General features: G+C 37.5%; 1 protein-coding gene and 1 long non-coding RNA gene across 2 annotated transcripts; one reads left to right on the forward strand and one right to left on the reverse strand.

Moving 5' to 3' along the window:
* Positions 1 to 41,268: 41,268 nt before the first annotated feature.
* Chl1 (cell adhesion molecule L1 like) lies at positions 41,269 to 89,861 on the reverse strand. Its single transcript, XM_035448797.1, has 20 exons — positions 89,738 to 89,861; positions 88,070 to 88,254; positions 82,199 to 82,330; positions 76,347 to 76,487; positions 75,701 to 75,812; positions 74,205 to 74,371; positions 72,905 to 73,070; positions 69,726 to 69,850; positions 65,418 to 65,519; positions 63,915 to 64,112; positions 62,907 to 62,977; positions 59,446 to 59,668; positions 57,070 to 57,185; positions 56,698 to 56,902; positions 56,369 to 56,491; positions 55,037 to 55,216; positions 51,706 to 51,867; positions 50,954 to 51,085; positions 48,934 to 49,006; positions 41,269 to 45,015 (listed from the first exon to the last, which is right to left on the reverse strand). Exons 1-20 carry the CDS (start codon positions 89,758 to 89,760, stop codon positions 44,799 to 44,801), a joined length of 2,853 nt encoding a protein of 950 aa, XP_035304688.1. The 5' UTR covers positions 89,761 to 89,861; the 3' UTR covers positions 41,269 to 44,798.
* Positions 89,862 to 93,260: 3,399 nt separating this feature from the next.
* LOC118239271 lies at positions 93,261 to 97,428 on the forward strand. Its single transcript, XR_004771093.1, has 2 exons — positions 93,261 to 93,430; positions 96,897 to 97,428. It is a non-coding gene; the product is annotated as an uncharacterized LOC118239271 (long non-coding RNA).
* The last annotated feature ends 46,751 nt before the right edge of the window (positions 97,429 to 144,179 follow it).

Consider the following 144,179-nt stretch of genomic DNA (forward strand, 5'->3'; position numbering starts at 1 on the left):
AGTAATTTTGCACCAGGATACAGAACTGACTATACCTGTTGGTAATTGTCTTCCAGAAGTCTGCAGGGCACCTTTGACACAATGGGGGCTAGTCATTAGGAAAGAAGTTTCCATGACTGCTCCAGTTTGATTCTTCTTTGTCCTTCAACCAGTCAGGTGTCATCCTCAGCATCTAGTTCAGGTATGCAATCTGCTGGCTTGACAATTTCTTCTATTGTTCAGGAGCCCTGGTGTCTCTCTGACCAATAATTTATCGATAGTAACCAGTCCTTGGAAAATCCATATGGTATGAAAATAGAGAAAGAAAAACTGCCTAGGAACAGTTTAGAAGGGGAAGGAAAGAGATTATTTCACTCACACTCCATAAACAGTTCATCATCAAAAGCAGTGAAGGCAGTAACTCACACAAGGAAGGAACCTGGAAGCAGGAGCTGATGCAGAGGCCATGGAGGTGTAGTATTTACTAAATTGCTCTTCATGACATTCCCAGTCAGCTTTGTTACCGAACTCAGGACCACCAGCTCAGTGATGCCACCACCCACAATAGGTTGTGCTCTATTCTATTAATAGTTAATTAAGAAAATGCCTGACAGGCTTACTTACAGCCCTATCTTTTTTTTTTTTTTGGTGTTTTTTTTTTTTTTTTTTTTTTTTGGTTTCTCTGTGTAGCTTTGGAGCCTATCCTGGCACTCACTCTGGAGACCAGGCTGGACTTGAACTCACAGAGATCCACCTGCCTTGGCCTCCCCAATGCTGGGATTAAAGACATGTTCCACCAACGCCTGGCATTACAGCCCTATCTTAAAGAGTCATTTTCTTAATTGAGATTCTCTTCTTTCAGAGCATTTCAGCTTGTGTCAAGTAAACATAATACTACCCATCACATTTGCAAAAAATAAAACTAATTCAACCTTTAAAAAGGGGGGTTGAATGGTAGTACCCTGTGTGGTAAATAAGGCTGCTCCAGAAATCATGAGTTATGACAAAAGATGCTTTTAAAAGTTTCCCTTCATGGTCCTGAACCTTAATTTCCTATTATGTAAGGTAATTACAATAATAGTGTCATACTCAGACATTCAATGTGAGAATTATATGAGATAATGTTGCTAAAGCACAGTACAATATCTGAAAATTTCAAACTTGATACGTTATAAAAATATATTTACACTTATAAAATATGTCCTTAGAACTCATCAACAAGCTTCAAAATTTACAGGCCCCAGTTGCCACTGGGAGCAATAACATTCAGAACAGAAATTGGATAGATAAAACTGTAGCTGGGCCAATGGCCAGCCATCTGGTAGCAATGCCTAGCCAGGTCTTTCTCTGTGAAAGCTGGCACAACTGCTTGTCTAAGGTGCTCAGCTGCAATCAGCAGAGTGTGTGAAGCTCTGACCCTCACCTACAGGGAACCTGAACAGGAGACACGCACAGCATTTCCATTGTCAAACAGTCTGGCACAACCGGGCCTACTAAGCACTGTTAGCCTACTACAGACAAGAGTTTCATGATACTGAGTAGGAGGGGAGAGAAAAGGAGAGAAGTCATGGGCCTCATTTGCCAGGTCATATGAGTTACAAAAAGCAAAATGTGAATCTTTGTAACTTATTTCCTCTGATTTAGAGTTATAATTTTACCTTTAATGAAAATTCAGAACAGTTTCTCAGAAAGTGTACTGAGCATTTATGGTATTCATCAATATCAAAAGAATACAGTGCTGAAATAGAACAAATAAATTCTATTCACACAGTCTTCTAGCAGCAAGAGAAACTTAAACTTGTTTGTCCTCACATAATGGGATGCTAACATTAAAGAATAAATAAGGGAAAACTAACACTGTAGTGGTATCAAACCCTCCATGAGCATGAGTCTATGTCAAAAATTTTTCATAATCATCCAATATCAGACTTACATTTCACAAAAACTTTGTGAGTTAAACATTTTATTTTTTATTACTTCAAATTAGAAACATGCCTGCTTTACACGGACAATCCCTGCTCCCTCTTCCTCCCCTCCTCCCCCACCCACACCAACCCCCCACCCCATACCCTCTCTGATTCCCAGGGAGGGTAAGGCCCTCCATGGGCGATCCTCAAAGTCTGTCATATCATCCTGGGCAGGGCCTAGGCCCTCCCCCATGTGTCCAGGCTGAGAGAGCATCCCTCCACATGGGATGGGCTCCCAAAGTCCTTTCTTACTCCAGGGATAAATATTGATCTACTACCAGAGTGCTGAGGCCTCCTCACTGACATCCGTGTGCAGGGGTCTGGATCAGCTCCATGCTAGCCTCCCAGACATCAGTAAGGGGCTCATGAACTCTCCCCTTGTTCAGGTCAGCTGTTTCTGTGGGTTTCACCAACCTGGTCTTGATCCCTTTGCACATCACTCCTCTCTCTCTGCAACTGGGTTCCAGATTTCAGTTCAGTGTTTAGCTATGCATGTCTGCCTCTGCTTCCATCAGTCATTGGATAAAGGCTCTAGGGTGGCATATCAGGTAATCATCAGTCTCATGATAGGGGAAGGGCATTTAGGGTAGCCTCTCCAATATTGCTTAGATTGCCAGTTGGTGTCATCCTTGTAGATCTCTAGATATCTCCCTAGTGCCAGATCTCTCTTCGAACCTATAATAGTTCCCTCTATTATGGTATTTTTCATCCTGCTCTCCTCTATTCTTCCCCTGGATTCAAACTTCCTGATCCCTATTTTCTCCAATCTTCTCCCCTCCACTTCCCCCCTCTTTCTCCCAACTTATTCTCCCTTACCCCCATGACAATTAACTCAGGAGATCATGTCACCTTCCCCTTTCTCTGGGAGACCATGGATTCTTCTCTTGGGGTCCTCCTTGTTTCCTAGTTCCTTTGGTGATGTGGATTGTAGGCTTGTAATCCTTTGCTCTATGTCTAAAATTCATATATGAGTGAGTACATACCATGTTTGCCTTTTTGTGACTGAGTAACCTCACTCAGGATGGTTTCTTCTAGTTCCATTCATTTGCCTGTGAATTTCAAGATTCCATTTTTTTTTTCATACTGAGTAATACTCCATTGTGTAAATGTACCACATTTTCCTTTATCCATTCTTTCAGGTTCTGGCTATTACAAATAATGCTGCTATGAACGTAGTTGAACAGATGTTCTTGTTGTATGAATGTGCATTCTTTGGATATATGCCCAAGAGAGGAATGGCTGGATCGTGAGGTAGACTGATTCCCATTTTCCTGAGAAGCCATCATACTGATTTCCAAAGTGGTCACACAAGTTTGCAATCCCACTAGCAATGGAGGAGTGTTCTCTTTGCTCCACATCCTCTCCAGAATATACTGTCATTGGTGTTTTTGATTTTAGATATTCTGGCCACTGTAAAGTAGTATCTCAGAGTTGTTTTGATTTGCATTTCCCTGATGGTTAAGGATGTTGAAGACGCTCTTAAGTGTCTTTCAGCCATTTGAGATCCCTCTGTTGAGAATTCTCTATTTAGTTCTGTGCCCCAATTTTAAATTTCATTTTTTGATGTTCTGGTGGGTAGCTTCTTGAGTTCATTATATATTTCGGATATCAGCCCTCTGCCAGATATGGGGTTGCTGAAGATCTTTCCCCATCTGGGGGCTTCCATTTTGTCTTTTTGACTGTGTCTTCTGCCTTACAGAAGCTTCTCAGTTTCAGGAGGTCTCATTTATTAATTGTTGATCTCAAAGTCTGTGCTACTGCTGTTATGTTCAGGAATCTGTCTCCTATAGCAATTCATTCAAGGGTACCTCTCACTTTCTCTTCTAAGAGGTTCAGTGTGGCTGGATTTATGTTGAGGTCTTTCATCCCTTTGGACTTCAGTTTTGTGCATGGTGATAGACTTGGATCTACCTGCAGTCCTCTACATGCCAGCATCAAGTTATGCCAGCACCTTTTGTTGAAGATGCTTTCTTTTTTCCATTGTATAAATTTAGCTTCTTTGTAAAAAACCAGGTGTCCATAGGTGTGTAGGTTAATATCAGGGTTTTTAATTAGATTCCATTGGTCTATCTGTCTATTTTTTGCCAATACCAAGCTGTTTTCAGGACTATGGCTCTATAATAGAGCTTGAAGTCAGTGATGGTGATGCCTCCAGAAGTTCCTTTATTGTAGAGGGTTGTTTCTGCTATCCTGGGTTTTTTTTTCCCATATAAAGTTGAGTATTGTTGTTTCAATGTTTGTGAAGAACTTTGTTGGGATTTTTGATGGGGATCAAATTGAATCTGTAAATTGATTGTCAAAATTGCCATTTTTACTATGTTGATCCTACCTATCCAAGATCATGGGAGATCTTTCCATTTTCTGGTATCTTTAATTTCTTTCTTTAAAGACTCAAAGTTCTCATTGTACAGGTCTTTCACTTGTTTGGTTGGCATTACCAGAAGATATTTTATGTTGTTTGTGGCTATTTTAAAGGGTGATGATTCTCTGATTTCTTTCTCATTGCATTTATCATCTGTATATAGTAGGGCTACTGAGTTTTTTGAGTTGATTTTGTATTCTGCCACTTTGCTGGAGGTGTTTTTCAGCTGTAGGAATTCCCTGGTAGAGATTTTTAGGTCACTTCTGTAGGCTATCATATCATCTACAATAGTTAAAATTTACTTCTTGTTTTCCAATTTGTATCCTCTTGATCTCCTTTTCTTGTCTTATTGCTCTAGTTGGATCTTCAAGTACAATATTGAAGAGATGTGAAGACAGTTGGCAGCCTTGTCTTGTTCCTGATTTTAGAGGAATTGCATTGGGTTTCTCTCCATTTAGTATGAGATTGGGTGTTGCTTTGCTGTACATTATTTTTATCATGTTTAGGTATGTTCCTGATATTTCTGTTCTCTCCAATATGTTTATCATGATGGGATGTTGGATTTTGTCAAAGCCTTTTTCAGCATGTAGTGAGATGATCATGTGGTTTTTCTTTGTCAGGTAATTTATATGATGGATAACACTGATGAATTTTCATATATTGAACCTGCTTGCATTGCTGGGATGAAGCCTACTTGATCGTGGTGGATGATTTTTCTGATGTGTTCTTGCATTTGATTTGCTAGTATTTCATTGAGTATTTTTGCATCAATGGTCATGAGTGATATTGGTCTGTATTTCTCTTTCTTAGTTGTGTCTCTGTGTGGCTTGGGTATCAAAGTAATTGTATCCACGTAAAAACCATTTGGCAGTGTCCCTTCTGCATCTGTTGTGTGGAACAATTTGAGGAGTACTGGTATCAGCTCTTCTTTAAATTTCTGGTAGAATTCTGCACTGAAGCCATCTGGTCCTGAGCTTTATTTGGTTGGGAGATTTTTGATGACTGCTTCCATTTCATTAGGGGTTATACTTCTATTCAAATTGCTTATCTGTTCTTGATTTAACTTTGGTAAGTGATATCTATCCAGAAAATTGTCCATTTCCTTTAGATTTTTGAATTTGTGGAGTACAGGTTTTCAAAGTATGACCTAATGATTCTCTGGATTTCCTCAATGTCTGTTGTTATATCCCCCTTTCATTTCTGATTTTGTTAATTAGCGTGATCTCTCTCTCTCTGCCTTTTGGTTAGTTTGGATAGAGGTTTGTCTATCTTGTTGACTTTCTCGAACCAACTCCATGTTTCATTGATTCTTTGTAATGTTTTCCTGGTTTCTACTTTATTGTGTTCTGCCCTCAGTTTGATTATTTCCTGATGTCTACTCCTCAAGCGTAAGTTTGCATCTTTTTGTTCTAGAGCTTTCAGTTGTGCTGTCAATTTTCTAGTGTTAGTATTCTCCAGTTTCTTCATGTGGGCACTTATTACTATGAACTTTTAATATAAGGCTACATACATGTATGAACCTTTTGACTTGCTGAACTCTTCCAAGTGCCTGTCCTAAGTGTGATGACTTCACAAATTGTCAGTTGGTGACCATAATGAGGGGTTCTTTTTATCCAAGAGGCACTTGTCTTAACCAAAAGTCATACTGATTAATGATAAGTTAGTTACCAACTGAAGGCCATTTTTACAAAATCACAATCTAAGGAAAATATTCCCTGATGGCCTGTCCCTCTCACCAAGCATCTTTGATACAAAGTCTCATATACAGGCAACCTGCCTACCATGAGAGTGAATGACAAACTATTCCATATGCCCCAGGCAATATCTTTGCTCAGGTTGACACTTCCTAGACAGTAATACTCTGAAATTTTGCTTTGCAAAGTTTTCATAAGGAATGGGGATTGGGTGGGGTGTGGAATGAGTTTGAAAATATTTAACACTGTGCATTCCTTAAAAAATTAACTCCTATTTATATGAGAGGTAGTTTATGCATGTGTGATATTCACACACATGCAAGTGCCTTCATTTGTGTATGTACAGGTAGAGGCCAGAGGCTGACTTTGATTGTTTTCTTCTGTCACTTTCTACTGTGTATTTTGAGACAGGGTCTTTCCCTGAACCTACAGCTTTCTGGTTCTGTTAGACTGACTGTGCAGTGAGACCTGGAGACAGATGGTCTCTATTTGTGCTGGCTTTATAGACACAGGTTGCTCCATGCAGTTTTTACATAAGTATGGGAGATCTGAACTCATGTCCTCATCCTTGTGCAGTATGTTGCTTCAAGCCATGTCTCCATATCTTCTTGTTATATAGAAACAGGAATCCTGAAGAGCTCTTTCACATACCACATTAACAAAACCCAAAATATTTAAAACATCTACTCAGCAAATACGTAGTGAAAATGGTCACTTAGATAAACTGTTGATGAAAGTATAAGTTTCTAAATTATTTTGGAAAGGAATTTAAAGGATTTTTATTAAATACAAATACACACCCCGATCTGCAGTTGATGGCCATGTCTGGGTCTGTAGCCTTACTTCAGTCAGAGTCTGTGTTGAAGTCTGTGGCTCCTGTTACCACCAAAAGCCATGCAGATGCTCAAAGTCAGAGCCACGATCTGAAGCCATGTTGGTGTCCAAGGGCCATGCCACCTTCGGAACATGTTGATCATAGTATCATCCAGGCCTGAACTGCTGTCTGGGTCCATGTTCCTAGAGAAGCAGGGTATGAGTTGACCTAGATTCAGACTGTTACTGGCAAAGACCATGCAGATGTCTGGGGTCTGGTTAGCTACATGAGACCATATTGGTGAGCAAAAGCCATACGTACCTGGGTGACGTGAGCTGCCATAGGGATCATGGTAACATCTAGGCCCAAGCTGAGGCTGAGGGTCTTGGGCCATCGTCCTGTTGCAGCCAGGGTCTGTGTTTATGTCTTCAACCTGTATTACTACAGGGGATCATGAGAACAATGCATGATGAAATTTGAGGGCCAGGATGAACCAGCCCTGCCCTTCACTGGCCTTTCGAAAGATGGCCCTGTCCCTCACTGGACACTGCAGCAAAAGATCTGGTCCTAACTCTCATGGCCCCAATAACCTGGGCATGGGAGAGCTGGGCTCTTGTACTCAGGAGAGTTGGTTCCACCCCTCATCACATTTGTGGAAGAGCTGTCCCTGATGGCATGGGCATAGGAGACCTATCTGTCCCTGGAGCCTGAGGGAGCTGACCCCAGGGGTTGGGACTGACAAGCTCAACTACTAGAGGAGTTTCAGTGAGGGTCCAGTAATGATGGTATAGCTATACTATGATACATACCGTGGCTCCCAATGCCATTAAGATGAACAAAGAGGTTTTGGAGAAGTGGGGGAAAATACAGGAGAAAAATGATTATTGTTGCTGTTGATATCAGTGTTGCTTTGTTTCTTTGTTTGTTTTGGTTTTGGTTTGGTTTGGGTTGGTTTTATTTTTTTAACCATCTTTGGGGGGCAGCAGTGCAAAGGGGAAGGACAGATATGGCAGACTGGGAAATGAGTGGTATTCCCAAAGAATCAATTAAAAATTATGCTAAAAAAATCCCAAGGTTTCTGTTGGTAGGAACTACAGATGTGGTTTTTCTTAGCTTCATGCTCTAAGTCAAAACTATGGAGAACACATTGCCCCAGACAGCATACTATCTCATGACTCAACTGGGGAGAAACCCACTTATGGGATCAGATAATTATTAGCAGAATCAACCTATTGGAATATTGCTGAGCTGACAGTTTTGATGACTTGCTAGACATTAGCTAGTGGTGACCTTCAGATCCTATCCACTAAAGGCCATATCATAAGGGCCATTGGCCTCCCCAAGCAAAACAAAATCTCCTACTAGAATTGAAGTCACAGACACTATAGTCTAATTTCGGGAAGTGAGGTCTTATGTCTTTTTGATGAATTACTTCCAAATGTAGGTGGTCTGTGCTGCCACCTGAGGTGCCACGTTGATATCCTTACCCTGTGCTTCCACCAAGGGCTGTGATGAGTCTATGGCCCAAGAAGCAGCAGAGGGTTGTGTTTATGTCTGCATTCTGTACTGTTTCTGGAGACCATGCCAAATCCAATGCCACGCGCTGACACTAGAGACAATGTGGATACCCATGGTCCATGCTGTCTCCAGAAAACATTTATAAGTCTATGATCTGAGCTTCCATGACTGTAAAGGGCAAGGCAGCTACTTTTATCATGCTATTGCTGACTAAAAACTCACAGTTGAGAAAGAGAAACAGAAGCTTGGTGACAGTTTTCTTTAAGGGACTGATCACTAGTAGTATAATGAGGCTTCAATGAGTATATGGGCAACTCAAGTTGTACATGTCTTTTTTTTTCATTTTCTTCTTTTGTTGTTTAGGGGTGGTTCCAATCACTGGGAGGGGGGAATCAGACATAAGAGGACTGGGAAGTACTTGTGGATAGGGTTCACAATGATATGAAATTCCCAAGTAATAAATAAAAATGTAATGGAAATATTAGAGAAGATTGTATACTTCACTATGAATATAACAGGAACTGATTTTTTTCTTTTGAGGTTGACTGCCACACTACTTTATTTACTTTTATATTGCTATGACAGCATACTCTGACCAAGAAAATTTAGGAAGGATTTTATTTGGGGCTTACAGTTTCAAACAGCTAAAGTCCATAATTAAAATGACCAGAAGAATGGCACCAGGTAGGCACTGCCTTGAAGAAGTATCTGAGTGTTTACATCTTGACCCATAAGCAGGAGGCGGAGAGAAAGAAAATAGGAATGGCCCTGAAGCCACACCCCCAGTGACACCCTTCCTCCAAAAAGGCAATGCCTTCTAATCCTTCTAAAGGATTCTATAAGCTGGAGATCAAATATGCATTAATGAGCCTATGGGGGCTACTTTCATTTAGATGACTTACATGCCAATTATAGACAGAGAAAGAGATGTATCTAGGTCACTCCAAGAAACATGACTAATACAAAACTACTGTGGTAATAGCCATGGCATGTTTTTAAAAAAAGAAGCAAGGTGTACTTGACTTGTGTGTATGAGACAGGCACCAAACTAGAATTCTGTGATATTTGCATATCTGATTATGTAGGGGTTATGATTAGCAGTTTACATTTTATTATATCATAAAGCCTTAAGAACACCTTGGGCATCAGACTGATAAAATGTAATTAATGTTTCACAAAGTTCACTCTGGAACACTATACAAGACTTGCAAAGGAGGTAAGATGGTACATTATAAGAAACTCAGCAGAATGTAGTGTACTAGAAAGCAAGAAAAAATTGTCACCATAGGAAAGACTCATGAAAGATGTATCTAGAGACAAAGATCTGACCACTGGATTAGAAATTAGCAGAGCATCAGTGAGACTGGAAGCAAATTTAGAGCTGTAGTGAGTATTGAAGGAGTGGCAATATCATAAGGAATGGAGGAATGTAATAAGGGAGCTATAGAATGCTATAGTAAGAAGATTTTGATGTGGACTTGCAGGACAAAGGGTAGGTGTCTGATTTGTATAGAGTGCTGTTTAAACTTGACTGGGATGTATTGACTTAATCTTTGATCCTTAATAGTCGAACAGAGCAAGCATTAATCTCTCTCTCTCATGCTACAAAATTCAATACAGTTTTTTAAGAGTTTAAGTTATCATTCACACTCCGAGAGGTAAACTGGTATAAGTTACAACTCATCATCGTTAATAATCTTTCTGCAGGCTAGAACATGTTTTACAGAGCTCTCACAACAAATGACTGGTCAAAACAACTCCTACATCCATATCTAATTCAGAAAGATCAATAACAGAAACCATTGCTAAGAGCACCTTTCATTCAATGTATGTTTCGTAAACTTCATGAAATAACTACATCAGGCAGTAAAAAGGAGAAACTGATAATGCTAAAGAAAAGAGAATTGAGAAAGTGAGAGAAGATGGGCTCAAACTGAGAACAATTCTTAGTTTCCTGTGAGCAGATATTTTTAATCAGCTTCAATTCCCAAGATCCAAATGATAGAAGGAAAGAATTATCATCTCCTCAATGTATAAAGAAATACATGAAAAATATGGAGATTTTCTGCCATCTAGCATACATGAACATGCCTACCCATACACGTACTTGCCTATATGCACATTCATGTCCGTGTTCCTTTTGCCTATGGAACACACAGAGTACATATCCTCATGGGGAAAAAAAACTCTAACACTACTCATGAAAATGCTACCATACATTTATGCCTATTTCTGGAGACTAGTATAAAACTTGTTTTGGATAGAAATGATAAAATATTTGTTCTGAAGTTGGGTTTTATTGTTTTTATACTAAAATAATATCTGGATAGTGTTTCTATAATTTTTAAAAAGCTAATTACCTTTGCCTAAGCAGAACTTCCAAAATTCCAAGCTGCTTTTATGTAGATGAATGGCTGCCTCTGTAGCTTGACCTCTGACCTACCAAAGTGTACTGTGGCATGATTGGCTGGCATACTCATGTACACATTTATACACATGCCACACAAACCATAAAAGACTCTAAAAGAACAATGCAAGTGTATGGCAGTAAAATCTCTCCTACTATGGAGAACATGGTGGAATGTCTCACAAATCTTCCAGAACCTACTCAAACTGCCATTGCTATGATTGTAATGATAGCAGCAATACAAAGAAATAAAGATAAGGAGGTATAAACAAGGTCACTTGTGTTCATAACTATTCATAAAAATGAAACTCTGAACATCACAGGAGAAAGAAAAAGAACAAAAAGAGATCTTAAAAAGAACCCATGGAACTTCCATCTAGTAAAGCACAGGGGGACTCCAGGGACAGAGTGGTATCTAATTGTGTAACTTTGTTTTTCTTCCCTTCAAATCACAGAGGCAAGAGCAAGCTTGAGATAGAGAGCATCAGGATAAAGATCAGGGAGGCAGGAGGAAATGACTCCCATTCCTCCTGCTTTCATACTTGAAAAGGATGGCATTGTGATTCTCTCCTCAAGTGAACTATGAGGAGAAATCAAACACAAGCAAATTTCTCCGTGGAGTACACCCCCAAAGTGAACTAACACATGTGGCCTTAGCCCAACATATGCAAATTCTGACATCTTATTGTAATGACATCCTCTAATCTTTGCCTCACATTGCAAACAAGAAAAGCTGAACAAAAGAGAATATCAAGACTTTAAGTTAGAGATTCCCTTGGCCAAGGACAGACACTTAACACATTCATTGGATAATGTAGCTTGACGGAAACCAGTTTTCAAAAATGTATTCCTGTGAAAGATATTTTTCACTTTTAAAGATAAGTGTAACATAATAGCTTTATTTGAAAAAAATTATCTAAGTTAAACACTGAATTGTTATTCCTTTCATTAAAGAAATATAAGTGTACAGGAGTGCCCTGTGGGAGTTCACGGGCGTGCGCAAGCAAACACACACACACACACACACACACACACACACACACACACACACACACACACCTTTTATCCCTCAGGTCAAGTCACAGAAACACAACTGAATGCTCCACAGAAGTACACTCTCACTGCATATTTAGCATATTGAACCCTCAGCCATTGGAGACACAATCAGTTTATTATGTTGTTTTTTAATAAACTCTTACATATTTACAATTTGCCCTGCAATCAGTGCCTTTAATTGCCATCAGGGAGATGACTATGGCTTAACACTGTGAGCATTTCTCTTTCACTGTAGACTAATTTTTATTTTCCCTTGGGGGTCATTTAAGATTTCAGAAGCACAAAGAGCTGAGGCTGTTTTATTGAAGTTGATCACACAGAACTAAGGTCAGACAACTATTCCTACAAAGTGCTTTACAATAATTATTTTAAAGTTTGTGGGTCATATTCTCTATCACAACATGTAGTGATAAAATAGGAAAACAATCAAAGACATTATTTTAGCTAATGTCACTATGTTTCACAAAACCTTATAAAAACAGCATGTATACAGTGGCTATAGTTTTCATTCTGCTTGTAAAAATCTTTAGTTATTAGATGTTGGAAGGCTTAAGTATCTAGCCATGCCAACGTCATTGTCAGAATATACTACAAAGAATAAATTTACAGTAACATATATGCCAGCTTATATTAAGGATACACATCTTTTTCAATTTAATATACCTTGTTTTATATTATATTACTAAATTAATGATAACTTGACATAAATATGAAAAAAAACTATGATTGCTAGTTTTAGAGGGAAAATAATGAACAACACAGAATTCTTAATGCAATATCTTTATCTTCCCCCTCCCAAATTAAACTCAATGGCATAGACAGTTGTGTAAAGCCCAAGGTTTTGTATTTCTTTTTTTTTTTTTACTTGAATTAGAAACAAGATTGTTTTACATGTCAATCCCAGTTCCCAATCCCTCCCCTCCTCCCCTACCCCCAACAACTAAAAACCTACCTATCACATATCCTTTCTGCTCCCTGGGGAGGGTGAGGCTTTCCAAAGGAGGTCATGAGTCTCCCGTATCCTTTGGGATAGGGCCTAGGCCCACCCCCCTTGTGTCTTGGTTCAGGGAGTATCACTGTATGTGTATTGAAAGCCCAAGGTTTTTAAGGGGCATATTTCCTTCAACTGGCAACTGCCAAGACTGACTCATCAGGACAAGGCTCAAATGACATGAGTTTTGAAATATGAATAGCCTTTAAAAACATTGCTCTAGCATAAACTAGAGAGCCCTGAAAAGCAGAGTGTCTTCCTTACAGTTCCTTCATGCAACTAAAGACAAGCATGAAATTTCACGTGGCCAGAAAAACTGTTAGCTACATAAAACTTCTGAGCCCAAAGGGACTTGGATAATGATGGGCACCTGCTCTAATGTTATGACCAAGATCCTGAACCCTTCCTAAGTGCCTGGAAAAAGTAAAATACCACCGAAGGAAAGACACTCTGCTCTCATGATAACTGAAGCAATCTTAAGCTTTGTGTAGAAACTTTTACAATTGTGCACTCTCAAAATTGCAGTGTAGAGCAGACAGAAAAAAGAATCTCTGATTCTGGCAAAAAATTAATCTATTTTCTATCGCAGATAAATATAACAATTCATTTTCATTTATTATCTTGATTATGAGAACAAAAGATACAACTAGTCCTGTCAAACTTTGCATCAAGTGAAAATGAAAGTCATGGGTAGGGCAGAGAGAGACTCATTTCATCCACAATTTTAAAGTCAGCTCCAATTTATTTTGCTTTGTCAATCTTATCTGAAATAAATATCATTTTCCCATCATTTCTAAACTAGCTGTTTGAAAGTCACTTTGTACTTCAGTTCCCTTCTCTACCTTTACAATTTGGGATCTCTTGAAAATTTCCTTCTGCAAGCAGATGTGGCTCCAAGCTCCTTAGTTTGATCATATATAGCAAATGATTGTATAATTGCTTGGGTTTAATTTGCTTATTTATTTTTCATGAGTTTCCTTTGTATCCCTTCCTTCCTTAGAATATCCCTTCCTTCCTTCCTTCCTTCCTTCCTTCCTTCCTTCCTTCTTTCCTTCGTTCCTCCATTTATTTTACAGTGTCTCAAACTGTAGTCCATCAAATTATGTTTCCTCAGCACCATGAATGCTAGGATTACAGGTGTGAGCCACAATGCTTAGCTAAGTACTATCTCTCACATCAAAAGAAAGTAGGGTGCTGGATATTAATTCTCCATGAATTCTAATCACATAGAAACAAAACTCTGTTCCAATTACATAGACAAAGCAAAATTATAACTAAAATCCACATACACACAAAATAATATGGAATGTTTGCTCTCACCCAGTCTGTCATATATGGATCCAAAAAGAAGAAAGTTTATTAAAAGGCACAAAATAACCTCAGCAGCCACCAGTGTTTTCATCTTAAATTAATCAAACTCCATAAGCAAACAAGTATCTATTGTTTAAGCCACCAAGTATGTGGCTTTCAGTTATAGAAACCCTGGTCATTAAAGACAGTTTTATAGTGTAAGGAACTCATGAAGTAAAGATTACCTACCTTCTGTGCATAGATGTAGCAGTAATTTAGGACTAGAATTTGAATACCAAGGGTTCTAAGCTATAAAACCAGATGTGACAATTTTAGTCTCTTTATGAATGGGGATGTCCCTCTGTATGCTGTGAATGACAGAAACTTACACTTACATCTTTAGGTTTAATTTTTGATGTCTTAAAATTGGCCTGGTCACAGTAACATAAATATGAGCCTGGATGCACCAATGATAACTTATGCTGGAGTGGATGTGGAGAAAGGGGAACACTCCTCCACTGCTGGTGGGAGTGCAAACTTGTACAGCCACTTTGGAAATCGGTATGGCAATTCCCCCGGAAAATGGGAATCAGTCTACCACAAGATCCAGCAATTCCACTCTTAGGCATATACCCAAAATATGCACATTCATGCAACAAGGATGTCTGTTCAACTATGTTCACAGCAGCATTATTTGTAATAGCCAGACCCTGGAAGCAACCTAGATGCACCTCAACTGAAGAATGAATAGAGAAAATGTGATACATTTACACAATGGAGTACTACTCAGGGGGGGGGGACAATTGATTCTTGAAATTTGCAGGAAAATGGATGGAACTAGAGGAAAACATTCTGAGTGAGGTGTCCCAATCACAAAAAAGACAAACATGGTATGTCCTCACTCATATGTGGATTTTAGACATAAAGTATTACCAGCCTACAATCCACACTGACAGAGAACCTAGTAAACAAGGAGGATCCTAAGAGAGACATACATGATCCCCTGGAGAAGGGGAAAGGGACAAGATCCCATGAGCAAATTGGGAACACGGGAAAAGGGGAGAGGGAGCTAGGAGAATGAGAAGGTGAGAAGAGGAAGGATGCAGAGGACATGAGGGAGCAGAAAGTTTGTGTCAGCAGATGAACAGAAGATAACAAGAATGTAGATACCATAATAGAGGGAGACATTTTAGGTTCGGAGAGAAATCAGGCACTAGGGAAATGTCTGGAGATCTACAAAGATGACACCAGCTAACAATCTAAGCCACAGAGGAGAGGCTACCTTAAATGCCCTCCCCTGACAATGAGATTGATGACTGACTTATATGCCACCTGATAGCACTCATCCAGCAGCTGTTGGAAGTAGAAGCAGACACCCACAACTCATAACTGAACTGAACTGCAATCCAGATACAAAGAAGGACGAGTGAAGAGCAAAGGGTTCTAGACTAGGCTTGTGAAACCCACAGAAACAGCTGACCTGAACAAGGAGGAGCTCCTGGACCCCAAACTGATCACTGGATCAGCATGGAACTGATCCAGACCTCCTGAATATGGGTGTCAGTGGGGAGGCCTCAGAAATCTATGGGGCCTCTTGTAGTAGATCGGTCTTATTGCTAGCATAGGAATGGATTTGGGAGCCCATTTCACATAGAGGGATATTCCCTCAGCCTAGACACTTCAGAGAGGGCCTAGGCCCTATCCCAAAGGATATCACAGACGCCAAAGAATCCCCATGGAAGGCCCCACTCTCCTTGGGGAGCAGAAATAGTATGGGATAGGTAGGGTGTTAGTGGGGGGCAGGGGAGGAAAGGAGGGAGAGGGAACTGGGATTGATATGTAAAACAATATTGTTTCTAATTTAAATTAAAAATGGAGAAAAAATCATAATATAAAAAAATAGAAATATGAGTCTGGGTGTTGGGAGCATAGCATGAAGGTCCTTGCACCCATAGACCTCTAGAGAAACCAGGAATATTAAGGATACAGAATTGTCTTTCCAATGGGAAAGATGAAAAACCTGTTCTTCCATATAGAAATCTGAGAATTGGAAGTGATTAACAGCCTCTTGGTCTGTGTTATCTATTGGGCCAGGCCATATACAACCAAGACCTGAAGTGGCTAGTAATTTAAATGACCTTTATAGCCAGGGGCTACCCCTTCCCTCTGCTCCAACAACCATGAGCAGAGGTGGCTAATAGCCCAAATGACCTCTATGCTATCTGTTTGACTGAGACCAGACCAGGCCCTTAACCTAGTACAGGTAGCCTATCTCTAGAACACATCTGTTCAGCAGAAATGACATGAGTTGAGTTTCAATATAATTACATTTCCTTGTGCACTGGGGAATTTATTACACCAGGAAACTTTTTGCAAACTATTCTAGGCTTATATACATTTGGGAATAAACCATCTGTTATTAGACACCCTGAACTCTGATCCAGGTTGAAGAAGTCAATCTGCACTAGGTTTTCATTCCTTTTTCTATGAATGGATCACTTCTCTGTAAGACACCTGCAGGGATTCCCTCAGCTTGGAAGATTAAAGACAGAAGATGAGAAGCTCCGATGATGCTTGGCATAAACAGCTCAGTAAATAGAAATTAATATTTGGAAAATATCTATTATTATCCAGGGGAGATTAATAAACCAATTACTGTAGGTTCAGCCATACATCAATATTACTGAATTGTAGCATGAAGGGGATGACATGAAGCCTTTGGAAAATTCATACTAGATCTTTTCTAAAGTCTAAAGTAGGATAACATTTGATATATAACATAGATTAAAACTTACCCGAATTCAGACTTCTTCTTTGTGTGTGTGTGTGTGTGTGTGTGTGTGTGTGTGTGTGTGTGTGTGTGTGTGTGTGTTTTGAGGCAGGGTTTCTCTGTGGCTTTGGAGGCTTTCCTGAAACTAGCTCTTGTAGATCAGCTGGTCTCAAACACACAGAGATCCGCCTGCCTCTGTATTCTGAGTTCTGGGATCAAAGGCGTACATCACCACCACCCGGCCAAATTCAGACTTCTTAAGTCATCCTTCATATCATGGGAAAGGGACCAGCTTACTGCCTAAAATAAATAAATAAATAAATAAACAACAACACTACATCCAGCTTACTGCCTAAAATAAATAAATAAATAAATAAATAAATAAATAAATAAATAAACAAACAACAACAAAAACACTATATTGCCCCATCTGGAAAAATTAAACCTTTGGCCTCCTTTTGCTTATCTATAACATAGACCCTCTACATTTCCATTGTCTGCCTCCTGGGTGACAGGCTAAGCTGTCCTGTCTCCACTAATTATGTAACAAAATATTTTTTTTCAAACTTGGGTTATTTTCTTGTGAACTCAATCCACTGCCCCAGTGAGCACACAATCCCTTGTCAGCAACACTTCTGGGGAATTGAATCACATCATAGGAAAACATGCTTTAGTCTACTCTCTGCAACCACCAACCCTCATTCATCACACATGACCATATTTGTACATACTTGTTTCCTTCCTTCCCCCCCGCAAAAATGTGTCTAACCTTTTCAGTTTCTGTGTTTTAGCCAGCTCCTGATCATCAGCAAACTCATGAAATGGTTAATTTATAAAAGGCAGGGGCCCTGCTTGTTTGGCTTACTGTTTTCCAGGTGTCTCTGTGAGTCCTAGGTCCTCCTGCCTTATGTCTGTGGCAGAGTCTACTCCTCATGCCTAAAAGCCTGTCAGAGCAAAGGTATTCACTTCCTGGCTTTGCAGTAGAAAAGAAAAAGCAGAAGACACTGTCACTGTCTTCCCTGAGGGCACACTGTCAAGCCTGGGGCTTCTCTTAAGCACGACTTCCCAACAGTACTACCATCTCCAATAGTACCAATCAATAGACCACAGCTGTAACAGGTGAGCCTTTGTGGGATTTTGAGGACCCCAGCTGAAGCCCTTGCTGCTCTTGTGTTCATCTCATTCACCCTCTTTCCTAATAATTTTGAATAATCTTTTTCTCCCCAAGTCTAAATTCATTTTTACGTTTACAAAAGAAACCTGAAAGAAATATTTGCCACACACCTCAGGGAGTCTTAGATTAATTGGCTTCTAAGATTGTTCACCTCCTTTCCCCGTGACTGCCACTATGTCAGATTTTCCAACTGTAATTGAAAATTGATGGGCAAAATAAAATAATATGTAATCAAAGTAGAGACATGTTACTGCTTTGCAGGAAGATTTTTCTCAAGGGTATTTTCTGCCTAATCCAATTTGAAGTATTCTAATAAAATTTATTTTTATTCAGAACCTTTTGTACAGCTGGAAACTGTACTATTTTGCCAAATCAGTTTTAGGGTGATATTAGAAGGCATATTATAAAAACTAAATCATCTTCCCACTAGGGAATCGGGGATATGATTGCATAGTCTTATAATTGCCTAATGAAAAGGTTTGCATATTACAATGAGGAGGATTTTCACTAACGAAATATTTTGTGCTTAGAAGTTAGGGACTAGCTTGGATATCCTGGATAAAGTTATGATTTAGAATCCTACAATCCTACAAGTATGTTTTGTTAACTTGTGGAGTCTCTGTCCCATGTCACTTCCACTTTCTCACAGAGCACATGAGGCTCACAGGAGACACTTTACCTCATTTCTTGTCCTTTGGATTTTTCAGATCAAAGTCAAACCAGTCTATTGTGTTACCTCAAGGTCTGGAAACCTATTTCAAAATTCTCTCAGTCTCGGTCTCTCTTTTTTTCTCTATCTCTGGGTCTCTCTCTTTCTCTCTCTCTCTCTCTCTCTCTCTCTCTCTCTCTCTCTCTCTCTCTCTCTCTCTCTCTCTGTGTTGCTTGTATCTGAAGCCAGGGACTTGTACCTGCTAGCCATGGTCTGTACCATGGAGTTATGATTCAGCAATTAGCATCCCTTTGCAATTAATATCAAAAAATTGTTGCTAGTTTTAGGGAAAAAAAGAAGAGAATTCTTTATAGTTCTTCTCCTTCAGAAGAAAGAGGGGACAAAAGACTCATACCTCTATGTTATACACTTTTCCCAGTTTTTTACCCAATATGGGTGAGTTGCTTCTGAGACCTTCTAACTGGATTTCAGCTGCCCCAAATTTGCAAGTTCTGTTAAATAGATGCCTTTTTCCATCTCTCTCTCTCTCTCTCTCTCTCTCTCTCTCTCTCTCACACACACACACACACACACACACACACACACGTGTGTGTGTGTGTGTGTGTGTGTGTGTGTGTGTGTGTGTGTGTGTGTGTGTTAGCTAATAACTTGTTAGTAATACCCTGCTGAACAACTTATTAATATTATTAGTAGTCACAATTGGTTTAAAAATGAAGTAATAGTAATAATGCTATCGTCACAATCACCACTAACTCTCCAATGTAAAGCATTGGTGACCTCCATGTACCCAAAGGGCCTAGAATGGAAGGAAACAGAAAGAAAAAGGTGTTTGTTTGTACTCATCACAAATTTCAGGATTCTGGGCTCAAATGAAGTGACTCTTGTCAGTCACATGGGAAATTTCAACTTTCTTCTCAATTACTGTCCTTACTGGCTCAACAACAACAACAACAACAAAAACCAAAACCAAAACCAAACAAACAATATGGCTAAACTTGATGTTCTTCACTAACAGGAACTGCATTAAAACACTTCAGTATTCATGATCTCAATTGGAGGCCATAGTCCTTCCTGAAGGTTATCACAGCAGCTGATGCCATGCTGAGTAACAAGAATCACACAAAAGTAAAAGAACAAGATACAGCATCCAAGGACACAATACTACAGTTTCCACAGTCATAAAAATTTGTGCCACCAGGTGAAGACCAACACTCAAATTGTCAGAGATGTTTCACATAAACCACAATATTATCGCAGCCAAATGCCAAAGGGTTATAGGCATCCTATGATGTAAAATGTATTTAGCTCATCACCTACAGTCTCCTAAAGTCTTAACAGTTCCATCGATTTTTTCAATATTCAAAGTGAACGATAAGGCAAACTCTTATTTGCAAGCTACTCTAAAATGAAAAGGTAAGTTACATCCATATGAAAAGACAAGTTACATACATCCATACATATACAGAGTAAGCATTTCCGCTCTGACTCTGTATATGTAAGAGAAAAAGGAAGGAAGATAGCAAGGAAGTACTGAACCAAAGAAATATTGGAGATAAGAGAATCAATTCTACAGCTCCATTTCCAGTATCTGGGGCTCATGGAGTCATTCTGTGTCTTTAAGGACTTGAGCATCCCTACCATATTTTCTTCACCTTTTAAAGTCCATAAGTCCACTGCATGGATGGCTGCATCCAACACATGTAACTTCCCCTGGGTGACAGCTCACATTCTGGCATCTCAAACACCTTGCACTATCTATACTGTTACAGGTTTAACCTAGACATCTTTTCATCTTTTCTTATTACACTTTCAGGAACTGCAGCTTGATTACACATTGCCTGGCTTCCCAGACTTTCTTTTAAAATCTGCTTGGAAGTCTCTACAATCCTATATCCCCTGCATTGTGCATGCATGTAAAAACTAAGATCATATGGACAAAGCCAAGGTATGCAGCCAGCCAGAGGAGAAGCTGGGCTCTCCTTGAACCATCTCCAAATTATCATCTAAGTGCCTGGGTAGCTAAGGACAGTGAAAGAAATTGTGGTGAAACATCTTCACAGGCAGCCTTACTGAGCCAGTGCACTCTGTTCTCTAGAACAACCTGTGAAATGAGTCTTACTTTTCAAACCCATGAACCTAAGAGGGTTAGACTCTGATCAAAGATTAGCATGCCCTTGTTGTCCCGATGCAAAGTACTTGGGTTCATTTTCATGGTGCTAATTTCTTCAGAAACCATTTCTTCCTTTGCCCAAGTTTGAAATATATTTCTCCACTGACCAAGATGTATATTTTAAAAACTTTGTCCTCTAACTGTAATCTTGTTTAAATCACCTAGTACTAACCACATCACAGACTGACTGATGGCCTGCTTTGAAATAATTATCACTATTTTAACTATCACATTTAATCTCAGCCTGTCATAAAACCTTAGAACACTCACAAGCTATAGCCTCAGTCTCTCCCCAAATGGAACCTGAATGGCTTCTTGTCCAATTCCCAAAAAAAGTCCTTCAGCTCATCTGAACCCTTTCAATTGTATGCATTTATGCTGACATTCTGTCTCACCAAAATGCCACACTAAACTCTGCTTTCATCTTTTTATAACTTCTCTAGCCGGATTATCTAAAACTTCCAAGTTTTTCCCATGAGCCAGCTCCAAATATTGCTGAAGTACAGGGAACCACAGCAAGGAACCCACCTCACGTGCCAACTTGCTCTTACTAAGACTTTTGTTGCTTTGACTAAATATCTGAGACAATTTGAAGTGGGATGGACTTATTTTCTCCTATGTCAGACTTTTTAGTTCATGATGGAATTACGGTATGTGTAGTGACTCATATCATGACAAACAGAAAGCAAAGTCGAATAGGCACTGGAAGGGACCAAAAGATGACACGTGCTATAGAGCAGAATGATTGTTTAACTTTGAAAAGATATGTTGCTTTTGTTTATACTGCATTTGTTTAACTATGTAAAGATGTATTGCTGTTTCACCTTGCCTGCCTAAGGCACATGATCAATCTAATAAAAAGCTGATTGGGCAATTTTGCTAGGCCGAGGAGGGATAGGCGAGGCTCTTAGACATAGAGAAGAGGGGAGCAAGACAGCCATCACAAAGGAAGCAGGACATATATAGATGACATAATGAGCCTCTGAACATAAATTAATACACATAAATTAATAGAAATTGGTTAAGTTAAAAAAAAAGAAAAGCTAGGTAGAAACAAGTCTAAGCTAAGAGGAAGCAATTGGTAATAGTCTCCATGCTTTGATTTGTGGGCTGGTGGTCCAATACAGCCTGCTACAGACATGCCCCTCAAAAACATTCTCCTAAACCAGGCTGGTGGAGCACACCTTTAGTCCCAGCAATTGGGAGGCAGAGGCAGGTGAACCTCAGTGAGTACCAGGCCAGCCTAGCCTAAAGAACAAGTTTCAGGACAGGCTCCAAAGCAATACAGAGAAACCCTGTCTCGAAAAAACAAAACAAAACCAAAACAAAACAATTGCTCCTAGTGACCTTTCCTACGACCAGGACCTACCTTCTAAAAATTCTACTGCCTCTCAAAGAGGTACTGTCCATCTGCTCAGGTCCAGGCTTTCCCCACATGATCCAATGGAAGAAATTTCATATTTGAAGTCTAATACTGGGGTATGTTGAGAACTTGACCATTGTCAGAATTTCACATTTACCATGATATACATTATATTGCTGAATTGGCATGTGCTGTTTGTGCTCACCAAGACAGACTTTTCCATTTCAGACCCCACCATGTTTTTCTCACACTGTCCTCCAAGGTCCCTTGCCTGGGGATGGCCTTATCTCCTACCTCTGTGGCAAAGAGGTAAGAATATAGTGTAAGAATTAAAGGCACAGTACCCTTCAGAACATCTAGAAGATAAACTGTTTCCAGCAGAAACTATTGCTATTTATCCATGATACAAAAGGACCTGCAGTGAGAAATAACTGGAAGCTCAGCCATGGAGACAAAGCTTGATTGGGAAGGATATGTAAGTATCTCAACTTCCCCAATCAGTTTCTGTTGCATGTTTTGAGCACTCAAGTTAATAGTGTTTTGTTGTCTGTCTCTTTGTGTCTTGCAATATGCTCTTCTACATGGCCGACTATATACTTAGTAAACTTGCTCATTCACAACTGAATATGTAGGTGTCATAGCTCATTCTACAGACAGTACACAACAGGAGAGAAGGGCTAATTGGTGGGAAATACAAATACAAAGAATGTATCCTTTAAATTGGCTTGAGAACTAAAGTTAAAGTTTGCTTTTAATGGTTCATCAAAGACACAAAGACTCATACTCAACAATTTGCTAATATATTTAAAAGTTTATTTGGGGAAGAAATAAGAGAACGGGATATTTTATATCTATGAGGAGAAACAAAGAGGGACCCACAACTAGAGGTTTGGATATTGTATAATAAATGCTTTTAGATCCTGGACTGAAGTTAACCATTGTTTATCCTGGAGAAAGAGAGAAAACATCCATTGAAGAGGTAGAGAAGTAACAAGTAGGATCACTATTTACTAAACTGCATAAACAAACTGCCCCACAGACTATGCAAGGGTGTGAGGAAGAAAACAGAAACTCTTAAGACCAAATAGATTTATAGAACCACAGATTAACTGGGTTTAATTCCACTGTCTTTGAAGTCTTCCTGATACAATTGATGTTCCAAGGAAAGACAGTTTCAGTTCAGCTCCGCACTTCTTTCATCCTACAAATCCTTTGTTCGCTTCTCCACTCTCTGAGCCAAAGGACCAACTTTCCAGAGAGCAGTGCCAGGATCTGGGGACGTGTCTTTGAGAAACAGCGATCCAAATGGCCACAGGGCAGAAGCTACTATTCTCATAAATCTATTTTAAATATGTTTATTGGAAGGGAAATAGAGCAAGGGCTGTGGGGGCTTCTCATCCACAGAAGAACCGTCAAAGCATGCGTCTGGAGAGAGGCAAAGCGTTCGAGTCAGATGTTTAATCAGCAGGATCGCTGCATAATGAGGTTACACATACAACCTCCCAATCTGATGTGTGTATCTGGAAACTGACGGTAATACTTTGGCTTCTTTTTGAAATTTTTAAGTGATAAATGCTTATTTTTGGCACTGAAAGTCACAGTCTTTTTTTTTTCCTTTCTCCATAGCGATTTTCCAGATGAAACAGCTTATCGTCATGATAAGCACAGAATGTATACTACAGACAACTTCGTCTGCCATCTGCAAGGGAGCACACGCTGAAGGAGGGCATGATGGCTACAATATGCAGCACCGCTTAATAAAATCCAGCTAAGAACAGCTGTTTGCAAGAGAAGTGCTCCGGTCCCTTCCTATTTATTTATTATTTTACACACCAACGTGTTATCAATTTCATTTTTTACTAGAAAAATTTCACATAAGCTCTCCTGAGAGAAGCAAGGTCCTCAGGCCTCCTTAAAAAAGAGTCCAATTAAGATCTCTTTCACGGAAGCTGACTTCCCAGGATGCCAAGACTGACTTTGCTCTTAGACCCCTCCTGTCACATGGCTGAGTGCAACAAAACTGTTGGGGATGTAAGGCTCGGGTTGACAGCTCAGAGGCTGAATGTCCCTGTGCTATACACCTTACAAACTCTTCCTGGACTCATTTGACACCCCTGGTCTTCTTGGACGGTCTCACAATCTCAGTTGTAATCAGCATCTTTTGATGTGTTCTTAATTCTAGATGAAAGTGCTTCCCAGAATGTCTTAACAGCATGGATTCTTTACAACCTAATCCAAAGGACTAAAACAATGTTCAAGATATCCTGTTTAGGAAATAAACAATATAATATGAAACAGGAAAGAGGATTAACAGTGATTATCTTGACTACAGGGATAATAATAAATCATAATTTAAGGTTTCTGAATTATTAAATAACATTGTATCAGCTATATTCTTACATTCACAGACAATACCTTCTAATGTAGAAGTTGCTTTGCCCTATTATTTCTTTGACATTAAGACAAACTAATGAGAGATAAGGTAATTGGTTTGAAGTCCAATAACATGCTTGATTCAAGAACACTTAGCTCAAATGGAATAGCAAGTGAACCACTTGGTGTCAGGATGTCCCAAAGGTCACTATGCATTGTCCAACCCAAAGTCACCTACTTCAAAATTGATGTTTTTAGGCATTGATCTTTAGGTCTGCTTTAAAGGAGATGTATTGGGAGAATAATTGGCAAGGACTATAAGTAATTGTTAATGTCTCTGTCAACAACTTTCTTCTTCAGCCTGAGATGAAAATGAAGAAATATACATCTTTCTGCAATTTAATCAGATAAAGTAGCAACAAATACAACAAAATATCCTTTTTGGTATTTGGCTATTGTCATGTTATATGTATTAAATGATCATAAGCATAGAAAGAGGCAAAAGGAAGACAGACAAAGAGAAAGAGGAGAAAGAGAAGGAGAAGAAGAAGAGAGTGAGAGTGTGAGAGAGAGACCTTTCCAAAAATTTACGTTAAAATTGAATCCTTATTGTGGTTTTATTAAGAGAGTGGAAACTTGAGAGGATGATTAGCTATAGAGTCACACTGATAAATGAGTTGGTTACTTATATAATAGCGAAGGTAACAAGTTCACCCTGTTCTAGTCCTTCCACTGGAATACTCTGCAATGAGGTAACCATGACAGAAATAAGTACTGGGATCTCCCAAGCCACCAGATGCTGGCTTCTTGCAATGAGACTTCACAGCTCTGAAAATATAAGAGGTAATTTCCATTCTTTACTCAGCTTCATGTTTTAAAAGCACACACACACACACACACACACACACACACACACACACACACACACACACACACACAGAGAGAGAGAGAGAGAGAGAGAGAGAGAGAGAGAGAGAGAGAGACAAACATTTAATATAATTTAGCCACTTATGTAGTGAGAGGGAATGCCAGGAGTTAAATCCCGGATCCCCTGATGCTTAAAAGCTACAATTCATCACCTCAAAAACGGGAAGGGGAAAACAGTATATTTGTATGTACATGACAGGCATCACCGATCAATTCTGGGACTCTCACTATCTTTTGGTCCTGTTTGAATTTGACTTTCCCTTAAAACAGCTCTCCAAAGAGCCGTGATAGAGTTCAGATACAAAATCAATTACCTTAGTTTTTCAACAACATTGATTTTTTAAATTTGTTGTTTAAAAAATCAAGACATACTTTGTAGAAATATGTACAAATTGCCAACACTTTTTATAATTGATGATTAATATCCTGTCATTATTTATGCAACAGAGTGATATGTATAACAGGATAATGTGTGTTTTAATTGGTTTCACAAGGGGTTTAAGAAAGAACCTAATAGCTTTGTGTGTTCTCTGATTTTTCCAGTTCTTACAGAGAAAGGAAGAATTTTATAAAGAAGAAAGAATTAAAGACATGTGTGTTTAAAACGCACACACACACACACACAGAGAGAGAGAGAGAGAGAGAGAGAGAGAGAGAGAGAGAGAGAGAGTCATCATTGGGGTCATGGATTCAGGAATGTTATGACTATCTTCCTAGAGCCATTTAGAAAACATAAGAGGCACAATCTCGTTCCTTGTAGAAAGATATAGTCTCTTACATTGTTTCCCTTAAGAAGTTTGCCTTACCCTACAAAGACAGAGTAAATCATTTAAGAGAAGCCCAAGAATGAGCTATAATTAGACATCAGTACACAGGACTCTCTGGTATTTGTTTTAAATATATATATTTAAATATATATATATATTGGAATGGAAAATCTTCAAGTAATTATGATTTATGCCATGATTATTTCACTGCGGGTATTAATGAAGGACTTTAACTATTAATGAGACTTTAATTTTAGTAGCAGAGTAGAAATGTGTGATTCCTCTGCTGGAATTCTACAACTTCTACTTCAAAACGATCTTCATTGAAAGTGTGGTGCAAGAGTAGTTCAGCTACAATGAGATTTTACAAACCAGTGTCAATCACAAGGATGTTTTTCAGTTCTAATTGCTTTCATTTTGATAATCAAAATGGTTAGTCCTGTCTTTTCACACATGGTTATTAACATGCTTAACTTTATTTGTCTTGAATGGGCACAAGGTAAAAATCTGTTAAAAGTCATGTCTGATGCCCAATAAAGGTGTTTCTAGATACATTTCAATCTCTGAATTGGTAGTCTGAAATTTTACTAAAGTCAATTTTCCTCCTTCACATAGGTGGGCCTTATGTTGAAGGCCTCAGTAGACCAGGTGGCCAATTAAAAAGGATTAGTTATCTGTCTGAATGACATTTCAGCTGAACCTGCAACAGTCTAAGACTCACACCATGATTTCCATAGTTGGCTTCCTTTGTTTCCACAACATTAGACACAAATTACAACTATATCATTGTTAATTCTCAGTCTTAGCTTGCTGGCTGAAGATCTCAGACTTCTCATCCTTCATAATTACATTAGCAAATTAATAAATGCAAAGTAAAGCTAGATAGAAAATAACAATTGCACAAAACGCATATATATGCATATATATATATATATATATATATATATATATATATCCTTTGTGCATGTGTATCCAGTTGTCTCTGTTTTCTCTAGAGGATGAAGATTAATACAATAATGATATCTTCCATACTCTTCATTTGTTTTACATTGAGAAATCATCTTTCATTAAGAGCTTATCTTATTCCTTGTTACTGTAATTGTAATTTTCTTATTTTTTCTACTCATAAACATAAAAGCTAGATATTATTCCAGAAAATGGCACTGAATTTAAAGTCTTTAGTATTTCATTTAGTACCTAGTAATTGTGAGAGTCCCAGATTTAAATCTGAAACATCAAATGCATTATCAGATCATCTATATTACTAGCCCCACTGCCTAGGAACCCTCATGGAAGAGTAGGAAGAGTGAAGAATATAAGAGCCAGAGGACGGGAGAGTAGCATGAAACATTGCATGGCTGTTGCAATAATGAACACACAGCAACAATGAATACCTACACAAGACTGAGTCATTCCATATTGCATCATGAATGAGGAAGGTTCTCCTGAGGCTTCACTTCTTACAAAGGAACTGTTGACCAATTAATGGTTACTGGAAGGGGTACCATTTTCTTTAGTGATGTAGTCACTGATAAGTTGCTCACAGCCCAGGAAGCATCTCTCTATCCAGGTTCATCCAAGAAGCCTTAATTAACTTTAGTGAATTAAAGGAATAAAACAGCCAGGAAACTAGGGGAACCTAGGTGTCAAGAAGTAGTTAAGCATCAAGCTGTAAACAAGTAACTAAGAAATAAATCAGAGAATTCCTTTTTGCTTTCATCACTATGTACAAGCAATGTGACCATGTTCAAGTCGCTTTTGCTGGTTCATTCTATAAAATAAAATAAAAGAAGTATTAAAGTCCTTATCCTATTGTTCTATCAAGGATTCTTATCCCTCAATAATAGTAAATATAATAGAACAATTGCAAGAAAATGAGATTTTATGTTTCCAAACAGTAGAGAGATACTCTAGAGTCTGCAGTTATGATACAAAGTGATGAGACAGAAAAATGCCTTGGGAAACTAAATTGTTTTAGACCATAGCTTCTTAGATTGAATATAGAATTGACTACATAAGGCATTTCTTTGTATAGTGAGTAAAATGGACTTCAGTAAATTCTCAAGCCTTGGCTATTAGATGCAACAGCGCTCAAAGGGTAGCCTTTGAGAATCTCATGAAGGCTATTATGGACTGTCCCTAAAAAATTTCACATATGCACATGAATACATGGCTTATATATAATGTCACAGTATTGATTCCTGAACTAACTAAAGTCTACAGTCTTCTTTTCTCTGGCAGATTATTACTATAGAAATGCCATCTCCACAACAGGCCTTCCTTTAAAAATAACTATGCAAAATGACACCATCATATGGTACATTGCTTCTTGCATTTTCACTTACAGGAAAAGTAGGAAGCACATAATTTTTAATGTCTCTCTGAGTTTATCTTGTGAGTTCCCATACACTGGGATTCCTAAAGCCAAGTGGCTTTCAGCACTTACTTCAATTTGTATTACAAAGAGGGGATAGGAGCAAGCAGGTGAGCATTCACAATGCCAATCCTAAATATTACCAATCCTAAAAAAATACTTCCCAGTTCTGAAGGACCTAATTGTGTACACCTTTTTATTTTTATTTTTATTGCTACATTATTGTCATTGTGTTCACATGTCTTTGGTTTGAACTCACCACATCTACAAACAAGGATGTGAATTTTTCTAATGATATGACAAACCTTGAAGAATAGGAAGGAATTCTTCCTTCGGATAAATATTGTTTTCAGGAGAAAGTACTAATGTAGGCACTTTTGATTGGACAGCTACATTACTGTGTATAGAGACCTCTGCCCTGGTACGCTTTTCATGAAAATTGGTTGCTCATTTTATCATGTACACTAGGTGTCCCCATATCTCCATACTTCCTAGATTTTCATACAAATGAGAATGCAGAAGGTCCCAGGCAGGGGCATCATTTATAAGGGATTTACAGTATTCCGCTGTGGGCATGCACTTTAAAAGCTGCAGGGGAGCTAGGCAATAGCAGATAGGAGTGACTTGGGGACCAACTCAGGGTAATGGAGGATTTAGGAAAGTTCTCTGTTGTTTATTCTCATGCAATGGAACTGTCTGCTGCTGGGCTTTGGAGAAAACCACGAGCAAAATTTAGCTTCCTTTGCTTTCAACCAAAATATATGCTGAGTGATTATCAAACCATTGTACAACTCCTCAGACACCTGGAGATTATCTCTTGTGTATGGTCAAAATTTTAAAACAATCAGCTTTATGACATACATTAATTTTTTCTTGCCTAGCATTTTGCTGAGTAAAAAAAAAAAAACCCATAAAAATAAAAGTAATGATATTTTCTGTCACTGTGGAGTCTGCTGCACCTGTGATCTGGGAACCTGTGATGTATCCCTGAAAATGCTAAGAGAGCACAAGCAAGCATAGGAGCCTGTCTCAGGAAGAAAAAAATGAATAATTGTGCTTACCATGATAGGAAGTTTACCCCAGAAATTTGAAATTATAAAACCTTTATTCTGATGGTCAACCTGGTCATTTTTTCCATAACAGAATTATCAAAGAATCAAGCGAAGACCATTATACTTAAGACTTATTTTCCATCTTCTTGAATTTTTTCAGTGTTAGCTGTTTATACACAGATGCATTTTTACATGTCGTTGAGTCCTCAGATATATTTTCCTGGTCAGCAGTAGCAACTAGAAACTTGTTGAGAAGGAAACTTCTCAGCTAGGTGTGGTGAGACATGACTTTAATCCCAGCACTCCAGAGGCAGAAGCAGTGGCAGCCTGATATCTGTGAGTTTCAATCCAGCCTGGTTTCTGGTACACAGAGTTGGGAAAAGAATAGAGGAGAGAGAGCAGGATGAGAGATACCATATCAGAGGGAGCCTCTATAGGTCCGAGAAGAGATCTGGAACCTGGGACATCTCCAGAGACCTACAAGGATGACATGATCTGACAATCCAGGCAATGGTGGAGAGGATAACCTAAAAGCCCTTCCCCTAAAATGAGATTGATGACTTCTCTTTATGATGACTTCTCTCTTTCCTAGAGCCCTCATACAGTGGCTGATGGAAGCAGAGACAGACATCCACAGATATACACTGAGCTGAATTCGGGAATTTAGTTGAAGAGAGGGAGGAATGAAGAGCCAAGGGGTCTGTACCAGGTTGGAGAAACCCGCAGGAACAATTGGCCTGAACAACAGAGAGCACATAGACTCCAGATGCTGTCGGGGAGGCCAGTACAAGACTGATCCAGATCCCTGAACATGGATGTCAATAAGGAGGCCTCTGCACTCCAGGGAGCCTCTGGTGGTGGATTAGTATTTTTCCCTGGTGCAAGAAGGGACTTTGAGAGCCCATCCCACATGAAGGGTTACACTCTGGCCCTGGACACATGGGGAAGGGCCCAGGACCAGCACAGGAAGATTTGGTGGACTTTGCAGAGCCCCAGTTGAGGGCCCTACCCTGCCTGGGGAGTGGTGGGTGGATGGGGTGGGGGTAGGGGGTGGGGGAGGAGGGATGGGGGTGAGGGGAGGGAGAGGGAGAAGGGACTTACATGTGAAACAAGCTTGTTCCCTAACTAGAACTAGTAAATAAATTTAAAAAAATGCCTTGAGAAAAAAAGAGAGAGAGAGAGAGAAACCTAGTCTCAAAAAAAAAAAAAAACTAAATTAAACAAAAAGAAAGCAACTTCCTGTGCTGTCCCTTGGCTCTTTACAGGTGATGGACTAATAATGTGTCTTAACAAGCTTGCAGGTGATAAGGTTTCCTGGTGCTCTTTCAGAATGTTAATATATGTGGAAGCATTCACATAAAAATATTTCACATATAGATATGTTAGCGACAGCAGTGCTTTATCTATAACACTGTTTTACTACGGGTTCTCTAGAGGAACAGAGTGAAGATGGTGACTGCACCAGGCTCCCAAAACACACTCATCAAGAATTTAGTTAGTGAGCTTTAAGATAGGAACATTGGTCAAATAACAGTGGAGATGCTGAAAACTTGGCGGTTGCTCAGACCCTGAGACCGGATGTCTCAACGATTGGAGTAGACCCGAACAGCTATCTCTCATTAGGGGTTGACCCGATGTTACTCAGTCTACAAGGCAGGGTGTCCCAGTAGTCCGCATCTGGTGCCAGGAGACCAGGAAGTTCCTGAAGAGCCACTGGTCCCAATTGCATGATGGAACCTTGGAAACACTGATTCTACTCTCAGAGCAGGTATGAGCAACCGGATCAATAATGGGCCAAATCAAGTCCAGCTGCCAGAGGGAAAACCAGGGGTGCAAGAGGCAAAATAGACTTCTTTCTTATTGGGGCTGCTGCCCACAGATGGAGTGAGCCTTCCCACAGTAATCAAAGGCAATTGGGAGAGCTCTTTAGGCTGCACTACCTACTCAGTTGATCCAAATTTCTTCAAGCTGACATGAAAAACAACCGTAATCCCCACGGAAACATTGTCGGCTCTGTCACAGCAATGTCCTATAAACCGGTTACCGATTTCTCTCTTACTTAGGTCTACTACTGCTGTGGTAATACACCATGTGGGAACGAAAGCATTTATTTTAGCTTATAGATCCACATCATATTCCATTATCCACAGAAGCCTGGGCAAGAACTCAAGGCAGGAGCTTGTTCAGAGACCATGGAGGAGTACTGCTTACTGTCTTGCTCCCTATGGCGTGTTCTGCCTGCTTCTTCATAGCACTCAGGACTCCCTTTCCAGTTACAGAGGTAACCACAGTGATCTGGTCTCTCACACGTCTATCATTAATGCTCCACAGGCTTGTCCATAGACCAATAATGTGGAGCATTATCTCAATTGAAAGTACTTCTTCCTGAATGATTCTAGCTCCTGTAAAATTGACATAAAACTAGCCAGCACACATTTCAAGTCAGATTTCACTTAGTTAAGATTCTTGACAAGACACAGAATTTCTTTCAATGCCCTATTCTTCATTGGGGAATTAGCAAAATGACCATAAACATGTTAAGTTTGTAGCTTTCTGAAAAACTTCCAAGGTGTTGACATATCTGATTTTTTCCTTTATTTGTATAGAAGGCAGGTGCTGTTGGTAAGGCTTTCATCAGCTTTCCAGACCTGAGGGAAATATCTGAGACAAACCAAAAGGAAGAAGATGTTTGATTCTCCACTTCAGCAGCTGCAGTCCATGGCAAGCTGAATGAATCCTTGCTTTTGGAACCTGATGGTGGGATGGGTGCAGTGGAACCAAGCTTTTGCACCACAGCAGGGGGTAGCAGAAACAACAGAAGTGAACCTATGATCCCTTTAAGTGCACATTCCCTATAACCTACCCTCCTTTCACCATTCCTCAATGACACCACAGGACTACAATCAAGGATTTAGTATATGAACAACAGTTAAAATCTAAACAGTAGGGGCTGGAGAGATGGTTCAGTGGTTAAGAGCACTTGCTCTTGCAGAGGGTGAGGATTCAGTTCCAAGCACCTATGTAGCAACTTACAACAACCCATGACTTCAGTTCCAGAAGATCCAATGTCATCTTCTGGCCTCTGTGAACAGGAGGAACAAATGTGGTACAGAGACATACATGCCTGCAAAACATCCATACACATGAAATAACTTTTTAAAAAGATCTAAGCCATAACATGATACCCTTATTTCTATGTGTGCATCTACACATTGAAAACTGTGTTATTATTGTATCTGGGTTATTTATGCATATTGCAAAGAATCTAAGACATCTTAATTTGTTTAAAAGTTTGTAATACTTTAAGCAATTCAGAATCACTTCTATTTCTAAGGAAATTTAAAGAGGTAACCTGAGACTTTTTATTTGTATCTTTGATAGTATAAAAGTGTGGCTTTGTCGTACTTTGTTAATATTTTTTAAAAAACACCCTTCAAAATTAGAAATGGCCTTAAAATTCTACATTTGCACTAAATAAGATCTGTTATAGTTACAATGAGACAATAGTTCAGAAATGAAAGAAGAGTAAACAAACTCTAGTACATACAAAGGAAAAAGCAGTCAGTGATGGTGATACAACAAAAAGAATGAAGGAACAGAGAAAGAAATGGACCACAGAATAGGTTCAAGAGGTAATTTTAAGCTGTGAAACACTCCCATCTAGTGGCTAAATCTTTTAACTGCAACCTTTATTTTTTGTTTTCTTAATTTTGTTTTTAATTTCATTTTACATTCCAATCAGTTCTCCCTCCCACCTCTCTTCCCACCCCCCCTCGCCCCAAGCCCACCCCTACCCCACTCCTCCTCACTGGAAAGGGCTCCCATGAGGAGTCAACAAAGTCTGGCACGTTAAGTTGGGATATAGGATACAGGCTGACCAAGGTGTCTCACCCTAAGGAATGGGCTCATGCACCAGGAATAGATCCTGGTTTTACTGCCAGGGGCTCCTCAAATAGTCCAAGCTTCACACTTGTCTTCAACATGCAGATGGCCTAGTACCATCCTATGGAGACTCCACAGCTGTTGGTATAGGGTTCATGTGTTTCCAAGAGCTTGGTTCAGCTGTTTCTATAGACCTCTCCATCATGATCTTGAAATCCCTTGCAGATGTATTCCCTCCTCCATCTCTTTGACTGAATTCCTGGAGTTCAGCCTGGTTCTTGATTGTGGATCTCTGCGTCTGGTTCCATCAATTATTGGATGAAGGCTCTATGATGATAGTTGGGGTATTCACCAACCTGTATATTGGGGTAGGCCAGTTCAGGCATCCTCTCCACTGTTGCTAGGAGTCTTAGCTGAGGCCATCCTTGTGGACTCTTGGGAATTTCCCTAGCACCAAGTTTCTCCTAACCCCTTGGTGGCTCTCTCTACTCACTCATAAGTGGATATTAGATGTAAAGCAAAGGACAACCAGACTACAATCCACAGCTCAGAGAAGTTAGGTAGCAAGGAAGATCTTAAGAGGGACACATGGATTACCCTGGAAAGGGAAATTATGTGGGATCTCCTGAGTAAACTGGGAGTGAGGGGTCTAGTAAAGGAGAGGGGAAGGGGGGATGAGAACATGAGTGAATGGGATGCTTGGGGGAAAGAGTGGGAGAGTGACTTCATGTTTTATTAAATATTTTTTATATTACTTTGAGACTTCCACTGCTAAGCAATCAGGGGCATGGATTGTAAATTCTAAAATTCTTTTAAAACAGTTGATTCCCATATTCTATGGAGAAATGTTTTACACCATGAATACTTTACTCGTCGAATCACATTAAATATTACATAAATTTGCAATAACCTCCCAGCTATGCAGCATGTACACCAGTTAACCTTACCATGTGAAACTTACTGATACTTACCAGACATTGACAGGGCACTCATTACTGTAACTGTAGTAACTTAATCATCTTAGAAAATGTTCAACTTTCTTTCCACAAAGTCTTTTAAAAGACAAAATACATGTTATGAGATCACTTCTTTGTCATGAACTCAGAAATGAAAAGACACAGCTACACTGAGGTAGCTGTTCATACTACAATGAAGTGATTCTGTGAAATTTAATTTTAATTTCATTTTATTGTCCTTTTTTAATCTGTATGAGTGTTTTGTTTGAATGTATGTCTTTATACCATGTGTATGCCTGGTGTCCTCAGATGCCAGAAGAATGTACCAGATCCCCTGAAACTGCAGTTACAGAAGATTCTGAGATGCATGTAAGTTCTGGGAATGGAACCCAGGTACTCTGAAAGAGCAGCCAGTGTTCTTAACTGGAGAGCCATCTCTCCCAACCCTTAAATTTATGTTTGAAAAGGCAAAATAATATAGAAAATAAATAAAAATATCTTTCCACTGTGCTCAGCCAAGCTTTCAGTACGTGTAGTTTTGTGTGTTTGTGAGTTGTACAAAGTTTTTGATTGGAGACATTGTAACTCTATAAGAAAAGCAAAACAAAAACAAGAACATGGATCCCAAGATTTTGAGAAGATTAGATTTTTTCCTTACTAAGAGTTATTGTGTTTTTTTCTTGTTTGTATAATTAATTTATACAATTAACATCAGGATAAAATGGGATCAACTCCTAGCATGACCACAGTGATCCAAGAACACAATTGTTACACTTAGGGAAATTAGTCTGTAATTAAAAAAAGAAGAAAAACCGTATATAAACTTAAAATACTACATTAATGATTGCTATCAGGAATGAGATGATGATGATGATGATGATGATGATGATGATGGTGAACTTATCATAGGGCCTGCCTGACAATCAGAAAAAAATACTCTTATGAAAAGTGACCTTAAAACACAGAAATAAGTGACAACATTCCAGTTAACACAAGGAGGGCGGTGCAGAAGGATAATTGATTTAAAATATGCTTTGGATGTAGCACTACTCCCAATGATGGCTTGGTTAGATTGAGTCTAGGATATAAAGTGAGTGTTCAAGACAGAAACAAATGGTTTGTTTTTAATTTTTAAATTTACTCTTACTCATAGAAATTTCAATACACATATACTTCATATCTTAGTTGTCTTTACCCTCACTCCCCTCCTTCAACTCCCTAGGAACACAATCACATCTTCCTCCCAACTTTATGTCTTCTTTTTTATATTTATTTATTTAACATTTCATGGACCAATGATCCCTAGTAGTTTATCTGTATACGCATGGGAGCAAGTTTATCAGCTGGATCATAGGGAACTTAATAACAGCCACACTTGTAAAGAAAGGTGACTCTTATATTTTTGGTTGTGAGCCTAGCCTTTAACAACTGAGGTGTGAGCTAGGAGGCCAAGGCAGTCTAAGGAACTTATAACAGTCGAGCAAGTCTTTAACCCCAGATCACAAATGGACTTTGGGAGCCCATTCCCTATGGGGGGATACTATTGCAGCCCAGATACAGCAAGGCGTGCCTAAGCCCTGTCCCAAACCATATGACAGACTTCGAAGGTCCCTGGTGGACAGCTTCACTATCGCTGGGGAGGAGTTTGGGAATGGGTTGGGATGGGAGTTGGGGGGGAACATATAAGGATGGGAGGGCAAGGGAATGGGGAGATGGATATGTAAATATGAGTAGTAATTAAAGAATTTAAATAAAAAAGGAAAGGTGACTCATATACATGGTGTCTCCTGTGCCTGGTAAGGACAGAAGCTAATGGCCTACCTGCTGCTGTGTGATGCAGAGGGTTAGAAACAGTGGCCAGAGGTAGACTGAAGATAGCCACTATGATAGGCAAATGTGTGGTAGAGAAATGGAAGAGAAAGAGAAGCGGAGTAGTCCATGTGATGGAGACATGAGGCTGACAGAAACAGGCTGATGTGAGTGGCCTGCTTTGTCACGGGAGACCATGTTATGTCCTGGACAGCCAGTGCTGCCACTGAGAGCCAGGTCTGGGTCTGTGACCCTACTGAAACTGGGGTTTATGTTGATGTCAGTGGCTCTGTTTGGTCTGTATAGATGTCCATTGCCATGCAACCACCCAAGGCCATGCATATGACCATGGTCTGGACTGTCACTTAAAACCATGTTGATATCCAAGGGTCATGCTGAGCAGGATCCACCCATGCAGCAGGAGAGCTGGCCCTGTCCCTCACAAGAGAACTGGCTCCAGTTGTGGGGGCACAGGATTGCTGCCCCCTACAGGGCAGGGGTCCCTGAAAGGCCTGGGCTAACCAACTCAACTACCAACAAGGCCCACATCTATGACTTGCTGGAGTTTGTGAAGGTTCTGGTCCTATTGAACCATAGCTGCAGGGTCTCCTTGACTTGGGGCAACAGCAGGATATCCAATAGGAGTCACAGTGAGGATCCACTATTGAAAGTATAGCAGAAGCCAGAGGCATTGAACAAGTTCAACACCTCAGTGCAATGAACATTTGCAAGTCAAATTGTTTGGGTAAAAGGGTGCACCACATGACACACTGCAGCTTTCAAGGCAACTACAATGTACAAATATGTGATGGAGTGGTGGGCAAGATGGTTGTGTTGTTTTTTTAATCATTATTTTATTTCTTTTCTTTTGGGAGGCCTACAAGGGTAGGGGGCAGGCATGGAAGGACTGGAAATAAGTGGGAGTTAGATGCATGTTGTAAAATAACCCCTCTCCAAAAAAATTTTTTTAAAAGTACTTAAGAAAAAAAGAAGAATGAGGGATGACTCATTCTTCACCAGAAGCCATAAACTGCCAACAGCTCCTCACCTAGGGTTGGGTCTTGACTACTCCCCTCTCTCTTTGCTGAAACTTTTAACTGGGTTGATTTCATATAGGTTTGTGAAGGTAAGCACAGTTGCTATGTTTTCATGTGTGCAATAGCCATGTCATGCCCAGAGACCAGCCTCACACAGAGTACTGCTTCCCAACATCTGGTCCTTCCATTCTTACATTCAGGCTCTTTGAGCTGCATGGCTTGAGCTCCTGAGTGTGTGATGGAAACACTTACCTTGCTTTAAAACAACCAGGGTGAAAGCACTCAGGATTACACAGCTTGCTTCCATGCAAATATTTGAAATGATCTCAAAGGCATTCAAGGTTGTAAAACATTGCCTCAGACACCTTCTATTTAGCAGACTTTCAATGACTGTCCATCAGATAAGCAGCATTGTGCGAAGTGGGTGATATTTTCCAATGATAAGGAAGATAAATCTCTTGGCTTTGTGGAGCTTCTAAACTTACAGAAGAAAAAGATAGTATTCAAATCACAAAAATATAATAAAATTAAAACCCAAGGTGATTAATGCTGAATAACAGAGACACGTCTTAAACTGAGATTTTACCTAGTTTAGAATGTCTTAGAAGGCTTCCCTAAAGAAATTATATCAGCTTAAACAGATTATTGAATCTTCTGTTGAAGGAACAATTTCAAGGTCTTCAGATGGAAAGGAATTTGGAGGACATCGGGGACAGAAAAAGGACAGAAGGTTTAGCCTGGGATCCTAAGGGCAGAACATGCAGCTAACAGTCCACAAAATAATCATTTACTATGGAGTGTCAGCCTATGTAGCCAGCATTAGGGGGAAAGAGAGATAGGAATGATACAGATCCAAAAGAAGGCCATGACTGAGTTGGCCACCATTAAGGAATATAATTGCTATTTCCCTTGGGACCATGCCATGTAAGGAAAGGGACAAGGAGACAGGGTAGGAGATAATGTTGAAGGACTTGATCTACAATGTCTCTTTCTACAGTTAGTAAATGGATGCCCTATTAGGTATTAACTTCTTAATGCTTCTGGGCTGAGTATAATGGTCTTTACCTTAAGCCATCATACTAAGGAAAGGTCCCAGGCAAGGTAAGTTCTAAGCAGTGTGCATTTCAGTCTTTGCACAGTTCCTTACTTTATTAAAGACTGACACAAGATCGATGGAGGCCTAGAGATTTCAAAGCAGGAAAGTAGTTGTAGTGATTGATATAATTCTCAAAACTGGTATGAAGACAGAAAATACAGAAAAGATCTAAGAATTTTTTGCAGATTTTGAAAGTTAATGGAAGATTTCTGCTTTTTAAATAACAAATGGCTACCCATTCTTTTTTCTCATGTTCACAGTAAAGAAACATTGTGAGCAGATTTGTACCTACTTCTATAATCACCTTTTGAGCAGGAGAGATGCACCAGTAGCTAAGAACACTTTCTGCCCTTCAGGAAGACTTGACTTTGGTTCCCAGCACCCATGTCTGTGGCTCTTAAGTGACTTTAACTCCAATTCCAAAGGATCAGACACCCTCATATGACCTCTGTGGGCACCCACACACATGTGCCATACACTCACACAGCACACACATAAATAAAAAAGAAAAAATGTCTTAAAGCAAAAAAACTGCTCTGGGGATGGTGGAAAGCATATTAGAAGGGGATCCAAAGCAGACAAAAAATAGCAAAGAGGGGTCCAGCTATGGTGCTTAGGGTACAGAGAGGAGGAAGATTCAGCAGACTCATGGGAAAAACAGCAACAGAGCCTGTAATGCATGTGTTGAAGAATAGCTTCCTGTGCACAATGGCATGTTTTCAGCTTGAGTGAATGGACACTGACCAGTGACACCATTCTCAGGTTTGGAAGAGGAAAGTTAAGCCTTCATTTTTGTGTGTGAAATTTTTTTCTTACAGAAAAAGTCACATGTAAAAACATCATGTTTCAAAAGAACATTGAAGTTGAAATCATCTAACTGCACATGGCAATCAAACTCTTGAAAGGACAAGAAATTTTAGGCAGACAATAGAATGAGAAAAAACCTTTGAATTAGCAAAAAGAAATCTTGGTTCCTATAAATTTTGATACCTTATTCTTTCGGCAGTTAGCAATGTACAAAATCCATCAATTTCATTATTTTGTATCAGCATTTCCAGAATATTTTTTGTTTTGATGAAATTATTATTTTCTACAGAATCAGGAATTTGGGGAATTCTTTGATATCACTATGGCAAAATTTAAATTTTACATTGTTACACACAGGCCAGCCAATAAACATTACACCTACTCAACAAAAAAGCTATACATCTATATGAAGTATAGTAATTATTTAGTATTCCAATGTTTCTTTCAGGAAACAACATATTTAGGCTTTCTCACCTTATGTATGTCTTTTAAGGACATACATGTTTGTAGTACAAAACACTCAGCAACACAGCATACTAAATGGCCTTAAGAAATATTACTTACCTGACTTAAAACTGACTTAGTTATAAGGGCTCTCCATAAGTGGGACACCATGAGTAACACTGTGAATTCAACAATGTATGATTTAAAATTCTCTATGTGGTATTTTACAAGAAAGCAAATGAGAATAGCAAAGAGAGGAAGAGGCCCCATTGATGGGAGATTCTTCTGTATATATGTTTCTCTTATTGATTGATTAATAAAACACTGTTAGCCAATAAGGCAAGAAGATAGGCAGGGCATGAGACAAGGAGAATTCTGGGAAAGGTAGGCAGAGAGGGCCTGCCAGAAGAGTCACCATGTGAGCCACCAAAGGAGTTAGAGGTCTGGTCTTCTCTGGTAAGATAAGACCATGTGGAAATACTTAGATTAATAGAAATGGGTTAATAATTAATACTAGCTAGCCAATAAGAAGCCCTAGCCACCAGTCAACAGTTATGTAACTAATATAGCATCTGTGTTTATTTGGGGATCAAGGGCCACAGGACAGGCAGGAACAATGAACCTCTCATTACACCCCATTGCCCTATTTGTTTCTAATAGGGCAACACTAATACCAACTTAAAACATCCAAGAGAGATCATGTGGATGTCAGTCCTGGGAGGAGGATTAGGTCTTTTTTCAGTTTCTAAGAAGTATTAGTGAAACCTGGTATCCCAATTCTCATGCAAACAACTGATTTTTCTGAATGCCTACTAATTTTTAGGATACCCACATACAGTTATTTACAATAAAATATTATTTTCATCCTCTCTTTCAAGTCTTCACAAAGTATTTTAAAACCAAGTCATTTGACAATATGTTCAGCAGGTTCACTCTAAGCTCAGTGCCCCTTCCTTAAGTATTTTTAAGACAATGTGAAGGAGTGAGGAAATAAAACACAAACCAGTATACAAACTACAGGTTTTGGACTCAAATGGCCCTAGGTTTAATTTCTTGTCTTGGATGACTCTGTAACATTAATTGACTCACCAACTTCCTTGTTTTCAGGTAAAAGGTGATAATGTGTTTTAAGGTACTTAGCAAAATAAACAGTAAATATGGCATCCCATATTTAAAAGGTTCTGACAAAATTAACTTTTATCCATTTTGAATATATAAGATATTATATGTTATTAGAAGGACACATTTCTACTTTTTTTCCTGAAAAATAAGTCAGTTGAAAATATACACACATTAAATCTGCACTCATTGTAACTGTGAACTTGATTGGTATATTTTCTAGACCTGGATGACATCAAGTAGTCTGTATTTAAACACAGTGATACAAATAAAATATTTTACTTACACTGCCTCAAACTTAATTTATGCTTCATTTATAGTTTCAGAATCAGCAGGAACCAAGATTAAAGCCCAAAATGTAAATGATTCCTTTAATTTGGTACAAAGTGACACAGACATCTTTCAAGTACATGGTCAAACTTTTATTTGAAAGCTGAATTCCATGTGTAATGAAAATAGTTTTGAACCATACATATCCATAAGCATAGTACAAACACCATCTACAACACAAACACATTTGAATAAAGATCTACTGTGAACATTAATCTAAGTAAGAACAGAAAAGCTAACAAGGTGAGCCTGCTCACTGTACCCTTTGTCTCTTTGACAATGCAGTCAGTTGAAGACAAAACAAAGTAGCTTTGGCTCAGTCCTACCTATCTCACTATAGGAACACTAGGATACATCTACTACCACAGACCACAAACCAGTCCTATTACAACCAATTTAAAGTTGTTATAAGAATTATGCCTTCATGGCATGTAAACATACTTAGGGTTTCAATTGGCAAATATGTTTTAAATACTTAGAAAAGCAGCCAAAATCTCTCCTTATTGTTCTCTCTCTCTTCCATCAGTATAAAATAGCATTAAGTCCATTGTGCTCTACAGTTTTTTTATAAACATGGGTACATCTAAAATATCAGATGCCTTTATACCAAGAGAATAAATCTACTGATTTCTCATCTTATAAATACGCATGCAGAATTAGTGGAAAACGCTTTTATATAGCAAAGACCCTGCTTATTTTTCTTCTGATTAATAATTTTCAATGGCATGTGCAAATCATACTCCTCACTTAACAGTAGATTTAGTTTATTTTCTGTAGATCTGTTTTCTATAAAAATATATTTATGTGCTTAGAGAGGGAAAAGTTGAGTTGGTGTATGTGGGGGTGACTTTTTGATACATAATTTGATTACAGGTTGGGTTATGAAGTTAAAAGGCATCTTAGATTTTATCACTTGTAAATTTTCTTTGTACAAAAGAACACCCTGTGATAGCGAACATTAGCACTTTGTAGCACAGTTTGACGTGAAGCAGTTCAGCAACCTGCCTAAGGTTTTTATGTAAAGTCAGCGCTGGACCCTGGAAGAGAACACGGATTTTTCCTGACCCTCGAGCAGCTCTCTCTGAACCTATCCCCATCCACAATCCTTGAGATTATATACAATCACTTATATTAAAATCATATTGTCAGTAAACTACATAAAGTTACTACAAAAAATTTAAGAATGGAGTTGTACATATTAGCAGCTGCCTTAGGACTCAGGGGCCATTTCCCAAATAAAATTGGCCATTTGTAATCAGCATTGCATTTCACACAATCTACCACTTATTGTCTAAGAGAGAAAAAGAATTAAATCCACTTTAACCTACTGGATTTGCTCTCATTTTGACATATTGAATAATAAGGTCTACAATTAAAATAAAAGCAATCCATGAACCTTGTCTTGCTGTACTGAAGATTTACATCAGAATGAAGCCGAATAGTATTTAGAAGTTCACAGAGGCTAGCAAAAGCTGTTATAACACAGTCTCATTTTACAACAGCTAAAAAAGAATGATGAAGTCCATTTGGAACAAAAATGTAAGCATTTGTGTTGACTTTTGACTTAAATATTGTTAAATTCATAATGAATCTATTCTAGATTTTGGATATTATTTTCAACTCATGTGACACGTTCCAAACAACACTTAGACTGATTACAAAAAGGAGGAAGCAGAATGATACCATAATTAACTCTTAGTGACATCCTTTATTTTCTGTGAAGCGCAGTACCACAGTTCCTTCCACAGAAATAGCACATGATGATGGCTTCTCCAGCAATCTGTGCCTTACTCATCAGATGGGGCTGGAGATCAGTTTGCACAGGTTTAAGTGTGGACCCTCACACACAGGCAGACTAGAGCACAAAGATGGCTTCCCCTTTCTTTTGCTACTTACAGGTGAGTAGCCAAACATTGGGGTCCATGGTTTTGAAACAAGCTTTTCCTGTCTATGCATTCTGGAATATACATGAAGTAAGAAAGTATTTTTCACGTACATTACTGCATTGGCCATTTTACATATCCATGATTTTAAACCCCAAGCAACACACTGCATCATGTCAATTAAACCTAGACACTGAATAGCATATGCCAGTAATTACACAAAGCAAAGTGAAATCGGTGAACTGGATCACTTAACATAGTTAATATTTAGCAGTCACGTTAAATGTTTCTGTTAAATGAGAGAGCAAACATTAATTATTTACTTATATGTATTCAGAGTCCTTCAAGTCATTTCTAAACCATTCTAAAACTTCTGTACCATTTTAAGAGGGACTGGTAGCCCACATGCCAGAAACTAAATTCCTGGACACTGTACTAACTTTGACAGAGGGAAAACATTGAAAATGATGATACTACCACAAATACATTTACAATATGTTATAAACTAACTGGTATAGAAGAACTTCTGCTATAAATAATTTTCTTTGTGGGGGAATGGGGCAGGAACCCACTCCAGAACTTATTTTGAAAAATATGAATGCATTTTCCTCCATGGTTATGTTTTATTTTGAGAGCATGTGAAGTAGAGATATATAAGGACAGAATCCAATTCTTCATGTAATCTTGAATTTGGAACCCCGGGTTATTGTGTCTAGCCCCAGAAGAATGAAAACAGCATCCTACTATATACACTCTAGCTGTACATTCATGCCTATTAATGTTCTCTTTCTCACTTCAAAATAAAACACTATGTTTTAAACTGTGTAAATATTAATACAATATGTACAATGCATTCATGAAATACATCCAAGGGTACCAGTATATAAACATAAAGGCTGAATGCTGTGAGCATACAAATGAAGACACAAAATACAATCATCAACATCTTTCTGCTTTTAAAATAACTCCTGACCACCACTCCTTTTGAGCTCCAGTTAGTCTAAGTTTAAAAACAGAAAGAAAGGAAGAAAGGAAGAGAGAGAAAGAAAGATGCAGAGTTACCATACTGACAGAAATTAAATCTTCCAGAAATTGAAAACAGTGTAACTCTGCATAAAATGGCAGCCTCTGGGCAAATAGTTAGGAGCTCAATAAATACAAGTTGCATCATCATCTATGTCTTTTATTACTAAAATTTTAAATAATAACGTTAGACTATTTAGATTCATGAAGTGTTTAATAAACATTCATAATCCTTTTTACATTTTTAAATAACCAGCTTGCTTGCTTACAATCTTGTTTCCTGTAGTGAATCAAAGTCACTAAAACAGTTCTTAAAAATTAAGTACAATTGTGCAGCCAGAAAGAAACCCACATGGTTAGCAACATTAACGCACGCACACTAAACAGGAGAACCAGGCAGAAGCAGAGTATGTGAAACAGGAACTTTGGATTGAGTGAAAGTGGATCTAAGTACAGGATTTGTTTTGTGTTCTGCATTTTGAGCACCCGAAAACAAAACCAAAAATGAAACACAGGCCTGAAATGTTTGGCATCTGATTTTTTTTCTTTTTGAAGGCAGTGCTATTTTTCTGAGCACAATTGCAGAATGTCAACCTCTAGATGTGTGTTTTCACTCCTCTGTAAAAGGCTTTGCTCCCCAGAAGAGACTGGGGATGTCTGGGCTAGCCAGCCACAGTGCTTGAATGTGCTGTGCTTATGCCCGGAGTGGGAACGTGGCTGTTGAACTTCCATTGCTTTCAACAGAGCCCTTCTCTTTAGCTCCAGTGTAGGCCCCAATGAAAGACCCATCTTCATTGAATATGGAGTGGTCCCCCTCTCCATATTCCACTAAGCTGTCAGCACTCTCTGTGGGCTGCATGTTCCTATTCAAGGACCGAAGGCTTCCTTTGAGAGGCTTCTCATCACTGTCACTAGAAGACAAAACAGAGCCATTCCCCAGGAGCTCAGATTCACAGGCACATACAAGACTCCTTCACAAGTGCTAAGAGGTTCTATAATTTTCAACTTGATCTTATTAACACAAATGACAGGGACATAAAGCTGAAGTGACACATCCATAAAGAAATATTTTTAAAGCCGTAACTAACTAATTTTCTTCATTCTGAGTGACAGAGAAACACTTTTCTATTTTTTAAAAACACTTCTGCTTCCCTTTTAAATGAGAAGCTTCTTTGGGGCATGAAGATGCAACATGTTGATTTCTAGTGAGGCTATGGTGTGGGTACCTGCGTGCCCCCTAAACTCTCATGCTGAACTGCTTCACCCCACTATGATGGCAGTGGTGTGTGGGGTCACCAGATGTTACTATTCACAGAACAGTCTTCATGAAAGGCATTTTCCCTCATGAAAGGTCCTCCCATAAGCTGCCTTGCAGCTTCCAGGGGAGAACAAGGGAAAAGAGCACATAAGTATGTTTTGTCTCAACCTGAATCTCACTGTCCAGTCTCAGAATTGTGAGAAATATTCTGTTGTTTATAAGGTAGTTATGCCACTTGCAATTGCTCCTCAATGGCCTAAGAATACATGTGAAACTTTGAATAATAATTGGGTATTATCTCAATGCCCCATGAGAAATGAATCCAGGTATGGACTTCTGGCTTATGGTCTTCAGGAGACAGGCCTTTGACTAGAACTGTCATCTCACCTGAAGTTTTGGCTGATAATGGATGTGCATCCTTATGTGTGTTTTGACAGAGCTTGGTTCCATTCAGAGCTTTGGGTTAAGAAATTCAGATTTTGGCAAGACAGAGTCAGTCTCTGTTCCTTACCATGTGGACTGATATCTGGGTCACTCAGTAATATCCTGCTTTGGGCAGAGCAGGGACACCAGAGGGAGATTCCAAGTTGTATCTGTTGCTACTGTCCCAATGTTTTCATCTTTTATCTCTTATTTGATCATTTACGCTCCTGTATGTGTGCAAAATTTTTCTCTTTTGTTTAGTGTAACCAACCAAATTTAGTTTCTTATGAAATTTTTCTTGTGGAGGAGAGGATGGCCTAGAAACCCTTCCCCTAGAATGAGATTGATGAATACTCTCTATGCTATTCTAGAGTCCTCATCCAGTGGCTGATGAGAGCAGAGACAGACATCCACAGAAATACACTGTCTTACAATTGTTAAAACACCTTGATTAAATACAGCAGATCACACATCTCTCCCTCTCTCTGTCCCTGTCTCTCCCCCTCTCTCTCACATACATACAGAGAGAGAGAGAGAGAGAGAGAGAGAGAGAGAGAGAGAGAGAGAGAGAGAAAGCACATTAAAGTAGTTGAAGCACTTTTTATGAAGACTAAGGCCTTGAACTCAAAGGATAAAAAGGTAGGATAATGGGTAGGTATGAATTAAGTAATGTATGCACAATGAAATGTGAAATAATCATTTCTGAATGAAAATATAGTTATGAATACTACTAATATACCATCTAAGTGCATTTTACTCATTACAAAAAGCAAAACTGAAGTCACAAAATTATATATATATATAAATAATGAGTTCCTGAGTGATAGATGACAAGAACCATCTGTGTTGGACATAGCATAACTCAAGATATCTGTGTGGTGTGGTAACAGGCTTCAAAATTAGGACACTGAGGTTCAGAAAAGTAAAAAGATGTGGCTTTGGGGCCAGATCTTGAGAAACAAAGACATATATCTAAGGTCAAAGCATGTAAAAAAGTTCCTGAATCATGGAAAAGACAAAAAGTTTGCTGATGAATGTGAAGTTTTGAAATAAAATGCCAGATAGAATACTGACTATTTGAAAGGCTATAACTGTAAACAATGTAGAGAAAAGAAATTGTCTATCCTTTCAATGAAGTTGCAGAGTATAGACTAACAAATTTATGAGCAAGGAATAGATTCAGGAGTTTGTTTTGCTTTGTTTCCCTTTATAAAAAAAAACAGTGTTTGTGGATAGTGGTCCTGAGACCTCAGTGATTCCTGTAAAATGGAATGTGAACAAATTTGTAAAGTCTTCCCTTTAAATGTATGCTGAACCTACTGACTCACCCAAGCATAATAAATAGGATATACTAGATCAGTGAGGTATAAGTTCTAAGATTGGTGTCTCAATATATGGATTGTAACTTGGGTACTCGCTCTGGTGTTCCTGCTCTGCCTGAGGCTGCATATTATTAAGTGTCCCAGAGAAAGGTCACTGGCAGGGAACTCAGGATGACTCTGGCTTGACAAAATCTGAATTTCTTAACCCATAGGTCTTAATGGAACTAAGCTCTGTCAACACACACATAAGGAAGCACATCCACTATCAGCCAAACTTCCAAGTGAGACGACATTTCTTGTCAAAAACCTGTCTCCCGAAGACCATAAGCCAGAAGTACATGCCTGGATTCATTTCCCATGTGGCATTGAGATAATGCCCAATTATTATTCAAAGTATCACACTTCAGAGATAACTAGGAAGCAAATTCCAATCAGTACAACAGCACTGTCTGTAACCTACAACTCTCCCAAGCAACAACTTTTTATTTTTACTCTCCTGTTATCTTTTCTTTCTTCCCTTCCCCTTCTCTTGTCTTTCTTTCCTTCTCTTCCTTACATACATTCCTGTCTTTCTCTGGTCTGATTTTCTTGTTGAGAAATATAAAAGCATAAAAAGAAATCATCTAATCAACAGAAAGAGAAGTGATGGACATAGAGCCAAGCAGAGGCATTGTGATGCTCAGACCCATATTAGTTACTCCAGGTCAGCTACTCAATGTACCCCACATCCCTGGTCATGCAGATATATTCAGAGATGAGCCAGTGAGGGCCATCTAGATTTCTTCTTTGATATGGATTCTTGGATCATACATATCAACATCAATGTAGTTTCGGAACTTGTAATAATTTTCTTGGCTACAATGGAGAGAGGTGATCTGACTAAGGGATGGTGACATTTCAAGAAAGAAATGCTAAGAAATATGGGTATGGGGTGCAGCAGAGATGTCTAACTGGAGAACTGGGAGTTGCAATCCATTCTCTAACGCTGCTTTTGTACTAGACTTCTTGCTGTGTTGCCCCTGTCTGATTATACTCACACATTGAGTCATTCTCTTCAAGCGGTTATCAGTGACACTGTGCTTTAAGTATTAACTTATCTTTTAGGGAGCTCTTTTCCCAGAATCCTTGTCATGCAGAAACAGTTTTTCACTTTTTAGCCTTTCGTTATAATTGACTGATAATATTATTTGAATACAGCAGGTTTTTTTAAGTCTAGGTTCATGTATAGAGTTGGGTAGGAACCTCTTTAAGTTTGTAAATGCACGTGGAAGAGTTGCAATCTGTGTCTGTGGATGCAAACTTAAGGTAATCAGATTCATAACGGCAACACTAAGGGTGCCTTTAAGATGTTTCAATAACTTAGTTTGTGGGGACATGACACATGACATGTATTTTTGCACAGAGTTTCAAGCAAGGAATCTTGATGCACCCTATTATCCAGACTGTGGTCCTCAACATACCTCCAACCATATATACAATATTTAAGGTCTCACAAAAGTAGATAACAGTAGCCAGAAAGGAAAAAAAAAGAAAGAAAAAGAAGGAAGAAAGATTGAGGAGGGAAAGAAAGAAAGAGAGAGAGAGAGAAAGAAAGAAAGAAAGAAAGAAAGAAAGAAAGAAAGAAAGAAAGAAAGAAAGAAAGAAAGAGAGGAAGAAAAAGGAAGGAAGGAAAGAAGGAAGAAAGGAATGAGTAAGGAAACCTTTGGTAAAATTTCTGTTATAAAGTCAGTGTGATATAGTTCCATTACTTGAGTTATAAACAAAGCACTTTATCCACTTGACAAACCTGACTAAAGTGTTTCAACTGATCACAAAATTACATTTACCTGTATTCACCAAAAGTTTCATCTTTTGCTGATTGAACTTCTGGATCTGGGTGTAAATCTTCCTTTTCTTTTACTGAAACAAAAAATTTAAAATAGTCTAACATCAATGATATTGTAAAGATATTTAAATACTGGGACATGAGATGGGCTCTTGATTCTCTTACCTTAAAAATATCAAACAAACAAGGTTCCTTCAAGATTCTATTCATGACTGCTTACCCTTAGCTGTCCTTCAATATGAAAAATTGTTTTTGTTGTTTTTAAATGGGCCTGGATGGAGGGAGGGCTTCAGAACATCTATAGGTTCACACTTCATAAATGCCATTTTAAAAAAGAAATCAAAGAGGAATGCTGCCTCTCCTTACAGTTTCTAATTAATGACCTGGAATATCCATTAGTCATTATTATGAACATAATTGATACATGTAAGATTTCAGAGAAAAATGAAATGACAGCTGTGTCAATTACTCATGCTATTTTATGAAAATGTATAAGTTGTGTCTTTCATGGTTTTATGAATATGACAGATTTCCAATAAATGTTTACTTGATAAACCAGGAAGTAATAAAGGACGGTTTCTAAATCTGAATATTGTAAGCCCAGAGTGCAGGAGTTAAATATTTCTCCCTTTGTAAAAACACAATTACAGGAAACAAAAACAGCAAATATATATGTCTATAATCTCAAATTGAATGTAATTTAGATAAAAATAAACAAGTTAATAACTAGGATGATTTTTATTTTTATTTAGTGTACCATTAATTCAAGAGGTAGTGCACTCAATAGAAGTTACTCAGTACTATAATAGGAAATGCACCCTCCTCAATGCAATATTGAGCTGCAACATTCTATCAGAATATAACAGCACAAAACACCAGAAGCAGAGACAAAGAAGCAGAGGCATGCTATAAATAAACGAGCTCCTTTTAAGGGCACTAAAATATATGTGTTACTTAATAATATACCTTCTCAATAACTGATATATCTATGAACAGAAAGCATAAATTTATAAGAAATATAATCTTTAAGAACCTATTTTAATGTTTTTATCTTTAAGATTCATTTCATTTTGGGGGATGGGGGATTGTCACAGAAGCCTTCTATGTCCCTCTTTAACAACCTGAGTCTGTAGTCGTCAATACCATTGCAATAGAAAATAGTGATAAGGATGCTGTGGTATAGTTCTCCATAACTGATGGCTTCTGGAAGGGGTGTGGGTAGGGAAGGACTTAGTTTTCTTTAAGGGGCTGACCACTTGGAATTTGATAGTGCTTCAGTCATTTTTTTTCTTGTTCTTTTTCTTGTTCTTCTTCCTCCTCCTCCTCCTCTTCTTCTTCTTGTTCTTCTCCTCCTCCTCCTCCTCCTCCTCCTCCTCCTCCTCCTCCTCCTCCTCCTCCTCTTCTTCTTCTGTTGCTGCCTCTACTTCTTTTTTTATAGGACTAAGAATTGAGTGTCCTCTCAGTGTGCATGATGTGAAATTCCCAAATAATCAATAAAAATATTATGATAAAAAAGATCCATTTCATTTTATGTTTTTATGAATGTAGTTGCCTAAGGAGACCGGAGGCATCTCACTCCCTGAAGCTAGAGTTACAGGCTATTGTGACTTGTTCAATATGGTTGCTAGAAAGCAAACTCAAGACCATAAGTAAGCATTTGAAACCACTGAACCATCATCCTAACCCATATAGTCTCTTTTAAGTACTAAAACAGCCAGATATAGTGTCGCAAACATTTAATCTCATCATTTAGAAGGTACAGGCACAAATGGATCTCTGAGTTTGAAGCCAACCTAGTCTATCTAGTGAGTTCCAGGCCAGCCAGCTTTAAGAGAGAAACATTCAAATAAATAATTAGTGAAAACTAGCATTATGCACTATGTATCTTTCCTTTTGTTGCTTAATTAAAATAATTCTCTTTAATATATTTCATAGCTAATGTGCTATAGTTTTATCTATGCAATTTTTTATAAAATACTTTCTGCAGACAAGTTGAAAATCACATTAAGCTATGTTTTTACCTGAATACTTTCCACCTCTGTTTCTCTTCACAAAGCAAATAGTTAACAATATGAGTGTGAGTAGAGCTATTGCACACATCAGTCCAATAAACCAGCCTTGAGTGGAGATGTCATCGTACAAGCCAGCATATTCTGTTGTACAGAGAGAAGGTGCAAAGTTGAGCCATCTCTAGAATCAGGTTTTGATATTAAGCAACATTGGGGCACAATCCAATACTATTTTAAAATAATAAATAATTAATCATTCCTATGAGTTCATAGACAATAAAGTAATCTAAAGGCATTTTGTGGAGAGACACTAGAAAATAATTCCTTCCTTCTTAGGGAAGAGGTTCTGTCAGGTTGCATTTAGCTCTGAAGATGAGAATCAGAAAGGATAGTGAAGTTAAATGCAGAAGCAGTGGCAAGCAAGTCATAGCACAAGCTGCCTGGGTTACAAGCAGATCACCACGGGACCTCTGTGAGCTCTGGTTTGCTTTTGTTTTGCTTTTAGTTTCCATTATTGACAGGGGTTAATGAGCATAAAGCACATTAGGGTGACTACTCTGGTAAACCAAGTAAGGGAAACATGAGATCATTATGATATAATTTCATTTTGCTAATTTTGAAATACTATGTATGCTAATAAAAAATATAATTGGGACCTTTATATCTAGTGTACTATATACTTGAAATAGAATATATATGTAAAATTAATCCACAGGACATAGTGTATTGTCTAAGACTACAGCCCACACAATCTCATTTCTCACCTCTCCCTCTTGTCTCAATTACATCTTGAAAAATGCTATCGTTATCACCCCAGTTCTTAGTCATTAGGTGAACAATATGTTCCGCTCCCGGCACAAGTACCTCTACAGGGTGAATCTTTTGTGTAAGATTTACTCCTTCTGTTATCTTCCTGATACCTTTACCTAAGAAAGGTACACAGTTAAATCATATGATTTTAATCGCTGAAAAGTAGGAGAGAAATGAAAAAATATGTATCATATTTTGAGATAAAAAATAATTTTGGCATTTTTATCTTAAATGGCTCTTGAGTCATCATGGACCCAGAAATGAATATTTCCAGATTTTTTTCTTAAAATGTTGAAGATGAATAAATGCAATGATGTCTGCTCATGGCCATTTACGGATGAGATGGTACTATAAATCTGCCTTCATGTGAATGGCTCAAAACCAAACACAGACTCAAAAAAATTCCATTCTTTTTAATCTTTGTATTAGTTGAATTTTCATAGCTAGTGAAAAGCTGACTAAATGATCTTTATCTTATGATTACAAATAGAATTATGAATTATGACTTTAGATATATTTTCTTTAAATATATAAACACATTGTTGCCTTGATCTCAATATATTCTGGTAAGATGGCATCATAATATATTCATGTAAAAAGTATTTTAAATTAGAATCTTTGGATAGAGTAAGTGCAGGTTTATAGGTACATTTAAATGGAATGGTTTCACTGAGACTTGCAACATGTATGAAAAAAATGAGTAATTTTCTAAGAGAAATTACCAACAATCTGTCAATAATTAATCATTGGACCTCAGAGTAACAGATAAAAAATCAGTACAATTTAATTAATGAAATTAATGTAATTAATGTACATTAATCTCTGATATTGCAATTAAAGATGTAAAATATTTTTTCTAGGAATCAACTCAACATAGAAATTGTAAATTGGTAAACATTGACAATTTACACATGAAATGAAATAAAATCCCTGGTGAGAGTATAATGGATGATGGCTGATGAAACTCTTTGTGGCGTGGGCACAGGAAACAAAAATATTTGGTTATAACTTTTCATCACAGAATAAAATTTAATTATATGACTACTGAACAATGAAGGATTTCATTAAAAATGGTGCCATAGAAGAAATAAAGCCAGTTACACAGAGGAGCAGAGCTTTTAGAATGGATTACCATAATAGAATGGAATTAATTCTTACTTTAAAAACCAGAAATATTAGTATATCATTAAGTGCAAGCTTTAGAAGAACAGAAATGCAAAGTCATTTACTCAAACCTATACTGACACAAAAGCATATTCTAACTCCATCCTTCTCCACCCTTTAATTAGAGAGCCCCCTTCAAATTGGAGTGATAACCAGAAAACAAAAGTATACATGTTAAATCTCAAATTTTCAATGCCAGAGTTTTAAATATTGTTATCTAGTCAAAGGCAGGAGAAGAAATGTTTGCAGCAATAGATTCTAATTTTAACTGTTGTCAGTTTTAGAGTTTTTAGTGAAGCTGAGATATATCTCCTCTGTAGAACTGTATAATAAATATTCAAAGATTATGTTGAAGTTCAGTGGAAAAGAAACTATAATTTACAGCATGGCAATATATGTCTACAGAAGAGAAATCAGTGTCAATAAGGGGAAACGGCAGAAGCTGGAATACTGAAAATGCAGATCTCTGGAAAAGAACACAAACACCTTAGTATGACACACTTTTTAATTACCAACACAGGATACTGAAGCAATGTGCCTTTTTTATACTGAACCACATTACCTCTATCCTCAATGTGCAACAAAAATGTGACATCAGTTATGCAGCCACTCAACAATATATCTGCTCTCCACAAAAGTTTGTTAAGAATGAATACAAAAAATGCCCAGCTTTCCAATGTATGTAGTAGACTGTGGAACATGGTTAAGCATTTCTCTGGATTTTTTTCATGTTCCTTATTGGCATGAATGGGGCTAATATACCTCCTGATTGTTAAGTTGTCACTTCTATCAAAACAACAATTATATCTCTGGTTTAGTATCTTGTATGAACAATATAGCTATTTTGACTACTAACTATTCTCTAGACCACTGTGAGTTGCACAATTGGTGCCAGTTTGTGCCTTTGATAATCATTAGTGACTAGACCATTGTCATTATCTTGAAGTCCAGCATTTTTACTAGATTAATGAGTTCTTCATTTCACTCAGTGTTCCATTTTTCCTTAACTTACAGATTTGAGAGAGATGTTATTTGAAAATACTCTTCTATATAAGCAACTTTAAGTATAGAGGAGAAAACATAGACCAAAAGTTTTGTAGGTAGTATAGAAACAGTAACATGGAGAAACCTGTAGTAAAGTTCAGAGTGTAACAATTCTTATCAGCAATACAATGAATGGTAGTGATTCACACATTTGGGTGAATCATAATTTTGTCATTAATAAATGATGCACAATTTGATTTTCTACCTCACTACACTCCTGTTCCCAGTATTTCTCCCATTGATTTAATAGTGCTCCTAATCTACAGTTCAGAAAACCACTCAAAACCGAATTACATTTGTCATATACCATTTGCGAATAAATTTGATTCTCTTTCTCTTCTTGCCCTCTTCCTTCAATAACTTTCTATTCCCTCAAAGCCCCCTATGCCTGATCACTCTGAACCACACACAAGTCCCCTTTTCTTAACTTGTTTATGAGAACATCAGTTCTTAAATAAATTTTACTTTACTGCTTAATCTATTTCAGTCTTGATGTATTATGGATATTACATATAGATTAGCAAGAAAAACCATAACATTTTCATTGGAGACATAATTTTGCAAAGTATATTGTTACAATATAGAAGAAAGATAGAAATGTAATTTAATTGTAACTGTGCTATGTGTGACACAACAGACTGATAAGTCATTTTCAATTGTTACTTAGCTTGAATCACCAGACAGTAAATTTATATACTGTCACTCAAAGCATGGAAGCTTTACATATTAGATTATTTTCTGTAAAATATCTACCATAATAAGGGACAATTTTTGAACAGAAATATTCTCCAAAGAAAAATATCCTTTTTCTAACCTTGTGAGAAATTTTATGAGTACATGTCCACTTATATTACTTAATTAGAAGTATGTTCCTGACTTTGTATGCACTAAGATATGGTTTAGTTGTTGCTCAGAACCCCATAAATTGAACCAATGTGAACTTTACAAACAAGATCAGTAAATTCTGCTCCTGTATCAGTGGTGCATGCATCAGATAGATTTGGGTCAGCCATTTCTAATTTTCAGAGACTGGGTGCTTGTGTGAAGCCACAGTATGCAGAAGCATCATATACTTACTCCCTTCTCCCAGTGTGGCACTTTCCTCACTTATTGGCTTTCCACAGCCTTTTGAGGTGCATGCCTTCAAGTAGAACTTGTATTTGGTTGTTGCATTGAGGTTTGAGAGATGCCAGCTAGATTTAGATGGAGTAGTAACATTGATTTCATTTAACTCTCCAATCTCATAAGTGTCGTTTACTGAAGAAATAAGAATGAACATTAGTGCTTCAAAGTTCTTCACAATTGAAGTTACAGTTGTATTTTTGTTTCTACTTATTGGAAAAGTGGCCATCATGATTCATCACTACCAACTCTTTCCAGGTACACAGAATTAGTATAACTATATCAACTGTGAGAAGACTGAGCTATGTTAAGAGTAAAACCCTTCACAGAATGAGACTCAGTGACTGGTAAATTGGGACTTTAATCTAAACCATAGTCATTTGACTCTGAGTTACCATGCAATAAATATAGCACCAGTCATCTTCACAATTTGTTATATATGTTAGACACTTCTTCATTACTGAATGTTTACCAGATCCTTAACAGAGTTACTTCCAATTTTTTGTTGTTTGAGATGATAAATAATAAAGCACAATTATTATTTTATGTTTTCTAGAGTTTTGAATTTAAAATAAGACTTCAAGTAAGCATACATGTTCCTGGATTGGTAACAAAATTGTTCCTCATCCTTATTGTGTTGGAGGTATCATAAGTATAATGCACATTTAGTATTCCCACTCTCCTGAGTGTAACTTAGCAATTCAAAATGCTAAGTAGTTTTGGTTGCTGACTCTCATTATTGTTTGACTAACTAGATGCTGTAATCAGCTGCCACTGCCAAGCCCCATCAGAGAATATAGTGCTGCAAATGGGTAGCCTAGGAGAAGATCAAACTTTAAAAAAAAATGTGAGGTCCCAGCAGCAATATATGCTCTTACCATTTCTCTTAAATGCCCACCAGGAATTGTTGGTAAGACTTTATTGCCGAAGACAAACTTTTGTCAGGAGGCATGGAATAAAATCAAGCTGGAAGTGATCTGGAAGCTTTCTCTCTGTTATTTAGCTTATATAGTATCAGAAAGTACTGAACCAGATACTTGGGTAGAAAATTCATCAGCATTTTTACCAAGTTGTAAACCCTGAAAACTAAAGTTCTGATCTATATGATGAGACTTATCCATTGGTGCAACAATGATAATAATATAATGAAATAATCAACATTTTTAAAAGTTCACTTTATAACTTTGTATTGCTCTATAGGGAATATTGTTCATTATGTAACAAGCTAATTCCTCAAAGAAAAATAGAATCTTTGGTAGGTGAAATCCAATTCAAATCTGTACTTACTTATCTGGTATTGTAAAAGATAACCAGTTAAATTTCCATTTAGTTTCTTAGGCAGTCCCCAGGATAAAGTGGCAGTGTCTTTATCAACTTTGATGACCTTGAGAAAACTTGGCTGTTCAGGTACTAGAAAACACAAGATCATAAATGGGTAGTCATAGCTAATGAATTTCTAGAAAACCAAACAACAAATCTCGACGAGAGAACATATTTGTAGAAACCAAGATGTGAACTCCTCTGAACTTCACGTTAACTATCAATAATGAAGGGAATGTTTAACAGTGCCATTACGTAATCTGCATAGATGGCACTTTCCACATTTATTCTCTCACCTCCTTCTGGTGTTTGAAATATATAAGCCTCACTCTCTGGACCAGCTCCTTTGGAATTATAGGCTAAGACTGTTAGGTGATATTCACTGAAGGCGTCTAGGGACGGAACCATTCCAGAGTTCCGCTGTCCTGAAAATCGTAGGATGTTCACTTCTTTGGGATGTGTCCTTCCATCCAACAGACTTTTGGTTTTCCACCAATTTATCTGCAAAGAAAATGCAAATCCTTTAACATAGGAATCATGGTAACAGACACTCAGTTGACTTCTTGGAATCATTTTAAAATCTCAGGAAAGAAATAAACTCAGTAGTACCCACAAGAAAGTAAGAATTAAACAAAATAATTACTTAAAAATATCAACCTGGTACCAACCTGGTATCCTCTCAGAAGCCCATGTACTGTTTCCTTTGGAATTGATGACCAGGTAACTTTAACTAATGTGCTGTTCATAACATCCACACCATGGATCACAGGAGCTGTACTAGGATCTATGAAACATTAACATTGATTAGCTTCCAATGACTTACACACATGATTCATAAGAGCTCTTTCCAAGAGTGTTCTATGGAATAATCCTTCTGCATGCTGTGTGAATATACATTGCTCTGATTGGCTAAGAGCTGAACAGGATAAAGTTAGGTGGGAAGCCAAAATGAGAATGATGGGATCAGGAAGGGTGGAGTCTGGAGTCACCAGTCAGAGAACTAAACAGTCACACAAAATGGGATAGAGGTAAAAAGCCATGAGCCTCAGGGCAGATCACAGATTAATAGATACGGGTTAAGTTGTAAGACCTAGTTAGTAACAAGCCTGAGTTATTGGCCAGTCATTTATAATTTATATTAAGTCTCTGAGTCAGTTTATTTACAAAGCAGCTGCCAGCTATTTGGGAGCAGGCTGTCAGGACAGGAAAATTTTGCCTACAATCTTCATAACATTTAGGTGGGGAAAGCACTTGTGTGCTTTTGGTTTCAAATGGTATCAGTAGTTTCTTGGTACAGAGGACTTTCTCAGCTCACAGGAGTTACTTTATCTATCCTATTCAGAAATCCCAATAATGGGGAAAATGGAAATTTAAAGCCATGTTTCCTGGAATGTTCTTTGAATCAAAAAAACATCATCCCCAGTAACATGAAGAAATTATTTCAGAATTAGGTTGACATTAAAACAAAAGCTCTCTTGGTCAGATTTAGAGTTATTATGTATTCATTTATTTATTTATTTATTTATTTAGTCAACTTGACATGGGGCAGGGTCATTATAGAGGAAAAGCAAGTTCAAACTGAGAAAATGTTTTTATTACCTTGCCTTTATCAAGTCTGAATTAACTAATGAATTTCTTGATTCATTAGCTGATCTTGAAAGTTCTAGTCCCTTGTGGGTACTATCTCCCCTGTGCTTGTCTCCCTGTGTTGTACAATAAATCGGACTGTAAGCCAATAAAGCAAGCCAATATGCAGCATTCCTCCATGGCATCTACATCTTTTCCTGCTTCCAGGTTCTTGTCTTGAGTTCCTGCCTGACTTCCTTAAGTGATGTAGTGTTTGTCTAAGAGTTATAAGCTGAAATAAACCCTTTGCCACTTACATTGCTTTTGTACCTAGTGTTTATCACAGCAAAGTAAATATAACAGTCAACATCAATTATGTACTATATTTCAGATATTTAGAAACTGTACCTGGATATTCTTATAAGATAGGCATTGTCATTCTGTTCTATAGAACTGAGATTACTAAAATGGAGCCTGTAAGACCAAGTGCTCATAAAGGATGTTCTTTGTGTCTTTTTATTTGAGTATAATAATCTGACGGCTAGTAGGATAAGAGATCACTTATCATTCTTCCTTCAAGACCACTCCTTCTTGATTCAAAACATGACTCCAGATACCGGAAGAAAATAACAGTATCACCCAATGTGATAAGTTGACCAATGCAGTCTTTTCTTTTTCTGGAAGTATAATTGTAGCAGTCATTATGCTATTAGCATTTAATAATATAGCCTCAGGGCTGCTTCTTCAAAATTATTCATATAATTGGAATTTCATATTCAAATCTGGGTGCGTATTTCATCTCTGTTAGGCAGTTTTCAGGTATGCAAACGAGGCCCAGAGAATTGTAGCAGGCTGTTGCTAAGAAATCCTTGACAAGAAAGTGTAAATCTAACAAAACCTTGGAAACCCCATAACCATTATGTTCCTTCACAGAGTCTTGTGATGGTTCAAGGTCTTTGATTTTCAAAATACAAAGAACTTTAACAGTTTCTTGAATAAGGCTGAAACATTCAAAGCACTTACCTTGTGGTTTTGATTTTGGGTTTTTACTGGGATTTCAGAATCTTATCATTGTTTCAATACTGTGTTTCATGTTGCTCAGACTGGCCTCAAATTCAGTGTGTAGCCTAGGATGACTATGAACTTCTACTCCTCCTTCTAAGTACTGGAATATAGGCATTTGCCATCACATCTAGCAGAGTTGTATCATACTAGGGCTTGAAAACACAGAGCTTTGTGCATTCTGGGCTAACACTCTATCAACAAGCTACATTTCCAGCCAAGTGCTTCTTGAACATTGTATCTTGATAAAATCTCTCCAAGATCAACCCTAACTTCAAGGCATGGAGTATTTGTTTTTCTGTTTCACAGGTAATATGTTGTCTTTGTAAGCAGTATTTACTCAAATACTGTTGACACAAATGTAGTAACTTGAAAATTGTCTTGATGTGTTTAGGATTTAAGCACGAACCACTTACAGTCTTCCCCTGAATAGAGTGTCACTGGCTGAGGCTCAGGCCCAGAGCCAAGTTGATTAATGGCTTGAACTTGGACATCATAAGGAGCATAGACAGTAGGTGTCATCACACGCAGTGTGTGGTTTGTGACTGTTTCTTCTTCCCATTCCTCTGGTGCTCCCTGGGGCTTCCAGCTCACTCTATACTCCAGTCCTGGTCCATTTTGCTCCATGGATTTCAAAGGCTGAAATAGAAATCAAGGCTCATTTTATGCACTTGTAGATATGTTGATCTAAAGATGGCAATGACTCATTTTAAAGAGTATAACACTAACTGAAAAAAGAAAATAGAGATTTTAACTATGTTCCTTGAAGTCAGAAGCACTGTTGCCTTTTATTAGTTTAATTTTCCACATCAGTCTTCTACCATCCAAAGACATGGGTCACTTTAGAAGCCTGAATTATACACCTGTGGAGAAACATGAATGTTCACAGATAAAATAAATTACAAGTAGATTGTAAGTAGTATTTTAGGTTTTCTCAAACTTCTGCTATATGCTACATTTTATTTTCTACCAAAGAAACAGAAACTATGTGGCCATGCACTCTTGGGTCATGGCTTCTCAGGCAGAATACTTTTCTCCACAAAATTCTGTCCCATTTTCCATTAAAAACTATAGTTGGGAACCATCTTTAATTTTGGAAAATGGACACTTGTATAGAATGAAGCAATAAGCAATACTTGCTCTTTTAAATCAATCAATACATTCTCAGCTCTCTGACACAAATGGCTATTACACTTACTTTATTTTGTCATATAGAAAGGTTTGTGGAAGAATTTTTGATTTTTTAAAATTAGAAATTGGTTATTTCCACTTTAGTTTTTCATTTAGGGAAACCTTGAAGAAAAATAATTTGCTCTAAAGCACCAATTTAATTTACAAATGGGTACTTTATTTAAATGATCCAGCTATGTCTATAAAATATTCACTTAAAATGAATTTTCATCCTATCTTAGAAGCTAATTTATATTAAGAGTAATTTTGTCTATGTATTTGGGTGATTAAATGTGGTATAAAATGTTCTTGTAGCATTTGCTATGCTTCTTTATTGAGTACAACTGGCTAAAATACTTATTAGAAGAATCTGTTGGAATTACATTGAAAGCAAAATGCTCTATAAGCAAACCATCTTAATTTTGTATTTATTCCAAAGTGACTACTTAAACTAACTAGGAGAAAAAAACATCAAGACAAAAAAAAAGGCCAGGCGTTGGTGGCATACACCTTTAATCCCAGCACTCAGGAACCAGAGGCAGGGGGATCTCTGCCTCTGGCCAGCCTGGTCTACAGAGTGAGTGCCAGGACAGGCTCCAAATCAATACAGAGAAAACCTGTCTTCAAAAACCAAAACCAAAACCAAAAACCAAAAAACAAAAAAACAAAAAAAACCAAAAAACACCACCAATAACAAAACAATGTCTCTTAAACCGGGCATGGTGGCAAACACCTTTAATTCTAGCTCTCCCAGAAAGAAAGGAAGGCAGTCTCTGTGAGTTCAAGGCTTGTCCTTGGTTTACAGGGTAAGTTCCAAGACAGTCAGGTTTGTTACACAGAGAAACCCTGTCTTGAAAAATCAAATAAATAGATAAATAAATAAATAAATAAATAAATAAATGGCTCTTAATTCCCAGAATGTTTTGTTTGCATATATTAGAAAGTATCACTCAATATTTCAGTATAATATGGTATTGATTTAAATTCTTAAATTCACTAGGCACCTGACATTATCTAAATACATTAGACTATGAACATTTTTTGAGGATTTATTTAAATTTTAATTACTTTCATGCTGTGTGTAGGTGTGTACAAACGAGTGCAGGTGCCCATGAACTCCAAAGAAGTTATTGGATCCCTGGAGTTGAGGTTACAGCATGTTGTGGGACATCTATCCTGGGTGCTTGGGAAAAAAATTCAATCTTCTTTTAGACAGTATATGTGCTCTTAACCACCAAGACAACTCTATAGTTAATGATACAAGCTTTTAGGTCCAAAGTACAAACAAGAATTATATTTTTCCTTACTGACAACAAATATTTAAAATTAATGTTACTCAGTTTGATCATATTTTGCTCCAAGCAAAGGCAAGTTTAGTAATGTTGTCTGACAAGTTTTAAACTGTGCCAGTGTTAAGAATAATTACTTAGTTATTTTGCCAACTCTTTGGTCCCTGGATTTCAGAAGGAATTTTGTGTTTTGCTTTGAGGCAATAGTCAACAAGACTTCAGTAACTGTCATATAGCATAATGAAAGCTAAGTCTCAGAAGAGCAAAGATGAATTAGGCCAAGAGACCATTAGCCTTCCATTTCTCCTCTGGCCCTGGCCACAGTGAACAGATTTATAGAAAGACACTATTATTTTAGGGATGGAAGAATCCCCAGAAATCCTATGAAGGAACTGAGAAGCCTATGCTATTTTTAGCAAGACAGAGATAGTGTGCATTTGTTGAATATGTTTACACTGTAGACTAAAAAAATGGTAAAACTATATAAGTTTTCAATGTGTCATGCAAATGTATCTTTGTGTGGTGAGACTAGTTAAATTTCTTCCTTCTACCAATTTCTAAGAATACAGCACATTTTCTAAACAATGTTCACCATGATATTTCCTTAAAAGGAAACATTTAATTCTCTTTCATTTCATCTTAACTATAAGTGGATACTTTTTCTGTGAAACATTCAATTCATATAATTAGACCTCTAGCATTTGGGAGTTAAATACCCTGATATGCCCATTTAAGTTAGCTATTGAAGAACTTCCTACTTCCCTACTTTAGCTTGGTGTCTGGGTGAATTTATTCTCCTGTTTGTTGTTTGGGTGTTATTTATGCATTTTCTTTGAAGTTAGTTATGTTATTGAAATAAATTTTAAAACTTATTTAAATATGCTTAGGAACAAGGAACAGAAGCTATTAAGCAAGAGCTATTTATTCTTTTTAAAATCCTTTTTTTGAATTCGAAACAAGATTGTTTTACATGACAATCCCAGTTCCCTTCTCCCTCCTGTCCTCCCCTACCACCCCCCCAACTTAAACCCTACCTATCACATTTCCTTTCTTCTATTCTTTCCCTGACTCATATTTAATCTAGATAAATTTACCAATCATTAAATCATTTCTCAGAATTAATCCCCGTTTTACATGCACTCGTTTTGTTCGACTTTTGGTTCTTGGAATAGAGTCCAAGCTCTCATTCTTTCTAGGCACATTCTTTCTAAGCAGTGAGTTACATTGCTGATCCTATTTTACACCAAATTCTAGCCACTGTGTTCTTAAAGCATTGTTAATAAATCAAAATTTAGTTTTATTCCCCAACCTTATTTCATTGTTCTTAGAAAATACCGTTTCATCATTACAGTTAGCAAGCCTACTTAACAGGAATAAATAGTCCAGAGAAGCACATTAACACCTTAGGGAATACACACCTCCCATTTTATAATCATCTCCTTTGGTTGGGATGCTTGAACCCTGATGTTCTGTGGATTCTTGTCTGGAGCTAAGAAATGACAAACATTAAAAGTATTTTGACATTTTATAGTAAACAGTTGATCAAACAGCATACATATAACTCCACCCAACCACTCAAAAACCAAATAATTTGAATAATTTTATTTATTAATTTAAATAAATCTCATTTCTATGAAGATGATATATTTTGTTAAATGGAGTAAATTAGCATTCTTAGAGTTCTATAATTGCTATGCTGTGGACAGTACATGATTTACTACATACACCTTAAATTTAAACCTGCTAATTAAAAATCTAATCCTGCTTTAATATACTTTTCATTTTCAAATTGTACTTTTCTGTCAGAAGTATTAAGAGATGCATAGACTGTGAATATATGCCCCTAGAAGAATGAAATTGAAATTCATGTATCAACATCATCAAGCAACTTTTATGGATATCAAATTGAAATAGCACATAATACACAGATGAAATACATTCAGGCAGATACATTTTATTAGAAACATTCTAACAAGAACTTTAACACTGAGTCCCTGAGTCCAATACAAACTAAAATCATACAGGCACCATGATTATTTTACTCCAGGAAAAACGAAAACCATATTATGACCATGATAATACCTAACACTAATTCTGTAACATTTATTGTTTACAATATCTCTTTTGATTATTCATAACATTATTCTCATGGTTTATTTATTTATTTAGCTATTTCAAACTTTTCAGAATAGTATTTTCTCACATACCATGTGCCAATGACAATCTTTTTTATCAAACAAATATACAACTCAAAAATTTAAAATGCACTTCTAATATTTTACATTGCTAATTTAAGGAAATTTTCAAATTATTTGGAGGAATCTAAAATCTTCCATTACATGTTTGAGCCTTTTTTAAAAAAAGTGCTCCAACATAAAAATTGGGCTAATGTAAAATATCTTGTTATACAAAGAGACCATCCATACCTGCTGGTGGAGTTTCGTGATGGTCTGATGGCTGGCTGGGGTAACTTCTCCCCACTTCGTTCACTGCTATGACTCTGAACTGATATCTTACATATGGAGCCAAAGATAACACAGCCTCTGTTTCTTCTCCTGGGATTCTAGTTAGCTCCTGCCACTTCCCAGGTTCCTCTCTGTTGCCTTCAAATTCTATAATGTACTCTGAAGTAAGAACATGAACAAAACATTAGAGCATATTGAATTTGTTCAAGGGCTACTAATATTTATTTGCAGCATTAAAAACTTAAAACAGAGGTGGGTATTAGTGGCACACGCCTTTAATCCCAGAACTCAGGAGGCCGAGGCAGGCAGATCTCTGTGAGTTCAAGGCCAGCCTGGTCTCCAGAGTGAGTGCCAGGATAGGCTCCAAAGCTACACAGAGAAGCCCTGTCTCAAAATACCAAAAACAGAAAAAAAAAAAAAAACCTTAAAGCCAGAAAATTAAGGCAAATGATAGTAAGACTGACAAGACAAATTTTTCCTTGAAAACTTGAAGCTTTGTGTTCATTTCTCAGATCCCACATAAAAAGCTGGTAGCGTGCATTTGTAATCAGTAAGGGAATGGTAGAAATATGAGAATCCCTAAGGTTCCTAGGCAGCTAGTCTTGTCTATTTGATAAGCCACCAGCCAATGAAAGGTCCTTTCTCAAAAAATAATCAAACAACCCGAAAGGTAACCAGTATTAAGGAATGTCACAGAAGGGTGATTTCTGACCTCCATACATGCAGGTACACACAGGTGTACACATGTACACATGCACACCTGTATACACAGGAACTCATACACAACATATACAACAAAACAAGAAAAAAAGTTGAAGAAAAAAAGTCATGTCATTTACAGGAAAATGAAGAAAAACGGAGAAAATAACCTTCATTAAATTAAGCCAGTCTCAGGAAGACAAAAATCATCTGTCCATTTTAATTTGCAGTTCTTGGGTTTTATATAAACACATAAAGCCATGTACATATATGTGACATGTAAATACAATTAAAGTTGCCAAGCTAGAAATGACAAAAGGTACCAATGGTAGATGGGGAGTAGAAGGGAGGTTAGGATAATATAGGATGTATGGTCAACAATACATACTTGTACAAAGACTTAAGTTTACAAGAGTATATTAAGAAGGTTAATCCAGGGGCTGGAAAAATGGCTCAACAGTTAAGCGCACTTGCTGTTCTCACAAAATACTCAGGTTCATTTTCCAGCACCCACATGGCAGCCCACAACCATCTGTAATTCTAGTTCCAGGATATAAAATGTCCTTGTTTGACATCCTCAGGTACCTCACTCATGTGGTACACAGACATATAAGAAGATAAATACACGTACACACACAATAATAATAATAATAATACACGAATCTAATTTAAGAAGAAGGATAATCTACCAATGGTAACTAAAATAGCTATGATATTAATTTGACTCTGTTAGGTAAAGACGAATGTCACTTAAAGCCTTCCTACCACTGATATTGCTGTTATGATCATCTCCAGCTTCCCAGGACAGCCGGACACTCCTGTTTTGTCTTTCTGACAAGAGAAGGGATCCTGGAGGATCTGGAACACCTAATCAATAACAAAAGATAGCTGTCACAAGATAGTGAACGTTTACAGGAGAAATGAGGACGCTGGAGCAGATATGGTTCCATCTGGCAGGCACCACCTATTTCAAGCCGAGTTCAGCTTCCTGGGAGGAATTAATAGTCAAAGCTTCCAGGGTAACTGTCCCCACTCCACTCTGATGACAGATGCACCTGGATGATGGTAAAAAATAGTCCTTTTATACACTTAGGATACTTTAAGGTTCACAAAGCACATTTTCATGTTTTATTTATTTATTCTTCTCTTATACAATACATCCTGTTCATGACTTCCCCTCCCTCCATTTCTCCCAGTTCTGTCTCAATCTGTCTTCCATCTCCACCAGACCCACACCCCAATCATCTCCCACCTCTTTCTGTGTTATTTTACGTCGTGAGAGTGTTTGCCTCTCAGTGAGGCCTAAAAATAACAATAAAATATCAAGACACTACATGATATGGGATGACCTTTTTTGTATGCTGTAAGATGGGTCTTTGCCAAGGTGCCTTCTGATCAATTTAATAAAGAGCTAAATGGCAGGAGAGGATCTGTGTGACTTTCAGGGTGAAAAAAAGAAAGAGGAGATGAATCTGGACATGAGAGAGATGCCAGAGAGTGACATGGAGGAAATAGGACATGCAGATTGGAAGAAAAAATAAAAAGCTATGTGGCAGACTGTAGATTAATAAAAGCTGGTCCATTTAAGTCATCAGAGTTAGGAACAAGTCTAAGCTAAAGGCCAAAATTTCATAGTTAATAAGAGGTCTTTATGTCATATCTGTGGACTGGTGGTCCAAAGAAATTCAGATGAGAAAGCTTGCTACAACTGCCTGAGAATATGTCCAAGCTCAGCTGGCATGCCACTGTGTTTCTTCATAAACAAACATGATCTTAAAGCTTGGCATAGAAACAAATGACAGCTATAAAGAAAGTACAGACTGCTGCTTTGTTGCCCTGATTCCCATCCTCGGAGACATCTGAAATCTCTCTTCCTTTCTGAGACAGCTGAGCTGTATACATCTTGGCAGCCCCAGAACTTCTATTTCAAATGAGGCCTTCTTCATACCCATTTCCTTTTTAGCCATAGTAGTTCTCAAAAGGCCATGCTTGACTGACAGGCCATAGAAATGTCTGGAGAATTTTTAACAAGGAATGTCACCTGTTCTTCATCTCTGGTTTACTGAAGTAGAGATGCTCAGATTAGGCACTTGCAAACTTCTTGCTTACATGATAATTTTGCATGGTCAGGTTTAAGAGATATGATGGGTCTTTAGTAGATCACTGATTTCCTCCAGTTCATTCTGTTCTAGGTGCCCTGCTATCTCCTTTGTGGGATTAAAGTATCTCTAAGAGGAGGGATGTCTTATTAATCTTTGTATTGTTCACAGTGCCTTGCACATAAGTGTTTTGTGAGTAAATGAGAAAGTGAAATATATATTGTCACTTCAATCATGCATATAATCATTCTATTAAATTAATAAAATTATGCCCTATGGTCATAGATAAACAAGACAGGGACTGTGAGCTTTGCATGGCTCTTCTGCAATTGATTTGGGATTTTACCGTAATTAATGACAATCAAATCTATGCATGTTACAACATCTTTTATAGGATGGCCTGGTGTCTACAAAATGTGGGAAATATTTTTATAACAGAAGATGCATATTGAGCAATGGCAAATATAACAGGAACTGATAAATCAAAGCCACTGACAAACATATAATTGTTAAGGTACATGAATATTTCTGATATATTTGAGGGTATGTGTGTCCATGGTAAAAAGGAAATCTTACCTTAAATAAACTTTCAAAATTTGCTCTAATATTCTCAAGTATTCAAGGACATATGCTTTAGCTTGGAGGAGGCAGTAAAGCTGTTGTCCATGCTGGCATTTACTATTTGTCAAATTCTTGTGAAGTGTACATTGACAAAAAGCATTGTTTACAATTCAGAATGCAGCATGCTTGACTTTTAAAGTTCAGCATATGACTCTATTCAAAGATCAGGTACTTCAATAAGAAAGCATTTCCCCAGCATAGGACTTCATGATTAGATAGCTTGCCAGGGGTACACAACAGCATAGTTTTAGCCCAGTCCTCCCTCCCCACAAATTGCATTTATTCAATAGTATCCTACATTTGTGAGCTTAGACAATTGACTTTTGTCTTTGGGATTTGCTCAGAATCCAATATGTCCTGAGGTTTCCTTGCCCATCCCAATTACCGTTTCACTTGAAATGAAAATCTGACTTCTTCAAACATCACATGGCACCAGAAGAACAAACACTTGGAAAACTGTTTCTTAAAATATACTTTGAATATTTACTTATTTATTATTTATTTAATATGCATATGGACTACTAGTTGCATACATGTCTTCACTGCAGGCCAGAAGAGGGCAACAGATTTCATTACAGATGGTTGTGTGTCACCCTGTGGGCACTGGGAATTGAACTCAGAACCTCTGGAAGAGCTGTCAATGCTCTTAACCACTGAGCAACCTTTCCAGTACCTCTTAAAATATTTTATGCTAAAACTTCTAGAAACAACTTCTAAGGAAATTTATTTATGTCTAGGCTTTTAAAATATTGTTTTCTAGGATAGAATGCTTTAGAAGCTATGTGCAAAATCATTGTATCAGTTATTGATATGTTTTAATCAGATACTAAAACTAAAAATTATAACTTAAAACCAACGAAGCAGTTTTAAAAAACCCATCCCATCTTATCCAAAATTCTTCAAACATTACTAAAATGTTAGATTACCATGTACACAAACAGTATGTATGAACATAGCCACTGTTTATTTAAAATTACCAAAATTTCATGGAGCTAGAAAATAGAAGACTAATCATAAGGGTGAATTTTAAAATTTGCAATGAAATTCAGAAGGTGGGTGCCAACAGCAGAATGTTGCTCTTTTGTTGCTACCATCAATCAAAATACTGAACAGGAAAGCTCATGTGCCCAGATGTTCTGTATTCATGGTGCCTGAGATGCAGCAAAGCTCACCAGATGCTCAGCTTCTATAACTTGCAAATGCTGCTGGAATAGCTAATAGAAGATTAAATATTTCCACTTGCAGAGCCCTGAAGAAGCTCACTTACCTAGAGCTGAACATCTCATGCCAAATCTAAACCTTCTACAATATAGGTTGTACTTAACTGTACTCAACTTAGTAGCTATTGGCTTCATATACAGGAATTCAAGCTTACTCACTTTCCACAGATGGAAATTGTTATGCTATCTGTAGCTGGCAGGGTCATAGGTAATATTTAGCTCATTATAGTGGGAAATTCCAGTAGGTGTTAGCAGGAAGAACTGCTTAAATGCATGTGGGAAGAATATCCAGAACCTGTTTTGAAGTTGGCTTGAAATTCTAATGGTGGGAGTTTCTCTTCAGAAGGAATAGTGTAAGAAAACTTTCCTGGAGGAGCTATGACCTTGGCAGTGAGATTCAGCAAGCCTATATATAGGGAGAGAAGGGGTGTGAACACCCTCCACACTTCTCAAGATGCTGTCTGTACCTGTAGTAACAAATAAAAGCTACAGCTTAAATGGTTTGCTGGTGTTGTCTGTACAGGGCAGGTTTACAGGGAGAAGAGCTGGTGGTGAGTTAATAAAGAAAAGCAATTGGAAAGCAGCCAGCAGATGGTCTGAGGGCTATAAACACTGATGATTTCAGGGCTAATTGCATTGATTGCACTAGTGAAGTGTGCACACTATTTTCCAATTAGTACTTAAAAATTCAAATATATTCCTTTACAGAATACTTGATGCCCATGCTCAACTTCCTGGGGTCCTTTGTAGAGCTGAAACACCAAGCAACCACCACTGGGCATTCCCATTCCTCAGGCTTCCATGGAGCCCTTTCCTATTCTCAGACCCACTTCTCTGAACAGTGGTAATGGGTGGATTGAGACCTTTGTTTTTCTTTCCACTGCCAGCATTACTTATCTCCTGCTGCTACTGGCAAACTTCCCACATAGAGAAAAGAAATTAAGCATTAATTAATTATTTTTATGTGAGAAGAGTAGAAATGATTTAAAGCAAAGTTGCATTTCCAACAAACAAAAATCAAATTTTACTTGAAGAGCAGAGGCTCCAGAAATCATTGGTTTTAACACCTAGAAACAAAGGAAGTTAAGAAGTCACAGGGAGCATGCACAGAGATTCTCTCTGTTTTCACTTACCAAGGACGGTTACTTGAGTTTTCTCTGAAATGCTATCAAGAGCAGTTTGAGCAGAACAGGAATAAATACCCTGATCTTCCACTGAGATGTTAGATATGGTCAGATTGGCTCCATCAATCACTATTCTGTGGTCAGGGGTGTGGGGGGAGCAAACACAAAGTACATGATGAGGCTAAGAACATCTCCAACAGCAGAAATACCATCCTTTAACAAGTCATGATGCAAGTTTCTTCATGGAAAATGATTCAAGGCAGAGTGAAGAAACCAGTTCATACAATGCAAATGTTAACAGAGAGGGTCACAGGTGAAAACTGGGAATACAGTCTCACAGTGTACACATATAACTACACAGCATTAAATGGGATCACATTTTTGCAAATTACAAAATCCAACCATCTATGACCCATGGGGATGTGACAGAGGTCTGGGCTGCCTGCCATGTTTAAGAAGCACCTCATACCAACAGAGCTAGCATTATTTTTGCTTGTTTTTGGCTTTTAGTATTTGAAGACAGGGCTTTTCTGTGTAATCTTCTGGCTTCCAGGTTGTCCTGGAACTCTTTCTGTTAACCAGGCTGGCCTGGAACTCACAGAGATCTATTGGCCTCTCCCTCCTGAATGCTGATGTTTACATAATTATTATGTTATGAGCAGGGAGCATTATACAGAATCAAGGAGGATGCTTCTGAAAAAAAGAAGACTCTAGAACCCAACCCAGTTCCACAGAGCCAGTATAGTGTGATGAAGTCTGACAGTATCTGTTTTGTTCTTCGGCAGCCCTCTACCAGTTAGTTTCCATATGTAATAATTGAAGCATTTAGTGCATGTGAACACTAGGTGGCAGTCCCGCACTTCTTTCTGCAAATTGTTTCCTTTGCTCTTCAAAATTCATTTCTACATAATTGGCCAGTTTGCAATATTGCAATAGTTGCTCTCTCTCTCTCTCTCTCTCTCTCTCTCTCTCTCTCTCTCTCTCTCTCTCTCTCTCACACACACACACAAAAAAAAAAAAACACTCCTTTATCAATTTTATTTTTTAGCCTACACTTATAGGCATATTATCAACAGGAATCCTCATATGTTTACATAAAGTACTACTAAATCTAAAATATATTCACAGTAAAAGCTATTCAGGTGAAAAAATACTGTAAGCAATGCCTTCTTTGTGAAAAGGGTGACACTCTTACATAATTGAAAAATTTAATGCTAAATTGATAATATGAAAAGATTTGAATGAGAACGAATACTGAATTGTATGTGACTGACTCTTGACTGGAGGTAGTGCCCCTCAGTCTTGCATCAGTTTTTATGAATATTTGTCAGTCAGTAGTGGTAGTTAGTGGTGAGGAAGAATCACACTAGAATAAGTTAGGGGTCACGGGTAAAACTAATACCCTTGCATAAAAAAATGGCACTTGTACACATTCATAGATATGAAAACAATGAGATCAATGAAGTGAAAGTTGTGAAGGAAGCGGCTTAGAGAAATGATGAATGAATAGTCTGAAAAAGAACAGCGAACTATGATTTGTTGCTTGTATTTTCTAAGATCATCAAATCTTAATTTACAATAATCTTATGGCCCAGCTTTTTAATTCTTTTTCATCTTGTTGTGTTATAAAAAGTAGAGGTAGAAAGATATGAAAAAGACTGTCTGAGGGCGCCAATCCATTAAGTGCCAGCATTGGGATTTGAACACCACAAGTCTGAGTCTATTCTTTTAACCAAGACTCTGCTGAGATCTCATTGAAAGAGAGCTTGGGCTATCTCCAGAACGTCAGAGTTACCATGCTACTTGAGATGACATTTGACTTCTATTTTTATGGTGTTTTATTTATTTATTATAAGTACAGTGTTCTGCCTGAATGTATGACTTCAAAATGATAAATTCCTAGCTCTCACTTAAAGACAATACACGCAGAAGCAGAACAGTCCTTTGTGTGATTTAACAGACAAAGCAGGCATTCTGACTCTTCTGATTCTACTGGGTTCTATTAATCCCTTTCTCTTTTTGTTGTACTAAAACTCCAGTGATTCTCAGCAGTCATTCAAACTTTACTCTTTGCTCCATCTTTTGTATTTTTCCTATTCAGAATACTCAGAAATGCATCTTTATTATATATATATATATATATATATATATATATATATATATATATATATGTGTGTGTGTGTGTGTGTGTGTGTGTGTGTGTGTGTGTGTGTGTGATCTAGATTCATAGATTCAATTGATTATGAATGGACAATATGTTTTAGATTTGCATCTGCACCAAACAGGTACATTTTTATTATTATTCTCTTAGTCACACCATATAATGATTGTTTGCTGAGCGTCCACAGTGTCTTGAGTATTAAATGCACCATAAATATAGCCTACGTCATAAATAAGTGCATGAGATTCAAATAGAACATATTTTTATAGAATGCACTTAACCACACAGATTTTGGTATCTAAGATTCTGAAAGATACTCTTATATATAGAAGGGCCAGGTAATGTTGGCAATATGTTATGACAGGAAGATAACTAGACATGACTGGGATGTTTATGGGTGAGAAGCACTCGTATGGGATTGGCAGGTAGAAGGGACCGAATGCTGCCTTTTTAGGAAGCTGTATGAACAGTGATTCTGGCAGACAATGGGGTAGCAACAGTTGGTCTGTCCTGTAGCATACAGGGGCAGGGTGTCTCAGGAGGAGGCAGAAATTTTCAGATACCTGGACCACAGACATACTGCCCATGAGCAAGATCCTACCCCCCCCAAAAAAGAAACAGTTAACAACACCCTTTACATCTTGCTCTTCCAGTCCTCTCAATAGTTCTGGATGCTTCTAAAGTTATGCAGTTAATATCCATCTCACAACTGATTTCTATTTCCTGTGCTGAGAGGAGAAACCAAGCTTTACAAAAAGTAAGGTGCAAAAGCAAGAGGAAGAATAAGAACATATAAAATAAACAGGAACAAACATTTTAAGACCCTCTGAATACTTATTTGATGAAGAAACATTTGAGTCAGTTTGTGTACTTTAATGCAGTGTGAACAATTTTCAAACTTTTTATATTTTTCTAATGTGAGGTCTTAAACACACACACACACACACACACACACACACACACACACACACACACACACACACACACACACACACACACAAATGTCCTTTCATAGCAGAGTACTTACCGGCCATCTTCAGTGCCATTAATGTCAAAAGTCTCTCCATCTTTACTCCAGGACAGCTTCAAAGTGTGCTTCAAATGTGAGTCACATTGGCTTTCACAGTGTAGTTCAAGCATGTGTGATTTAGGGATGCGAGGATTCTTTGGGGAAACCTTCAGCTTTGTAGCATCTGCATGTTTTCCAGGCAAACAAAGGTCTTAATTAGAACTACAGAGCACTGCTCACCCTGTTATTAAATGTCTGCAACATAACCAATCAAAATTGTCATGACAATGAGAAATTTACATACAAAGTATCCCACCGTAATTTTCTAACATTAAACCAAAGGAAATTTAGGTGCAATCACCACTTAATGTTAGCAAAGTTTTCCTACCATCCCTTGCTACAGCAAATACAGTGTGAGCTAAAAAATGTTTCTAGAAGTTGAAAGTAATACAATTTTTCACTCTGTAGCATCCAAATACACACTCATGTTATAAGGAAAATTGGCAGGGTAATTGATTTTATATTTATATACTTAATATTAAATCAGAAACATGAGCTGAAATAAATGGTGAAGCCCTGGCATAAACACACTATCCATACAAACATGGAGGATAAGACATAAGCCCTGCACAAAGGAGACCTGCACGTGTTTTCTTACTCAGAAGTGCTCCCAGAGCTTAGGAGGGAGGACTCTGTGAACATTCAACATTTACTTGTGGCATATCTTGCTGAATGAGTCAGGGGCCATAATAAAAATTTAGGACAAAAGCAATTGTTACTATCAAAACGATGAAGTTCAAAGATTAAAAAAATTAAAATAAGAACATCACTGAAGCCTGAGTCTGTCAGCAGCTTCCAAGGACTTCAGTGACGAGGAAAGCCTGCTGACAAGGATGTTTCTAGTTTAAAGAGAACAAGGAAAGCCTGGCCAATCTGTCAAACTGTTTTTTTCTTTTTCTGAGATCAAACTTCTATGATTTTGTTAATGTTCAAACAAAACTGATGCTTGATAATACCTCAAGTTCAGTACTTGAATAAAATGTAGATCTGAAAATATACCCAAAAAGGAAGTTCTTAAGCTTGATGGTCATCTACCACTAACAATACAAGGCCACCTGCTAAGATGGCCCAAACCCATGAACACACCCAGCCATTCTACCAATAGTCTTTCAGATACAATGCAAAGGAGGCCTTTGAGAAATTGTCAAAGGAACTTCAACAGGTGCTCAAAACATAAACAGCACCGTATTGTCTGAGAAAACAGAGAGAAACTGAACTCATGTGAGAACTCATGAAAGCAAAAGCAAAATAACAATACTTCTAATATCCAAGTTGGCTGTGATGACAGCTTTTCCCATTGCATTGTCTACCCAACAAGAGTACGATCCAGCATCTTCCTCAGTAGTTCTGTAGATTTCCAGTGTGCCATTTTCATGGGTATGGTACCGACTACCTTCAAGGGGATGTGCTTCATCAGCCACTTCCCTGTGGAGATGCAGAAATGAGTCATTTTGGATTGGGACACAATTCGGACTCTTTTAGATACTGTTCACTGACATCATCCAGGCTTAGGCCTTCTTTGCGTGCTTGGTAGAGCATCTGAAATGTTCTTGTGGAAACTGTTTGCTCTCTTAGAACTATCCAAGATGTGTATCAGAGCTGACCAACAGACTATAGCTAAAAAGAACTGCATTCCTTCGTCGTATAGTTTCCTCTATCTGTCTCATAGCTTCTAGCACTGCTTTACATGTGTCCTCAAAGCTTAAGAAATATTTTCTGGCTTATTAATGGTGAAGTCCTTAGTTAATGATTGCTTCAGGCTAGCAAATGGGAAAGCTAGTAATTGAAACAGATAATGAACCTTCCCAACCTCCCGCTGTCCTAGGAGAACATTGGTCATTGGGAAATATTACAGGCCAGGAAGTCTTGCCTCTCCTGTGGACATGCATTACACTTACCCTATCAACCTCAGGCTCATTTTCTCCCACATTCATCCATTCTCCAAGCATTTTATGTCACAGCCTGATTAACCCTGTGCATTTCACAGTAAGTGATTGCTTGTGCTCACAATTGCTGAGGACAAATGGGCCACTGGCACAGGTATTACAAAGTGAGGGCTAGGCTGAGAAGTGCATGGGACTTGCCTCAGATGCAAAATTCAAAAGCATTTAAGAAATCAAGATAGACAATATCTTAATCAAATATTTTTAAAAGTCAAAACCAAAAACACACAATGGGAAAAACATCACAACTGAATTACACAAGTTGTGATTCTGATTTTGCATGGCCTGACATCCCTACTTTGTTCTTACTCCAGGCGCTGTAGATGACTAACACAATAATGTCACAATAAAGTAACCAAACTCTATCAGCAAAGCAACTAACACAGCAGATGCTTGGGGTGTTATGTTTACACTTAAACAACAATAACATTAAAATCAAAATGAATGTTAGCAAAGTCTAAAAATATGCCTGCAATTGACTGTGGGTTAAAATAAATAATCAGATAGCCCGGGAGCCATAGCAGCCCTTAGATAGACCCATTACAGACAAAACAATCTTTAAAATTGTCTTAGGAATCATTTTAATTATTTGTTTGCTTTATTAACACAAATGGCTATGTATATTGTTTCATGTAAAGAAAAATCCCAGAATTCTAGTCAATGTTTTCAGGAGACATGTGTAATTAAATCTCTTTCCTTATTTCTCAAGGCATTGGCTCTCTGTAGCAACATAGATACAGGACAGGCTGCCAAATGGTGGCTCAAGAATCCCCCACATCCATTCCCTTAATGGAACAGCAAGTCATCTTACCAAATCACTGTGGCCTTGGGTGAAGCAAAGTATTCACAATGTAAGAAAGCACTATACCCAAGCACTGTTGCATAATTTTCTTCATTCTTAGTTTTTATCAGTGGGACAACATCTAATCAGAAATAAAGATAAGATTTTAAACCTTTCTGCAAGCATTAGGTAAAATGGACATTTTCTATATCCTTAACATAGTCATAAAAATAGACGATGGCTGAACATTTCAGTACATATTCCTGAATTTGAGTATTATCTAAAAGCAGCACATTCTCAAAGCATAATTTAAGTGTGAGGTCCAATGTCTACATATAAAGCGAACTGTATTTTGGTCTTCTTCCTCAAGTTTTATGTGTCAAAAATCCAGTTGGTACTTCAGACTGGAGAGATAGTTCAGTCAGTATCAATAGGTATCCCTGATGCTCATTGGAAAACAACTCAAGGCTACCTCCTAAGTTCCAGACCTGTGAGGAAGCTTGCACCTGAGGAATGTTACCTGAGGTTGTCTTCTGGCCTCTACATGAACACAAGCATGTACATTCCCACACTGAATTTAATTCACACACCCATAAAAAGCTTGTGCTTGTGACTATAATTTTGAGCATTTTCCTTTGCCAAATAGCATGTGAAGTCAAGACTCAGGTATGCTCACCTACAACATCAATATTGGCACTGGCAAGGATTGTTCCATGGATATTTGAGGCTTCACATTGATATACAGCAGTATGATTTGGTTGTAGATTTGTAAAACTGATTTCCCTTGGGAACATGACATCACCCGGAAATGGATGATCTGAAAGAGAAAAGAGAATGTCAGTATGATAAAGAACAGAATATAAAATATTTAAGAAACATTTATTAGATGTGTCACACAGTATCTATATTTTAAGACCAGTTTAGGGTGAAAAATAGTTCACTAAAGTCATGTGTTCACACTTTGCTCAAACCGACATGGGTGCCATTTCAGACCCTTTTGCATTTACAACATATTTTCAAATTATGCTTTCAAATAAATATTATGAGAGCCCAGGTTGCCCTACAACTCACTGCCTCTTTGTGTCCCTGATCAAAGTAAGATTGGAAGTGACCCGTTTGTCATCTGAGTCCTTCTGTGAGAGGACTCAAACTCCAGCATCTGTACCTGGATGTTACCCAGTGCATAGCAACACAATAGAACCCTATGGGTCCCAGTTTCTACCTTGACAACATTTTTCCTGGTTTCTTTTTCCCCCTTCCTTCTATTTTTGGATTTATGCCATTATTTTGTGTGCTTTTCATTATTATTTAGCCATTTTAAGTACGTAGCTTGCAAGCCTTGACCCTTCCTTCCACCCTTCCTTTCTTCCTTCTTTCCTTTCTTCCTTCCTTCCTTCTTTTCTTTCTTCTTTCACCATACTCTTCCTCTTCATCTTCTTTTTGAGAGTAGTTGCCATTTCTACAACATTTTAGCAACAAAATTTAGCCTATTTTCTATAATGATCTGTTTTTTTTTTCTCCCTTATTTCTGAAGTTAACTCCAGGGTATTTACTCACATCTGAAGATCTGGAGAAAGAGTATGTGGAGTTTATCCTTCTGGGTCTGGGTTACATCACTAAATATCACATTTTCTAGTTACATCTATTTACCCTAAATTTCATGTCTCATTTTTCTTTACAGATGAATAGTATAACTCTGGTATATATGCAACATATTTACATAATCCATTTATCAGTTGAAGTGCATTTAGTTTGTTTACATTTCCTATCCATTTGTGAATTGAGGTCTGTTGTGTGCTATTTCAATCACATTCTAATAATAAAGCTTGCTTTGAATCAGAGTGCAGAGCTAGTCACTAGCTGACCAAAATTAAACATAGAGGTTTTGAAGGACTGAGGACAGATAGAGTGACAGAAGTAGTAAGGCAGGGCTTAGAAAGGCCCTAAGCCTTTTTGGATAGAGGAACAGAAGAGATAGGAGGTCACTGGTCACTTCTCTGCTGCTTTCCTGCCACTTCTCTGATCACTCAGATTCTTACCCTGATATCTGACTCCCAATTTTTTATTGATAAGAAATAACTAAATAAATGCTTCAGGGATCAGTCTTATAAACATGTTCAAGAACTGAATAGACTCAATATCTTGTATTTGTATGTCTGTTCTTGTGTGCACGCGCGCGCGCGCGCGTGTGTGTGTGTGTGTGTGTGTGTGTGTGTGTGTGTGTGTGTGTGTGTGTGTGTGAGTGTGTGGGTGTATAACACTAATGACTAAAGACCAATAATGGCTAAAGCAGCTGAGAATTTAAGAAGGAAAGTCCAACAAAAAATTAGAGGGAAATGATGCAATTAAATTTTAAAAATACATTAAAACATACTATTGATCCAAAATGTAATTATCTGTTGAAAAGTAGAGTACCTGGCATTCTTGTGTACTTATTAAGAGCCAAAGAATTCCACTGGATATAGCCCATGCATTATGGCACTGTCACTGTTCATAATCTGCTATAGCAGCATTTTACAAGGCTTTGTAAACATCACTTTCACATAAAATGAATATCCTATAGAGCACCTGGCAACAGTTTGGGCTCTAAATAAACTTCTGCTTTGATACAACAGAAAGAAAAAAAAGTGATTAGGATTGTTGAGTGAGGGATAATGATTGCAGAAATTGCAGTTTAAATGACATCAATAAAACATTTTTTTCTCCTTGTATTTCCATCATCTAAAATAACAATTGCCTTTAACTTCATGGTGTAACAAACAAGAACTGCTACATAGTGGGAGATTTTTGTATACGTTCTTTTTTTCTCACACTAGAACCATAGCACATGCATTCCTTCAGTCAGCTGCCATGCCTGTATCTGTGCAGATGTAATGTGTGCTTGCTACTAACATCCAAAGGGCAGGCATAACAAAGCAGTGAGCAAATATTTGTGGAAGCATCTGAAATGAGTACTGAGGATAACATTTTATTCAGGAAAGTTCCCAGTAAGTAGACAGAAATATAAGTTCTGATTTTCACTAATGGGATTATGACTATTTGCCTCAACTAGAAAAAAACACCAAACCACTCAGATGTTAATAAGACTGAGGACTTTGAGTTAAGGCAGTTGTGCTGTTATTCAAGTGGGCCCCATGTAACTACATTGCTTCCTGAAAATCAGAAACTCTTGTTTGGCTATAAAAACAGAAAATGGCCATGGTCACAATGGTGTTAAATATGAAGATGTAGGAAGAGAGCTATGGCCGAAGATTGTAGGCAGCCTGTAATAACTGAAAAGGAAATGAGATAGAAATAAAGAATGAGATGGGGTAACAAGGGAGAGGGAAAATGAGAGAGATAATTTTATTTCCTTGGAGAGAGTCTTCAATTGACCTCCTAACTTTCATAATTATACAACAGAAAAATTGTACTGGTTCCAGTGACCAAACTTCTGTGAGTTTGTTATAGCAACAAAAGAAAGCTAATATAAACATTTGATGTAATTTATTGGCTACCTATTAGGATTAACAGGATATGTATCCTTTTGAAGTTCTGTATGACAGAAATCATAAAGGACACTGTAAGGGATTAAGTCTCTGATGGCTTCCTTTATTCCTCTACTATTACACAGGCTGGCAAAGCTAATCTTGTCCTTCCTTATATCATGGGCCCCAAGGGCAGCTTTGAATAAACACAACATTACAAAATAATTAAGACCAAATCCTCATGTTAGGATGAAAAGCAACTAAACCTTATGCAGCTATTCTTCTGGGGATGTATATGGAAACTTCACAATAAACTACATATTGTTAAAAGGTAATTGTTATAAAGTATAAAGATAACACAACTTTTCATAGTTATCTAACAAATATACCAGTCCTGACATAATCTCAGAATTCATTCTAGATGATTTTCTTTCATAAGGTCAATGAAAATAAAGACAATATGGTTGGAGTACCCACTACTCAAATTCACTCTTTTCTAGGTTCCAGCCTTCCATGAATTTATTTTTGTGTTGAGTCTTCAGGTAAATATTTTAACTAACAGGGGCCTCGGCCATTGCCTCTGAAAGGTGAAGAATAAAGCAATCTGGTTTTCCAAGGTTCTCTCAGAAATACTGGATGCCATCTCTATGGAAAAGGTGACAACCACTGTATTCACTTGGCTTAATTCTGAAATGACTCATAGGCAACATGACTTTCTAAAGGTGTGCAAGTCCAAAGAGTTTTCCAATACTGTCAGCCCAACAGTCCTCACATGGTGACCCTGTGGAATGCAGCAGAAGAAAGCTGTGCTCAAGAGCTGTGTTAACAGCACAGCCTGTTCTCCACCACGGGTTTCACTACTTTCTGGGTCACTGTCAATAGAGCTATGCACACTTCATCCACTAACAAGCCCATTTGGAAATATCCACTACCTGACCACTATGACAACCTGAGGCCTTGGTGTCTTTCCCCTTTTTGCAGTCATAGAGCTAACGGATTCATTCAGAAATGAGAAAATTCCTTTAACACATAAATTCCAAGGGCTGGGATACAGCTCAGTAGTAAAGCATCTATCAAAGTTTGCCATTGTATAACTATAAAGCTACCCTGTGTTTGAACTTTACACTCTCCTCAGTACCTAGCTATTTCCTTGTGTACAAATTTCTCAGCAACATGACCCCTTCCGACTTCATGTATTCTTTTATATTTTTATAACCCATTGAATCCAATCAGTACTATGCTTATTTACATGGGTGGGGTCTATCCACTGGAACAATTAGTGTTTTCTGTATGTACACAGGTGGGGGTTATCCAGTAGAGCATAAGCAACCTACCGGTGGCCATACACCGAAAGAAAAATGTCTCCTCTCATTCAGCATCCATCAAAAACAAATAACTCCTCAGCTAGAAGTGATGTCTCATAAAACACCCACACCAACCCATGCTGGAGTTTTGACTGATAGATTTCCTATAGTTAATAATATGTGCTGTGAGTTCATGAGCACAATGGCCACATCGTATCCAGAAGACAACATTTCATAGCACTCTTCCCATTCTGCAGCTCTTACATTGCTTCAGCTTTCTCTTCTGTGTTATTCCATGAACCATGGAGGCAAATATAGTGTCTCATTTATGGTTGAGGACTCACAGCTAATTATTCTCAGCACTTTGTCCAGTTATGGGTCTCTTTATTGACCTCGCTCTAACACAAAGAGAAACTTCCCTGACCAAGCCAAAGAGTAGCCCTAATCTGGGGATTTCACATTTTGTTGCCAGGGCCCACCCTTAGATTCTTCAATATCAGGTCAGGGATGCAAGCAGCAAGTACTAATTACTTCACTCTCCTGTATCTTTCTGCCAGGGTTGCTGTTATGTGCCACATTCTGTGCAAAACATTCTTTGAATAGTGTTTTCCTTGAGCCATATAACAAACCCACAAGTCACTGCTATTTTAATCTCTGTTTTGCTTCTGAAGAAACAGGTTTCAAGAAGGTAAGTCACATTCTCAATCACACAGCGAGTAAATGTTAGCATGGCCATGCAAACACAGGCAGTGCGGCTCCAGAGTTCATAAACCATCAGAGACCCCTGCAGATAAATCATGGCCAGAGACAGATAATTCATCTCCTGCAGACACTACCAACTGCCACCGCTTCCATTCTGCAGCATGAGAAACTCAGGCTTTTGGGAATTCATTGATGAGCTTGAGGCCATAGAATTAGCAAGAGTCACAGCCCAGGGAGGACTTAGGGTTGTGAATCACAAGGAGGCCTGCCTCCTATTGGGGGCCAGGGAAAAGGAATAAAGGGAGACACATACCTGCACGTAATACTATTTTTCTCCATGGAGCTACTTAACCAGAATGTAACACATAACATAGGTCTGCCCTCATGCCTGAACAAATACCTTTAGAATGGCCTCAGCTCTGGGTGCAAATTAAAAGTTTAAGGACTTAGACACTGGTTTAGTGAGAAAAATGGTCCCAAAGCCCTGGCCCATTCCCATAGTTCCATGGCCACCAAATGTGGAATGTGGACAAGAATCGGGGATTTCCGAGAGTTGTCATACGCAGTTTTGGGAGCTGTTGTGGCATGTAGAGATTCAGGCTTGGCATGTTTCCTGGACACAGCATGGAGGCAATGCATGAATAAAGGATGCTCATGGCAGAGATAGAGGCCAGGGCAGGGGATGTTGCAGAGGTTGCAAGACGTTTTAACTTACAACTATGCATTCATCTACTGATCATTCTTTCTCATGGTCAGGAGCAAGTGTTGGTTTGTGTTAGGCCTTTTCCAAATTTGGCCAGTGGGTCATTGCTATATACATAATTAAGTTCATGTGAGCATAAAGACTATTCATGCCTCTTCCCGTGTTGGTTTACATCTATCAAATTGCTCATAGAATAGCACTTGTTGATTTTTTGGTAATGGATTACGCTATTAAATGCCTATCCAGTCTACTTCATACATCTCCAAACTGTCTGATGACATCCTATCCCATCCAATTTCTGTCTTCCCTACTTACTATGTTACTCGGGGTTTTTACTTTGCTTTTAACTCACTTTCAATCGGGAAGCCATTGACTCTCCATTTGATCGTGGGTTGAGGTTCTCCTTCCGCTTCACACAACAAGATGCCACTGCTCCCCGTGCTGTACACTGCACTCTGAGGTTTCTTTTTCCAGCGTGGAGGCTCTGAACACAAAACAAAGAGATTTTTCTGGAAGTGTATCCATAGCAAAAGACCCAACCTTTGTAGCAGCCTGCATTTCGATAATGTACCAGCAGAGGGCAGACACCACAAAGTATTCCATTGCGGTGCCTTTGGTTAGGTTCTGCAGAGCAAGGTGAGTGTATTATGCTCTAGCTGTCTCTCTCCCCCCTTCTCTCCTTCCCTCCCTTCTCCCTCTCTCTTGTTGTGTGTGTACTAATATTACACTTTTAACAGGTATATAAATCAGCATACTAAAAATATACAGCGGCTTTAGCTACTTAACTATACGTTTCACTAGCAGAAACATGAGGGAGGACTAAGCAGATGGGAATTTATTTAGAACTAGCTTCGAACTGTTTCTACTCAAGCTGCAACAAAGTAGCTGAAAAATGTTGGTATGCAAGAAATAGACTCCTAGAGCTTTTTAAATAACAGGAAAATTTGAAAAACCGTTTCAATTTTTCAAAATTGAAAAAATTTTGGAAAACCTTGATTATTGACTGTAGCATTTACATTTCCTATCTATACCCATTTCCTTAACTTGTCAACTTGGAAAACATAATTTGCTATGGATGTTCTCCCTGCAACAAGGCAGGGAGGGGACTTGATAAGAACATTTGACTTTTTGCTTTGAAACAAAGAAGGAAAAACAGAAATGATTGGTCTCTATCTTTTGATACATAAAACTTCAAATGTGTAACTCTAATTGGTGTATGAGAACAGAGCAAGACAAGTGTCTTCAGTTCAAACATTACTCTCATATTTTGTTGCTGTCAGAGTAGCACTATGTGAACAGTGAATGCAAGACTTCAAGCATGGATATCATCATCATCACCATCATTATCATTATCATTATCATTATTATTAATACTATGACTACTATTGGTGTTTCCCTCATGTATGGCTATGTACCACATTCTTGAATGGCTGGTGTTTCTAGAGGTCAGAAGAAAGCCTCAGACCCCTTGGTTGGAGTTACAGACAGTTGTGAGCTATCATGTCCATGTTAGGACCTAGCAGATTAAAAATATTGAGATACTTAGCATACAGTACAAGGGTCTAAATTAGAACTGTAGATCACTTTCTGAAGGAAAAGGTGCCTTTATGAAAATATTATTTTAAAGGGTTATTTTTATTCTTGTGTGAGGGAGGGTGGATGTGTATTGGTGGTTGCCTGCTCAACATGCCTGTTTGGAACCAACCTCAGTTCCTCTGGGAGAGCATCACCTGCTCCTGACCACTGAAACATCTTTCTAGGCCCTTTCCTTTTACATGTTTCTTCCTTGGTCTTTCTACATAACCATAAGAAAATCCAAGGTGTACAAGTTACCCGGAAAGCCAATGAATATGCACAACACTATATTCACAGTAGAAACTATGAATCTTCCTTTCCAAGTATGTAAAAATAAAGATCCTGTAATGAAAATATTCTTTCATTCCCCCATATAAGAAAAATCAATTTTTCCAATCACTAACCTCAGCCCAAGAATTTCATTAACCTTTGTGTGTGTGTGTGTGTGTAAAGATATATTACTACTAGCATCAAATGAAGAGGTGAGGTATCACCTCATCTAACCTTTGACCTTATGGAAATAATACTGAGCTTTGGAGAATTTATTTGATTTTTTTCAGGGTCATCAGTGAAAGAACCCTCATTTCACATTCCTGCCACTCCATAGATCTCACAACAGAGCCTCTGGGGAAACAGCATAAAGCCGGAAAGCTATAGAGGCCGTTCCTCATCTACCGACACATTGTACATGCACCTAGGAATCAAGCTCAGGTGTTTAGTTGAGTCTTTGCATTTCCAAAATCCCCATATCTATCAACTGACTCATGAGGTTTCAAACATTTCGTAGTTGGTTGGAACCATCATTTTACATTATTAGCCTGACACTTCCTCACTAAAAAACCCCTACACATTCCTATATAGGTTTTTCTCTCTTAAGCTCCCTTAAGCTTCTTGTTGGAATAGATGTAGACATTGACATGAAACTTGAGAGACACTTAAAACCTAGCTATTACTGTCTTGTATTGAGCTCAGGCTCACACTCTCGCTGTTGACTTCTCTGGTTGAATATTCGCTAGTTGAATACTGAAGTCATCCCTGAGTGTCCTTAGACTAGTGATCTCTGGAGAACCCAGGGTGAAGCTTGTTTTTTTGTTTCTTCCTGCTTAGGTACAATGTCTGGCTCAGAATAGATGTGTAGGGTGGGTTTTTAAGTAGAACTTAATAAATGTTTAAAGACTTCAGTGGAAAGACATAGGAAAAAATCCTAAAGCCCCTTATATGGAAAATAATCCTTGCTGTCTGGTCATTCACTCTCCTACAACTTAGATTTAAAGAACATATTGGTTAACTGCTACATGGTTCACAAAAGACATTATCAGCATCCTGTAGACAGTAGCTTGATGAGAAACCCAGGGTTGCTGAGATTCAGGGCCATAGAGCCAGCAGAAGTTTACCAATGTTCACATCACACATCTGTGTGATGGGTAAGATCTAGTCAAGTGGATTACAAAAGAGACTAAAGACAAAGGAAATGATGGGTAAACCTGAAAGTGTAGAGGAAGAAGGCATACGGTTCCATTCTTTTATCCACCTGCTTAACATACGTGGTAGCTGATAAAAAGGTTCACCCAATTAGTCATAATTGTAAGCCAACTGCACTATGGAGATGCAAATGCATAAATCCAACAAAATAAGAAGACATCTAACAATGTTTATCATGAGACCAAAACTGGAATGTTGATATCTATGAAACATAATAGATATTTCTTAGTGTAGCCTCTGCATCCTAAGTGCTGGGATTACAGTAGTGCACCACCAGACCCAGTTTATGATTGAATCAAGGGCTTTGTATATATTAGGTAAGCATTCTATCAACTTCTTAGGAAAAATTATTGCTTCAAAATAAGCTATTGTTCATGGTATCAATGACTGGACTGAGTGTCAGTGCATGGCATCTTTTAGATATTGTAATTTGGATAGAATTAAGGATTGAAAAGATGTACAAAAATAATTCATATTATATTTCTAAAATTCAAACAGCCTGAAGTGATTCTAAAGGGGGTAACATAAAAAATTGTTGGTGGGGGAATTTTCTTTTATATTATGAGTTTAAGTGTGACTGATTTTGAGATGGCTAGAATTTGTTCAATATGACACTTTTTTCTTTTATTATTATTATTATTATTATTATTATTATTTATTAGAGTGTGTGTCCACACCACAGTGTACCTGGACAGATAACTTTATAGAGTCAGTTCTTTCCTTTCATCTTGATGTAGACTCCTAAGCTATAATTCAGGTTTGCCTCAAGGCCCCTTTTAACTCACTAGGCCACATCACTGGTCCTTACCACACCTCTTGCTACTATATATATAATAATCCATATTGTAGGTGCCCAGAAAATATGGTTACATCTAATTAAGATATCACAGCTATTTTTCTCATGAAAATATTGCAATCTGGTTACATATTTAACCTGCTGCAGTTTAAAGTACAAGCTAATGGAATTTCAGCTTTGGGATAGGGAAGAAAAATCACAAACAGAAAAGAAAACAAACTATTCTTCTGTATAGACACACAGGATATTTTCATAAAGGACTAGAATCTCACCAAACATAATAGTACTGCTTTTCCACCATATGACAGTCCTGATTTGAGTTTCTAAATAAAAGAATGAAAAGAAAGAGGAAGATACAAGGAGACAAAAGAAAATGTAACAAAGATGAAGTTGTCTCCCCTGATGACTAGTGAGATTTATGTTTACTTTTTTCTCACCCTAGGGGGGAAAATACTTCTAGAACACACTTCTTGAAGACAGTCCAGTGTCCCATGCAGGTAGGTGTAAGGAGAAGCCGAGACATGCATCTGATTGTACAGTTAGCATTTTTCTCACAAGAGCAAATGTTTCAATATCCTTCATAAAAACAATATTTACTTCTCAGCATCACTAATACCTGTTTTACAAATAGTGAAGATAATTTGTTCAAGAAACCTATATCCCTTTGGAGTCCTACAGTTAACGTTGTAAATTGTATGCTTAATTTTACTTGTATAATTTTTTTGCAACATTTGCAATTCTTTTGAAAGCTTTGGTCTTAATAGTCAAGAAAACTGAGGCCAGATTGTTAAAATATTCAGCTACCGTAGCAACACAGCAGCCATCTGGAAGGATTTCTAACCGTCAGCAACTTATAGTAGAATCGGCTAATAATTATGTATGTCTGGAGAGAGAAAGAGAGAGGGAGGGGGATGGGGCTCAGGAAAATATCCCCATCACAATATATAGCCACATTATATCCAAGTGTCAAATGTATAAAATTATAGACACATCTCTCATACTTTTTCTGAGTGTCTTTTTGAATAATTTATTGTCAGAGGAATCTATTATTATTGCCAGATGTTCATGCTAATGTCTAACATTGAGTTCTCTCCTATACAGGTTTTGCTTTGTTGACCCAAAAAATGAATTCCTTTTTAAAAAATTGTTTCTGTTCTCACGTTAACTAAGAAAACAATATAGAAGGGGCTGGGAAATTGTGTTAGTCCAAACAGGGGCATGACTCAGTCAATTATTGTAACATTTACTTGTGAGTGAAATTTGTGCCTTGTCTCTTTTCTTTTCCATTAATTAGGGGGAAAACAGCTATTACTGAAGTGCTCCTTGTACAAACTGAAGCTTTAAGGTATGGCCTTCATCGTAATCAAAACCCTACAGCTCCAGTTCATGAACCGAGAGACTGGGAGAGATGATTCTCTTCCATAGTTAAGCTAACACAGCACTAAATAAGTACAAATGTACAACTCTGTTCATCTGATTGATACCATTATGGAAACCACAGAAAGCAAAGGAGTGACCAGACCCACAGGAAGCAGTCAGTGTCAATCAAATTACAGCAGGATCAGGCAATTTCTGCCTCTGCACTACAGACACAGACAGCATTTCTAATTTCTGTGGCTGCTACTTCATGAGAGTGATGTCATCATCACCTATTTATTCTTCATTACAACAAATGACAGAAAATCTCAACTGTTCAAAAGACAGTTCAGCTTTTATGCTCAGAAGATGAAGGTAATGTGTTTTGGTACCATTTGATAAAAATTAATATTTGCACCATATAGTTTCTACATATTTCTCTGTATGTGGTATACTTAATACCAGGGTACAAAATACAAAATGCTTGGGCAAGGACAACACTAACACAATTCATCTCATTCCATCATTTCTTTGACAGAGAACACAAGGAATAAAAAAAAAAAAAAATGAAGCCCAATGCTCACGGGCAAGGCAGCTGAGTGACAAGATTAGGAAGCACTCCAAACTTTCTTCCATGGTCCTTGCAATAATTTTTGATTTTACAGTCATGACCTCATTTATGAGCATGATGTGCACATTGTAATAAAAATCATTTCATGCAATAAAACCTTATAGGAGGTTAGGTTTAATGACCATTTAAATAGGCCTTGGAAGTGGTGTATGTTAGCTCCCAACATAAGCTCTCCTCTTGACATTTGTGCCTTCCATATGGTTTGCAGAGATCAATTACAAGCCTGATTAATTAAGTATAGTGTTACTCAGTGCCCACACTACAACTAAAACTCTAAATTAAAGATCAGCTTTGACACATACATTGTTGAGGCAAATATCAGTGAATTGTATACACTTATTTTCTTTTTGAAGCAGAAATTTAAATCCCCATATGGAACATACCTTGTACTATAATATGAAAATCATGACTGGCTTTTCCCAACAAATTGCTAGCTGTACAGCGATAATTTCCTTTGTCATGGTAGGATATATTTTCTATCTTCAGTGTCTTTCCATAATTTTCTTTTGTTTCTCTTCCCTTTGGTAATTCACTACCCGGTTTGCTCCATTCAACCTGTGGAGTTGGTCTGCAAGAAATATGATGAATGATAAACATCATTAAAATCATCAACTACACACAACCCCTCATGGCACACCTATTATCGTGTGGCCTTACTTATTCACTGAGTTTTCTCAGCCTTACCAATGGACACACCACCACAGGACACATAGGGTTGAATGAGCATGTTTCATCAGATGCTCCCTTAATGGTCTACTCCCTAGGAATCTTGTCCCCTCTTTTAAGTGAGCTAACGCCACATGAGTGCTGAATCAATGAAGCTGGATGCAAGATAACTGACATCAAATAACTAATATTACAAGACATTTCTCAAGTGTGAAATTCTCCCTATGGCCAGGGAGCAACAGATACCCTTCCCTATGTGACTTTCAACATGACACAGTAGTCTCCAACAGCCAGCAGAGGAAAACCACAATTTCCCGTTGAATCCTAATGAAGCCAATTTTGGCTAAAGTGGCTTGGGAATGGAACCAAGTACGTGGGCTGCATGTAGGAGCAGTTCTTTCATTCTGGGCAGCTTAGGGCAACCAGCACAGACTTTGCTTTTCTTCTCTGTGGTGAACAGAGGGGAGGAGATAAGAACCATGATTCTTCCTAATTCAGGAGCATTAGGGAGATGGGCATACTAGATCAAAACAAACAAAAGGCAGGTATAACCTTGTCATATGCCAACACCTTTCTTCACATTACAATGAAGGGAAACTGGAGCACAGGACAGGTCAAAAGGTTTGTGGAAAAATCCCTTCTAACAATGAGGGAGGAAAAGTGACATCCTATGACACTCTGACTTCATAATGCCACTGATAACCAACTATAAGTGGGCACAACTTTGTTTTTTCCTCCTACAAGACTGGAAAACACATAAATCTGTTATTTACTGTGTTCCTCGTATTCTGAGAAGTCTCTAAGGGTGAGCCGTCTCACTGCTATCATTTTACCAGCATCAAATTGAAGCTCCAAGAAGCTAACTAAATAACATTTATTGGATTCAAAACTTACCAATTTCTTAGTTGTTTCTATTTAATTTCTGCTTTTCAAAGGAATCCATCCTTCCTCACATGCTTGTGGAAACCAGATAAATAATAATTTTCAAGATTTATTTATTATAATGTTATATTTGTGAGTGTCCTCATGTATAAATGTGCATTACATGCACAGCTAGTGACCATGGGGGACAGAAGAAGGCACTGGGTCCCCTAGAACTGGAGTTACAAATGATTATGAATGAGTTCTGGGTATTTAATTAGGTCACCTGCAAGAACAGCAAGTTATTTTAACCACCGAACTAGATCTCTAGCCCCAATGATTAAATTGTTGTCTCAAATTGTTTGTTTCACTTATTTCAAATCAGTTGTTCACAAAGAAAATGGATAAAATTGCTCAATTATTAGGTAACACTATATTGGAGGGAAGATTTTTTTTTATAAACATCTGTTATTTTCTCTCAAGGCCAAAGGAATTAACTTTATGGATTTGAAACAACAACTTACTTTTGACCAAGTGCAGAGCACATGGCAGACTTCCTCAGGAAATGGTCATTGCAGACAGATAGGCAGATGTGGGAGTATATTGATTAGCTGTTGAATTCTAGAGAGCATGCCACCAAGCAGTACTCAGAGTCCAAGTTTCCTACCTGCTTGGTTTTTATACCGTCTGTCAAAATGGCAATCTGCCAAGTGACAGGCTGCCCTGGACCATGGTTCCTCCCAAACAGATTTTCATGAGTCTGTGCTTCAGCAATGCAAGCATCTTACTTTCCTCAAATTCTTATTTTGCTTCTGTTCTTGAAAAATTGCACTTGTGTAACACTTTTCACTTCATACAATCCAATTAAATGATTTTAATTCAGAGCAACATGACATCATATGTAGGCGTGGTTTAAACAGCTAGAGAACTGTATTCTCAACAGTTCTGTTTTGTTTGCTTTCTTTTTAAGGAGTACTTGCTAACAGAATCTGAACAAGGATGGCTTGAGGGAAAATGTGTTGTTTAATGCTCTTTTTTGCACATCAACATACATTATTTCATAACTTCAAATATTTATGCCAGTTCTTCGTGGGTAACTTTTCTTCTGATTCTTGATTAAAAATGTAGGATCCACAGATACAATAGGTGATTAAATTCATGATGAGTCAATTCCCACATTATGAGTCTGCTCTTATTTCACACAGTGTGAGTGTGAATTATTAAAACAGCAATTCTCCCCACTTTCAATAAGATGGAAGTAATGTGAACATCTTTCTTTCCTGATGAGATTGAAAATATCATTTAACTTTTCCCCATCACTGGGAATCTATAAATCTAAGCTTTCCAACATGTGTATCTCTCTGTAAGCTTCCCTGACATAATTAATATCAACGTGTGTGTGTGTGTGTGTGTGTGTGTGTGTGTGTGTGTGTGTGTGTGTGTGTCTGTGTGTGTGTGTGTGTTGCATGTGCCAGTGTGCTTACATGTGCAAAACAGCACAGGCCAGAGGAGAGTGTCTGCTCTCCTGCTCTATTACTTGTCACCTTATTCATCCCACTGCTAGGGTTACAGGTTTGCAGTCATGTCTGACTTTTCAGGTGAGTGCTGAGCACTCAAACTCAAGTCCTCATGCTTGCATGGAAAGCATTCTTAACTAACAGCATGAACATTTTCATTATCATTATTTACTTAAATGTGTAATTTATGTAACCACCTTAGAGCACATGCAGTGTTCCTCACTGCTTTCCTTGTTTAAGTAGAAAGGGATTATTTGATTAAAACATGTTGGTGTGCATTACACTTAGAGGAGTTTAAGGTTGGGGGGCACAAAAAGGGTTGAATTAGGTTCTATTCAGCTTTTCTTCAGTATGAGCTCTGTGGGCTTCTTTTGACTAACCTGCAAGTGAAAATAATTGTAGCCAGGAAATGTTGGGAGGTAACATGAGTCAAGGATTTACAAGACAAAATACTGCCACAATGGTTAGTGATTTCTAGGTTTTTTTTTTTTATTCTAGAACACACGTGGTTTAAAACTTCCTTGAGATATATGACATCCTTCAAAAACCTTATTGAGAGTATTGTCTCCATTCAAAGGAAGACCAAACAGAATGAATAATCCAATTCAAACAAATTATAAGGGGGGAAGCTCTCTTCTTATGACAGAGTATTAGCAATCTTGATTTTGCAGTGGCAAACAACTCTTATGATGTCTATTTTCTCTTTCTGTGTGCATTCCCAAAACTCCATTATCTACAAGGCACAAAGGGGTATTTTTTTTTTGTAAGTGGAGGATATCTGAACAGATGTCAACCACCTCAGGAAGTAAAAGATAGCATTGGGAGGATATAAGGGGAAAGAGGCCCTAAAAGGTCTGCCTAACTCTCAATGCTAGCCAGAACAGTGACAAAGCCTGAAAGAATTTAATTTCTACCACAATATAAACACATGCTGACACCAGGTGGTTAGTCACCAGTTACAGCAGATGGGAATGATTTGACCTTCTCACATGAGAGACAGACCAGGCTAGAGAGAAGGCTTAGCAAGTAGGAGCACTAGATGTCCTTGCAGTTGAACTGAGTTTAATTCCCAGCATCTATGTAGTAGTCCACAAGCTCTGAAATGCCACAGCCTTTTCTTTCTTTCTTTCTTTCTTTCTTTCTTTCTTTCTTTCTTTCTTTCTTTCTTTCTTTCTTTCTTTGTTTTTCAAGACAGGGTTTCTTTGTTTAGCTTTGGAGCCTATCCTGGCACTAGCTCTGGAGACCAGGCTGGCCTCGAACTCACAGAGATCCACCAAGTGCTGAGATTAAAGGCGTGTGCCACTAACGCCAGGTGCCACAGCCTTTTCTTGCCTCTGTGGGGACTGAACACATGTAGTGAACAGACATATTTGCAGTCAAACATTCTGATGAATATAAAATGAAAATAAATTGGAAGGAACCACACAGAAATCAAACTTTCTCCATAGAGTTCATGTGACAACATAACAAAATAATTTGTCACTGAACACTGGTGATTTAAGGTTTGCAAGTAACCTGGTTGGAAAGGCAAATGTGCAAAGTCTATAAGTTGTACAATATTAAAACGATTCTTTTGTTTCACAATCTACCTTAAAACAAGTATTCAGATTTTTCAGTGGATTAAAAACAAGGTGGATTTTATTTTTTACATTCAATAACTAATTAATGTAACACAATTTAACATCTTTCAAATCTTAGCTGATTAAAGATACTCTTATTACTTGCAAAATGATTGAATCTCAAATTAACAAACTGGAAGATGAAATGCCTTTCTCCACAGAACTCCTGATGACAGGCTGTTAAGTCAGCAGGACTACTTGTATAAACAGGTGAACTCATATGACCATGGACCCAATCCCATAAATGTGCAATCGTCACTCAGCTAAGACAAGAGCTTTAGGAGAAGACATGTACTTAGGGCTTTGGTGGCACAACTGAAACAGGGCATTGATCTTGGAGATATGAGGAAGTGTTAGTCAATCGGTTTTTTAAGTTCTATTTCTCTAAATTTGATGATCTGGACCTGATTTTACACAGAAGGGGTAATAAAAATAAATAGAAGGCTTTGGAAATTTAAAAAAAAAGAGAGTAGTGTAATGGGCTGGTAGAAATGAAGATATTCTAATAAGACTATCAAACCAATGAAAAAACACACTGCCAGAGAAGCTAGTAAACAAGGAGGACCCTAAGAGAGATATACATGGTCCCCTGGAGAAGCAGAAAGGGACAAGGTCTCCTGAGCAAATTGGGAGCATGGGGGGAGGGGAGAGGGAACTAGAAGAGGAGGAGTGAGGAAGACATGATGTGGCAGGGAGGTTGAGTTGAGGGAAGAACAGATGAGAGCAAGATAAGAGATAATAGAGGGAGACATTATAGGTTTAAAGAGAAATCAGGCACTAGGTAAATGTCTGGAGAGATACAAAGATGACACCAAATAACAATCTAAGCAACAGAGGAGAGGCTACCTTAAATGCCCTCTCCTGATAATAAGATTGATGACTAACTTATATGCCATCCTATAGCCTTCATCCAGAGGAGTGGATCAGTACTTATCTCTAGCATAGGAATGGACTTTGTGAGCCCATCCCACAGCCCATCCCTGAGCCTGGACACAAGGGGGTTGGCTTAAGCCCTATCGCAAAGAATAAGGACTTTGAAGACCTCTATGGAAGGCCTCACCCTCCCTTGGGAGCAGAAAAGGTATGGTATGGGTAGGGTGTTACTGGTTGGGGGGGCAGAAGAGGAGGGGAGGGAAAGGGACCTGGGATTGACATGTAAATTATTTTTCTTTCTAATTAAAAGAGAAAAAAAGGAAAAAAAAGTTGACTCCAAAGAAATGGGAATTTCTCCAGGAATCTTATTCTGGGAGAAGGAAAAGTGGCTAGCCAGGGGAGCCTGTTTCCCATGGAAAAAGATTTCACACAGTTCTTAACAACTTGTCAGACGACATTACAGGTTGAGATTGAAGTCCAGACAATGATTGATGAGTCCAAAGTGTGAGGGACCACACCTTGCTGGGATTTCTTCAAAGTGCTCATCCTTAGACCTCCATTTAAACTTGACTCTCACTTCAAGATTGGGACAGACCCAGGAGGGAACTCCAGATCCTTTTATCCCTCTTAGAAATATGAGCACGCTAAATAAACCTTCTTTTCTGTTTTCCTCTGTGAATTTGACTTTTTATCGACTATTGAGGATGGGTAGCTGCACCTGGCTTGGGGCACAGGTTGTGACTCTCCCCAAGTACATTAACAGTGGAGCTAGTGCCCTATACACCAGGCAAGGGATAGAGGAGAAAGAAAATGCAAGGCTTAAGGGCTTAAGGGCAGACTGAGTGAGTGCTAATGCGCATACTCTAAAGACAGCAGTAGCACATCTTCAACTTGGTTTTACTCCATCCCTGCATTCCACAATAAACAGCCGGCACCTCTAAGTCATATTCAGTTGTAGCCTGAAGTCCGTATAAGGAAGCACCAATTTGTTTCTTCAGAGAAACCGGAAGAGTGTTTATATTTTTAAAAATAGTAACTGAAGAGCATGCATGCAGCAAACATCTTGATTTTGCAGTATTTGAAACACTGTATGGGAGAGGGCTGGGCAGAGGCCAGGGTACTCACAGGCCTTCAGCAAAACACTCAAGCAACAGAGTTTCCCCTTTGAGCACAGTCATTGTGGATGAACTGCCCCTCTGAGCAGGAGGCAAGAGAAGTTTGGGTTTCCTCTGCTTGATTGAATTTGCTGGAAAAGAAAAAGGAAGAGTTAATTCCCTCTCCAATAAAGATAGTAAAAGTTCTATATTACTAGGTTGTTTTGGCATGACTTCACACTGTTTTAGGTATAGATTTTGGTGTTCTTCTTCTTAAACAGATTCTATCATTCAAGAGACTAATGCAAGTAAGCATGTGTCTCTCTATTTCTTTACCAATTTTCATAAAAGGCACAATGTAAAAAACCCATTCCTTTTCAGAAATTGAAACCTTATTCAAGAAAATTTCTTGAACTCACCCTCAAGTTAATAGTCTGACTTTGTATTCTATAGTTTGACCACACCTTGAGATTTTTGATGATTACATACCCTATTTAACTTATTGATCTAAGTATTAGATAGGAATCCTTCTAAAAAAAAAAAAAACACAGCTTCCTGGGATACTTCATTGACAATTCAGAGTGGGCAAACTTATGGTAAACACCAGGCATCTATGAATTAATTTAGCTGTTGAGGAAATTCTTTTTAGTCTCAGACCCTCAAGGATACATACTGTTTCAGGAAATGACTCATAATAAGTCTCCCCACTAAGTAGATATTGGTAATTTCATTTTTCTTTTCTAAGTAATTTAAAACTATAAGGCAAATTAGGACATTTCAGTCACACTACACTTTGATTTCATTTCCAAATATGAACATAAATCTTTTTTCATACCCATTGCCAATGTGACTTTATCTTAGGTGGGAAGACAATAAATACTGATATTTTAGTACCAGAAAAGAAGATTGCAAGATATAGGAAGTCATGTGCAGTCTGCTTTGCATTTCCTTGCATGTATTTATATATTAGAAATGACTTTTGAATGTGTACTTTATGCAATGTTTTTTTTCTGTGCTTGAAGATGTATATGTAAATTAATAATCTCAAAGACAATGATGTTTGGATGATTCAAGACACATGAAATGGCACCCCAAGAGGAGACTTATCCACTTTTGATGACATCACCATGTATTAGAAATCTAAGTGAAGCCTCTATTCTACATAATATAAGGGTTATTTATTTCACTCATACATGTGATTGTAATGTAGAAAACAGGTAAACTATATAATTCAAGTAATAGCTCAAGCAGCTTAGATAAAATGCAAGTTCCAATACATGTTTTATAGAAAACTGAATAAGATTTTAAAAGTTCCATAGTCAAGAGAATTGGATACATATTGAAAACTGCATTATTCCACATAGTTAAAGTGTATAGTAATTTGTCAACTGTTCTGATGTCTTACAAGTAAAATTAATTCACTTAACTTTTCTAAAACCAGTGTTTCTCCACTTCGCTTGATATTAAAAATTTATTTTCTCTTCCCTTTTATAAAGTTATCAACCTTGCATTCCATTTGTGAACTCTTAGGAGAGACATATTTACATATATATATATATGTATATATATATATATATGTTAATTATATAATTACATATTACTTGTAAAGGTGAAACACACACATACACACAGACCCACACTGTATATCTGTCTCTCATTACTAAATTCTAAAGGACAGTGGATCATAGAATCTCCTATGCTAAATGGTTACTTAACATGAATAGTAGCATTTTTCTAATTGGCATAAATAAAGTAAAAATTCAAACTGAGATGACAATGAGTGACTAAAGGTAAAAATAAATTTCCAAATGCTTCACAAGGACAACTTATCCTTGGAACTAATTTCTGTGGATGAACTTGAATCATTAGCATGCTTTACTGAAATAAAAAAGATGGAAGAAACTAATAAAAAATAATGGTGGATGCTGACATTAATAAAGCATGAAAAATCAAAGTCATGAACTTATTTCTGGAAAATTACAAAATGAAGTAAAGCCATGCCCATTTGCACACTGTTTGTGGGAATGCACATACATATATACATATACATATACATATACATATACATATACATACATATATATATGGAAAGAGAGAGAGAGAGAAAGAAAGAAAGAAAGAAAGAAAGAAAGAAAGAAAGAAAGAAAGAAAGAGAGAGAGAGCTTAAATTTGAAGTTGTGAAGAGTAGACATGTTGTAATTCTATTACAGAGATTTCAGGCTCCTGAAAGGAATCATAAAGAAGACCCCGCAAATCATATGTGCACAAGATAATGGAACAATCGTGCATCAAATTAGACAATGAAATGGTCATGCCAACCTTCTCTGTTCTACCAGGGCCAATTACTCAGTCATGAAGCTGCTGGGATTATTCTTTCCCTTTGAATATTACCACTTTGCCTCTTACTAATTACTTCTTCCTTTCTGGGAACCCAGACATGCATTTGCAGATTCAAGTAGGAAACAGAAAATCAATTCAGGTAACTTTGCCAATTTGAGAAGGACAAAGAAAATGCTTGATGTGATAAAAAATATAAATGGTGAATTTTTTTGACTCAATTTTTGTCTCCTTCATTTTCAGCCTGCTGATTTATCCAAGGTCACGGTGAGCCCACGCCTGAGATGTGCTTTATGCTCAGTGAAAATGAGTAGATCCTGCAGACATCAAATGAAACACATTTGTACTGTGAATTGAGATTTGATTTTCTGGCTGCCAGAGACAGCGCTACTGTGGATTTGCAGCTGCAGATGTCTAGATCATCTTTATAAAGTCTCTGGAGTTAAAGGAAACAATGACGGGAAATACCAACTTGGCTTTAAATGTCTTCAGAGAGAAGAATAAAATTATGCACGTATTTGCATTCAGCATGAGTGAAGGAAGAATAAATTATCTGGACTTACAACTGTTCACAGTTAGTTTCATTGGCATTTTTTGTACAATCGTCCTTAATTTTGGAAATGCAGCAAAGCAACAGTAATCATTTCGACTGTCTTTTTCTTCCACATTTGCAAAATACAGATCTCCCTTTTGGCTCATGTATACTCTTTCATCTTGTTCAATGTGTTCTAATTCTGCAAGGAAAAAAATAAATACAACCTTGTCACTGAAATGGGCTGTTGTTCCTCCTCACAATGCTACAACAGACTTTTACATTTCTATTTTTTTCATATGATTTGTAATGTGGTGCCTCTTGTCTGTTCTTATTTTTCTACAGTATCGTCTTAATATAAGAGCAATGAGCAAGCAAACAGCTAAAAATAGGCAACAATGAAATCCTCAGAAGGCCTAGAATCTCACAGATACACCAGCAGTCTGGGTGTTCCACCCTTCATTACCAATTGGTCTGTGCCTTTGCTATGGCTGATCTGAAAACTGTTCAGTTCTAAAAACAGTCAATCATTATTTTTATTTTTTTGGAATGATATTTCGTTGAAACTGTGCTCCTCAGAAATGATGTTTGAGCATCTATAACCCTGCACTGGGTGCAGATATGTAATTACAGGATGAGTGAATGCTACAAAGTTTGGCTGTAGCCAAGTGCAGCTTCACTTATTTTCCTTTGGCTGTTGTACAAATATGATTTTGCTCTGTAACACAATAGAGGAACACCCAGAGGGGCACTGTGAATCATGTGACAAAACCAGCTTTCCAAGAAGAGGCTTCAGCAACCACAAATCTTCTTGGAAGATTAAACACACAGACTGATACAGAATGTCTTGTAGGCCATTGATTTTATCAGGTAGAACTAAGTTAAAACTGTAATACTAAACAAAAAACAAACCCAAGTCACTTCAATTGTGAACTAGCCTATGTTCCAAAGATAAGGACTGTGGAAGGATGGTTTTTTACAGGTGTGTCCTATTATATGAATACTTCCTAAACCCCTCCAAATACTGGAAATCAAGGAATGTAATGATTTTCTTGTGTCTTCAAATATACATTCTAGTTTATACTCAGAAAAAAGGGTGAAATCTCAAATGCCTCTAATTTTGAAATATATTTGATTCTACAGCATAATCAATTAGATATGAATGATTGCTTTGATTGGTTTCACTGTACTACTTACATAGTTCATGGAATTAAAGTAACTCAAAATGATGCAACAGCACCCTACTTACCAATATTCATCCAATAGATGTGCAAAGGTGGGAGGCCTTTGGGAGGGTTGCAGGGTAGAACAATGGAATCCCCTTCTTCTACATCCATGGGTTCAATTTTTTCTTTTGGGAATTTTGGAACACCTGATAAAATGATCACCATGAGACACAAGACATTCGATTTTAATGTAACATTAATATATTTTTGTTATTAATACCCAATGACAGCCTTGTCATAAAAATGAGTAACTAAGAAATTCAGCATCCCATGTCTTTGTTCTTCTATCTCCTCTACAGAGGTAAATACTATTAAGAATATGGAAAGATGAGGCTGCCCCCAGACCCTATCTTCTCTTTCTGTTCCCCCAGTTGTAATCCTACAATTGCACCCCAAATTCTACAGCAGAACCAGCTCTACAGTAGAACACCCTTGGCAGTCTAGCCCAGTCTCATCTCCCATGGTTCCCACAGATCTTCCAGCTTCTATTTTTTCTCCTTGACTCATAGCTTTTTACCAGACCCCAATTCCAGCAGTCATGTCCGGATAATCCGAGGGCCACCCATTATAGGGCAATAAGTAGGCAGAATGCAGAACTACAATTCTCCCAGTGCTCCTGAAATTCAATTCCCCCACCCAGCTTCATGCCCAGTTATGTATCAAACAATCTGCTCTGGTTTCCCTTTCCTGTCTGATCCCATCCCCAAGACATCACAAAGACCTTCTTGAGTCTTCCCTCTCCAAAATCATCCCAGTATCCAAGCCTTCAATACCAGCAGGCATGCCCTGTGAACATACCACCTGAGCAGGCCAGAAAAATAGCAACACAGAGACATCAATCTCACTCTCTGAAAGTCCAGGAAGAAAACAGAATCTAAGAAACAAAATAAAGCCAGCAAAGACAAATCCAGAAATCATTACCTAGACTCATAATCATACCTAATCCAGATGCCTAGACATCAGCATAAAACACAATAACATACAGGGCAATATGTCTCTACTAGAGCCCAGCTATCCTACCACAGCAGTCTCTGAATATGCCAACATAAATGAAGCACAAGAAAAAGAAAACTTAAAACGAAGTATATAAAGATGAAATTATTACATTATTAAAGAGGAAATTAATAATTACTTTAAAGAAATCCAGGAAAACACAAACAAACAGTGTGAGGGAATGAATAGATCCTTACCTAAAACAGGAGAAACTATAAGAATTGAGGAAATCACTCTGAAATTTGCCAGAAATGTGGATTCCAACCAGGCCAAAAAATCTTTGACCTACAATCTGTCCTTCATGAAAAATATGCTAGGGCAATGGTGGCACAGAACTTGTGAGAATAGCCAAGCAATGTCTGATTTGACCTAAGTCCCACAAGACAAGAAGAAACCCACACCCAATGCTGCATGGGTAACCAAACGACAGAGACTAGAAAGCCCAGAGTTCTGCAGTAAAATCAAATACTACTGGTCTTTTAAAAGAGCCGATAAAATAATTCCTAAGAATATTCAGCTATACTCATAGACCAGAGCCTTATCCAGTCATCATCAGAGAGCCTTCCTTTGGAAGAAGATAGGAACAGATGAAGAGACAGAGTCTAAATTGGAGGTTTCCTTCAAATACCTCCTCTCAGAGATCAGGGAATCACTTGGAAGTGGAGGTATAAAGAATGTAAGAGCCAGAGAACATGGGACACACCAGGAGAGCAAAGCTCTCGAAATCAACTAAGCAAGACTAACATGAGTTCACAGTGACTGAAGCAGCAAGCACATGGCCTACATGGGCCTCCACCAGGTCCTCTGTGTATATCTTCTACCTATTAGTTTAGAGTTTTTAATGGAACTCTCGACTTAGATGGAGGAGGTCTCTGACTTTTGTGCCTTCTCTTCAATATGACAGTTTTTGCTTCATCTTACATTTTATTGTGTTATGTTTAGTCGTTATTTATTAGAAGCCTGTTCTTTTCTAATGAGAGACAGAAAGGGAGTGGATCCAGAGGGGAGAGAAGGTGAAGAGGACCTGGAGAAACTTCTTTCAGGTTATACTGTATAATGAGAGATCTATTTTCACTAAAAGGGAAAAGTAGCCTGTCATAAATTTTTGTAAACTTTAAATATACTTCTTGGACACATGAGATAGTACATTTGGTAAGCCTGACAACCTGAGCTCATGCCCTGGAACCAATATGGTAGAAGTAGAAAACTGATGTCTAAAGTGGTCCTCTGGCCTCCATGTACGTGCTCTGATAAAACCACTACCTCACAGACAGACAGACAGACAGACAGACAGACAGGCACGCACGCACGCACGCACGCACGCGCACACACACACACACACACACACACACACAGAGAGAGAGAGAGAGAGAGAGAGAGAGAGAGAGAGAGGAGAAATAAAATAAATGAAAAGACATTAAAATATAAGTCCTGAAAAAATATTTTGTGCTCTAATAAGATATGAAAACATTCATGTGTTGTTTTTCTGAGATACAATGCAAACCACAGGATTTGTTCATTTTAGTTCCCACAGACATGGGTCTGGCTTTATTGCAAAGGCAGTGAACATTATTGGTTAGTACCCTGTTCAGATCATTTGCTATGTTAAGCAAACAAACAAATCGAAGCTCACATAAGGAAATGGGAAACACAATGAAGAGCAAATTTGACCACTCTAAGTTGCAAAGAAAGCCATCTATCTGGAGTATCCCTCCAATAAATGTGATTTTAAGTGAGATATAACTGATGTTGGAAACAAGGGTTTCCAGTAATTCATCCTATTATTTTCTTCTCATGATGGGATCAGTTTCCCATGGAGCAAGTATGAGAAGAATGCAAGTCAGAACCTCACAGGACTGGCAGCCAACACCAATGCTCCACATTCATATAAACTATTTACACCTATATGGATATTCAAAATATATTCTGCCTGAACATCTTTCCAACTCCACTAGAGGACTTGATATTGTGGATTCAGAGAAGTTCTGATTCAAGGCAAATAGTTAGCAGATGACATCTACCAAAAGTCTAGCCTCATGAGATTTTTTTAAAAATATGTTGTAATTTTTTATACTTAAACAATGATTCACAAAATATAACCATATTTGCTTGAGATTGAAATTCAATCTCAAGTTTTGCAAATGTCTTGCCAGTCTCTACAAAATTTATTGTGAGAACTGCTACCCATTTCCTCTGTATTTATCATATAGCTCTTTAGCCCCCATACAATTCTCAGTCTTTGGGACAATTTTCTGACATTTTTTTATATCCAGGTATCAGCTGTTTACAAGGAATTGCTTTTGGTCTAAATTCAAGGACTTTTCCAAGCCGTGTATTGTAGGAGGCAATGAGCTATTACAGTACCTAAGCAACATGGGCAGGGAAGCTTCAATATCTGCACATTCAGCCATATGGTGCTTCCCCTTTGGTCATCACACTTATGCCAGATATTTTTTGAGACATTGGCAAGACATGTGAATCACAATTATCCTTGAACCACACTTTTGCTGTAGGTACCATGAAATTCCTAATAACAGACAGATTGTTTAATACTTCAGTGTTAGCATCACAAAGATAAAATATAATCTAAATCCTTGGTATTGATTGACAAGAAGCATACCTTACCCATATGCAAAATTAATAAATCTGTTACATACTCAAACTTAAAATTCTAATCATTTATTTAGTTTCTTTTGCCACACTGAGGTCCAATGTACACTGGTATAGAAGTTAGCCATATGTTTGGTTTTGATGACTCTGTTTACACTCAGAAGCAAAGGACAAGGGAAAAGAAACACGTATAGGAAAAATGAATTGGTATGTTATTTTCAATCAAATATGCAAACAATCAAGTGCTTAATGTGAATACCCAGCTTGCAAGGAAGTAGATAATTAATAAGATATATGAATCATTAGTTGGATATCTGCTCCCTCAAAGCATGCAGAAAACTCTAATGATTCAGACAGATAATATAGCCGATGAAGTGATAGCATCCTTACATTAATTAAATCTAGATTATGAAATTCCAGATCCAAAACTGTAAACATGCAGTTAGTTCAGGGAGCATCTAACCCATACATAATATAAAGGGGAAAAAGACAATTTATAGTCTACCAAGCCCTTAAACACATACTATATATCTTCAGAGCAGCTTTTAAATAAAGATGATATTAGCATCAGGATACAGGGAAGATTACATATCATCCAATTTAAGGTCTCAGAGGAAATATTAGAGAAGAAATTAATCTGGGTTGTTTTATTATTTGGTGATTTTGAATTTTTTAGCCTCACTGTGGAAGAACGTGAACATTTAACATTTTTAACAAACATTCCCTTTTGCTTTCTGTTACCATGATAACCATCATGAACCAAAGCAACTTAGGGGAAGAGAGGGTTTATTGGTATTATACTTGCACGTCACAGTCCAATATTGAAAGAAGTGAGAACAAGAACTAAAGCAGTAACTGCAGTAGAAACCATGGAGAGATGCTGCTGATTGGCTTATACCTCTTGCTCATGCTCAGCTATCTTCCTCATAAAGGCTACATCTGCCTAGGGGTGGTATGGCCCACGGTAGGTGGCACCTCCCTATACCAATCATAATACAAAACAATCTCTCACAGATATGGCCTCAGACCAATGCGATCTGAGCAATTTTGCAGTTGAGGTTCTTTCTTCCCAGATGACCCTAGGTTGTGTCAAGTTTATGATGAAAACTAACCAACCTGATGTTGTTGTTGGAAACTAAGTTACAAAACAGGTCATCAGTTATGGAGCCAATTTTAACTCAGATAAAGAAATGACTCTATTTGAACTACTCTGAAAGTGACTGACTGGTTCAGTTCACTGGCAATAACCATAGCATTATTTATTGAGTACAGATACTGTATGTTCAGTCTTAACCAATAGGCTGTGCTCATGTGAGGGAATTTCATCCCTTTTGCTTGCTCTGACAGTTCTAAAGAGCCCTCCATCATCACTGAAACACAATAATCCAGTCTAGACCTAACCCTGAGTTGTCTTCCTACAAAAGGGTCAGAATTCACTTACTCATCACTGTCTCCTTAAGCAGAACTTCATTTGTGTTCAGATATACCGTTATCACCCAATGGATGAAAACAACTCCTGTCTACATAACGATATTGCAGGTCTGTTTGCAACAGCAATTGAAGCAGTTGGCAAAATCCTTCTCTTCATGTTGCTCGGATGGGTACTTCATGTCCATCATCGAGCACAGGGGACTGATCTCCAATATTCACTTACAAATGTGAGTTGCTATGTTCATTCATGACTAATTTCTTGAAGTCAAGACAGTCTGTACAGAAAACCTTTCCCAGTGACAAGTTGACCACAAACTAATTTATCCAGTTCATTCAAGATACAGCCAATCTATAAAAGGAAACTCTATTGAAGACTTTGAACTGCAGATGCTGTCAGCCAGGTTTAAAAATGCATAACTTCAACTCTCCCAACAATTAGGAAAAAAACACAAAACTTCTTACTGAGCAGGAAAAACATTTGACAAAAATTGACTGGCTAGAGTAGTGGTTCTCAACCTATGGGTCTCATAGCAGATATTTACGTTATGATTCATAACAGTAGCAAAATTAGAGTTATTAACTAAAAATGAAATAATTTTATGTCTTTGGGTCATCCCAATGGAGGAACTATATTAAGGAGTCAAAGTATTAGAAAGGTTGAGAGCCACTGTTCTAGAGGGTCCTCTAGGCTAACCTGGGGAATATTGGGATTGTTTTAATATTTTATTATGATTTTCTTATCTAAAATAACTAGAACATATGTAAATGATAGCTTATGAACTCAAAAGCATGTAGCAGAAAATTTAATATAGGCTATAACAGATCAAGAAAGCAGATAGAGAAGCTGATCAGGAACCTGAAGGATGAGTAGTATTACACAGCCAAAGTATAGGCATTGATATCATCAATTTAATCTCTGATGATTGAAAGGTGCTATAAGCTGCAAGATCACACAGTAATTATACAGCTATCATATCATGAGATAACTCAGAAAAATTGAGCATTCTGATATATGAAACCTGCAAAAAGCTGTACTTGGTGTTATAAGCTCATGAATGAATTGGTTGTGTCTTGCTGTAGATTCTTCCTGTAGCTTATTCCTTTCTGTAACAAACTTGGGATTTAATTCCCATAGTTTAACACTATCTGATAATTTACTAGGAATAAATTTCTCCCATGCATTTGGAGTTTTACGATTATGCTCTCTAGCTATGTATAAAAACTGTTCTCGATTAATAGGTCCTGGTTTACTGATTATATTCCTTAGCTATGTGTGAGGCCTGTTTACCACTATCAGGTCCTTGTTCCCCTCTCCATTATAATTGCAGAGATTTGCCTCCCTGAAATTACCTTTATTGACAGGCATTTGGTCAGTGTTTAGGGCCTAGGCAAAAGCATCCCATCTAAGACATTTCCAGATATTCAAGGACATAGAATTACTACACATCCAAAGATGTTGATTCATAGCTGCCTAGATGGATAGATTATATAAGCATTTCCTGGTTTTACCTCATTGGCAGATAGAGAAGTAATAATCTAAACTAATCCTGCTCTAAAAGTTTCTCAACTTCTTGTTTTATTAACTCAAAATTTTAGCTCAGAGATTAACTGTTCCCTCCTGTTTCCCCTGAGAAGATAAAGACAAAGGTGATCAGCTCATTTGCTCATTCTCACAGAAAATCAAACTTTCCTGTAGGCCTGTGCTGCCACTAAGGCTAGAGCACTGGAAGAAGCCAGGTTTTGTTTATTGTGGAAATTAAACTTAGACCCTTTCTTTGACCGACAGCCCTAAGCAACTGCTGCTAAAAGTTTCTCCTAGCAGTTTTAGTTTATTACTCTGTGTGTAAATCTTATCTGCCTTTCTGATGCTGAGAAATTCATGCCTCATATTGGATTATTAAAAAGAATTACTGTTGCAAATGTATATATACCTCTACCAACAAGAAGTGGGGAGAAACAAAGAAACAGAGACAGAAACAGAGAGATAGAAAACAGAAACAGAGAAACAGAAACAGAAGAATAATAAAGAAACATGAATAGAAAGATCGGGTTGTAAGTAGATTTCTTTCACCCTCAGCTTTAGTTCCTTTACTTATTTGTAGTTCCTTTTTTTGAACCCTGAGAGAAAACTCTAGAAGTTGGACTTTTAAAGTTTTCTATAGAATAGAAAGGAAAAGAGCTTCCATCTCCACACACACACACCCAGTCACAAAGACAGGATGTGCTATTCTTGTTTGGTTTGCTGTGCTCTTTCAAGTCACTAATGCTAAGACTCAGGTATTATCCCCCAAATGCCCATGTGTTCAAAGCTAAATCTCCATTGACTCTACTACGAGATGCTAGAACTTTAGAGATGTAAGGCCTAATCTTAAGAGGTTATAGGAGGGTGATCTTGAAGGAAATTGTGGAATTGGGGTCCTTTCTATTTCCCTTTGCTCCCTATATCACAATGTAGGTAGATATTATTCTTCCACAATGTAGGCAGATATTATTCTTCCACATGTTCTCATCACAATGTGTTTCTGTAACCTGGCCCAAAGCAGTAAGGCAATACCATCATGGACTGAACAATGCAAAAATGTGAATCAAACTAACTCTTTCTCTTTATAAACTGATTATCTCAGAGATTTCATTGTAGTGTTGGAAAGCTGATGGATACAACTAGGAAAATGACTGGAACAGGAAGGGAACCTAGTAATAACTTATTGACTAATTTACTGACTAAGACCTTATTCCGCAGATATGCCATTTACTGAAAGGATTGGTCATGCATGCATAACTGATACAATCGCTTTGGTGGTTTTTTTCTCTCATTGTCTCCCTACCAAACTCAACCATGAAATTATAAAAACAGTAAACTAAGCATTGTGAATAAAATTTTTCTTTATATTAAATAACAACGTGATAACGGAGAGAAACAATCTCTAAAATTAAAAGCTTCTAGTTTCCATTGATATAAAAAGAAATTCCCTGCAGCTTAAGAGGAGATTCATTGTTAACTGAGGAAGCTTGAAATAGTCTTATTTATGAACTTGGAAGGACTAGAGTGGAGGTCAGATGATGAAGTGTTTTCAAGACAGCCTGGAAATGATTTGTAAAAATTCTAATTTTTTTACTTGTTTCTAAAGCAGCAAAGAAAGAGCAATTAGCTACATTAAAGCCCTGATCTTTTATCCTCAACCTCTTAATTGTATCACTGTCATATTCTGACAAAAGTTATCCTCATACTACCATCATTTCACTGATAATGCTTAGGTAGTGAGAGAAAATAGTTTTAAAGCCTGTTAATTGTTCTATCTTATATGAAACTGCCCCATTTCTCTCCTGAAGTAAGTCTAGCTATTGACTTATTCGTCACCATAGCAACCACTTGAATTCAGGTTAAGGAGCACCCCAACACCTTGCATTTTATAATATACATTTAATCTCTCTTTTGTCCTATATTTCTAGCCTCATTTCATTTAAAAAGTGTATAATAGAGACATAGATTTATGAAAACACAGACAAAGCAGTGTCCATGCCAAGAAAAATCAGTGTGTATTTGGGAAAATGTAAATTTTAATTTCAAATATGATTTTTCTAAGGTTTGCTAGATCCATTGGAAAAGAAGCCAAGCTTAGAGAGGGCTGACTTTATAGTAGGTAGTTTCTTGACTTTCAGCCACAATTTGCACGGCAATATTTTCTGATGTAAAATTTATGGACATATCTAACTGAACGTCATTTCAAATTAACTTCTAAATGAAGTTTCAAAGTCTACATGTCACTGTTCTTCCCATTAATATTGTTGTATCATCCCAACCCATAATAGCCATTTCAGCAGCATTACCATGTCACATATAGGTTCCTTTTGAATACATAAACAAACCATTAGTGAAATAAACTCAAATGACACAAAGGAATGCACAATGGAAATCCTTTTACACACCACACTGTCCACTCCACCAGGAATATTACTGTCTTGCACCTGGTGCTGACCCCAGCCCCTCCCACCTCCATTGGTGGTAATTACTATCTTCAATATTGTGTTTAGTAGTCTCTTGTTACTCATTAAAATTTTCCAAGAAAATGGTATTCCTCATCAATATTTCATGCATGTTTACAAACTTTAAATTGAAGTAAAATTACACCATGTGCCTTTCTATAAGATTTGCTTTTATAACCTCAAGCATTATTGATCCTCTATATTTCTGACACATATGTTCTGCAAGCTTATATGACAATTTATTTAGTTACACACTGAATCTCCCTGCCCCACAAAAATGTTAAAATTACATTAAACATTCTGTGAGGCTGACTAGCTGATAGAACTTCACTGATTTTGGAGAATGAGAATAATGCCAATACAGAGCTCAATTATCTTTAGTCACTTTAGTATTCACTCATTGCCCTCCTCTGTGTTACTTCTAACACCCTTGCGACTATTACAAAAATTCTTTTAGGATATACAGAAAGATATTTAGCAATCTTAAAACCAATGCCTATGATAGACATCAGATTGTACCTAATGCCTGTAGCAGAAATCTCCTCACTGCACTGTATCCTACCTTCCTGATATCCCCACCAACATCCACTTAAAGTTCCTTGATTTATGACTTTCATTGTTCCATTACCATAAAAATGTTATCAACTTTTGCCAGAATAGAATGTGGAATTTGGGGCAAACTGGATCTGTGTTGCCAGGCTATCATCAGTCCAGAATAAAAATTTCCTCAAGTCTTTGCAACAATACATTCCACTACAAATGAATTGTTAGATTTCCCATGTCTGTGAACGATACATACTCAAAAGTAAATAAAAGTATATAAAGCAAACTCACAAATATTATCACCCTCAAATTCCATACACCTGTGCAAGGGAAATGGGAAAACCTAGGTGAATTTAAATTTTAGGAGGTGGAGACAAAACATCCCAAGACAAAGAACTAAAATATGTCTTCTTTGTACTTAAATCTTAAGATGAAGCCCTAACAAGAGAGAGGACATGGAGAGTCAATCCAATCGTGCCCTTCCTTTTGGCTATTTTTTATTTAAATTCTTTAATTACAACTTATATTTACATATCCATCACCCATTCCCTCTCCCTCCCATGATGCGCACCAATCACATAAACCCATCCTCTAACTCCTCCCCAGGGACAGTGAGGCCCTCCACCAGGGAACTTCAAATTCTGTCATATCGTTTTGGGGAGGGCCCAGGCCCTCCTTGCTGTATCTGGGCTGCAATAGTATCCCTCCATGGGGAATGGGCTCCCAAAGTCCATTTGTGCTCTAGGGTTGAAGACTGGCTCCACTGTTCCATAGACTGCCCTGGCCTCCTAGCTGACACCCACATTCAGAGGGCTTGGTTCTGTCCAACGCTGTTTCCCCAGCTTTATGACTAGGGTCTCCATGTTTTAACTAGGTCAGGTCCACTGCATGTCTCTCCAGCCCCATCTTGGCTCCTTTGTTCATCCCTACTCCCTCTCCACAACTGAATTCCAGTAGTGGTTCAGTGTTTAACTGTGGGTGCCTGTTTCTGCTTCGAACAGCTACTGGATGAAGGCTCTAGGAATGATAACCAAGGTAAACACAAATCTCATTATAGGGGAAGGGCATGAATGGCATTTTCTCCACCACTGCTTGGAATCTTAGTTGGGGTCATCCCTGTGCATCTCCTAACATCTCCCCTGTACCAGACCTCTCTCCATACCTGCACTGTCTCCCTCTATCAAGGCATCTCCTTTCTTTCCCTCCTCTATTCCTCCCCTGTCTCAGTCCATCCCGTTCTTCCCTTCCCACCTCATTCCTCTCCACATATGCCCCATGCTCCCACTTTGTTCAGGGGTTCTTGCCCCCTTCCCTTCTTCAAGGGACTATGAAAACTTCTCTTGGGGGTCCTCCTTGTTTCCTAGCTCCTTCTCTTTTCTACTTGTAAATTTACTGTGTTGAACAGGAATATAGAACTCTGAACTGAAGCTAACATTGATGAAAAGAAATGAAGGGAAGGAAAGAAAAGGAAGGAATCTCACTCCATACAGCTATCAAAGGAATGAAGCTGGAAACAGCAAGCCTGCAATAATGGATTCTTACCTCCACAAAATCAAGTCATTTAATTTTTCTTTAAAAATTCAGGAACTTTAAAACTCTAGTTTTGATTATCTCCAGCTTAATAAAAGCTATTGATACATGGGTATACTGTTCCAAGATCTTCACTAATTAATAAGTATATGCCATCTCCAAATTTCTAAAATTTGTTTCTCATTTTTTCAAAAAATTAAGACGTTTTCCCCATTAGTGATTAAGCCATAAATATACCCAGAACACTTAGGATGAGTTAAGACACACAATGAGATAGAATGCCAAATGTAGGGATGCACAAAAGAGAATGCCAAGTGTATGTATGGCCCTGTAGGTCCATTAGGACGTGTTACATACCAGGTACTGCTGGAATGGGAAAGTGAGGAAGAGAAAGAAGGAGGGGGAAGGAAGTGTAAGAAGGAGGGAGAGAGAGAGGGATGGAGAGAGGGAAGGAGAGAGGAAGGGAGAGATGAAGAGAGAGAGAAAACGAGGGAGAGAGTAAAGTAGTAAGTGAAAGAGGGAAAAGGAGAGAGAAGGAAGAGAGAACAATGAGGAGTGGTGGAGAACTGAGGGAAGGATTAAGGGAGAAACTAAACACTGTTTCCATTCTAGTAAGTGGGGTTTGTCTGTGGGTTTACCAGACTTTCCTATGGTCAATTCAGCTTGTTAAATACCACACAAAACGACACTGATCTAACTTATTTATGATTATACCGAGGACTAATATCTGATAAGTCAAGTCTTTACTGCATTTAAAACTTTGGGATTTTGAAATTGTTCTTTGTATTCTCTATGTTTTACATTCATCTGGTCACATTGCACAAACATACAGGCAAATAAACAAAAATTCTGAGCAAAATTACTGTGTCAGTTAAGGATGAATGGGCATTTTAACTCTGTTGAGTCTTCTGATCCACAAAAAAAAAAAATGTTTATTCAGCCTCTATTTACCTAGATCATTTCACAATTTTTGTGTTTGGGGTGTGTGTGTGAGAGAGAGAGAGAGAGTGTATGCCAAAGATAATTTAGTGTCTTCCTTGACATTGTTTCACCATACATTTGAGACAGGCTCTCTCACTAAAATAGACTAGCTAGCACATGAGCTCCAGGAATCTGTCTGTTTTTCCATCCTTACTATAGCACTGGCATTACAGGCACAAGCCACTCTCATGGCAGCTTTCTACATTCTGGGTGCAAACAGAGGTTCCCCTGCTTACAGGGAAAGTTATTTACTGACTAAACCATCTCTCCAAACCCCATTTTACTCTTTCATGAAGATGTGTGTTTCTCATAGTAAATGTTGTATACCACTGGAATTAGTTTTACACACACACACACACACACACACACACACACACACACACCCTATTTCCTTAAGTCAGCTCATTCGTTTTCATCCTAAAGCTATGCTGCATAATGAGCCTCTCTCATTAATGTCCATTATTGTTGCTTTTTCTATAAGTCGGAAAGACATTGAATATTCCTCTAAATAATGCATTCACAGTAACAATATATCTTATCATGTAGACTTTTTCAAGCCATCATTTTCACCATTTTTCCCTAACATTCATTATTTGATCTGTGAGTTACAAATGTATTAGTTAATTTTCAAAAATAGGAGACTTTCAGGTGTCAGTTGGGGGTCTTGGGCAGTCTATGAGGCCTCTGGCTGTGGATCCAATATTTATCCCTAGTGCATGAATGGGCTTTTTGGAGCCCATTCCCTAGGGAAGACTGCTCTCTCAGCCTAGATACATGGGGAAGGCCTCGATGCTGCCCCAAATGATGTGACAGACTTTGATGATCCCCTATGGGAGGCCTCACAGTCCCTGAGGAGTGGATAGGAGTGGGTTGTGGGGTTGGTTGCGGGAATGGGAGGAAAGGACAGAGAGGGAACTGGGATTGATATGTAAAATATGATTATTTTTAATTTAAAAAAATTAATGAAAAATAGGAGACATTTATTGACCTTTTGTCATTGATTTCCAGTTCAATTACATTTTGATTATGTTCTCTTTACAGCACAACAGATCATCAATTGTACCATTTCTTCCCAAATACATGAAATAATTCATTCCACAGTTTCAGTATAATATTCCATACACACGTTCATTAGTTGCAATTTATACCAATGTGACTACTTAAGTATGTTCTTAGTAATGCACTTTCTGCTTGAGCTAACACTCAATGATGTTAATATGGTGCATTTATCTATTCCTGTTTTCAGATCTATTATTATTGCTTCCCATATTTCAATATCATACATGCTGGACTAGTTAATTTCTAGAAAAGCTTTTGAAAATAAGGTGAGTTTTGACTGTTGTTAACTTATGTTAATTTGAATACCTTAACTATAAAAATTCCTAAATTTTTGTTGTTTTAATATTAGGGAGAAATGTAATTAGAGAATTTCCCAGGAATCCACCTCAGCTAAACAATAGGGGAGAGGTGCCTAAACTGGCCTTCACTGTAATTATATTGTTGACTATCCTAACTGTCATCATGACATTCATCCAGTAACTTATGGAAGCAGATGCAAAGATTCACATTCAAACACCAGTAGAAGGCCAGTGGAAGTGAGGGAGGAGGAATTATATGAGCAAGGGGATCAAGATCAGGATGGGAAACCCACAGATACAGTTGACCCAAACTTGTGGGAGCTCATGGACTATAGGCCAATAGCTGAGGAGTCTGTATGGGACCAAACAAGGTCCTCTGCATGTGGGCAACAGTTTTATAGCCTGGTCTGTTAGTGGGACCAGGATCTATCCCCAGTGTATGAGCTGGATTTTTGAAACCAATTCCAAATGTATGGTAGGATGCCTTGACCAACCTTGATGTGGGGGAGGTGGGTTGGTCATGCCTCAACTGAATGTGTCAGGCTTTGTTGACTTTGCAGATGCAGGTGGGTTGAGGAGGGCAAGGAGGGGAAGGAAGGGGAACATTGGTTGGTTTGTAAAATGAATTAAAAAACCTAAAATTTAAAAAATGGAATATTTATGGTTAGGTATTTTATTCTGTATTTTACAGTATTTAAAACTACTCAATTAACTATTATCTTTAAGTTGGGATGGGATGTATTTATATTTATTTATTTTTATTTTTCTTGTCTTATTTGAATTCTTTTCTACATCCTTCCTTTCTCACTTTTTCTTCTTACCACATGGTCTGAGACACATTCACTTTTTCTAGATTTTTAGTGTTACTATAAATTTGAATATGTATACCGTAATTTTAGGAGTCCAAATTTGCTCACTATTTAGTGCTTTAGAATTTCGTTAGGCTTTAACAATAATTTATATACAGTACTCTCAACTTTCAAGAAAATAATTATTTATTATTTGTTCCTTTAACATTTATGTATATTATTTTGTCTTAGTGAGGCTCCAAATTCTACCAGGTCTAGGACATTTCTTGATTTTACAATAAGAAATTGGTAAAGAGGTTAACTGATATTTTACATGTAAGAATTTACCCTATAAATCTTTGAGTTAGAGTTGTGTAAAGTTATATACCATAGAACAGTGAAAATAAATTAGTGGATATTTCATGCACATAGATAAGCTATGTTAATGGTTAAGCAATCAGAAATTGGTAATTATTTTAGGAAATGACAGTATTAACTGTGAAGGATTAATACTTCTTCATGATGTCTATTTATTGTATGCATCATCAGTAGCTGTATCTACCCTGCTACAGGGAAATGACTTGTTTAACTGAGATTATGCAGCCAGCTTTTCTCCATCTAACACTAAGTGAAAGAATTGCCAAGACACTCCTTCTAAAAGCAGTTAAAGTTCTATAAACAGCTATTTATGCTTTTGTCTTAGACTCTTTGAATGAAGCTGCATCTTTTATGAGATGTATCATCCTGGATCCACAAGAAGGCTACAGGAATAATATAGGTCCTGGAGCCTGGTAGAACTGTACTTCAATAACTGTGTTATTGAAGAGTGTCTTTGTGTTGATGTAGTGGCTTTGAGATTACCTGTTACTGAATAGTGAGCTAAATTTAGCTAGTAATATATTTATTCATCATCATATATGGGAAATACTTTTATTTGAGGTTACATAAGTTACTGAAATGCAGTATGATTGGTCGTTCTGACAATATCTGACTGTAAATATTCTCTGAAGAGAATTTTTCTAGTAAATGAAATACATGCTGATTAAATTCATGCTGATTTATTTCTTTATATGGCATGATGTTCACTTAATATTTCAATAGACCAATTGATACTGAAATCTCTACCTGAACACTTACCTGGAACGATGAACTCGATTTCTTCTGATATTGCAGTTCCTAGTCTATTAGATGCAAAACAGCGGTACTTCCCTTGGAAGTGAGAGATGTGTCCCTCATTTGGGATCTTGAATGTGCCTGAATTGTTAGACACAATTATCCGAGGGTCAGAAAGATCAAAATGCTTGTCATCCTTAGTCCATGAAAATCTACAAGATAAAACAAGATTATTGGTGATATTTCTTATTTTTAAAATTCTTTAATAAATAAATACACAAATGATTAAATCAAGAGAAATTGTGAGTTTAAAAATACATATAATAAATCATAACAGTGTATAAAGAAAAATGCAAGGAATTATACAAGCAAGAAAAATATGTGAAAAATTAGATAAGAGATTGAAGGTAGTTTTATTCTGATTTTAAATTGAAGGTATTTTAAAAATATCTCCACTATATCTACACACACACACACACATACACACACACACACACACACACACATCCATATATAATTCATGTGCTTCTCTGTGTATATGTCTGTGTAAAGAAACAAAAACACACATACAAATTCCATTAATCCCCTTTCATCTGATATTTTCAAGTGTGCGACATATTTAAATCTATCTTAAATATGTAAATTTTCCATTTAAAATTTGTCAGTTTTGAAATAATATTAAAAGTAATTTTATGATGATATATCATATTTTTGTCATGGGGTTGCTATTTCATTTTTTACCCATTTCAATGCTTTTTCTTTTATAAATAATGCAGTGTTAAGAAACTCTATACATTAATCCTTTGATAATTTATTTCCTCTTATTATTTCAGAGTAATTATTCATAAAAATTGACAGTAGATTTGTAGGGGCAAAAGTCATCATAGTTACCATTGTATTTGAGAAATAAGTACACAGTTAAGTTCTATCTAGTCACATATAAATAGTTGCATAGATAACATAAACATACTTGTGTTACATACACAAACAAATTTTGATATTGTTAACTGATAGTCACATTAAAACAGCATAAAATAAAAATACTTTCAAATACACACACACACACACACACACACACACACACACACACACATATATATATATATATATATATATATATATATATATATATATATTCCAAATGCTTATTTACTAACATACTTACTTTGGTTCTGGGTTTCCTTTAGCTTCACATTCAATTTGAAAATTCTCATCAAAGGGAAAGGCAACTTGCACATGTGACTGCTTTGTGATTGTTGGAACCTGTTGAACTGAATATCAAAACAGTGTACTTGAAGAGTGAGGTTTTCAAAAATGGAACATGATTAAATAAAGACAACAACATGTGCTTTCTACATTGGCAAGGTTGATCTTTGGGGTCAATATGACTGCATTTAGAATAGTTCAGGAGACACATGATGAAAGGCACCTATCTGGGTGTTTCCAAAGAGGTTTAAATGAGAAGAGAAATATGAAATGTCAATAGTACCATCGAATGAGCTGGAGGCATGAATACTGGAAAATGGGGTAACCAACTGAACACAATTCACCCCTCTTTGCTTTCCAACTATAGGTGTAAATTTATCATCAATATCTGCCTCTCACCACCTCCCTGACATGACAGAGTCCATCCCATCAAACCATGAATGAGAACAAATATTCCCTCACATAGGTGCTTTCTAAAATACTTTACCATAGTAATGAGAACAGTAATTAATAGAATGAGTAAAATGCTATCATAAGAATTTTGCTTCTTTTTAACATGTATTTATGTCCACAGAGAATAGTCCCCTGCCACCATTTCATATTGCCTCATATATAACTTTCAGTTAATCCCAGAAATGTGTGACAACTTTTTAAAAAACACAATAAAAGCATCCTGTTATATATTAAAATATCTATTTAAAAATTTTGGCATACTATTTATGTGTGCATGTATACTGATTTTTACAAATTTCTGTCATGTTGAAGTTTTCTCTGTTATTTTTCCTGCTTCTATTTAGATATCATAATTAACTAATTTTACATCATTCACCCTATTGATATCCTGTGTCTTTTTTGATATTTCCTGTATTGTGGGGCAGGTTTATTTCCCATCTCTTTCCAGTTAATATGAATTTCAATTCATATCCTGGGCATTATAGGTTTTTCCGTTATTGGTTTATCAATGTGTGGTAAATTTTCAGATATAATGGAACTGACTCTAGAAATAAATGCCAAAATCATTTTACAAACACTGTGGGATTATAGCAGTCTTCTTAGTCTAAATACATTGATTAATGAATCATTAAATATACTAAAGGTCCATATTTATTGCAAAAGAATTTCTCTTTATTTGATCTCCATTTTTGTTGATAAAAATTTTCTACAATCTTCCTTGGTGTTTGACATTTATGAATTTATCTTTATTTCTCATCCACACTTGAAATGTCATTCCCTACCCTAAAATTTGTTTAAAATACGACTAAAAAAAATTCATAGATGTTGAAGACAAGCACTTGAATTAGGTTTTGAAAGATACCATAGATAATGATGTTCATAATGCTATACTGCATGTGAGCACTCAGTAATTTTCAAACTGAGGCATTCTTTAGTACAATTACGACAGCTGTTAATTTATAAGGAATCACAAAACAATCAATATCAGAAACTGAGTTTGGCATATTTATGTTTGAGAAATGCAAATTGCAGACAAGTAACTGATTGCTGAGTACCATTCAACAGTAAAGGTACAGAGAGGAGCTTCAACCCTGTGACACTGGGCTAGGTCTTGACTTCTTCACCTTCTTTAAAAAGGCTAGGCTCACAACCAAATACATAAAATTACAACCCACAGAAACAGCTGACCTGAACAAGAGGTTACTCATGGACCCTAGACTAATAGCTGGGAAACCAGCATAGAACTGTTCCAGAACCCCCTGAATGAGGATGTCAGTTTGGAGGTCTGGGCAATCTATAGGGCCTCTGGTAGTGGATTAGTATTTATCCCTAGTACAAGAATGGACTTTGGGAGCCCAATCCACATAGAGGGATACTAACTGCCTAGACACACCATGGGGAAGGGTCTAGGCCCTGCTCCTAATGATATGACAGCCCTTGTAGATTCCCCCATGGGAGGCCTCATCCTCCCTGGGGAGCAGAAAGGGGTTGGGGGTGGGGCAGGGCAGGGGAGGAAGGGAGGGAAAGGAAAATGGGATTGACATGTAAAAGAAGCTTGTTTCTAATTTAAAATTGGTCTAATTACAACTATAAAAATTTAAAAAGAAGGCAAAAATTTACAAGACACCCAAAGTTTCCCTGTTCAAATGGATTATAAATAACAATTATAAACTGTTAAAAAGTTAAAACTGAATGTGTTTACTTATTTTTTAATTATTCCCATAATACATTAGAACAAATAATATCTTGTGACAATCACAAACATCAGGAGAAGGGTTGCATTATTTTACATGACTGCACATCTGTCATTCCTAAAGAGATGGCAGCAGGAGTCTCATGTTTGCTTCTGTATTATGTTGTAAAATGGTAGTGTGCTTATAAATGTACAAATTCAGCTTCCTATGAACATGTAAATAGAAGGATTGGGAAATTATACATTATTGTCAGATGATTCTGGTTATTATTTTATTGTGAATCATCTATTACAATATGAAATCTAAAACTAAAACAGTATATTTCTTCCTATTCTATTCTATTATACAATTACACTTACTTCTTGACATATGTATGATTTTTGGACCAGCCCATGGTAGTCTTCAGAAAAAGTCTGGGTGTGCAGAGTGATGTTCATCTGACAAATATTTGTACATTTTCTAACAGGCAATCAAAAAATGTCATTCAACATTGCCACTGATCTAATTAGGAAAGTCACTGATATTTGAAGGCTTTTGGGTTCACACTTTTAATAGAGGACACAAGTCTTCTGCAAGTCTAATTTTTACTTGAACACTCAAATCTGGTCAGTGACAGTTATCATATTTATATTGCCAGTTTATCTTAAAGTGTCAGGATGATTTTGTGCCTTTGGGGAAAAAATATCTTCCTGTAAACATCTGACCAACCATAATAAGTCTGTCAGTCATACTTTCAAGTAAAAATAGTGTGTGTGCTTAAGCAACAATATTATTGAGATATAAGAAAACCCTTTTACTTTAATGCAGCAGAATTATTTTATGTCTATTTTATATTGCATTCTAGTGTTATTTAGAGGAAGGGAATTAGCAAAATTCCCTGTTTTATGGATTCAATAATTTTAGTCTTAAGAAAAATTGTTCTGGTTTAGGGGTATATGAATATGAGTGCACGACCATGAAATACATTTTGCATGCTGGAAAACTCAGAGCTCATGCCATCATTCATGTTAGGGAAGGAGGAATTTTTCTACTGTGTATTTCAAGGAATCAGTACAGATGACAGTGACAGCAAAGGGGGATAGGAATTGGCACTGGGACATTATTTTCAAAACACTTAGATCTCACAGATAATCTAAATGTAACTCTGAACTCCTGAAGCACCACAAACCACCATTTAAACATCAACAGCCATCTTAGACTTAATAACTCAAACCTCTTCTCAATTTAAAAAGTGTAATTATTTTATTTTTGCCTAATAAAAGTGATCAGTCACCCTGATACCATGTTGCACATAGTAACTGAAATTCAAGCGTCATCCAATGGATACTGATCACCACTTTAGTATTTGCTAAAAGCATCCACATACTCATTGGCAGTTTTCTCATTTCTGATTAACACCATTTCTAAGCAATGTGGGTACTGAGCTTCTTGTAAATTCTTCCTGTTTAAATTCTATTGCAGTTACAATTGATAGAGTGGGCAAAACAGCAGCAGTCCCAAAGATACCAGCTAATAACCTGAGAACAACTTGTTTATTACAACATTATTCTTCCTTAAATTTGCTAAGGTTGTAAAGGCTCTGCAATAACTAATTATTCAGGGAATGGTGCTAATAACCTTTGGGTGTTTGTATGAATATATATTCCACATTACAAATCCTTTCCCCTATAATTAGGCCAATTACAGAGACACCAGACTCGTTGACATTCAAATTGGTTACCTGTCTTGGTTGCATTTACTAGTGAGTACTCTGGAGTGCCAAAATAAATGGGCAATATTCAGTTGCTCTGAAAACATGCTATTAATATTTTATAACAATTGTCTGAGGACATTACAGCATGAATGACAAGTTAACAGGGACTATCAAAATAATAACAAATGATGTAAACTAATATAAAATTTTGCATATTTCATCACTGAAGAACAAGTGCAAAACCAGGGAACATGTATGTGTTTGTTAGGGAATAAGGTCTGGGGTTTGAATCTGGAATACCACAGGCATCCTTGCTGCTCTTAATTGTGCCCAGCACTGGAACTCTTACACAAGAGAATTTAATGAGACTGCAGAGTTGGCTCCGGAGTTAAGAGCACTTGCTGACCATCCAGATGACCTAGGTTTGGTAGCCAGAACACATAAAGTGTTGCACAACCATATAATTGCATTCCCAGGGCATTCATTGCCTTCTTCAGGCCTGTTTTAGCACCAGGCATGCACATATTGCACAGACACACGTCAGGCAAAAACAAAAACAGAAAACCCACATAATTTCTTTTAAAGAAAGAGTCTACTAATTATGAGGGTGTTTATATCCTCATGTGGTCACTGATGAATTTGTATAAGCTGCAAGATTTCATCTACTTATTAAAAGAAATGTACACATGTACATAAACATACATTCAAATAGGGAACTGAGCTTCCTTAACATACAGGAACACAGAAACAGAGGCTCAAATATCTATTAAGAATAGAAGAGAGTGGATTCTCACCTGAGGAATCAAGGCAGTATTAGGTATTAAAATTTTGAGCTCTGATGACTGTCTGTTATTTTAATAATTCATCTTTCCCATCTTTAAAGCTTTGGGAAAGAATATAAGGCTTCTGGAGCTGGAAAAATAGCTGAGCAGTTAAGAGCCTGTACTGCTCTTGCAAAGAACCCAAGTGCAGTTGCCAGCTTCAGTGTCAGACCTGTTACCTAGCTCCAGGAGGATCTGATGCCCTCTATTGGCCTCTGAGGGCACATTCACTCACAAGCACATAACCACACCTGAGCATAAATACAAATAATTGAAAATAAATAAAATATTTTTTAAAAAAAATGAGGGATACTCTCTCAGCCAAGACACACAGGGGAGGGACTAGGCCCTGCTCCAAATGATGACAGACTTGGAAGATCCTCCATGGAAGGCCTTACCCTCCTGGGGAGCAGAAAGGGGTTGGGATAGAGAGTTAGTTGTGGGAGGAGGGGATGAAGAGGAAACTCGGATTGACATGTAAAAGAAGCTTGTTTCTAATTTAAATTTTAAAAAATCTAAAAACCAGCATGGGACTGATCCAGACCCCATGAACATGGGTGTCAGTGAGGAGACCTCAGAAATCTATGGGGCCTCTTGTAGTAGATCAGTACTTATCCCTAGCATAGGAAAGGACTTTGGGAGCCCATTCCACATAGAGGGATACTACCTGAGTCTAGACACGGGGTGGGCCTAGGCCCTTTTCCAAAGGATAAGACAGACTCTGAAGACCCCTATGGAAGGACTCACCCTCTCTGGGGAGCAAAAAGGGTATAGGATAGTTAGGGTGTTTTAGCGGGAGGGCAGGGGAGGAGGGGAGGGAAAGGGAACTAGAATTGACATATGAAACAATCTTGTTTCTAATTCAAATTAAAAAATTCAAAAAAAATCTAAAAATTGAGGCTTATTCAATTACTTTTTGTTATAGCTCTTTTAATGTTAGTAAGTTCTAAACTAAAAGTCTCCTAAAATTAAGAATCCTAAGCATACAAAATAAAATGCTTCTTGTAACATTCCAGGTCATCCTAGATCTGTGACAAAATATCACCTAGTCTATTAGTTATATTTCTTCTAACAGACCAAGGTTATATAAAATGCAAAGCAACTAAGTTGAAAATTTATGAAAGGAACTAAATATCCTTACACAAACCTAAAATGTATAGCCATGAAACTTCATGATAGTTCTGAAATAGGATAAAAAAGTTATATTCTCAATCCACTTACGTTCTTCTTGAAAAGTTGACATAAACTTCCATAGCAGGGACTGTAGGCAGTGCTCTTACCTGAAAGTGGTATTTCAGCTCTTGACAAGTTTAATAGGAGGAAAATTAGACTCATGATCAGTCCTCTTTCATGTAATGGCATACCCATTGCTCTTCAGAAAGAAGGCAACACTCAAAGACTGAAAAATGTGAAGTCCTAGTATTTTTCCAATCCCAACTGAGGAAAATGTGGGAAACCTGAAAAGCACACCAGTAAAACAGGATATTAGTTAAACTACTTTAAAATGTGAACACAGCAAAAATTAAACACATTTTGTAATTAACAAGCTAATGAATATACAAATAATACTACAAATAATACTACAAATAATAATACTACAATAATACTACAAAACATGAGTTTTTCTTCTTTATATTCAAAACAAGGTGTTTGAAGTATGGTATATTATAGACTATGAGCAATTCCAATGAATCCTATTTGTAAATCAGAGGAAAATTTCATTGAAAGTTTTTTCTCACACTGTAATCAGTCAGTGGTTATGCCAATAATTTCATTAATCTTATTCAAGAAAGTAATGAATCCTCAATTAATTCTTTATATTAATGTTAAGAATCATAAAGAAAAATCTTGGGCCCTTCTGTTAAAGTAAATTTTCATATTCAATATTTCACATCAGATGGTTGTTCTAGTAAGATAGAAGGAAAAATTAAGGGAATAATGGAGGGACTTTGGGGATGGAATTAGTCATTAAGGCACTAAGCATGCCATTATCAGGGCCTGAGTTCAAATCTTAACAAGCAAAGCAAAAAGTAGGGCATGCGAGAAGGGATCAGGAACCAGGGAGATCTCCAGAGACCTACAAGGATGACACGATCTGACAATCCAGGCAATGGTGGAGAGGATAACCTAAAAACCCTCCCCCTAAAATGAGATTGATGACTTCTCTTTATGCCATCCTAGAGCCCTCACCCAGTGGCTGATGGAAACAGAGACAGACATCCACAGATATACAATGAGCCGAAATCGGGAATTTAGTTGAAGAGAGGGAGGAATGAAGAACGAAGGGGTCTGTACTAGGATGGAGAAACCCACAGGAACTGTTGGCCTGAACAAGGGAGAGCACATCGACCCCAGATGCTGTCCAGGAGGCCTGTACAAGACTGATCCAGACCCCAGAACATGGATGTCAATAAGGAGGCCTCTGCACTCCAGGGAGCCTCTGGTAGTGGATTAGTATTTTTCCCTGGTGCAAGAAGGGACTTTGAGAGCCCATCCCATATGAAGGGTTACACTCTGGCCCTGGACACATGGGGAAGGGCCCAGGATCAGCATAGGAAGACTTGGTGGACTTTGCTGAGCTCCCGTTGAGGGCCCTACCCTGCCTGGGGAGTAGTGGGTGGATGGGGTTGGGGGGGTGGGCTGGGGGTGGGGGAGAAAGTTTGGGGGTGAGGGGAGGGAGAGGGAGAAGGGACTTGAAATAAGCTTGTTCCCTAACTAGAACTAATAAAATAAAATTAAATTAAAAAAAAAGTAGGGCATGGCTGGGACTTGCTAGAAAACCAGTGCTGGGAAGGCAGAGATTGCAAGTCCCTGGGGCTCCTTGACTAGATCGTCCAGTTGATTAGTTAGCTACAGGTTCTATGAGAGGTCCTGTCACAAAAAGGAACATTGGCAAGACCGAGTACATCCTGATGACATGAAAAGACACAAATTCATTATATTCATGTATGAAACAATCAAAGTATAAGAAAGCAAAATTTATAAAGGTAGAGAGTGATAAATGAACTCATCCAGTGTTTACCCTTGGCCTCCATATGGGCACATGCACAGTCACTCATGAACATGCGCAAACATCCATAGCCACTTATGCACACACATGTACACACACACAAATGGAGAAAGACAATATATTTTAAGTAAAATTTACAAATACGTCATTGTTTCAAGCAGAAGAAAAGTTGTCAGCTGATTTCCATTTGCAAATAAAATAAGGTTTAAAACTTTGATTTTCTTTCCTTCCTAATATTACTGCATTATTTTCCCTGAAATATTATAGTATCATCTTCACATCATATGTAATATATCTCTGTGATTGTAACACAATATTTTGCTTCAGGATGGGACTGATTTTCATGAATGCCATTTTCTTATTGCTATAAAAATCAATTACTTTATTTGTTCATTACAGAAACAGACATATCACTAAATTTAAGTTAATTTCCAAGTGTGTTAGCTTTTAAGTTTCACCTCAGATTGCAACTCAAGAGATTCTAGGGGCTGAGCATCCAGCTAGCTCAATGATAGCTCCTTGACTTCAACTGCCAGCACTTTAAAACAAAAAGAAAGAAAAAGACAATAGAGCCTGTAGTCTTGGTTTCTTTTCCTGTTGCTATGATAAAAATACTCTGACAAATTAAATGACAAATGGTTTATTTATTTTAGCTCAGATTTCAAGGCATAGTCTAGCATGATGGAGAATCATGCCATCAAGCAATTGAAGAGCCTGGTCACGTGGCTTTCACACCTCAAAACTGACAGGAATCTGTGCTTTTAACTGTTCTGTCCCCTTTTGCTACATACTTATCGAAGACACTAAACAAGGATTGGTGCTACCCACAATAGATGGGTTTTCCCACCTCAATTGAACACAATAAAGATAATTCCCCCAACATGTGGCCATAGGCCTATCTCCATTGGATTCTAGAGTCTATCCATTTGACAATTAGCACTAGACAGCACACACACACACACACACACACACACACACACACACACACACACACGTATGAGAAAGTCATATTTAGAGTAAAAACAAGATAATGCTGTATTTTATGGGGAATGGGGAATATTCATTGACAACAATTCCTCTTGTATTTTGACTTTGATGAATTCTACAATGATCATGAAGGACCAGCCCCCCTCCTCTATTACACACTCCTCAGAAGACATCAATTGGAAAAACATTTTATTTTTGCATTATTTTACCTTATCTGATCTTAATTGTCCACATGGAAAATGAGAATTTAAAAGCCAAAGTCATCCTTGCCTGCTTAAGAATATTTATTTATATGAGTAATTTAATCTATTTTCAGATATATCACTGTGATGATTGACAGCTCATTTTCCTTCTGAAATAAATGATTCTCATCAACAAAACGAAATGAATAAAAACATTACCTTTACCAGAAGAAAACATCTGAGTTCTACATATTAGCATAGAGCTGCATTCCATTAAAGTAGGCATTACATCTACTTCAAAAATTAAATATTCGAAGAAAATATTAACATCTGCCCTTTGAATTTTACTTTCCCCTCCCTCTTAAACAGTTGGCAACAATAATCTACATTAACTATGTACATTAACATACCACTTCTAGACTACATTACTTAGTATTTGATTACATTAATGTTTAATACTGATGGCTTCAATGGCATCTCATGTATGTGTTTAATGAATTGACCTCTATTTGTAAGGAGTAAAGCTTTTAAAACCATAATGAAGTTAGGAAGCCATATTTCCAGGTTAGTATCTAATATATCATCACAGCCAGCATTAAGAACAGCCCACTATGTCAGAACTGGCTCATTTATTGATCTTCCCGATTTAGACTAATGAATTAAATGGTCTCTAATTGCTGTAGTGGAGTAGCTCATAAAAGCTGGTTACTCAGGAGCATCCATCTGACCGGGAAGTTTAATGGTTTTACCTTCATGGTCAACCAAGGCATCCTATCCCATAAGAGGACATGGGAGAGTTACATTGGTAATCAATGTACTCTGGAGACAGAGACAGAAGGATCCTAGGCCAATTTGGCATGCATAGCAAGGTCCAGGAAACCCGGGGCTACATAAACAATCACAAAAGAAACAAATGGTGCTACACTGAATCTCAGCCTTACAATAAAACTACTTGCTTAGATATGTATCAGATTCCAGAATATAGGTCATTATTCTTATCTTCTATAGTGACTGCCTTATTTGCATGCTCATCAGGTATGACACTGAAATTATTAGAAGGCAAAATGAGAAACCATTTTTAAGGAAGCCTTCAATTTTGAAGTCAGAAGCCCCAAATAGCTCCCAGACTGAGGGAGAATATGCCTTATTTCATTGTCAGAAGCATAAAGGGCACATCAGTGGGTAATTCTATTTTGAAACAGAAAACAGCAATAAAATTATAACCCTATTTATCTTTTTAAAAAGAATTTGAATTTAATGACTCATGCCAGAGCTCAAAGACAAAAGCAATTATTGGAGCACAGGGTAGATCTGACACATAAGACAACTGTAAGATACAAGGTATTTTAAAATACAAAGGTATTTTAAGATCCAGTTACATCAAGACAATTTCTAATAACTTAGTTTTATGACATCGACTACAATGCAAGACAAATCAATCCACTTTCATGAATCTCAAAATTAGATAAAACTCTTACTATTTTAGCACATTGCTGGAAATAGAGAAATTTATTTCCGTTACATGACAGAATATAAGAAAACAGACTCATAGATGTCACATCATACATTTGACCCTTCTAATTGCTTAAGCTTCTCTGGAATCAAGCACAAGTTAGTTTATAGTTTATAGTTTGCAGGGATTACCTTAGACAAGACAAGCAGACAATTGCCAAAGTGCTACTTCCAATGCACCAATTACAAGGAGATGTCAGAGATGCATCTGGTCATTTTTTTTTGTTTGTTTGCTTGTAGCACTACAGACAAAACCTAGGGTTTCTTACATGCCAGACAAGTGTCCTACAACTAAGCTATACCCATAGCTCCCTCTGAGGTGTTGGTGGGGGACATGGGAAGATGGAAGGGAGAGGGAACTGGGATTGATATGTAAAATAAGATTGCTTTTAATTTAAATATAAGGAAAAATATAGGAATTCAAAGGCAACATGTCTAGCAACAGTTACTCTCTTAATTTAAATAGATATTTTGCATTTAGAAAGGAAAGGAGGGGAGGCTAATCCTTTGTTGATCCTACTTTGTCTCCTGAGAAAATGCTGGACTACTGAGACCTACTGAGCAGTCTGGATAACAAACCCAACCATGGAAAAATGAATCACTGTACATATGCTGTCACTCATATGTACACTGCTCAGGAAAGTTAATTTGGCCTCACTCATACATTTCATAGCAATCATTTTAATAGTTTCTATACGATATGAGTGATGTTCTTCAGGGTCTGGTGGGACAATGTATAATTAGCACAGAATCAACCCTAACAGTATTGGTAGTGGTGCTCACTGTACTCCTGTTGGGGATAGGATTAGTCTCTGTTAATCTCCATTAATACTGCTCTTGATTTTAAGATTATGGTTAGCTTACAGGCTCTTAGATTTACAGAATCACTTATATCACACCCTCAAACAAAAATGTAATCTCGAAAATGTTAGTGGCATAATGACATCACGGAATTCAAGTATTCTAGAAACTAAAAAGACGAAGGAAGAGAGATTGCAAAACCCTTCTCCATTCTGCATTGTTGTGCAATACACCTTTGGCACAGCTTTAAATGCTATCCTGATAAGCCCCTTTCTTAGGGCAGGGACATTGCAGACCTCTGGCTCACTGGATGACTTATGAGTCTGGGATTCAGGAAGCCTTGTAGAACTCCCTCTGTGAGCATTCTGCACGTGCCATGAGAAAAATCCTGGGTTACCCAGCTTAAAGACCTCAGACATTTCACATCCCTATTGTAATCCTAGCCAACGCCCAGCCAGTCTGTAAAAGGAAAGCCATCCTAGAACAGCCAGGTCAAAGTCACTTGACAGATGAAGAGATACTTGAGAGCCAGCTCTGACATTATCAGTATGGTTAGTGGAGGACAGTAGATTTTCCCAAAGAAACAAAAGACTGTGGATTAACAGTATACTATTCTTGCAGATGACCAGATTGCTTTTAGGCTGACTTGTCATGTAGCAATAGCTTTGTGTTATCCAGATGTAAAAGCACAAAAGAATTGGTGCAAATGACAAATTCAGACAAATATGTAATTCAGAAGGCCCAGGGGCATTTATTTAAAAAATATAAACCCCTAAACAAGAAAGACAGTCTTGCTAATGCTGGAATGCAATCTACCTCTTATTTAATCCCTTTGTATCCAGGCACACATTCAGAATCATCTATGAAAATAGTAAATACTATGAGTCAATGAAATTTTTATTGGTTTAAGATGTTCAAAAGTCACAGAATAAATGAAAATCTAAGTCCGATTCATAGTAATTATTTAAATCCTGAAAGCTTTATGAATACACTCAGGATACATTTTCATCTTTATTTTGTATTTTCTTAATAATTCACCATGGTTTTATTGGAGACTGCTTTAAATTTTATAACAAAATATAAACAGGCAAAGATGAATAAAAGATTTAAGAATTCTCACTTAGAATAAACATACAAATATTTTATCCTTACAAATCGAACATAAAGAGGTATTTCTTAATTAGCTCAAAGTCTCTTGTTGCATATCACCATTCTCTAATATCCATTGTTTTTCTTCACTTAACAATAAGGGTGTCATGTTTACCCAGAACCCTTGACCTTAGGGTTCATTAATGCTTCTCATGAATTGTAAATACACTCATTTTCCACTTAGAAAATGAAACCTATTGAAATTTGTATGCTGGAATTTAAAGTACAAGAGGTTCTTCTTCATCCTAAAGAGGAGAGGAATCTGAACATGGAGAAGAATAACCAGCAACCTGAGAGAGACAGCTGGTTTGGGACGGTACATTTTGCCTCAGTGATGCTTTATTTATAGCCCTGGAATTTTACTATTTGCAATTATTCACAAGCGTATTCACAAAAGAATAAGACATATGGGGGGCAATTATTATGATCACTCTTCGAAAAGATGTGTGGCTAGAACACAAAGCAGAAATGTCAATGACACCCCATCTGTCCTTTATCTCACAGACCTGGAATACACACACACACACACACACACACACACACACACACACACACACACACACACAAGAAAAAGACTATGTGACATTCCTTTCCACCAAGAATAGCACCAAGCTGTCACAACCACCATGGATTCCAGAGACTGGAATTAACTTTGTCTATTCTAAATTATGAAATATTTTTTTCTATTCGGGATGCTTGAAATACAACCACATATTTTCTTAAAGCCAGCAGGAACACACATAATATGCCAGTGGTACCAAAATAAAGAACAGAGTGGGTTTGTGTAATAGAATAAGCCACCGTTATAACTTGGAATTGTGTGAATGTTCTCCTCCCTGCACAGGAAAAGGGCTTAAAAATCACCAAGCTGAATCCAGCAAGGTGCCTTAGACAAAATCATTTGACACTTTCATGATGGAGGGGAAGCCACCTTCACTCCCCTCTGACCTCAAATGCTCCTTTTATGAAATTCCTTTTTATGCAATTGTCAGTCAGCAGTAAAAGATTCCCCTGATTTGAAATCAGGTCATAGTTGGGGTAGGAGGTCCAGCAATTTCCATAAGCCTGAAGTGTGCTTGGAATCATTCAACACCTTGAAAGTGAGGAAGGAGAAACACACAGAAAATTAAAAGGCTTTTGTCCAATCACCTGTGTGGCTTATATAATGAATCAATTTACACATGCCATAAACAGAGTAATCCTGAAATAACTGCTAATGGCTTTCACTCTAAAAACAAAGGAAATACTGCACATTATAGCCATTTCCATTTAGACTGTGTTTCATGTCACTGAAGTGACAAGACAAAGGAATTGCTTGAAGTGTTAATTTATCCTTCCTGAGGAGGTGGCATATTTTCATACAGTGCATCAAAGAAATGTAGATTCTATTACAAACCAATTGGTTTCATCAAAAAATACCGGTTTTAGTTAATAATTATGTGAGATCCATTGATATCTTTTCAAATAGCAAAATACTGTGGTGGAGCATTGATAGGCATACCTCTTAACATAATATACAAAACAGCTACACAGTTGTTTCCCTTTTTTGTTAGTCTAGATATTCAACAAATAGTATCCTGTAAAGCTGTCCTATTTGCATTTTATTTGACGGGGTATTGAAAGAAAACTACCCCAAACCAAAGTCATACAGTGATGGAGAAGATTATTTTACTTCCCAACATGAAATTTATCTTCTGAGTATTTTTTCACAAAATATTTTATGTAGTGTTGATAATCATCTACAGGGTATTTTTAATAGGTATAAAAACTGTGCATAACTTAAATGTACATGCAGTAAATGTTTCCATATATAATCCTTGGTAACTTCTCACCTCTCCTAGTTAAAGCATTTCATTAGCTTCAACTCCAGCCGATTCCAGGTGGATTTCATCCCACAGCAGAGTATACTTTACAAGAGGACAAACCTCTTGCTGTTCTCCAGTCTGTCCTACTGCATCACAAACAAGGCAGTATCTCTGCTCCAGGTGATATTTGCTTCATGTAAGGACCATTTTTCTGTCTATCATGACTACAAAGTCCTACTATTATTTAGCAGGCAAGACCCATGAATATTTAAACGTTTATAGCGTGCAGCACCTGCAAAATGACCACCTTGGTGTAACACAAAGTGGTGCTCTGATTTGCTCAGTTAAAGAGCTGTGTGGTAAATAATGATGATATACATTGCTGTGGAAATCAGCATTGTGGGATGCTTATTTGGGATGACATTTGGGAATTCCTACTAAACTCAAATCTGACTATACAATCTAGACTTTGTACTCCTTAGTTTTCACTTTATGCATGAAACCTGACAGTGCTAGAAAGCAATGAGCATGACTGTTGGTCAGTATATTCAATGTTGTTTTATGTTACCGTAATGAATACCATGACCAAGAGCAACTTGGGGAGGAAAGTGACTATTTAGCTTACAAGTCTTAATCAAACTTTATCATTAAGGCAAACCAGGGCAGGAACTGAAGCAGGAACAAAGGCAGAATCTATGGACAAAAGCTGCTTTTTCACATCACCCCAGACTACCTGCCCAGAGGCAGCACCATGTTCAGTAGGTTGTCCTACATTGATCGGTCATTAATCTAGAAAATATCCACAGAACTGCCTACAAACCAATCAGATTGAAGCATTTTTTTTCTCAATTCAAGTTTCTTCTTCCTAAATGACTCTAGCTTCTGTGACATTGACAATAGATAATCAGTACAACAGGTAAACACAAAGACATTGTGGTAATCTAGTGTGTACAATACCAGTGCTAAAAGGAAATAACTGATCAAGCTATGAAAAATCAAAATATGAAACACATCTTAAGTGCATTATTTTTAGTGAAAGAAGCTAATGGGGGTGGGATTGTCTTTCAGTTGTGTGATACTTTGGAAGACAGTCAAGGCATCACTGATTCCCAGAGACTAGGAGTTAAAAAAAGGAAAAGAAAGGGGGCAGAGGAAATACTCAGTGTGAAGTAAGGTGGTAAATACATACCATTATATGTATATATACCAGTCAAGGTCACCAAGAACACATCCCAGTGTGTCTTTATATGAAGAATTGTTATGGTTAATGTAGGCCTTTTATTTATAGCATGTGTATCACTAGTAGGTCTATTAATAATGGGGATGCTGTATGTGTGGGGACGAGAAATCCATACACCTCTTGCTCAATTTTGTTGTGAATTTAAAAGGCTTCCTAATGTGAAATTTATTTTAAAACCTTTGCATTGCATAGGAAAAAGCAATTGCAACTGTACAACAGATTTCTAACACATCACTTTTAAGTCAAATTAAAGAGATAAATTTTTAAATTAAAGAAAGGATCCTTATAACCTCCTCCTTGGGTTTTTACATCCAGATTTATGCCACAACAAAAAAATCACAGAAGATCACAATCAACTTTTAACATAGAGCTCACTGCTCCCATCTGGCAATTCAAAAGCTTTCATGTCTAGTAATTTTTTAATCTTCTCATTATCTGCTCTTCTCTAGTCTTTCCCTGTTTTATTTCTCCTTCTCACCCTATTTGCTCAGTATCATACAAAGAACTTAAAAAATAGTGCAACATAGGGTGAAAGTTGTTTTGATTATTGATAAATACTGAAATATTTTATTGTGTCTGAAAAATGATAGAAAACCAACCACCAACAAGAAATTTGAAACTTGAAAAAAGTGATGATAAATTATATGCAATGATTGGCTGTAGCTAAATATAATAATAATGAAGTTATTGAAAAACATTTAAGTTATGAGAAGTTTTAATGTTTTTTCATTTCTCTGCATTAATCAAATAATTGTGAGTGCTTGCACTGTGCTCATTAAAATAAAATTTAGATGAAAATGCAACTCAGTGATATATTTACATATAATTGATTCACACATTTGTAAAACAAAAACAAAAAGGGTACATTTTCTGAGGTTGGTGCCACACTCTACCCACCATTAGATCTCTCAGACTAAAATGAATAAATTGAATACATATCTCAAAAAATATTTCTACATACAGAACATCAGTTGAATTTTAAACCCTTTTCTGCATTTACACAAAGATAACTTAAAATTATACTTCCTAAAATATCCATTAAAGTATATATGGCTTTGAATGTTTAAAACATTGAGATGCATATTGCTGGGTTTGTGGAAATAAATTTATAAAGGCTTGCAGAAACAGTACTTTCAATGAATCTCATTAATTTTATCGGTATCTAGTTAAGGTCAACTATATTCATAGAATTTATTGGTTTTGACAAGTGCCAACAAATTCAAAGTATAAAATTTTCTTAGGTTTTCTTTCAAATACTTAAGCACAGATGTAATACTTATGTGGATGGTACCACATTTTAGTCTGCCTCATAAGCAGGATGATAAGAAATGTGAAAGTATTTAAAATTTTTCTGAATCTTCCATCAATGTAGGAAAATCAGCTATTATATTTAGTTTAGGGAGCTAATTTGTTTCCTAAAGTATTGGGAGGCTGGTTAGTTACCATAATGAGTGTGAGAAGAGGGTTTCAAAGTGGAATAAAATGTTTAATATATGCAGTGTATGAAAAAGAGTATTCAGACTGAAGATAATTTAGTTCTACTTCTGATAGTACTCAGTCCTTCATTGAATATTTTGCCTTCTGACTCTTACTGGAAAGTAGTTGATCCCAGCCATCATCTTATCTACCTCTAAGGAAGTGGTTTTGCAATGCTCTGTCACAATGCCTCAAATATTTAAAATCTGGTGGTTACTTTATTACAGGATATTTGGTGTGATGGACATGTTTCCCCTAAAATACATATGTGCATACAATGGCATATATGATGGCTAATACATGATTCTTTGTATGGAAGACTTTAGGATTTGACACACAAAACCAGCTGGCCAGTTGATGAGTTAACAGTGTCCTTTTCCTCTAAGACATAAGAATGGCTAACACCTGCAAAAAGAACTTAACTGGAAAAATGAAGACATCATATTAAGTCAGTACATACACATGAAGAAATCATGATGGGCTATGTACTGTCTGTATGGAAGAACCAAGATCAAAAACAAAACATGTAAATGTGCATAAGCTATATTCTATTGTCTTAGTTACTTCTCTATGGCCATGAAGAGAGATTAGGAGAAATATAACTTACAGAAGAAACAATTTATTAACATTTAGAGTTTCAGACAGGGAGTTCATGATTATCATGCCATGAAGCATGGAAGCAGGCAGGCATGGAGCAGAAAGCTTACACAATATTCAATGTAGGTGATGTGTTTTCCTGTGTGTGGGTAAGAGGGAGGGAAGAGAGAGAGAGAGAGAGAGAGAGAGAGAGAGAGAGAGAGAGAGAGAGAGAGAGAGAGAGAACACTAATTGGGAATGGTGTGTGCTTTTGAAACATCAAAATAATACACCTCCTTCAACAATGTCACATTAACTAATCCTTTCCAAGCCTTCCCAAATAGTTTCACCAACGGCAGAGCAAACATTCAAATATAGGAGTCTATGGGGACAATTTTCATTCAAATCATCACAGCCATTAATGTTAACCTAAATCCATTCACAGATTTTTAACACGTGAATTCCAACCTAGGTATTAGAATATGTTATTTTTTTTGAATACTTGAAAAGCATTTAGGGCCAGGTGGTGGTGTCTCATGCCTTTAGTCCCAGCACTCTAGAGGCAGAGGCAAGCAGATTTCTGTGAGTTTGGGGCCAGCCTGGTCTACAAAGATACACAGAGAAACCATGTCTCAAAAAAAAAAACAGAAAGAAAGAAGGAAGGATGGAAAGAAAGAATGCTAGAAAGAAAGAAAGAAAACAAAAGAAAAAAAAGAAAAGCATTTAAGGATATTTCAGTGACCAGTCACAACAATTATCAACTGCTAGAGAACATTATGTACCACACGGTAGTATTAGTAGATTTGGGTCATCAGCATAATAATATTACATGGATACCTGGACATTTCCCCAGTGTCAGATTTCTCTTTAAACCTCTAATGGATCCCTCTACTAAGGTATCTCTTTTCTTGCTCCAGGGATCCACAAGTGTGACTCCAACTAAGAATCTAAGCAATAGTGTAGAGGCTAACTTAAATGCCCTTCCCCTATAATGAGATTGATGACTACCTTAAATGCCATCATGAAGCCTTCATCCAGTATCTAATGGAAGCAGAAACAGAGATTCAAGGCCAAGCACTGAGCCAAACTCCTGGAATCCAGTTGTAGATAGGGAGGAGTGATGAGCAAAGCGGTCAAGACCATGCTGGGAAAACCCAAAGAAACAGCTGACCTGAGCACGTGGAAGTCCACTGACCTCAGTATGACAGCTAGGGAACAAGTATAGGACCAAACCAGGTCCCCTGAATGTGGGTGTCAGTTGGGAGGCCTGGGCAGTCTATGGAGCCTCTGGCAGTGGAACCAGTATTTATCCTTAGTGCACAGATAGTCTTTGGGAGCCCATTCCCTATGGAGGGATAAACTCTCAGCCTAATCACATGGGAGAGGGCCTAGGTCCTGTCCCAAATGATGTGTTAGACTTTGATAATCCCTCATAGGAGTCCTCATCCTCCCTGAGGAATGGATGGGGGTGGGATGGGGGATGGTCGCGGGCATGGGAGAAGAGGAGGGAGAGGAAACTGGGTTTGATATAAAAATAAGATTGTTTTTAATTTAAACAAAAATTTATTAAAAAATAGAATTACAAGTTTGGACATCTATAACTTCTGTTTTTCCAGGTGAACGCTGTTTTATAGCCAGTATGTTATTTCAATAAACTTTTTTTTTTTTGATTCCCACTTTGCTTTCTCCAGAGCAAATGTACCCAGAACAATTTAATGTTTTAAAACTCCCAAGGGCACATAACAGAAGGTAAGTTTCTAAACTTATCTTCCATTATAACTTGTAGTTTACCAATTCAGCAAGCAAAATGGAAAATAACATGAATAAAAAGTAGGAAAGATAACCATGAAATCACCTTTTTTAAAAATTTATTTATTCGGGGCTGGAGAGTTGGCTCAGTGGTTAAGAGCACTGGCTCTTGCAGAGGTCTGGGGTTCAATTCCCAGCACCCACACAGCAGCTAACAACTGTCTGTAACTCCAAGATCTGACACTATCACACAGACATACATGCAGGCAAAATACCAATTCATTTTTTAAAAATTATTTAATCTTTTAAATTTCATTGTATTCATTTTACAAGCCAAGTAAAGTTCTCCCTCCCATGTCTCTTTCCATACCCATCCTTGCTTCCCTCCCTTTTAATGGCTAACCAAGTATATGAAGAAAAAATATATTGATAACAGGAGGACAAAATCAAAACCACATGAAGTATTTATGACATATATTCTCATATCAGTGAGAATGGCTATTATGCAAAACAACCACAAAAGTAAAACTGTGATAAGAATTTAGAGAAAAGTAAGTCTTAGATGTTATTTTTAGGATCATAAATTATTACAACTACTATGGAAAATAGTATGTGTTTGTATCAAGAAACTTGAAATATAGCTACCATCGGTAACCAAGTCATTTGCCTCCCTAGTACATATTCAAAGGATATGAAATCAATAAATGAAAAGATGACTTCAGAGACTGAATGCAGCTCAGCTGGTAGAGTTTTTGACTAACATGGAGAAAGATTGGTTTTCCCAAAACCTAACAAACCAGGCATGGTGTCAAGAGTTATTCAAGAGGTAGACACAAGAGGATCCGAATTTGAAGACCACCTAGGGGTACTGACTACAAGGTCAAGGTCAGCTTGAGTTGCATGAGACCAAGAAAGAAAGGACAGAAGAAAGAGAGGGGGGAGGGAGGGAGAAAGGAGGGAAGGAAGGAAGAAAGAAAGGAAGGAAGGAAGGGAGGAAGGAAGGAAGGAAGAAAATACATGTGTACTTTCATGCTCACTATAGCTTTATTCACAAGAGAAAAGAAAGATTTGGAACCAAGTTGAATGCCTACCATCAGACAAATTGATAAAGAAAATGTGACATGCTTTCACAATAAAAAATATCCAACAGTAAATAATTTTATATATGTTATCACAAAGTAGGCACAGAAAAATTGCATGATTTTGTTATAAAACTTAGAAATCAAAATCTGCCCCCAAGTCATGTCTGGCTACCAGTCCTCCAAAAGCTGATTTAAAAAGCCAAAGTAAATATTGAAAACAGCATTGGAGTGAAGGACAAAGAGATCCAGTAAATCCCTCAACTCTGGTTCTTGAAGCGAAATCAAAGTTTAAATAGAGGACCAAAGACATGAACATCTAATCAATCCAATAATATCTTGCTCAGTATTGACCAATCATTGTCTGAGCCTTGATCTCATCTAACAAAGTGTTAAAACTGTGTTGAGTTCCTTTCCTGGAGAGGAAAGCCCCCCTCTGGCTGGAGTGCTTACCTTCTTCCAAAAGGAGTTTCCTAGGGAAATTCCCATTTTTTATGGTTTAGTTGTTTCAATCCTCGAATAGATTGAGAGAGACAAGTGTTCCTTTAGATTATCTTCAATTGTGTCAGACTTGTTATAATTTTGCTCTTGTTGAAATAAAACCATGCTGAGAGAGGGGATTGGTGTTTATCAAAGACTGGAGAGGTGAGGGAGTATGGATGGGTGTCTTTATGAGTAGTAAAAAAACAGATAGATGGAAAGGTTTCTAGCGTATTGTTATATCAAAGGGTGATTACAACTAACAGTCTTGTATCATGTACATAAAAACAACTGGAGAGGAAGATTCTGAATATTTGCTATACAATGAGATGATAAATGAGAAATATTGAGATGATGGCTGATTTAAACTCATGTGATCATCATACCACATAATCATTTTCCAACCTATCACAAAATACTCCATAAACACATAGTTATTACTCATAAATTAAAGATAAGTTAATTATAAATTAAAATTCATAATACAAAAATATTTCTTTCTTGTCAATTCAAAACCTTCAGGAAAATCATGTTGAGGTAAATCAAGTGTGATCAAATGGATCCGAGGTACATTAAATAAGTAATATCTATGCATAACCACATGCCAGAGGTGTCTAAAATGGATTCATATATGCAAATTTATACCAAAGGTGTAATTTCTTTTGTTTCAAATACTCTATTTTGTGTCCAAATGCTAAGATTTGTTTTTAGTAGTTTTGGGCCCATCATTCTACAAATGGTAAGAGGAACCCTTTGCTTTTGAGCCATGTGAGACAATGTATGGTTTTAAGGAAGTTATGAGAAATTTATAAAGATATTATCATTTCTGCTGGTTCATCTTCTGCTCAGTTGATGACATTGAAGTTGACAAACTTGATTGATCCTCCTGAGCTCTTTTCTGGGCCAAATGAGCTAAATCCCAAACCCTCTTTATCTTGTTCTCTCTTCCCATGAATAAAAAATAAGACCAGGAAAGCAATATCAGCTTATGTGTCTTTTAAATTCATCAACTCCTTTTATTTAAGTGACAATACATACAGTGTTTAGGCTAGAACTATGTAGCTTACATAACTCTGTATTTCTAATAAATGCTGACTTTTGATTATAAGGCCAATACTATGGTTTTTATCATGTTATTTCAATCTGTTTTATTTCACATTAAAAATAGAATATTGAACCTACTCAATCATGCATTGTTTGTACTAAATTTTCTCACATATGATGCTATAGGAAAATCAGCCTCGGATCGCCTCTGGCATCCATCAAAGGCTCAAAATTGTGCTCAGGCCTTATGGAAAGATCCCCTAACTCACAAATGGCATGGACCAGATCCAGTCTTCATTTGGGGAAAAGGACATGCATGTATTTTTGATACTCAGGCATATAATTCTAGATGGTTGCCTAAATGCCTTTTAAAACTATATAATCCATCCAGGGGAAGCCCCTGAGAAGCCTTCTAATTCAGCTTAATTTTAGATAAAGGATGCTGTCTTTCTGGCTACTTGCGAATTTATCACCTTCAATTGCCGTTGCCGCTGGAAGACCTTATCAGATCTACAACTACACCTGGATGATCGTCAACCATCAACCAAGCCAGTGATGCTGCCAACGCCTCCACAACTATTGCGACCACCCCTCCTATGCCCCCCTGATAGTTGACTTATGTGCTTTAGCCTTAGGGGCCTCTCCAGACTAGGGAACCCCTGACCATTTTTTCTCCCAGGACCTCCCTCCTCCGCTGACCTCATTCTCTCCTTAATTAACCCTACTGTTCAGGCCCTTCATCAAGCCAACCCTTTTATCAGGGAATTACAGGCACTTAATTCCTACCTTGCCTGTTCTACTGGATTGACTACTTATACTGTCACCTTTTCCTTTTCAAAGACTAACCAGTTCATTAAGTCTCAGATTGACGCCATCCTGGAAAAACCAGTTTTGGTCCACTACCATAGCCTGGAGTCATTAGATTCTGAGCTGCCCGATGATAATGAAAATCCCCACAGTCCTAAAGGACTGGATTTTTCAGGACTTGAACATGGAACCTCCTGATTTCTTTGGCCTTGGAGCCGTCCATGACGGGAATATCGTGATGCTGCAGGCCAGATGCCGACCCATCCCAACAGCTGTAGCGCCCTGCATGATGGGATTAGTGTGAGGCCGACCCCCAGATGCCCACTCCAAAGCACTCTCAAGCTGCTAGCCTTATGAAAGGTCACCTGAGTGCTGGGGCAGATGCACCTCACGTAGCCTAACCCCTCACTGTCATATAAATGACAATATCATAAAACATAGGGTCCTGGCTGAGGGTGCCCATCATGTAGCCTAAGCCAGATGCTCCATTTTACTATATTTAGTAAGGGGAGATGTCAGAAGCCAGCCTTGGTTAGATCCAAAGTCCTTATTTACACAAGCCTGGTGATGCAGGACCTGGCCTTAGAAGCAATTGACACCTATTCCTTCCCCCACTTCATTAGGTTAGTGCTTGAGATAAACACAGGAGATTCTGGATACCTGCCCTGGCCTGCGAGCAATTAACATTCATTCCTCCCCCCACCACCTTTTTCTCTGCTTCCCCCTTTTTCTTTAAAAGCCCCTTGGTTTCAATAAAGTCAGACCTTGACAAAACAAAACAAAAAAATAGAATATTGTAAAAGAAAATAATGTCAAGGGAAGGTATGAAACAAAAATGTAGAAGATTACACATTTTTGTTATTGCCATTTCTAACAGGACACATGTAAGAAGTAACAAACACTAATATTTATTTAAGCAGTGTACAAGTTATATATAATATGTAGTATATCTTATAATAAATGACATATATCTGTCATCTTTTATTAAGTGAGAAAATCCAGTTGTGGTGGATACAGAACTAGCAAATAATGGTTGAGGAGCTTTGCTTGAAAAAATTTACAGTTATTTCTTACTCTAATTGTTTAGGAAAATAATAATTGAGAAAAAACGATCTTGGTTTCATAAGTGTCATTTATAATTAGGGCATAGGTCACTGAAATACTGTGATTTCTCTTTATTTTATCTACATTTGCCAACATCAATTCACTCATTTAACATTTAAGAACAAAGAACACCCAACCTTCTTGTTGGAAGATGTCTCTTTTATCTTTGTGAATAGGAAGAGAATGCCACAGCCATTGAATATCCTCAAAGATTAGACAGTGACAAGGTACAAAGTGTTCCAGAAATGTTTTGATGAGAACTGCAGTGAACTAAAATAACTTTTACCCAGGTAATTTTGGCCCTGAAATTGGAATCTTCCCTTTGAATGGAAGAGCTCAAATTACTATTCTTGGCTATTAATATGCCATTAGCACTTATAAATTACAGTACTATAGAGATGATGTTTTCATGAGTATTATGGTATGTCATGTAATTTAAAGTCAATGAAGCTAGCACAGTCAAAAAAGGGAAGCTTTACACATGACCAGATAGGACTATGGTATAATTTATTAAGATGTAACAGACAAGAGAAGCTCTCGGTCACTTAAAGAATAACTTCTTTGTGAATAAAGAGCTATAGACCAGGAGGTGATTTCCACAAATTAATTGCACAGTAGCAGCAATCATTCTACAAGAGAGCACCTTCTTTTGAAGGAAAGTGATTCTCAAAACAAGAATTCTGCATTTGTCCTCACACTTTCAACCAGGCAGAGTTGAATTTCAGCAAAGATGTATATAATTGTAAAAAGACTTCATTTGCTCAACAACCAAAAGTCACTTTCACCAAAGATTTCATTTATTCAGTGGGGCCAAATGTTTCTCAAATGGGAGCTGTTGACTCATTCAAATCCCTTTTGGTTTGGGGGAGATTTGGCAGTGCATTGTACCAAGCAGCAAAGAATGGTAGTCTGTTGTTCTTTTCCATTTCATTGATTTTTTTTTCTTCCCTGGGGTCAGAGCTACCCAGTTCGTTTTCCACAGATGTGATGTTTACTAGTTGTGGTATTAGGTGTCCCCCAAATGTAATCTGCAGACTGAAGCAATATGTATCTGTGCTTGAAGAAACTGATAAGAAGAGGGCTTGGTGAGGGTCTGCAGACTTCCATGGAGGTGTTGGATCCTTCCTATTTTCCCCTAATTCTTTGGCACTCCATTTCTGGGCTGTTGCCATCTAGATAAAGATCTGGTTGAATAATTGCTTTAAATTAAGAATGTACAACAGCATCTCATTTCTCATATGAACATGGATCAGAATTTTTACTGTTACAGAAGGTCAGAGGACATGTTTTAAACTCCACTATCCCATACCCTATAGCACCAATTACACAACATTTACTTCCCAAATAATGCAATCCAAGCAATATGCCTTGTCCCATCATTTCTGTGATCTTTTGTCTGGATAACAGCCTCTTTTCCTTCAGTTCTTATAGACAGCCTGTAAACCTCATGATGCTTTCTCTATACAAAGTGTATTTGCCTTGTGAGAGCAACTGTCTGCAATGGCATTATAAGTGCCTTAATAACAGCCCATCTTTCTTTTTGCATTATACACTCATGAGAGCAAGAACTAGTTAGGTGCCTGCCCCTCACTATGGACTATTACCAAGGTCACTGTCTTTCACACACTTGCCACTGAATGAATGGGTGAGCTTAAGACAAGTTAAGTATCCCTTACTGAAAAATCATGAATATTGTAGAATTCAATGACTTTCAACTCTGACTTAATGTCACAAGTGGAAAATTTCACAACTGACCTCAATTGATGTTTTGTAAACTATAAGCATATTAAAATAGTGCACACAATTACCTCCTGATGATGAATAAAAGATGGGCAAAGAACAGAAATGAATTTTATATTTAGAATAAGTCCTGTGTACATGATATTACAAGATCAAGAAGATTTATAGTCTGGAATGCTGCTGATACAACAAGAATTTTCAACTCAGAACGACCACAACTATGTTAATTTATCTTCCTGTGTTGATTGCCAAGTCCATAGCCTCACTCATCATCTACTCTAGTGACCCCAGAGCAAAGATTCAGTGGCTATTAAAGGACCAAAGCAGAGGGTATGCTCTGTACACAATTGTGCTGGAGTCCCCAAACCACAGGTCAACATAAGCCTGTTACTTTACCCATTAATCATCTCAGGCATTTTGTTATAGTAATGGAAAACTAAAATAGTAACCTCCATATGCTGACATACCACAACTTTTCCTCAGAACAGCACTGAGAACAGTGAAGATTAGCTGTGAAAACTCAGATGGAAATGGGGGTCCACCTGGCACTACATCAGCATACTTGGAATTGATAAAGAGCATGGTCTCCCATACACTCTAGTCCTGGACCTGACAGCCACACCAGAACTATGTAGTTGGTCAGCAATTTGCAGTCTAACCCAGTTCCGTAATCACTAGCCCCCTGAGATGGCCAAGATAACATTCCTGCATCAGAGTAAAGAATTCACAATATTAAAATCAATTTGGCTTCCTGTTGTTAACCAAGGGTCTGTTTCTTCAGTCCCGCAGAGATGAGGCAAAAAACGGAGCTCTCTTTGAAGTTAACAAAAGCTTAAGGTCAGATCATCTCCATGGGATACAAAGCAAACCCAGGCAGAAGTAGCAGCCTAATAGTATTTGAAGTGGGGGAGCGGAGAAGCACTTCTGTAACACACAGTGTTCATTCATTATTCGATAGAGCTTTGTTCTGGCCACTGTGTTTGAAGCACTGTATGATTAGAAAACATAATGTGTTCTTTCTCCCATTGATTAAAATAGCACTATTCTTTGAGAATTGTTATTCTATTTGTTCAGATAATACTGAAAGCCATTTTAAGCCAGGCATCCATTTTACCCACGATTCTCACTTTACCTGATGGTTCCTAATAATTTTAAACTATTTCAACTGGCTGGAGAGAGTGAATGCAAAGATAACAACAATAGTGGCCTTTCCATTTTCTCTCATGTTAAAAAGTTAAATTTCCAAACCCCTTATCTTACTATTCTTTTGTCTGTATTGCTTATCATCTTTTCTCTTGCTGTCTTTGTCTCTTTCCATGTATTGTATATATATATATATATATATATATATATATATATATATATAGTATAAGTGTGTGCCTTGCATATATGCTTGTGTGTGAGTGTGTGTGTGTGTGTGTGTGTGTGTGTGGTTGGAGATGAAACAGAGATGTGGGCATGCTAGGTTAGCACTCTTCCTCAGAGCTACATCCCCAGTCCATCACTCTCCCTTTCATATACACTACCCAGGTATCCAAGCCAGATTTTATCTATATCATCCTCACACAGTCACTTCAGGAATCCTCCACATCATCTTTGCCCCTCATATTTATTGCTTACTATTCCTTTATCTTATACATTCCTTATTTCCCTATACCTTGCTGACATAATTATATGGTCATGTATTTAAAAAAGTTAAAAATGTGATTACTAGTTATCTATTCTCCAATTTAATTACATTTCCCCTTTATTGTTTCATTTATATACATAGGTAGACTATGATACAATAGGTAACTACATTTTCTCACATTCCCTTTCTCTCTTTCATTCTCTTTTTCCCCTTCTTTTTCCCACCTCCTTTATTCCAGATGTGGACCTATGATCTAAGTTGGGCATTCATTGTGTCTAACCTCTCTCAGAGTCTGTGATGGGATCAAAAGATGAGCATGTTACCCAAGTGGGCAACCACAGTTACTCTCTGAAAATTTCCAAAGCCTCTTTTCCTCTGTGGTCAGGAAATGATGAAATCATGAGTCAGAAATTCCCAGTGACCCTGACTGTAACCCCATGGAATAGTCAGTGAAAAGTAAGCTGATGCAGACACAAAGAGAAGCAAAGAAGCATCGGGGGAGGGAGGGGTGAAAGGAGGCATGAGATGAATCGGATTCTAACTGCTTCTCTAAAGCTAAGAACAGCCACACTTTGCACCCACAGTTTGGACTTATATGAAATGATATGTCCCAGTTTTAATAAATAAATTGACATAGGTTTGTCAGTTACAAAGTTCTAAATTTATTAAAGATATAAAACTGAGTATATTATACTGAAGTACAGGTATAAGCCTAATTCAGTGTTAGGATAGTAAGAAATATCAATTAACTATAAACCAGTTAATAACCAAGTACATCAAGGGGTGAGGGAACATATATTTCTGAAGAAGCACAATCTCCAAGTAGCACCTTTCAGTGGCCATGGTACCTGAATCACAACTGTTATTAGGAAGGATCCCATAGTCCTCTTGAATCATTTAGAACACAAATGGATAAGTAATTGGGATGGAAGTTATAAGAGTATTTCCTTGGGGAGTAAGTGTATTGCAGTTCCACATTGCTACAAATTCAGACTTCTAAATATAAACCAAAGAATGCAGATACAATCTGGACATTTTACAGTATAGAAGCATAGACATGCATAACCCTGGGATGCATGAAATGCAGTATCACCCTTTAGCATGTAAGCACCGCTCAGCAAGTGACAGGTGTAAAGAGTTCATACTGAATGAAATGCAGAGAAAAGTCAGTCTTTGCTTGGCTTCCTCGGCCTTTTGTCTTTTTGAACATAGTATTTAATTGGAATCTTGATGACTGCAATTCAAATTAAATATCCAAAGGCACAGAACTGACCTTTCAGTATTCAGTATGTTAGTAGTGCTACCGTGTGTGTGTGTGTGTGTGTGTGTGTGTGTGTGTGTGAAATTATGTATGCATGTATGTGGAACTCAGTTACAAACAGATGATTACACCTTTGAATTACTTGCAAAGGATAAAACATTATTTTTTTCATTACACCATCCCTTCCTCAACACAACTCCTTGCAACTTTCTAGTGTGCTTTGTGTGAAAGTTTCCCTGACAGTGGTGGTTTTGCTTTTGTTTAAGTATTGCACTTTGATCCCTGTTTGTCTTCCTAGTCAATGTTTTTACCCATTAGTGAAAGGGCAAGCACTGTTTAAGCAGCTGCTCCTTCTATGCCATTGGGGCACAAGAAACTCCCAGTTAAATACTGTGTGCTCTCCAACTTCGTGCTTAGCTTTTGTGGCATGTTGACTATTCTTGTACTAAACACAATTCTGTATAGACCATCAGCCCTTCCTCATTCCTTTTTCAAAATCTGCCAGATCAGCTCCCTTCCTAATCCTGTTGGATTTGAGGTCTGTGTGCACTGAAGAGGGGGCAGGCACTTAGAAAACAAAGCAGGTATTTTAAATAGACACAAGAATTAGAAACACATTTATGGCCACAACAATAAAGGGGAAGAAGAGGGATGGAGGGAGAAAAAGAGCGTGTTGTAGTCAATGGCTAATCTCCACAAAACATCATTTTAGTAAACATCTTAAAATAATAATCTAAACAAACCTAAAACATTAGGACATTGAATGCATAGGGACTAAATAAATATTCATTAACCAATAAAATAGAATAAATTAGTGTCATGTAATATCTATGCTATGTAGACATATATTCCTTTACATGTTTACTGATGAATGACTTGGTAGACCAGCTCTGCATATCAAAAACCTGCTCCATCCTAGGATGAAAAGTTATCAAAGT

Source organism: Cricetulus griseus, chromosome 8 (genome assembly GCF_003668045.3).
Source record: "Cricetulus griseus strain 17A/GY chromosome 8, alternate assembly CriGri-PICRH-1.0, whole genome shotgun sequence".
Lineage (NCBI taxonomy): Eukaryota > Metazoa > Chordata > Mammalia > Rodentia > Cricetidae > Cricetulus > Cricetulus griseus.

Bases quoted from the DNA above. Each gene is read 5' to 3' on its own strand.
- Chl1 (XM_035448797.1), bottom strand. From the start codon at position 89,760: ATGTGCTCTGCACTTGGTCAAAA. The intron at 56,903-57,069 runs GTTGGTACCAGG...TTTTCTTTGCAG, and splicing joins GGCTTCTGAGAGGATACCAG to ATAAATTGGTGGAAAACCAA. The intron at 56,492-56,697 runs GTGAGAGAATAA...TGTGTTTTCTAG, and splicing joins ATTTCAAACACCAGAAGGAG to TACCTGAACAGCCAAGTTTT.